Source organism: Populus alba, chromosome 18, assembly GCF_005239225.2.
Source record: "Populus alba chromosome 18, ASM523922v2, whole genome shotgun sequence".
Taxonomy (NCBI): domain Eukaryota; kingdom Viridiplantae; phylum Streptophyta; class Magnoliopsida; order Malpighiales; family Salicaceae; genus Populus; species Populus alba.
Window position 1 is genome coordinate 1536903 of NC_133301.1, and position 140995 is coordinate 1677897.

General features: G+C 31.3%; 14 protein-coding genes across 14 annotated transcripts; 6 read left to right on the top strand and 8 right to left on the bottom strand.

Annotated features, from left to right (window-relative positions):
• The first annotated feature begins 9376 nt into the window (after positions 1–9376).
• On the top strand, positions 9377–15430 carry LOC118051130 (phototropic-responsive NPH3 family protein NPY1). The gene is made up of 4 exons (XM_035061683.2): positions 9377–10549; positions 12197–12266; positions 13011–14177; positions 14634–15430. Exons 1-4 carry the CDS (start codon positions 10488–10490, stop codon positions 15171–15173), a joined length of 1839 nt encoding a protein of 612 aa, XP_034917574.1. The 5' UTR covers positions 9377–10487; the 3' UTR covers positions 15174–15430.
• Positions 15431–16431: 1001 nt separating this feature from the next.
• LOC118051129 (uncharacterized) lies at positions 16432–19670 on the top strand. Its single transcript, XM_035061682.2, has 7 exons — positions 16432–16743; positions 16864–17068; positions 17291–17492; positions 17651–17844; positions 18247–18400; positions 18516–18680; positions 18921–19670. The coding sequence occupies exons 1-7, from the start codon at positions 16575–16577 to the stop codon at positions 19380–19382; spliced, it is 1551 nt and encodes a 516-aa protein (XP_034917573.1). The 5' UTR covers positions 16432–16574; the 3' UTR covers positions 19383–19670.
• A 646-nt stretch (positions 19671–20316) lies between these two features.
• LOC118051128 (small ribosomal subunit protein mS47) lies at positions 20317–25625 on the top strand. The gene is made up of 14 exons (XM_035061681.2): positions 20317–20588; positions 21725–21805; positions 21906–21974; positions 22135–22198; positions 22991–23070; positions 23301–23384; positions 23566–23650; positions 23793–23878; positions 23978–24099; positions 24520–24580; positions 24655–24753; positions 24832–24933; positions 25060–25101; positions 25185–25625. Exons 1-14 carry the CDS (start codon positions 20469–20471, stop codon positions 25302–25304), a joined length of 1215 nt encoding a protein of 404 aa, XP_034917572.1. The 5' UTR covers positions 20317–20468; the 3' UTR covers positions 25305–25625.
• Positions 25626–28501: 2876 nt separating this feature from the next.
• On the top strand, positions 28502–30176 carry LOC118051127 (ribosomal RNA small subunit methyltransferase, mitochondrial). Its single transcript, XM_035061679.2, has 2 exons — positions 28502–29040; positions 29367–30176. Exons 1-2 carry the CDS (start codon positions 28639–28641, stop codon positions 30123–30125), a joined length of 1161 nt encoding a protein of 386 aa, XP_034917570.1. The 5' UTR covers positions 28502–28638; the 3' UTR covers positions 30126–30176.
• Positions 30177–30312: 136 nt separating this feature from the next.
• On the bottom strand, positions 30313–33636 carry LOC118051126 (probable WRKY transcription factor 32). Its single transcript, XM_035061678.2, has 5 exons — positions 32821–33636; positions 31615–32282; positions 31424–31525; positions 31180–31338; positions 30313–30967 (listed from the first exon to the last, which is right to left on the bottom strand). The coding sequence occupies exons 1-5, from the start codon at positions 32935–32937 to the stop codon at positions 30616–30618; spliced, it is 1398 nt and encodes a 465-aa protein (XP_034917569.1). The 5' UTR covers positions 32938–33636; the 3' UTR covers positions 30313–30615.
• Positions 33637–33778: 142 nt separating this feature from the next.
• LOC118051125 (DNA-directed RNA polymerases IV and V subunit 2) lies at positions 33779–41941 on the bottom strand. The gene is made up of 8 exons (XM_035061677.2): positions 41621–41941; positions 40351–40827; positions 39442–39654; positions 38083–38966; positions 37013–37304; positions 35401–36351; positions 34738–35009; positions 33779–34451 (listed from the first exon to the last, which is right to left on the bottom strand). Exons 2-8 carry the CDS (start codon positions 40813–40815, stop codon positions 33950–33952), a joined length of 3579 nt encoding a protein of 1192 aa, XP_034917568.1. The 5' UTR covers positions 40816–40827; positions 41621–41941; the 3' UTR covers positions 33779–33949.
• Positions 41942–46340: 4399 nt separating this feature from the next.
• Positions 46341–49467, bottom strand: LOC118051123 (chorismate mutase 2). The gene is made up of 6 exons (XM_035061676.2): positions 49278–49467; positions 48712–48943; positions 47859–47945; positions 47612–47755; positions 47389–47481; positions 46341–46828 (listed from the first exon to the last, which is right to left on the bottom strand). Exons 2-6 carry the CDS (start codon positions 48922–48924, stop codon positions 46598–46600), a joined length of 768 nt encoding a protein of 255 aa, XP_034917567.1. The 5' UTR covers positions 48925–48943; positions 49278–49467; the 3' UTR covers positions 46341–46597.
• Positions 49468–51947: 2480 nt separating this feature from the next.
• Positions 51948–54374, bottom strand: LOC118051122 (protein POLAR LOCALIZATION DURING ASYMMETRIC DIVISION AND REDISTRIBUTION). The gene is made up of 3 exons (XM_035061675.2): positions 53749–54374; positions 52960–53411; positions 51948–52577 (listed from the first exon to the last, which is right to left on the bottom strand). The coding sequence occupies exons 1-3, from the start codon at positions 54146–54148 to the stop codon at positions 52245–52247; spliced, it is 1185 nt and encodes a 394-aa protein (XP_034917566.1). The 5' UTR covers positions 54149–54374; the 3' UTR covers positions 51948–52244.
• Positions 54375–61131: 6757 nt separating this feature from the next.
• Positions 61132–72528, top strand: LOC118051121 (formin-like protein 18). Its single transcript, XM_035061674.2, is given in 18 exon segments — positions 61132–61774; positions 62400–63100; positions 63472–63693; positions 63767–65617; positions 65620–65876; positions 65975–66104; positions 66731–66802; positions 67290–67388; positions 67575–67616; positions 67944–68024; positions 68475–68525; positions 68621–68702; positions 69479–69573; positions 70633–70704; positions 70804–70920; positions 71112–71180; positions 71291–71357; positions 71680–72528. Coding segments are annotated over 18 exon segments (4269 nt in total). The 5' UTR covers positions 61132–61701; the 3' UTR covers positions 71868–72528.
• Positions 72529–74482: 1954 nt separating this feature from the next.
• Positions 74483–76042, bottom strand: LOC118051120 (probable WRKY transcription factor 40). Its single transcript, XM_035061673.2, has 4 exons — positions 75842–76042; positions 75344–75613; positions 75109–75225; positions 74483–74929 (listed from the first exon to the last, which is right to left on the bottom strand). Exons 1-4 carry the CDS (start codon positions 75869–75871, stop codon positions 74528–74530), a joined length of 819 nt encoding a protein of 272 aa, XP_034917564.1. The 5' UTR covers positions 75872–76042; the 3' UTR covers positions 74483–74527.
• Positions 76043–86000: 9958 nt separating this feature from the next.
• On the top strand, positions 86001–88260 carry LOC118051291 (uncharacterized). The gene is made up of 4 exons (XM_035061918.1): positions 86001–87507; positions 87648–87905; positions 87997–88103; positions 88189–88260. The coding sequence occupies exons 1-4, from the start codon at positions 86001–86003 to the stop codon at positions 88258–88260; spliced, it is 1944 nt and encodes a 647-aa protein (XP_034917809.1).
• A 3565-nt stretch (positions 88261–91825) lies between these two features.
• On the bottom strand, positions 91826–93613 carry LOC118051119 (probable WRKY transcription factor 40). The gene is made up of 5 exons (XM_035061672.2): positions 93364–93613; positions 93132–93194; positions 92691–93029; positions 92448–92564; positions 91826–92318 (listed from the first exon to the last, which is right to left on the bottom strand). Exons 1-5 carry the CDS (start codon positions 93442–93444, stop codon positions 91977–91979), a joined length of 942 nt encoding a protein of 313 aa, XP_034917563.1. The 5' UTR covers positions 93445–93613; the 3' UTR covers positions 91826–91976.
• A 31357-nt stretch (positions 93614–124970) lies between these two features.
• On the bottom strand, positions 124971–126830 carry LOC118051118 (CBL-interacting serine/threonine-protein kinase 5). Its single transcript, XM_035061671.2, has one exon. It carries the CDS (start codon positions 126480–126482, stop codon positions 125127–125129), a length of 1356 nt encoding a protein of 451 aa, XP_034917562.1. The 5' UTR covers positions 126483–126830; the 3' UTR covers positions 124971–125126.
• A 6574-nt stretch (positions 126831–133404) lies between these two features.
• LOC118051117 (putative receptor-like protein kinase At3g47110) lies at positions 133405–136991 on the bottom strand. The gene is made up of 2 exons (XM_035061670.2): positions 134185–136991; positions 133405–133986 (listed from the first exon to the last, which is right to left on the bottom strand). The coding sequence occupies exons 1-2, from the start codon at positions 136925–136927 to the stop codon at positions 133589–133591; spliced, it is 3141 nt and encodes a 1046-aa protein (XP_034917561.1). The 5' UTR covers positions 136928–136991; the 3' UTR covers positions 133405–133588.
• Positions 136992–140995: the final 4004 nt, after the last annotated feature.

Consider the following 140995-nt stretch of genomic DNA (forward strand, 5'->3'; position numbering starts at 1 on the left):
ATGTGTATCAAGGAAAGGAGAAGAGGGGGGACAGACAAGACTCGAGGACACGAAAGTCTTGACCTTGCCGAGACGGGAGTTCTCCATTAGAATTCTTGATTTATTCCAAGGTAAACAGGTGTGGGTGGCACTGTATCAGCCTAGAGGGAGGAGAGGGGGGCAAGGATTGACTAAGGAGAGTGAATCGTACAATCATGTCGAGCTTTAAGAGCATAAAACCTGGAGAGAATCTACAAGTCATGACCCTCGGAGAAAAGCCATCGCTCGAGATGTGAAGTTATTCGAATAGCATGGAGGGAGGTTGGGCATAAAGGGAGCCGCATGGTCCCCCACTTCGCCCTTTTTGCCAAGGTGAAGCCCGTCCACACCATGGCCATTATCGCTCGGGGTCCTCCATCATTCCCATCATCATTTATTTTATGATGGTTTATGCCCACGCCTCAAATAATTCCTTCCTTGGAGTCACACATGGGGATCATTTAGCCTCGGACTTGCTTTTTGTCATGGAATATAGAGTTACCCTTCCAAGATATGGTTGTTGGAAGCTGTCCACAGCTAGCTAATTCACTCATTTAATCAAGTTAATCAACCGAGGGAAAAAAAAAACAAAAAAAAAGAAAACAGAGAGAGAGAGAGAGAGAGAGATTGAAGCATGATTGTCGATAGTCTACACAGTGTGATTTCTCGATTTGATCTCGAAGTTTAAATAATATCTTGATTGATTAATTAATAGCCTTTTATGGTCCTCGAGATATTGATCTATAGAGATTTAATTGTATTGTAATAACTTTGCTAAAATATCATGAAATCATATAAACCATTCGAGAAAACAAAACTTGAAGATATTATAGAAATCTCATTTTGTATCTAAATCTTTTTTTAAAATACTTTTTTTTTTTTGTTAAAATGACTGTCTTAAAATAGCAAGGATCTTTTGAATAAATAAATTACTAAATTTATGTGTGTGTTTGAAAAAGCGACAAGTAGTACATTAACCATCAAAATGGTGGCGAGTTCAAGTATTATAGCATGTTATAATTTATCTCAAACATTAAGAAATAAAATTTCATCTCATAAAAATATATGAATATCTATTTCTTTTTTTTTTTTTCAAAATTTCTAAAATATTTTAAAATATTCTATAGAAGATGACTGTATAATCTGTTATCGAGCTTTTGGTCATGTTTTTAATTTTTTTTTAAAAATAACATAATAAATTAAAAATATCCATGAATATAATACGCTAAAAATCATTAATTATCAAAAGAATCATTTCAACCCAATAGCTTAAGTTGTTAGGTGAGACTCTATTATATGATTTATATTATTATATTTACAATCAAGTAAAAGTTTTTTGACTTGAAACTTGAACACCTACATTACATTGTATGCTTAATTTTTTTTATCAAATAAATAAGAACAGTAAGATTCAAACTCATGACCGCTTGGTCATCAAGATTTTAATACCATGTTAAATAATCAATTCAACTCAATAGCTTAAATTATTAGGTGAGATTTCAAAATATAATTTAAATTATTAAATTGGATTAAGACATAATTTATAGTAAAAAGATCTACTTGTTTTTTTGGATGGAAAAAGCATGTTTTTCAACTCAAAAACACAGGAACAGTAGAGGCCGTTTGGGATTGAGGTGTGAGAAAAAATTCAAACTTTTTTTTTTTTTTTTTTGCTAACCATGGATTCGACCCTCTTCAGATCAAGAAGGGGGGGAAAGGGTAAAAATCCCAAGTTTTGACATGGAAATAAACGAGCAACAACCACCATTGTAGAAGACGTCCTCCTCCTAAAACCTGCATCTGTGTCCCTGTCTCTGGGCTGGGGACTACTAGGCTGCTAGCTGATGCAGAAATAGTAAATGTGATGATGAACGTAACTATCATTTAGAAAGGGAAACTTGTGGAGTAAAGGAAATGAAACAGAGGTCCTCGCCTGAAGCTCTTTCCTCCTCGCAATATTAATATTTATACTTTGGTAAAAGGTACAGAGGGTTGTTGAATCGCACAATTATGAGGCAGCTGTAAAGGATTAGGACCTCCTCGGTGGTGGTCTGAAAGGGCCATTGGTCCAAATTTACTATTCAAGCAATTAATTCTAGAGGCCTGGATATAGTTTTATTCAACTCAAAAGGGTCCCCTGCTGTTCTTACTCCTTGCCCCTCACATGTATCTTGGGACCAATTGAGGCTACATCAACTCAATTTCAATTGTCAAACCAATAATAGATAAATCTAGATTTGTCTGTCGGCAAGTTGACTTTAAAAATTCTCGATTTGAACCCTAATTTTAAACAAAATATGAATTAAAGTGAAAAAAATATTAATCTAATTAAATTTGATTGATTTGAATTGGATTTTTATTGGGTTGATTGGCTCAAACTAAAAAAAATCCACTTCTAATATAACCAAATCAATACTAAGAAAAAATTTAAAAAAAAAAATTGAATCAATATTGTTTTATTAAAAAAATAATTAACAAGAAATCTGGATATTTTGATATTTTAACAAAATATCACTCCAAAAAATTGAATCAACTTGTTTTATCAAGTTGGATCCGCGAAACTGTGTTCGAGATTAAGTTTCGTTCCATAAAACCAGCTCTGATACCATGTGGAAAATAATTAAGATCAAACACAAAAAGAAAGTTAAAATTCTGAATAATATGTATATTATAAGTTCATAGGCTTAACCTAAATATATATATATATATATATATATATATATATATGTTATACTAAAAATACTATTCTACCCTTAATAAATAAGACTAAATAAATATTATTTAACAGTATCTTGGGACCAAGTGAGGCTACATCAACCCAATTTCACTTGTAAAATCAATAATAGATAAGTCTAGATTTGTCTGTCGGCGAGTTGACTTGAAAAATTCTCAATTTAAACTCTAAATTTAGACAAGTTATAGATTGAAACAAAAAAAATATTAATCCAACTAAATTTGATTGATCTAGATTGGATTTTTATTGGGTTGATTGGCTCGGACAAATCCACTTCTAATATAACCAGATCTTGAAAATAAAACTGAATCAACACTGTTTTATTAAAAAATAATGAACAAGAAATATGGATATTCTTGGGAAGTGGATATTCTTGATTTGGTTGTGGTCCTCAGCTTGGCTCAGGAGAGTAGTACAGGAAATCTGCCTAAGGATACCCACTAGGAAAACCATCACACATAATATGACACAACGCACACACAAGATGCTAAAGAAATCCAGCAGGGGATGTGTAGGGATATGCGAACCCTAGGGGAAAAAGATGTAAAGATCAGAGAGCATGTTGCATGAGCATGGCAACCTTGCAGCATGCAAATAAAAAAGAAGATAAAGCTGACAAAGGAGAGGACATTTCTTCACCCAAAAGAACTGAAGAGGAGAGAAGGAAATCGACACCTTGCAGTTCCATACTTGTTTCAGAAAAAGCAAAGTTGATTATGCTTATAGAGATGTTAACTTTGGTTATTTGTAAATTTTACTCTTTTTTTATTTTTTTTATGTTTGTTTTTGGTTGAAAAAACATTTAAAAAAAATTTAAATTTTTTTTTATTTTTTATTTACTTTAAATTAATATTTTTTTAGTATTTTCTAATTATTTTGATGCGCTTATATAAAAAATAATTTAAAAAAATAAATTATTTTGATATATTTTTAAATAAAAAAACACTTTAAAAAACGACCAATCATACTCTCAAATTATTTTTACTATTAAGACGAGCATGTATTACATACACAAAAATAGTCGTGTATGTACTATATGGACAACTATTTTATGGCTCATGTAATACATACACAACGAAGCACATGATTTCAAATTTTATATATCTTTTTATTTTTCTTCTCTTTCCTCCACTCTTACACGTGAGCATTGGTTAAAAAAAAAAAAAAAACCTCAAATCAAACATGAAGAAATAAGGTCTCATTCTCAATTTCAAAAAGGAATTAGAAAAAAAATAATCAACTGGTTCTAGTGTTTTGGATCCTTTGACAATATTCATGATTAATATTTTTCATCTAAATTTCTTAGAATGGGTTGTGTTTTATTGTATGAAGATGTGTGATGAAATTAAGGATTGGGCCAAAGGATTGAGACAAGAGATGTTAACTTTGGTTACTTGTATATTTAGCTTTTTTTTTATTTTTTTCATGTTTATTTTTTTTTACGTTTTTAAAAAAAATTAAATTTTTTTATTTTTTTCTTTACTTTAAATTAATATTTTTTATTTACTTTAAATTAATATTTTTTATTATTTTCATATTATTTTGATACGCTGATATCAAAAATGATTTTTAAAAAATAAAAAGGTATTATTTTGATACATTTTCAAATAAAAAAACACTTTAAAAAGTAATCATAATCACACTCCCAAACAATTTATATATACGCAATCTATTAAGATGAGCATGTATTATATGCACAAAACTAGTCGTGTATATATTACATGCACAACTATTTTATGGTACATTTAATACATACACAACCATCCACATGATTTTAAATTTCATAAATCTTTTTATTTATCTTCTATTGTACATGTAATACATACACGACCACTCACATGATTTTAAATTTTATAAATTTTTTTTTTTCTCCTTCCTCCTTCGCTCTTACACGTGAGCATTGGTTAAATATATTTTTTTATAAAAAAAAAAACACCTCAAATCAAACCTGAAGAAATAAGATCTAATTCTCAATTTCAAAAAGGAATTAGAAAAGAATTAATCAATTGGTTCTGTTGCTTTGGATCCTTTGACAATGTTCATGATCAATATTTTCCATCTAAATTTCTTAGAATGGGTTGTGTTTTATTGTATGAAGATGTGTGGTGAAATTAAGAATTGGGCCAAAGGATTGAGACAAGGTTGAGGTTTTTTTTTTTAATTTTTACGATCATCATGTAATTAATTGAAGTATCATTTTGAAAGATTTGAACAAGAATGATTGTTTGTAGATAAAATAATACTAAATTCATTGCCCCACCTTGGCATCCCATCTTCTTTCTAATTATGCTAGGAAATTATTGAAGCATTCCAAACCAAACGAGTCATCATGCTTTAGATCTCCCTCTTCCAATTAGCTGCAATTTGCATATCATCATGGAACTTGAAAAGAAAAATCTCCCTCATCGATTTGATTTGGAAAACACATGATTCAAGACATAACCCTCATCAAGTTTTAACCCGTGATCCACCTAACCAGCGACTCGGATCCTCCTCCGATAACTCCTCGGATCGGGTTTTGGTTTTTTTCTTCTAAATTCCTTGAATCTTAGTTAATGTGGAAGGCTAGTGATGGCTTAACAAGGTTGTAGGCTGCCTGATCTTGTCTTTTGATTTGCAACTTAAATAAATAAATAAAAAAAATGAGAATTAATGGTTAGAGCCGTTTTCCCTTGTTTCACACGGCTGGTTTTACCTGCTTAAAAATCAGATTTGAAGGGCAATCAATTTGGTAGGGAACTAATCCTTATCAAGCACACCATCATCTCTTTTTCACTGGTCTTCTTCCTTGACCCTCCTGCCCATGTTCTTAGAAATGGCCTTGAAGTAACCAAGATGACCTACGCAAGACCACCCACCGGCCATTATTTATTTTGGGGCTAAAAAAATGCTTATTTTCTAACTCCATAAATGAGATCATAAAAGCCTTTTCGCTTGATGTTTTAGTTGGAATTCGCGTAACTTGTTCGCTTTCTTAATGAGAAAAGTCGATAAAATGAAACAAAAAAAAAATGTCAACTAAAACACTTTACAATTTGAAGTTGTAATTTAGAAATAAAAATCAAGGGATTATGAATTCAAAACAATAGAATTAGTACTTCATGGAGGCTTAGATTGTGTTTGATTATTATTTAGAATTGAGTCTGTTTGGAAGTGTGGTTGTAGTTGTTTTTTATGTTGAAATATATCAAAATAATATTTTTATTTAAAAATAATTATTTTTGAAATTAACACATTCAAAACAATCCAATATATATATAAAAAAATTAATTTTTTTAAAAAACATAGTTCCAACAACATTTTCATACACTCTCTTACTACTTTATAAATGCTCAATTTAGATTAAGATTGATTACTGTTTCAAAGCAAAATAAAAACAATAACAATAAGGATAAAGAGAATATATCTTTTTTATTTTTATTGTAAGAATATGTACATGTCTCTCGACCAAACACGTATCTATTTTTTCCGTCCCGGGACGGTAACAAAACGCAACCTGAGCATCATGCAACGAGGAAGGAGAGCCAAACGTTGCCGCCATAGAGGGTGGAAACATGTGAGAAGGTTGGATCATGAATGCTTCAAGAGAAAACAAATTAATAGGGCACAAAGGTTGGAGCTACAGTTCCATGGCGGAATTGGGAGGCAAGATTTCTGGACAGCAAGAGAAGGGAACAAAAATAGTGGGCCAAATGGGATTGGACCATTTTTTTGTTTTTGCCGGTCCAAGCAGTAAAATTCCCCCATGTTAAAAGAAAGTCAAAAGACAAAAAGCTAGGTGACAGAGAGGAAAACAACAAAAGGGTACAGAATGAGAATTTAAAGAATCAACAAGGGTGAAATTGGAAATGAAAAGGTGGCGTGCTTTAACGGCATAAAAAGCTTTCCCTTAAAAAGGTCACATCCCTCTCAGCGATCCACCTGTCTCTCACAGCCCCACACTCCCGTACACATCATCGTAATAAAGTATCTAAAAAATATATAATTTTTTTTACAATTAAATCCTCTATAACCGGTCATTAAGTTTACAATTAACATGGTAATTTTATAATTTAGAGCTTGATTTTGATTTTTTTTTTAATTTAAATTAATTTTTATATTAGTCCAGTCAACGTCTAAATAATATAATTGGTTGGTCAAAAATTTAATTATCCAATTAAATCTGTTTAAACCTGATTAAGTTAAAAAAAAAAATTCTAGATTTTCAAATGTAAAAGATATAATATTTTCATATATTTATGAACATGTTGCAAATTATGTTTCTAAAAAAATTAATTATTTTTTATATTTTAAATTGTTTTGATGTGTTGATCTTCAAAAATAATTTTTTTAAAAAATAAAAAAATATCATTTTAATATTTAAAATATAAAAAATATTTTAAAAAAAATTATAACCACACTTTCAAATTGGTATTATTATCCTGGATAAAGTATTGCTGCCCAAACACTTTATTTATTTATTATGCGCTGGACAGTTCTTTTCCAAACCACAATGAAAGCCAAACCCACAGAGTATGGTTTGTTGTTCTACGGATTTAAATGTGCATGGTATTTTTTAAAATTTTTATTTATTTATTTATAACATTAATATATTAATATTATTAAAAAATTAATTTAATATTTTTTATCCCAAGTACACTTTTAAAATATACAAAAACTCAAGCAGAATTGGAATACAAAACACTCTCTAAATCATAGCACCTCTCATGGTCTAGAAATTTTGATTTTGATAGTTCTCTAACCCTAGCATAATAAGCTAACTCTAATTAATTGAATAAATAAACTTATTTTTTATGGCACAAAAAATCATTCGAGAATTCCTTTTCAACATAAAATAAAAACAATAGTAACAGTACAATTATATGGAATTTAAAGTTTAGGCTCAGTGACTGTTTGGAGATGTAATTCTACAAGTATTTTTTTAAAAAATAATTTTTTATATATTTTGATGCGCTGATCTCAAAAAAAAAAATATTATTTTAATATATTTTAGTATGAAAAATATTTTAAAAAACAATCATAACTACACTCTCAAACAAACTCACGTGGATAACAAATTCAACACTATTATTTAGGAGGTGTTTGTTTCATGAAAAATAATTTCCTGGAAACTACTTTCCAAACTTTCTCGTGTGTGTTTGTCATTAGAAAAGTTGGTCAACGGAAAAACACTTTTCAGTCTAAGAAAATTTATCTTGGTTTCTAGGAAAGTGTTTTCTATTTATTTTAGGCGGAAAACACTTTCTGGAAGTTATGAAAAATTTAAAAATGTCATGTTATTTATTTTTATTTGGTCCTCAAACTTTTGATTGATATATATATTTTGTTTTGATTTTTTTTTTCAATTTCATCCATTTGAATTTAATTTTTATATTAATTTTAGTCCTCATTTTTATAATTATTATTTGCTTTTCCTCTTATTATTTTTAATTGAAAATTTTTATCTATCAAATTTGGTCCTCATTCTTTTAATTGTTACTTATTTTATTTGAAATAATTTATGAAATGGTAATTATTATTATTTTAATTTCTACATCTTTCAATTTTTTTATTTGTTAGATTTGATCTCTATTATTTTGATTATTATTTTTTTTATTTGAGATAATTTATGAAATTATATATTTTTTTTCAATTTCATTTTCATTCAACCTTTTAATTTGCAAGATTTGTTCCTTATTATTTTAATAAAATTAAAAAAAAAAACATTAATAAGTTATTTTCCAGCTCGTTTTCAATAACATAACAAAATATTAGAAAAATGTTTTTAAATTTATTTTTCATTATACTACCAAACATCGAAAAATAATTAATTTTCATGGAATTAATTTTTTTTTTAAAAAAATTATTTCTAGCAAACAAACGGGGCTTTTTCATATGATTTATTTCAAACGAGAGATCGTTTAGTTTGTAGTTTTATTTTTTTTTATATTATAATTATTATTTTTTAAAGAAATTGCATATTTACATTTGGTTATCTCTATATGTGATCGCAACTAAAATTTTACTTTTTACACACATAGGATAATTTTGAATAATTTAGACTGAGATGAATAAATTAACTGATTTATCTAAAACTTCATAAAAATCAGCCCAAAGTGAACTAAGTTGAATAATTTTTATAATTTTGGTTATTTTTTGATCTTGCTTGGCGCAAACTAGCTTGAGAATGAATTTTCGAGTTAATGTTTGTTTTTATGATTCGAATATATTTTTATAAAAAAATATTTTTTTTTTTTTAAATTAAAATTTTAAATATTTTTAATGTTTTGATATAAAAAATAAATTTTAAAAAATAAAAAATATATATTTTAATATATTTTTTTAAAAATATATTTTTTTATCACAATAACAAATATGTTTTTAATATTTATTTTTACTTTATAATTTTTTTAAAATGTTTTTCAACTTGTTTTTATCATAAAAAATATAAAATTAATATTTTTTATATTTTTGAATAATTTTGATATATTAATATAAAAAAATATAAAAAGATATAATTTTAATATATTTTTAATTAAAAATATTTTAAAAAACATAATACAACGCATTAAAAAAATCCACACCACACAAAGTTACAATAACTATTTTTATTTGTTAAGATTTTAAAAGAAGCAAAATCCAGGTAGAGAAAAAGAAAGCAGTACAAAACCAATACTATAATAATAGCACCCTCTCCCTCTCTCTCTCAAGTCTCAACACGAGAAGAGAAGAGAAGAGGATGAGACAATTACGTCAGATAACCTGAACCAAGATTGATTACACTCCATTACAGTGATAAACAAAGCAATAAAATATAATATACTGCTTCCCATACGAAGAAAGAGATAAATAGGATGGTGTCCTTGAGATTTGCGTCCACAGAGCGAGAAGAAGATCTTTGAACCAGATCAGAGAGATAGAGAGAGAGAGAGAGAGAGGTGTGTGTGTCTGTGTGTTGTGTGTTGTGTGATGCGGTGTGATTTAAAGCAAAGGCGGCGAAGAATTTATTGATCTTGATCTTGATATGGTACAAAAGCTAGCAAGCAAGCAAGCAATACTCTCTCTTTTTCTTTCTCTCTCTACAACTCTACTCTGAACCCTCTTTGTTTATATTTTTTTCCTTGCTAATCCCATAGCCAAAGAAGCTTTTTATCTCTCTTTCTGACGCCATATTTCTTTAAAAAAAAAATCATTTCTCTCTCTCTGAGCCCCAAGTTCTGGTTTTTCTTGTTTATTAATCATTATTTTCCTCTAATTTTCCAAGCCCACAATTTATTTTAATTTGTTTTGTTGTTTTTGTAACAACCCCACATCGTTTGTTTGGTTTCTTGCTGTGAGAGAGTAACCAAAATGTTAGTACTAGTAGTAGTATGACTGAAGGGTTATTAGAAATCAATGGGACAGCTCGAATTTCGAGGTGTTGTCTGGTTCTTAAAGGCAGAGGTTGTCTGTCTCAATCCAATGTATATTATGGTCTGGTCTGCTGGTAGAGTGTTTTAGGAGAGAGAAAGAGAGAGAGAGAATTCAGTCATTCATTCCTTTAAGAACCCGCCATTTCTGGTTTTAGGTATAAGAGATTGCTTGTTTGTTTATTGTCTCTGTTCTGTTCCTCTCTGGTTTTTGGTTTTGGTGATTCACAGAAAGTGAAAAAGTCCCAAACTTTGTCATCCTTGAAGGGAGGGAAGGGATAAAGATAAAGGCTTGTTGAGTTCTTGAGTGAAGATTTTTCTTTTCGAAAGGTAATTTGGGGTTAAGAATGAAGTTTATGAAGTTGGGGTCCAAGCCTGATGCATTTCAAGCTGATGGCAAATCTGTCAGGTACGAGGGTTTCATTTATGTTCTTCTCTGTTATTCAAGCTCAAGTCAAGCTTTCTCTCCCTCCCTCCCTCCCTCCCTCTCTCTCTTATTTTTTCCCTCTTGTTCTGTTTTTGTTTTCCTTCATTTTGTGCTATTTTTGGAAGACACTTTCTTTCTTTCTTTTGTTTTTGTTTTTATTTTTGGCAAATTTAGTTCTAAGGAATTGGTTTTGCTGTGTTTTTTGTTAGAAATTTTGTGTACCTTCTTGCACTGCATTCGAGACTCGCATTTGGAAATTTTAACTAAAAAACACTGCTGATTGTGCTGTTAAACATACTTGTTAAGCACACTGTCATGCGAGTAGATTTTGGTAGTTTTTTTTAGGGTTTTGATTAAGTTTTGATGTTACTAGAATGAATCAAGAAAATTACTGTTTTTTCTTCCCTTTTTTTTTTGCTTGATGTGGAGTTGGTTTTCAGTTCTCCTACTTGTTTTAACTTTATTCTTTATTTTACTTATTATTTGTTGCTTGTGTTGTTGTTATCATTGCTATTACTGGTACTACTAGTCGAGGGGCAGAGAAAAAAGGGAAGGAGAGGTATTCGAGGGGGTGGTCCTGAAATTGAACTGGCTCTTTTGTGATGAATTGGTGGTCCAAATGTAGTAATGTCATGCAGTGTTTGCAAGAACTTTAATCATCGCAGATGAGCAATTTCATCCTCTAAACAATGCCATAGCATTTGTCCTGAACCTACCATAGTATCATTTACATTTTATATCTTGAAAACAAATCTAGAGTAGGGACCATATACGTATTTTTCAGGCCAGGCTGATCTAGTTCCGCAGGAATTATGTTTCTTTACTTTCTATCTCATTTTACTCAAAGAGTAATGAAAAAAAAAAAGACCGATAATTTTGGACATTTGTGTTAATCAACTGGCATCATCACCATGGGCAGTATTTCTCTTGCTGCATAATAAGATATGAGCCAAGCTGTTTGTTTCCTGTAATATAATGAAAGCATAAGAGCACTACTCTAGGGGAGTATCATGTGGGTATTTTTAGCCTTAAGTGTGAGGGATCCCATGGTTGCAGTTTTGAGGGGTAAGAGGACAAGATTGCATGTGAAATTAAGAAAATCCATGTAACTGGGAATGGGATCTGAATTTTGGTTTGTCTTATACAGAAACCTGTAATTCTCTTTCTGGATGATTTGCAGCAATGTCACTGAAACAGATGTAGTTAGTTATCTGGGGACTGATCTTCTTCTCCATATTATTTTCATTTGCAGACCAAAGATCCTTTAAACCAAGCATAACCATCAATTGTTTTTATGTATAATGTATGCAGAAGTTTGCCTTTAAATTTATCAATTCCTTGCAGCAGTTGGGATTAGTTATCTCATTATTTATGATAACGTTGTGGTTTCTTTAAGGCTGTGAGGCATCACAAATTCCGGGATAATGAGCAAATTTGCCACATCCTTGTTTGCATGAACAGTGAAAATGCTCATTGTACTTTTAATTCTTTATGGTTTATACCATCTTATTATTTGCCCCCTGTACATGCGGTATTGTACTCCTCCTAAGTGCATTTATTGCTTGCCCTTCACATTTACTGCATCGAGTTGTCTGTTGGGTGCTTAGCATGTTAGTTGTACTTATGCAGGTATGTGGCATCCGAACTGGTAACAGATGTCACCATAAATGTTGGAGAAGTTAAGTTTAATCTCCACAAGGTATGGTCTCATCTTTTGTCTTTGCTTATTTGCAAGTTATTCTGAATCTAGTCAGTCATGGTGCTCTACTCTATTAACACCTACCCATGAACATTTTCAAATCTATAGAGATCTAGAGAATAATAACCGGTATATTGGTTCTCTTTGAGGAACATCAAGTTATCACTTTATTACTAGAATTGGAATATTGTATAACCATTAAATCTCAATAATATACAAATTTAAGTTTGTAAGTAATTGCAGGACTAGAAACATGTTCAAGCATTTTTTTTTCTTGTTTCTTTTACTTTCTTTTGTTGGCAATTGTATGATGGCTTGTGAGTTGGTGATAAATTAGTTTCCAGTAAAAGCATTTTGTCCATTGAATTGGAAAGGAAATAAAAGGTAAAACCATGTCATGTTTTCGAGTAAGGGTGGTCAGAATGTTGTTTCTCAGATGATGTCTATTTCTAATGTAGCTTATTTTTTAACTACACTCGCTAGTGGTCTCACCATGTACTGTTGATGCTAGAATTAGTAAAAGCTTGATTATGCTTTCCCTATATTATCTTCTTATACCAAGTCCTAATTGCTTGAGAGTTTAAATTTTATCATATGCAAAATTAAAGGACTTCCTCCACTGCCTTACATAAAAGTGTTCACTACTTGGTCAGAAAAGAGCCCTTTCATAGCTTGAGTTACTGCTCCTTTTATTTTTGCTATTGTTTCTATAATTCACAATGAGTTGCTTTTATGAACTTGCAGTTCCCTCTCTTGTCAAAGAGCAATCGCTTGCAAAAGCTTGTGTCAAAAGCTGGTGAGAACTCTGATGAAATTGATATGGTAGATTTTCCTGGTGGGTCAAAGGCTTTTGAAATTTGTGCCAAATTCTGCTATGGAATGATAGTTACTCTCAACGCTTACAATGTTGTTGCTGCTCGTTGTGCGGCTGAGTACCTTGAGATGACTGAGGACATTGATCGAGGGAACCTTATTTTTAAAATTGAGGTATTTCTGAACTCCAGTATCTTTCGTAGCTGGAAGGATTCCATTATTGTTCTTCAGACCACCAAATCTCTTCTGCCGTGGTCTGAAGATCTGAAGATTGTGGGCAGGTGCATAGATTCCATTGCATCTAAAACCTCTGTGGACCCTGCAAGCATTACTTGGTCCTACACATATAACCGTAAGTTGTCAGTGCCCGATAAAATAGTCGAGGAAGGGATAAATTTCAGAGAGAAAATTGAATCTGTTCCTAAGGATTGGTGGGTTGAAGATATCTGTGAACTGGATATCGATCTCTACAAGAGAGTCATGATCACTGTGAAATCAAAGGGAAGAATGGATGGTAAAGTGATTGGGGAGGCACTGAAAACTTATGCGGTCAGATGGCTGCCAGATTCATTTGATGACTCAGTATCTGATGCTCGTACTTGGAGGTACAAATATCTGGTAGAAACACTCATTTGTTTGTTGCCTCCAGACAAGGGTGTGGGTTGTTCGTGTAGTTTCTTGCTGAAATTGTTGAAATTTGCCATTCTGGTTGGAGTCAATGACTCACCCAGGGAAGATTTGGTGAAGAGAATCAGTTTGAAGTTGCATGAGGCTTCTGTTAAGGATCTACTGGTTCCTGCACGGCCTCCTCAAAACACATTATATGACGTGGAATTGATTCAGTGCATTGTTAATCGTTATTTGATGCATGAAAAGTATAATCAGGATGAGAAGAACGAGGCAAATGGTGACTTTATTTTAGGGCATGAACATGTAACCCTGATGAACCTTGGTAAATTGATTGATGGATATCTAGCTGAAATTGCACACGACCCAAATCTCACCATCGCCAGCTTCATTGACTTGTCACGGTCAATTCCTGATTCGGCAAGACCAATTCAAGATGGGCTGTACAAAGCCATTGACATCTACCTGAAGGTAGTATTTTGTGCTTTGAGTAATTTCATTTATGGTCTTATTTAATCTTTCAGTTTTATAGTTTCAGCACCTATAGGGTTTCTGTATGTATGCACTATTAAAACAATATACTGTCTACCATATCACCACCTTTCGGATGCTGGACTTCTCACATCAAGCTGCCTTAGAATGAAGATGCTACAATTTTTTTTTTTTTAAGCAGGATGGTCAACTGAAATGTGTTGTGCCTGGGGATTTGTGATTTGTATAGAAAATGTTTTAAACTGCTTTGTTTATGGTGAAGAACTTGACTGTATTTTTTTTTTTATGGGTTGAGGGTGGTGGTTATGGGTTTCAGAAAATTGTGTATGGTTACCAACATGAGGATTCTGTGTTACCAACTTTTCTTTCATAAGCTCTTCCTTGTGAATGGAACGCTTTTCTGGTATGATTCACTAAAGGCTATTTTGAATTCAGGAACATCTCAGTTTGACAAAGGCCGAAAAAAAGAAGATATGCGGGCAAATGGATGTCAAGAAACTGACAATGGAGGCATCAATGCATGCTGCACAGAATGAGCGGCTCCCTCTCCGTGTTGTTGTCCAAGTTCTCTTTTTTGAGCAAGTCAGAGCAGCTTCTGGTGTTCAAGCTCTCAATAACAATGCCCGCGATACTTCAAATTCCACAACAAACACAGATGAAGAGTGGGAGAAGACAGCAGCCAACGATAACAAATCCCTCAAGAAACAAATGAGTAGAATGAAGATAAAAGACGAAGACTTCCGGAAAAATGGAAAACTGCTGAAGAAAAACAGTAAGAGCACCAAAAGTGGTGTGCAGCTGCTGCCATCTCGATCAAGGAGGATCTTTGATAGATTGTGGGTTGTTGGTAGAGGGCATGTTGAGAACAGAAGCTCGGAGACTTCTGGGAGTTCGCAGAGCCCAACTTCAGTGGCACCTGGTGACACAAAGTCCTTTGGTTCTTCTTCAAGACAAAGGAGACACTCCATCTCTTAGAGAGAGTGAATTCGAGCTTCATCAGAACATAGCATGGGAAGAAGGTTGTTGAGAACTGTTCAAGTGTAAAAAGTGGTAGGTTTTGATTCTAGCAGGTGATGGAGGCTTACTCTTTTATCTTTATCTAGTAGATGAGATGGAGGTGTAATCAGTTTTTTGAGTGGCTTTTAATTTCTAACATCTTTTGATGGGTTCAAAATGTAATATTATCTGTCTATGTATGAAGTTCACTTAGATTATTCATGAAAAGTTGTGCAGCCAACCTGTTAATTTTTTCTATCATATCATTAAAATAATATCTTTATTATATTATTAAATAAAAAATAATTAAAAAAATATAATTATTATGAATTGAGTTTTATAATTTATATATGGAATTATCATTGATGTAGAGTTGATACCTTTTTTAGCCTTTGTTTTTTTATTATATTATTAAATAAAAATTAATTTTATAAAAAAATTATAATTATTAAAAATTAAGTTTTATAATTTGGTTTTGATTTATTTTTTAAGGAGTTATCATGGTCTTAAATAAATATTCTGGTATTGAGTTGGTGTTTAATTTTATAAACGTTTATTTTTTATCATATAATTAAATAAAAATATATATTTTTTAAAAAATAAAGTTATTAAATTCAATAGAGTTTATAATATAGATTACAAGTTTATCAGGTTAATTTAGATTTACCTGAGTTAATATAATATATTGTTATTTTAATATTTTTTTAAGAAAAGATGTCAATCTTAAAAAATAAAAAATATTTTAATATTTTTTAAAGTAAAATTATATTTTTATTAGTTATTTAATATTTTTTTATATAATTCATCAAGTCAATAAAATTATATTAAAATGATGAAATAAATAAAGAATATAATATGTTTAAGAAGTTTTAAGTTTGATCTCATGAATTAAATTTAATAATATTATTATTTTAATATTATTTTATATATAAATCTTTATTTTTGTACCTGCTATAACTTATAACTTACATGGGGAATTATATACAATTACTATAAATAATAACCACAAATTTGTGTAAACTCAAACTTTTTATTTTTGTTAGCACAGTTTAACTATATTTAAAAAAATAATTTTTTTTAAAATTGAAATAATTTTTTTGAATTTTTAGATAATTTTTTATATACTAAAATAACAAATAAATCTAAAAAAAAAACCATTAAGAACAACCTTAAAACACTTTCAATCAGTCAAATAATGCACTGGATCTAAACAAGATTCCATTGCATGTTCCTATCCTGGATTGAGATGAACCCAAAAGTCAAGCGCTTTGACGTTCCGCATCTAGCAATGACCAATAGCTTCCATTTATTGTAGTTATCACAGAAAGCACTGACCTTTACACAAAAACACACAGTAACCACAATCTTGAACAAAAAAACATGAAACATCCACTTTCAGACATCATCATTTCACTTTCTCTCTGTCTCTTGTTATTATTAGCCAATCTTACTCTAACAGAATCATCACCCCAATGCAAAGCATGGCTAGTCCAATCAATCCCTACAGACATGCCACACCTCTCTCCTGTCCCTGGTGTTCTCACCACTGGTAAAACTTTGCTGGGTTTTTCTCTTTTTGCTATTCAACTATCTCTATCAAAATAAAGTTTAGATTTGGCAACCTATTATGTTTTTTAGTGTTTGATATGATTGTATTGTTTTCTTACAGGGGATGTGTTGCTTTGGTTGGCCAAGAATTCTACTAAGAGTTTGAATGTTATAGCTCAATACTGGCAGTTAGTGGCAAGTCCTGCTGATCCTCGTTCAGGGGATTATGGTTACTCTAAAGAGGAGATGAAGAGATTTGGTGTTGATCAAGGTTCTGCTGTTTACAACGCCATAGAGGATGCTGCCCTTAGAAATGTTAGTATCAGGTGTGTTTTTTCATGTTCTAGTGTTCCTCTGTGCTTTATTTGTGATTTGCATTTGGTTTGCATCTGGGTTTGGCCTAATTTAGTTTCTGCGTAATGGGTGTTGATATGCATCTCAAATTCACAAAAAAGATTTGCTTCTCTTGAATTAGAGGAATTCTTCTTGCATTTTGTAATTGTAATTTGAACTGTGTTTGTTCTGTTGTGAAATTGAATGTCTTTTAGGCTGTTACAACACTCAGGTGTTTATCCTGACTTTACCAAAGAACCAACTGACCTTGCTTCAGGAAGGCCAAATGTGAAGAGTGTGACTTTGTTACTGAGTAAATGGTGGGGGTCAGGCATAATTCATACCAAAGTTTGGATATCGGATCGAAAAGATGTGTATATTGGATCCGCAAATAATGATTGGAAATCTCTCACTCAGGTACTTTGAATGGTCGTCTAGTCTGTTGCTTGGTTAATTTCCTTGAACTGCAGAATCCATAACCTTAGGGTTTTGTTTGCTCTTCTAGTTGTCTCAGCATGTTGTTGGTTTCGGTTGAATCTTGCGGTGGATGTTTCATGATTTTGGTATTGTTTCAGGTTAAGGAGGTTGGAATTTATCTAGTTGATTGTCCAAAAATAGCAAAAAGTGTTGAAACCTACTTTGGAAACCTATGGAAACTTGCTTCTCTTAATTCATCAGCTTACACCAGAACTGTATCTGATCAACAGTGGCAAGTTAATAGAACGGTTCCATGCTGGTCACATTTCATTGATTCTAAAGAAAGATGCAGGTGTGTTGGAGGATTTTCCATTAACCTAATTAAGTTATTTGTTTCTTGGAATCAATTTCTTTTGGTCAGATGATTTGGAAAATCATCTGTAATGTTTCGAGAAATTATATGAAGAGATCACAAAGTGCATCCCGTGATACCAGGCCTCTTGATCGAGGCTGAGTCATCCAGCACATATGCTGCAGAGATAGTAGATTTGCTTCATTTTCTGTTGATTAGCAATTGTGTGATAATGCATGGACTGCATCTGTATTATGGTTGGCACAGGAAGCATAACTATCTGCTTGACAGTTTTCAAGAACTCATTTGTCAACTTCCTTTGGTCGTTCTTTTCATGGTTTACTGTCTTGTTAGTTGGAAATCTACGATTAACCCGAACTGAAGATGACGTTTCTGTCACAGATCACCTCTTCCTCGTTCCATGAAGGCTCCCCATGCTACAGGCTATCCAACATTATCAGACCCATATATGTTCCATATTCCAATAGAAACTCCCGGGCACAGTTATTCAAATTTGTTGCCTCAACCAAGCTATTTATCCTTTGCTCCTCCTGAGGTAATTGAGCAATTTTTGGTTACTTCATGCATGTAGCATCTGATATGCATCCATATATTCTAACGTGATTTGTTCTTTATGCTTTGCCCATTTTGATACTATATTCGGCTAGCAGCTCTCATTTGGCAGGTTCCAGGCTGATGAACAGGCATGGGTTGATACAATTAAATCTGTTGGAACTGGATCCACGGTTAGGATAAACACTATGGACTGGCTTGGCCAATCCCAATATGTGAAGCCAACAGTTTATTGGTCATCCCTTTCCTCTGTAATATCTGAGGTATCCATGTCTTCATACCATTAAGTTTCTGCATTCGTAAGATCACTACACTTCTTAAAAACAAGATGTGTAGCATTTCAGAACATGTTTTTCTACTAAACTCATAGAGTTTCTTACTTTATTGATGTGCATGCCTCACTGCATTTTTTTTTTTGGTGTGTGCATATGTATCTGCATTTACCAAGAATATTCTAAGTTCTGAAAGATTTTTGTATTTCAATGGCTTTGTTGAATTGATAGGTTGTCTTCTCCAAGCACGCAACAGTGAAGTTACTGGTAGCATTCTGGGCTCATTTTATCGACAACACCGATCAGTATCTGAAGTCTCTTCTCTACTCTAATGTCCTCTGCTCTTCCTCCAAGTATAACAACTGTTCTGGTAAAGTTGAGATCAAGTACTATTTAGTTCCAGGTTATAACCTGACAGGACCTGCAATTAGCAATGGGACTAGCACAGGAAACATTTATCCAGGCTTTACGCGGGTTAATCATGGAAAATACGCAGTTAGTGATACACGAGCCCACATTGGCACGAGCAATCTTATATGGGATTATTTTTACACAACAGCTGGTGTCAGTTTCGGGACATACAACCCTGCCATTGTTTCACAGCTTCAGGCAATCTTTGATGCTGACTGGAACTCACCATATGCTATTCCAGTAGGAGAGCTGGATGAAGCTCATCGTTCTTATTCGAGCTGAGTACTTTCTCTTGAAGAAGCACTTGACTTTGTCGAAGCAAGTTCTAAGCTAATGATAGCAATGGATTCAAGGAAGTAAATGCGTACAAAGGCGACGATGAGATTCCGGATTTGCTTTTGATTGGTCACATGCAAGTTCTTATACACTTTGTAATCTTTGAACAAAATAAAGATGAACTCATGTTCAGCTTTAGACTGAACCTTACAAAGAGATTTTTGTTACATTTCGTATGCTGTCAACACTCACCAATCATTTGACCATAATACATGAATTTGTTCTTAATCACAAGGACTGAGAGAAAGTTAAGGCAGTGTAGTGATGACAATGACATTGGTTGTAATTTGATGCAACTTTTTGATAATTTATTTTGTGTAATTTGAATTATTCGTTAAATCTAACATTAGTATTTGTTAAGTTTCACCAACCACTATTAAGACATAAATTTTACATAACCAGCAAGCATTCCTTTTTTTTTTTTTTTTTTTTTTTATCATTAAGTCATTTTTTAACACTTGTAAAACTTCACCTTAATACTTAATCTTTAATTTTTAACCCTAAATCTAATAGCATTAAACCTGATTTAGGATGGTTTCAAGAAGAAAAATAAGGAGTTGACCTATATAATCTGTTCAATTCGATTAAAACTCAAATTGATTTTTTTCCAAGATTTTACTTTAAAAAATTAAAACATTGATTTGCCTTTGTCAACCCGGTTAATCGATAACACGGACCTTGAGTCAAATTATGAGCTGGGCTGTGTATCATTAGTTCATTACTATGGTTAAAACTGGTTCAACTATAGTTAGAGGCTTAGAGCTAAAAAATGAAAAATAATCATTCTTTGAGGACTTTGTTCGGACATCAATAAAACTTTCAAAACCCAAATTGAAACCCTTAACAAGGTGATGCAGCCCATTCATTTTAGCCCATTAACGTAAAACCCCACACCCTCTAGGGAACTCCCTTGCTTCTCCTGCGAGAGCTAAACGCACTGAACAGCGAACTAAAACCAAGGGTGGCCTCCATTGATAGAGAAGCGAACCCAAGATACATTACCAACACTTGCACAAGCAAATAGAGCTAGAGATGATGCAGAGATTCAAGGGATTGATAAAGTTAAAGCAAGCTAGAAATGGGCTTCTTTCTTATCAGAGAAACTTCTCTGCTTTACCTTACGATGCTCAATATGATGATCCTCAAGACCAGGTCAGTCTGTCAGTCTCTTTGTATATGTTTTTGTTCTGAAAATCTTGCACCCAATTGAAAGTTTAAGTCTTTTAGCTTAACGTTTTGGTCTGTGTACGTTTTGTGTGTATGGCATTTGGTTTTCTACTGAGAATTGGTTCATTTATGAAGAGAAGACTCTCAAGAATGGGGCTTTTTTTTCTAAAGTTTTTTGTATCCAGTTGAAAGATTGAGGCTTTTAAGTAGAAAGTTTGTCTTCTAAGTTCGAGCTTCAATACTTGATCTTTGTGTATGTTGTGCGCGCACGCCAATTGGTTTTGTGTTGAGAATTTGTTCGTTTATTAAGAGCAAATTAAGAAGAATGGAGCTTTTTGTTTATTCGTTAAAAAATACTCGCACGCAATTGAGAGTCTATTTATCATTTTCGGTCTTTCTGTTTTTTCTTTCATCTTCGGGTGCAGGCTTTCTTGTCCTCCTTTATTCTAGATAGGAGTGCCCACGAATTGGCTTCGAGTCTTTCTGTTAATTTAATGCCGGAATTCCTCTCACTTCCCAAATGAAACAGAACCAAAGTCAAGACAATTTAGCAGGATAATGGGGGAACCCTATGATAGAATCTTCTAGGTGTCTGCCTTCTGTCAGAGGAGATCTTTGGAGTTTCCCTGAAAATAATCAGCTCTGGTGGTTCTTGCTTGAGCCAGCGGAGATGACACCAAAAGTGAAGTAGCTTTTGGGCTTTCTTCTGTCTCAGACCCACAAAATGACCTGTGCTGTGTCAGCACAAGCATACGGAGGGTTTCCCTTTGTTGGAGTCTTTACCTTTCGCACCCAATTGAGAGCCTGGGTCTTTTTAGTGCAAGGTTTTGATCTTTTTTGCTCAATAATTTGTTCTTTGTGTATGTTCAGTGTTTATGAAATTTGGTTTTGTTTTGAGAAATGGTTTATTTATGTGAAGAAGACTCATGAGAATGGAGCTTTTGTTTAGCTGTTTAGAAATGCTTGTGCCCAGTTGGAAGTTTTTTTTTTTTTTTTTTAATTTGTTTTTTGTGTGTGTTGAGTGCGCTCACCATTTGGTTTAGTTTTGAGAAATGTTTTATATGTGAATAATTTTTTTTTTTTAAAAAGAGCTTTTTGTTTTTTTGGGTGGTAAATTTCAGGTTTTGGTTGAAGGAAGAGCGAAATCAAGAGCAGCCATTCTTAATAGACCAGCTTCTCGCAATGCTCTCACAATTCCAATGGTTTGCTCTTGTTTTCTTCGTTTGTTCTGCTTGCTCGTTAGCGTTCTATAGTAGCTATGTGGAAAATTTGAAAATGAGTTGAAGGTCTTTTGCTTGGTAGGTGGCTCGGTTGAAGAGACTGTATGAATCATGGGAAGAAAACCATGATATTGGATTTGTCTTGATGAAGGTATAGAGCTTTGACTTTACTTAAGAACATATCCTATAAACATGTTTTCCAAATGTTTTTACTTTGTTGTAGGAGATGTTTTTGAAAATTTGACACTATTTTTTCTGCTCCAATTTGGTCATGCTTAGTGTTTAACCTGCTTTCTTCATATCTTATGAAGGGTAGCGGCAAGGCTTTCTGTTCCGGTTCAGATGTCATTTCCCTTTGTGAGTTGTTAAATGAAGGTGGGTTTCATGCTTTTGCACATGTGCACACCCACACACATGCACATATGTACAGTTAGTGTGTCCGTGTGTCTATCTCACGAGTTCTTGAGCCACAAGGCTATGTCCATGGAATTTTGAATGAGCCACATTCCATCATATACATTAGGGATCCTTTCTCGATGTTATAGTTAAGAGAGATTGTTCAAACTTCAAAGGCCAAAATAAATCTGTCTTCTGGTACCTGACTACAGTACACTGATCAAATGTGTTTGCACTGCACAAAATTCTGCAGAGGTAGAATGGTTGGTGGTTTTAGAACTGATTGATATGACGGGGCCCTGATTTTGGACATAACTGTTTTACTCCATCTGTTTCATTCTTTTGATCACCTGGCAATAATTACTGACTCATAACCTTTTATAACATTTCATTTCTCTCCTTGTTCAACTTTGATACTGTTATGTCCAAAATCTGTCTTCTGGTACCTGACTACAGTACACTGATCAAATGTGTTTGCACTGCATAAAATTCTGCAGAGGTAGAATGGTTGGTGGTTTTAGAACTGATTGATATGATGGGGCCCTGATTTTGGACATAACTGTTTTACTCCATCTGTTTCATTCTTTTGATCACCTGGCAATAATTACTGACTCATAACCTTTTATAACATTTCATTTCTCTCCTTGTTCAACTTTGATACTGTTAGGGTTGCTTCTTATTCAGATGCAGCCTTTGCTTCACATTTACAAATAGTCATGATACTGACATTGTTGCTGATACACTTCCGAACTGCATTTTGATCATGTACAGGAAAGATGGAAGAATGCAAAACATATTTCCAGACATTGTATAAGTTTGTCTACCTACAAGCAACATATTTGAAGCCAAATGTGAGAATACAACCTCTTAGAAAATCTCTATGTAGAGCTCAATCAGTTTTGAGCTAAGTAATGGTATCTGGGTACTCTAATATCTTGCTATGTTTCTGCTGCTAAAGTTTATGGATGAAATCTTGTTATCATGTAATAAGAGTACAATTTTTTTCATAGAACGACATTTGTGGGTAGCTTTAAACTGGTCATCATTTAATTTACTTTCCTATTGTTATACATTCTTTCAGGTGGCCATCTTGGATGGTTTCACCATGGGATCTGGGGCTGGAATTGCAGTGCCAGGAATGTTTCGTGTGGCAACTAATAAAACTGTAAGTGACTAGTGCTACAGACTAACATCTGAATGAAACATTATTAATTTTCTTGAACTTGAGTCAGACAACTTTGAAATTGTGCGTTCCCTTGTATCATATCAATGTAGGTGCCATGGTTTTTATGTTGCATAAAACACATTCAGGTGAAGTGCTTCTTAACTATTCTTATGGTATGCAGGTTTTTGCTCATCCAGAGGCTCAAATAGGTTTCCATCCTGATGCAGGGGCCTCCTTTTATCTTTCTCGCCTACCTGGTTACTTAGGTAACACCAGACTATCTCTGCTTTTGAATATGCATTATTTATCATATGTTCTGTTCGATATCATACTTTTATTTTCTTGTGAACCAGAATTTTTTCCCTTTGTTTTGGGCACAATGTTGGTATTCAGTATTCTTTGTTTCAGGGGAATACTTGGCTCTAACGGGAGACAAGCTTAATGGTGTAGAAATGATTGCTTGTGGCCTTGCTTCTCACTATGCATTACATGAGGTCTGTATTCACTGCAATCTACTACTTGATTCCTTCTTTTTTACTCTTTGTCTGCATCCGTAAATGTTGTGTAGCCTATAATAACATCTTCCTTGACAGAGACTTGATTTGATTGAAGAACGTCTCGGTAAACTGATCACAGATGAGGCTACTGTCATAGAGACTTCTCTTGCACAATATGGTGACCTTGTCTATCCAGATAAGACAAGCGTCCTTTACAAGTAATGTCTCCTTATGCATTTTCTTACCTTTTTACTTTGTATCCTGTTGTGTTGATTTAGTTCCTCCACAATTGCAATATTAGTTCGTATAGTATTGATCATTAAATGCATTACAGTTGAAAACTCTTGCAAGTTGCAATATCTATCTATCTGGGGGAAAAATCATTAATTTGACAGTGATGACATATAAGCATTCTTACAAGACATCATAACTGAGCCACTGAGATTGGGCCAGTGGTAAGGGGGTTGGGTGGTTTCTTAGGTGGTTCTAGGTTTTGTTTCTTGTAGCATTCATAAACAAAAGAAAAAAGAAAAAAAGAAAAAGAAAAGGCATCATAACTTTATACATGAAATGGAACATGTAACCTGTATGTCCAACTTACTTTATTTCCCCATTTCCATCCTTTGTTGTTGTTTCAGGATCGAGACAATTGATAAATGTTTCAGCCATGATACAGTTGAGGAAATTGTTGATGCACTGGTAAGCTTCATTTTCTATGCAATGCCCTTTGTGCTGCAGTCGTGTGTCTGACATTTGAACCTTTATTTTCTCAGGAAAATGAGGCAGCCAACTCTTATAATGAGTGGTGTAAAAATGCCATCAGCAAAATAAAAGAAGCCTCACCACTGAGCTTAAAAGTTACATTGCATTCGGTAGGTTAATGATGCTTCACAACTATGGTGGTGTCTATTGTAATTCATAGGGTTGACTTCAGTTTCTTTGGCATTTAGATACGAGAAGGTAGATTTCAATCTCTCGATCAGTGTCTTGCTCGTGAATATCGAATGTCACTCGCTGGAATGTCCAAACGAGTGTCTAATGATTTCTGTGAGGTAACTTCTTCTTCTCTCCCGCTCTCTTTTAATTTTCGCTTTCCTCTTTGCATATTTGTTTTACATGCTGCAAAACATTTTGAAGATCCAATCTATTGTAACTGGTTGAATTCTGCTTTTTCATAGGGTGTTCGTGCTCGGCTAGTAGACAAGGATTTTGCTCCAAAGGTACTGAATCCACTTATCATCTTACTTTCTCATATGATTGTTCTTACTCCAATTAGTAAACTGTTTCCCATCTGAAAATGCAGTGGGACCCTCCAAGTTTAGAAGAAGTAAGCAAAGACATGGTGGATGGCTATTTCTCCCCTCTTGGGGAGCTCGAACCAGAGTTGGAGCTGCCAACAGCATTGCGAGAACCTTACATCTGAGTGATAAACCCATACAAGCTTCAAGAGGAATTTCGGATGCAGGATGCAAGTGGCCAGGATCGTTTACAAGCAGTAATGGATGAGGGTCCTTGAAGACACAGGTGATCCCAGGATCGTATTGTAGCTTTGTATTACTTGCTGGCTCCATTGTTGCAGGATGAATGGAAACTTGGCCCTTTTAATGTTTTCCTTGGAATAGGTTATCATATTATTTGTTATACAAGCTATGCCAACAGTTTCATGGCCACTATTTCAAGGCCTTTTTTTTCTCTGTTAACTCATAAGATTTTGCAGAGACGATAGAACTTTTGTTTCCTTTCACCTGTTCCATGGATCATATGATTCAACAAGAAAAAGTCCAGTCCATGATTTCATGATCATATATAGATTACAAATCTATGGTTCATATCATTAGGCAGACGCTTCTACCTTAGCATCACAAAATAAAACGACTAATCATTCAACACCTCACTAGGACAAAAAACTCGCGAGGCAAAACGACCAGTCATTTGAGCTGTGATTATTAAAACTGCCTTGCCACGAGGCTGGGGTCAGTCATCAGTGGAGGTTGTTTCAAGGATTGTTTTTTAAATTTTTTTTAAGCAATATTTTTTTAATTTAATTTATTTAAATTTTATCTATAATGACATTATTTCATTTAAAAAACCGAAGTTTTAGAATTGACAAGGATTGATCTTAGCAAGAGATGATTTTTTTTTTTTTTAATGAAGTCTAATAAGACATTATTCTTGTATGGATAAACTCATGTCCATACATTTATGGTTTAAAACTAGATTGGAGTTTCATGTTATGCTGCGGGTAAATGTTTTTTTTTTCTAAGATAAAAACAGGATACTAAGGTGATACTTGTTAATAAAGTAAAATAAAATTAAGAGTTGACTCATTAATTCAATTGAATTTAATAAACTCGACTAAGTTAATAATATGAATAAAAAAAAAATACAATGATAGTAAATAAACTAGAAAAAAAATTGACAGTGAAAAAAAGGTAAAAAAATCTACGCACGCTTAATATGTAGATCGATTGTGAAGTTGTGATAACCTCATAAAAAACAAATTGAATAAAACCATGAAGCTCAATTATCAAACAATCTAACATTGAAAGGTAAAATTAAAAAAAAAATTATTAAAAAAAAAATCCGAGTCAAACAAAGTTAACCTACTAACCTAGCAATCATGGGATAATCCTATAGAAAGGAAAGCATAAAACCAATTGTCAATCAATCAAATATTAAATAATAAAATTAAAATAACAAATCATTTTTTTCTTTCCAGAAAGCAAATGGTGAAGGATCTTATCTAACAATAAACCAAAAAAGGGATCTCAATTTCAATAAATGAGGAACACAATAATCCCATAGAAAAAAAGGGATCAAATTTCAATTTCTAGCAAATAAGATATTGTATGAAAAAATTAAAGAAAAAAAATATAATCCAAAAAAGGTTGAAGAAATCCACTCCAATCCCTCCCGAGTCAACATGCAAAAACTGCAACCTAGTTTTGAGACCGGGGTAATCCTATTGAAAATAAATTGAATAAAATCATGAAACTTAATTATCAAATAACTCAATATTAAAGGGTAAGATAATCTGAATTATTTTTAAAATGAATGGAAAATTCAATAGAAAGCAAATAAAGAAAAAACAAAGCTCAATTTCCAATTAAATAAATCTTGAAGGATAATACTAAAAAACATGAGTTTAAAAAAATAATCAAGCAAACCTGGGTTAATCTTTTAAACTCGCAATCAGTGAAATTTTAGACATCGGCTCATTCAAGAAACTCAATTCCTAATCAATTTAATATTGAAAGATAAAACTGAAAAAAAATATCAATTTTAAAAAAATTATTAAAGTAAAAAATAACAATGAAAATAATGATGATCAAATTTAATAGGAAGAAAAACTAAAGGAGGGTGAAATCCTAAAAAAAACCTATCTTAAAAATTATCTCAAATAAAACAAATAGCAATCTAAAGAAAAATGACTAAATATAATATATGAAGAAAATTAAAGAATGATGAAAAAAAAAAAAATTAAAAAATATTTAATATAAAACAAATATTAATAAAAAAAAAATATAATATATATATATATATATATATAAACAAATTGAATGACTACTTTGAAATTTTAGAGAGTTAGAATCTAGGAGAATAGAGAAAATAAGATAAAAAAAGAAATGGCCATCAATGTTAAACCAAAAATTCGTTGACTACATGTGCTACTCATGAACAGAGGAGTCATTGAGATAATTTGAACGTCGCCTTGAAAGCTAATATTTGGCTGTCAGGAGATGCAAGACATATCGCCCGAAGAGCACAACCATTACCAATGTGTCAACTACTTTTTTTTAATAATATAAAAAAGTCTAAATGAACTTGATTATAACCCAAAAAAAAAGTTAATAAATATGAAAACACCTTGGATGCAAGTTAAAAAAATTAATTTTAAAAGTTATTTAGTCATTTCACTATAATTAAAATATTAAAAAGACAAAATAGCCCCTTAACCCAAGTTTAATGGTTTTTTTGTTTGCTTATAAGGATAATTAGCCAGCACTAAAAAAATATAACAAGATCAATTTAATAATAACCAATTGATCATGTAAAGGAAATTGTATTACCCCTCATAATAAGTCAGTTGATTTTGTCCAAAAAAAAAATTATTATTATTGTATTGTTCTAATATATGATACAATGTGTTTAGAGCCACAATAATTTACTTATCCTTTTTAATTTTAAAAAAATTATAATATTACCACTAATAATTAATTATTAAATAATTTATTTTTGAATTTGTTTTTTGAGTTTCTTCTAATAAGATGTTATAAAAAATATATGGAGTTTGAGAGGAAATGAAATAAGAAAAAGATGAGGAAAAATAAAATTATAAGAAATTATTTATATATATATATATATATATATATTTAGTTATTTAGTAGCAAGCATAAAAAAATTGAAAAGGATTAATTACTCGATCTAACCTTAATACTTTTTCAATTTTTTTTATCTCTATTTAAAACAATTTTGTATTTGAATATACATTACATTTTTAATATATCTTTATAGCAAGATTTTTAAGCTAGCTTATCATAATTAATCATTTGCATATAAGAAATATATAATTTGAAAACTTTTTTTTCAAAACTAAAAGTATAATATTAGAAAATTATAGGGGCAGGAGTATAATATAGTTCAACCCTTCCTGTCTCGTTGAAGCAAAAAACAGTTTCAGCCTTGCGGGAGACCTGCCATGGCGCATTAGAGCCTGCAAATGATACCAGAAAGGAAAAACCCTTTTGATTTTCTTCATGAATACTCAGTTGAAGAAGAGAAATCTAATCCAATTCTACCTTATCCAATCCATTCTCAGACAAAACTCTCTCCGACAACTTCGTACCAAGCCAACCCATCATCACAATGACAAATACAGAACTAGAAGCACAGAAGAAGACAACCAACAAGACGACTTATTCTTGTACAAAAGCAAAGGCCAGCACTTGCTCACTAACCAGAGGATTCTAGACTCTATTGTTAGAAAATCTTCAGTAAACCCTACCGACACTGTCCTCGAAATTGGACCAGGAACTGGAAACCTCACTCTTAAGCTTCTTGATGTTGCTTCGAAGGTTGTTGCTGTTGAAATTGATAAAAGGATGGTTGAGGTTCTTAATAAACGTGTGAAGGACCATGGATTCGAAGATAAACTGAGTGTGAGTTTGGTTTGTATGCAAGTGTTTGATAAAATACCTGAAAGAAGTTGTTTTGTGAGGACTAAAGTTTTATGTTTTTGGAAATGGGTTTATCGGTTTCCTTTGTTATTGATTTATTATGCTTTTACAGTGAGAACGATTTTATCTTTATTGAGAAAGGCGTGATGGGTTTCTTTTTAGTATTAATTTATTGTGCACTTACAGTGATTGAAATGTAGTCTTTTGGAGAGTGGACTGGTGGGTTTCTTCTGTTATTAACTTATGTCGTTGTTTTGGAAATGGTTAAAGTTTAACCTTTTGGGGAATGGCTTAATGGGGTTTTGCAGGTTATTCGAGAGGATGCATTGAAGGCTGAGTTTCCCAAATTTGATCTTGTTGTGGCCAACATTCCTTATGGGATATCTTCGCCTCTCGTGGTTAAATTGGTGTATGGGGCGAATCCATTTCGAAGTGCCACACTTCTTCTTCAGAAAGAATTTGCACGGCGGTTGTTGGCAAAGCCTGGAGATTCTGAGTTTAATAGATTGGCTGTGAATGTGAAGTTGGTAGCAGATGTGGAGTTTGTGATGGATGTAAGCAAGAGGGATTTTTTCCCCGTTCCAAAAGTTGATTCTTCTGTGGTTATCATTCGGCCAAAAGATCATATTCCTGATGTGAATCTTGATGAATGGCGGGCATTCACGAAAAATTGTTTTGGGAAGAAGAATAAGACTTTGGGGGCAACATTTAAGCAGAAGAAGAAGGTGATAGAACTATTCAGATTATCGAAAATGACGAGCTCTAATGGAGAAGAAATTAACAGGAACCAGTATGTTTGTGCGGATGATGATGGGGACAATGAGGAGGAGAGTGATGGAGAAGAGTGCCATTCATCTTCTTGCGCAGATAGAGAGTTGCTTTTGTTCAAGGAGAAGATCATTGAGGTTCTAAAAGCTGGTAGTTTTGAAGATAAGAGACCTTCAAAGCTGTGTAACGAGGAGTTACTGTGCTTACTTTCCATGCTCAATCAATCTGGAATATACTTTCATGAGCAAACAAAGCCAAGGAATGTAGATAATGTAGCATTTGCTGCTGCTTACAGTTGATGATAATACCTTCTTATTACTGTCCTGCTCTTCTCGATGCTTGTTTTTAAACCACTCTTGTTAAGTTCTACTTTCTGCTTTTCCTTTTGTTGAAAAGAAATCAGACTTGTATTGTCCCTCTGCTAAGAGGGTTGATTTGGGTCAACCAGTTACGCCAGCTTAATAATGACTATACTATTGCCAATTCATGAAACCTGTATGGTGGTTTCAGATTGTGACACTAATAAAGCTGAAGAACCCGGCGTATGACCTTTTCAATTCCCATGATTCAGACATGATCTCTCCAAGATGAATGGAATTTACTGATTTACAATCCCATCATGGGATATCGAACTAAACAACAATCAAGTGCGTTCAGGATTCAAAAAAGATGAGAGAATAGAACTTCTGAAATTTCATTGAAACTCGAAATGAGAAAGTTCATATAATTTCCATGAAAAACAACCTGATAATTCTATAATTTGCATCAACTGCTACAAAATTTTGTTCCTCAGCGAGGCTTGAGATCAATTCCAATGCTAAGAAGGGTTTGAGCTGATTCTAATGCCTGCTCACCTCCAAGCTTCGAGATCTTCTCACCCATCATATCTACTTCACCGTCTACTGAGCACCTGCTCGAGGGCATTCGACTAGATAAGCTTCTGTTTTTCTTGCAGCGGGCATCATCTGTGGAAGCAGCTGGGGAAATAAGACGACTTTCTGAACATTGTCTTTTCTTAGGTGCTGGCATATCATGGTCATGTTTCCCTTCGTATGTTACTGTGGTGGATGTGGCATCATCTGTGGCCCTCTCAACATGCTTATGAGCAGGGCATGCTGAAGATGAGCATCTGTAATAGCTCCTAACATTTCACCAAGGGATTGATAAGATTAAAAGTACCGAAGATAAGAGATCCACATAAAAGTAATTTGAGAAAATCTTGATTGGGCAAACTTAGATTGGCTGGGAAAAGTTTTCTCAGTGCCATGCATGTGGAGATTGGAAAAAGAAATGACAACACACGAAGTCCTATGCTATTTATGCCTACATAAGCAAAAGGAGTGCAAATTCTACCTTACTAATGAATTCCCCTTCAACATTTTCTGACCATACTTGCGCCATCGATAGCCATCATTTGAGCTTCCGTCATCAGAAACAGTGTGTATAATGATTTCAGGCTCCTTCATAGTTTTCCAGACAGGAACTGAACATGGTGCACTTCTTTCTTTAATCCTGCTTGTTGACCAATTGAATTGAATTAGAAAACTCAAAACTAAAATCTAAGGTTCAAGAGAACCAAATTCCGCAAAGGACATGCCTTATTTTCAGTCGTGGTTCAGCACCATGTTTCTCCTGAACCTGAGTACTAGCAATCCCACAGGAGCCATTTTGTTGGGGTCCCACTGCACTTGAACCAGAGCTGTAAAATGGTATTCATGATGAAAGCGACAATATTAGCAAAATAAAACATCTGTCATTTTAAACTATCATGTTACTCAAATAACTTGCCATCGTTTTGACTCTGTCTCATCATCACTTTTCTCTTTAATCCTAGCTCCAGCATTTCCATTTGAAATGCTTGAACTCTGTTGTTCTGATTCAGGCACATTGAGAGATGAATGTCTGCCATCAGCTGAACAGACAGAAATATCTAACCCTACTAACTTCTGAACCGAAGGATCTACAACTTGACTGCCTATGGTATGCTTAGCAGATGATACAACCCTGATGCGTTTCTCTTGAGGAGGATCATGATGGTGGTCACCTATATAAACAACATCAACGACACGACCAGATCGATCACAATGTTGAACCTTCTTCTTAGCATGGCAACTAGAATAGACACATCTATAGTAGCTTCTCAAATTTTTAGAACCCTTCACCAGCTTCCGGCCATACTTCCTCCAGTTATAGCCATCAGCAGGGGGTGATTCCACAACGTGTGGATGTCTGGTCTCACAGTCAGAATTTTTCTGGTTTATTACTAGCCCAAGTGCACGCATTGACATTGGCTTTTGTGGTACAGATGCTGAATATGGGACAGATATTACAGCTGGTGTAAGTGACAATACTTCACTAGAAGTATTTGCACATTCAGCTTGATGTTCTAACTGTACCCGGTCTGCTTCAGGTTTTGTCCCCGCACAAGCATCCTGTTGGAACATCTCATTTCCCCCCTGCAAATCAATTATTCTTATATAATTGACTATATAAACATTAAAAAGAAAACAAAACTCACATCAAGCTTTTTGCGATTTGGGCAAGCAACACATTTAAATTTTTCTCTCATGGATTCTCTATAGTCTATATTAATACTAATTATCAATGATCATTATAAAGGTGTTATCAACAAACCAACACAATCATTCCAAAATATACAAAACTAAACATAAAGCCTCATCATTTGTCCGCACTTCAAACCAGCCCCCTTCTTATTAATCAATGTTTCCCAGCAAACTCAACCAATTTCGTACATAAAAATGAAAAAAAAAATAAACCCAACACAGAAAACAACCCAGTATACCAGCTTTTAAAGAGAAAAACAAATTCTTGATTAGAAACTACACAAGAATTTCAATCATTATAAACAAAAACAAAAGAAGAAACCCCACAACACAAATAACAAACAACAGCCAGATGAGTTCATCTATACACATAGAAGTTGATAAAACACATTAAGTGTATGAAAAGAGTATAAAGACAAGGTAGAAGAACCTGAAATCCAACTGGTGAATTGGAAATAACTTTTTTGAGTGACTGGGAAAAAGAAGAGCAATCACAGTTAAAGCCAATATTAGAATCTTCTTTAGGATCTTTGTTCTGTTCTTGCATGGTTCTTTGATGTAGTGGTTTATATTAAAATGTGAGTGTTCGAAAGAAACATAACAAAAATGAAAGACAGGAGAGTTTTGTCTGTCTAAAACGGGGGTCTAGGATTTGGTTATACAGGTGGTGGGGGAACATCTGTGCTTTTTGTTTCCTTTTTGACTCCTGTTGACCTGACCAGGCGGTTTTGTATTTGACTTCCACTTTAGGGTTTTGACCATGACTTTGCTAGATAGCTCTATTTGTTTATTATTCATTCATTCTTCCAAGTTGTAATTTTGAATTCTTTTTCACTTGTTTCTTAAAATAATACCACAGGACAGGGAAGGTTTTGCCTTGGTGGACTAACCTGAGTCATCTATCCATATGATTTCTGCGATGATGAATGGCCAACAGCGATAACATGTTCAAATCCTACAAACTCGTTAGGATCAAACCACGACATAATTTTTCGTTTGATAATGATTTGGATGACCATCCTAGTTGATAGGTTTTGTCGTACAACCACACTGGTTCAAATCCCACCAACTCATTGCAGTCTTGCTATAAGATGAAAATTTCTTAAGATTTTTTCTTCTGGACTTTAGGTAATATGGCTTTATTCGAATTGAAAACTCAAAACAGCACATGTTGAGGTCAAGAGCATTTATGAAACTTTCACAGATGCATGAGAACGATGACGGTTCGGCTAAAGAGTAATAGGTTTCAAGATTTGCAGGCTATACCATTCATGATTCAAAATATAGAACCCGAGTTTACGCTCCTAGTCCATCATCATTTCATGGTTAGAGACTAAATGATAAATGGTCCCAGATAGGGGAAAACATTGTAACTTGCAATCACTAGATAAAGGAACCTGGCTTACTACTTGTATATGAACTGATCAAACCATACCATCCATGTAGTACTTGACCATACCATACACAGATTCAGGGAACATAGCTTTGAAAAACATATCCTGCATGTTCGAAACTTCCATAAACATGAAGGCGACCGGAAGAAACACCAAAATAAGAGCTCAAGAAACCCTGGTATCAAATTTCAAACTTATGCCCATGCTGAAAAGCTCCTGGCACAACAACTTCGCCCCATAAGGTACACTAACCTTAATAAGGTCATCAACAGACTCACAAACCCGGCAATAGGGACCCCTAATCTTGCGGCCACCAGGCACAGCCCGTTGGATCACATTGGCCACATTTTTGCATTTCTGGCAGATATGCATTTCAGAGGAGTCACTGAGAGTAAAAAGGCGTTCATGCAGGTTTGCAGATGCACCATGAGCTATGAGGCAGTCACGCTCCATCTCACCGAACTTGATGCCACCAAAACGCTTGCGGTCTGCAACTGGCTGTCTTGTAAGTGGGTGTACTGGTCCAGTGTTGCGAAATTTTACTTTGTCTTCAGCCATGTGGACCAGCCGCTGATAGAATGTTGGACCCATAAATATGAGAGAACGGACCATTTCACCAGTTCGACCATTGTAGACTCTTTCATTTCCCCATCTTGAAAAATTAGCCCTGTTGTACATATTCAACAGATTGTCGCTCTCAGAATAACTTGAAAACAAAAACGAGATCATGAACAAAAGGAGAGGACAGGAACTTGAAACAGACAACAGCATGAAATTTAACAATGACATATGCCTGGAAATTGTAGTCTGCTACAAAATGAGACAGCATTGACTTTTATTTTTTAATTCTAAAGCATTCTCGGATAAAATGGAAGTTGAAAGAAATTATGCATCAACATTTACAAATGGCTCAATTACAGAGCATAGAGTGGTGTCTGTGAACGCAACATCACCTGTGAAGCTGGTCTATGATGTCATCAACCGAGAGAGTGGAGAAAGGGGTAGCGTATCTCTTTGAGCCACCACAGGCAATTCCCTTTCCTAAAGCAGCCTCTAATAGTTGACCAGGAGTTTGTCGTGACGGAAACGCATGTGGGTTTATTACAATATCAGGAACAACTCCTTGAATTGTGAAAGGGAAGTTCTCCTGAGACTCCAAGAAGCCCAGAACACCCTTTTGCCCATGCATGCTTGAGAACTTGTCTCCAAGACAAGGAGATCGAACCTGCAACAGCAATTCGAGAACATCACCAATGACAGGAAATGCAATTTAAGAACTTAATACAACCAAGCAAAAGAACATCAATAATATGCAAAACACACCCACTCACACACATGTACATTTGGTTCAAAAGGACAATGGGTTTACACCCAAGGAAAACCAACCCCAGAAGCATCCGCTAACTATAAATTCCATAAAATAGGTCTAGAGGAAGGCAAATTCAAACACCATTGGGAGCTCTTCGCATGCTACATTTGTTTCACATCACCAGACCTTACATTTTCTACCAGTGGGACATGCATGTGTGAGCATATAGGTAGCCATGCAGAAACTGCACTTGCATGCAGACACAAACAGAACTGTCTTTGTGTTACTAAAACTTTTTTTTATGTACCTGTCTCAAAGACACCACAGCAAAATTCTTTCCCTCATCATTAGATGACAATACCACTTTCTGAACCATGCCCCTTTCCGTGTGCTTCAGTTTTACACTATGATCTGCCCCAGATTCTGCACACTTCCCTATCACAATATCACCACTTTGCATATTAGCACCAATAAAAGGAAATCCATCATCGTCAAGGCTGTCAACCCGTCCAATTTTACTTTGTATTTTCCCAAAAGTAATAGAATCCTCAGACTTCCGCCTCTTGTCAGTTAGCTCCTTGTTGTCCACCTCTGCCTTGTAGCTTCTAATGTGCTCAGAGCGAAACATACCACGCTCTAAAGAAGCACGATTCATTACCAACGAATCCTCTTGGTTGTAACCCAGATGAACATTAACTGCCACTATAGCATTCTGACCATTAAACAACTCTGGCTTTGGCAGTACTGCATTATGACCGAGTGGGTATCCTGGTTTACCGAGACAATCAGAAATCATTGTCCGAAATAGAGGCCTTTGGGGGTAATGCAATTGGTGAGACAAGGTGTCAACTCTGATGTTGGGATTTGTTGTGGAAAATCCAATAGCCTGTTGAGAATGTTTTTGAGCTTGGTACAGGACCCTTCGTGCATGGTCATGATTGGCAAAGGGAATAATTCCACAACTCAAACCTAATAGAAAGGACATGTCAAGTTCACAGTGTGTATACTTCATAGGTTGCTTCCCCTCAATATCTGCTAAAAGAAATTTAATGCCCCATGCAGTACAACAGTCCTCTTCCTCTTCTGTTCCAATAAACTCAATAATCCCCTTGTCCAGAAGAGAAGTGAAGATGTAATTTCCCCCTTTAAATGCTTTTATTTTATCCAAATTCTCAACAACTAAAAGAGGGCGTAAGATCCTTCCAGCATCAGAAAATATGCGTACTTCTCTCTGTTGTTCATCCCTTTTGATTTCCACCTACATCAGAAAACCATTACTGAAGATGTTAGGATGGCAACAAAAACAAATCAGATCAAGGAAATCCCCACAACCATCCATTTAAAGGATAAAGGAGAGTAAAATCTACAAATGCTGAATACTTTAAAATCATAAAAAGGAAAAGTATGAAAGGGACAAAACACGAGATAAGGTGACAACAATTCAGACACGCATCCAAGCAATTTCTAGAAGCGAACCGATTCCTTAAGAGGTAAAAATAATGAAGAAATCATGTGTTGACTACCTAACATCAACATTTTCTAACACTTGGTCTGGATGAGGCCTGCATGATCACTCTTCTGATGGTTCATAATTTGGACAATTGTAACAAATTGTTCATTTTAAAGGTTTTCAATAAAATCATCAACTTCTTTTTACAAGCTTCCCTCTAGTATATAATAAAACATGGGGACATTGCAAGGTCAAACATGAATATCACAAATAGCATGTATAAACAAGTTAGTTACTGCAACTTCTCAAGCCAGTCGTTATAAAGAAACAAACTATCAGTCATCACATATTTCATTTTTGACACCTTTGATCAAATTTTTGGTCTCAACAGTAGCAGCAAATTGATGATATGCATAAACTTCATTTGCTATAAATTTGGAAATAAATCATAAATTATAAATGAGACAACCTGATAGGGCAATTCTCTCCTGCGTCTCATGCTTCTTAGCTCACCAACAACCAAACAAGAATCTTCGCAGACTCCAACCCATTCGCCATTTAGAAACACCTTATGCTTCCCATCCAGTTTAGTGTAAGTATCATCAACCAGTTCCTCCATCCCACTATCAAACAATTTATCAACTAGAGATTCTGATATATTGGTACTGACAACTCCAGTGACAGCCAAGTTTTTTACAAGGCCACAGTTTTCACCATCTGGAGTAGAGAGAAAGCAAACTCTACCCCAATGAGAAGGGTGGCTGCGACCAAAAAATTATGTTACAAAAACATAGCAACCACTAACATTGGATCATCCAACAAGCACAAAGGATAAAATTTCTTGAATGATCAAATATGCATGTATTAGAGCACATGTAATCGTATAAATCAATCCTAGGAAGGAAACAGTTTATAATCATTAATATTCTTAGAAAAAGCAGATAGACATTTTAAACCAAAAATGAGAAATTTCAACTTGTTAACAAACACAGCATCAGTTTTTGAGATCACACACTCATCTACAAACAAAATGCTTATGCTCTCACTTGCAGCTAAAATATAACCCTGCATTTTGGATTTCAATCAGTCCGCCATTTCAAATTTAGAAAGCGACAAAATGAATTAAGAAAATCCATGCTGTTTGATGTCAGATTCTGCAAGAACTCAAACTCATTCCATCATAATAGCTCATAAAAACTTCCACTAATAAAAATGAATAGATTAAGCAACAAGTGAACTGATTGCTTACTGGTCAGTTTCCTCCCTAAAATCAAGGATTTCAAGATTTCCTACAGGTTATATGTTGCTAAGAACAAAAAAGAAAAACAACCAGGATACTTTCAGTTTTAGATCAGGACATATCAACATAACACAAGCTGCTATAGCAACCAGGTGTGGTCAAGACAGTTTAGCACAATAATCCATGAGCACATCTTAACCGATCAAGGAGCGGAACCTAGTTCCAGTTGTAAAGTTGATGCACCTGAATGGCAAGATGCACAGAAACAAGAACCAGTTCATAAAATATGAATAACTTACGGGTATCTGGCATCTCCAACCTTTCCTGTGTACAGAACTTGCTGCCTTGTTTTCCGCAGATCTATCATCGTTTGCAATGGATTTGCACGCCCAAGATTTCCCACAACTCCGGAAACCCTTTCCATCCACTTGAAAGGATGACACCATGCCCCAGTTGAGAATGCTCTCGTCAAACCATTGGTCACTATTGAAGCATCCAAATAGTGTTCTATTGGGTGCACATCACGGTCTCCATATAGGTCTCTCTGCAAAGCCTTAGTCATGCGCCTGAGTGCATGTGAAACATGCACTTTTAGCTCTCGTTCAAGCAACTCGCTAGCCAACTCAAACCTCTTGTTTCTAAAACTATCCCTGTTGTCACATTTCCTGTGGCCGGTATAGGCCTCCAAAAGACACTTCACCATGTATCCAAGAAAACGAGCCTTGTGCCAGCGGCTATTAAGCCTGGGAAACAGATATGCACTAATGGCATCTTCAATAGATTCTTTTGGTGGGAATCTGGTCTTTTTTAAGAGTTTATCCACATAATCAAGTGCTCTGTCCTCCCTACGAAAATGCTCACATTTCTCATCTGAATCATGAATTGAGGCAAAGAATATATTCACAATGCTGGCATCATTGCTGTCATAATCAATCAAATCTATCACTTCTTTGTCAGACCTTACACCAAGGGCAAAAAACAATATCCATAAAGGGATCTCTGTCGACAAGAAGTATACACAGAGGCCTTTCTTTTCTCCTTTAATGTATTCTAATTTAGAGAGCTCCACTAGTCTAACAATCAACCTGTTCCTCTTAACTTCAGATTTGTATGAAACGGTCCAGCCCTGATTATTTGAAATCCAAAGTCTCTTCATACAAATTTGCTCTTGTGCAATGAACACCTGCAGTAAATTGAAACAATAGGATAAATATTTTGGTAGAATTAACTTATACAATCAACAAAAGCACATTCAATAAATGTTAACTAGAGAGAGAGAGAGAGAGAGCACGTGCAAATGAAGAAAAAAAAAACAGAAAACCAATAGAATGATATAGTACGTCCTGGTGCCAGGGCTTGCTCCCCAACCTCAGAGAGAAAAAGAATAACATTAAAACGGCAAACACGTGACAAGGTCTCTCAGTCCAAATCACTGATAAACTTATATATCACTTTTCTCTTAAAGTTCTGCTGTTTTGCATTACAAGCTGCACAACTGAAGAGAAGGGAATAAATTGGTTCTGGTTGCAGTTGTTAATCAAACCATACAAACGATCAATAACAAGCATATGTTCAATTACAGCAAATACAAGCTTAGACATGATTAGGAGCTGAAAGCACAGAGGAAAAGAAAAGTAAACAGAAAACTTCAAACACACCTTCTCTGCACCTTTGATCAAAAAATAGCCTCCATGATCAAAATCGCAATCCCCCTTTTCAACTGTTGTCAGCCAGCAAAGGTCAGACTTCACCATAACAGGGATCCTTCCAATAATGATTTCCCTGTTTTCAGTATGAACAACATTCTTTTGAACAACTTTGTCTATCCCTGTCTTGAACTTGTCACTTCTACCAACAGTTTGTGTGAATACCTGACATAATTGCAAAAAAAATATAGGAGATTAAAAAACTTATAAAGGCAGAGAAAGTATACAACAATTTATGGCATCTTCATAGTTTTAGCTGAAACAATCTTGCCTAAAAGAATTGCGATGGAATGAAAACGTTATGATTGCAAAAATTGGTGCATATGCATAGATGACAGTGCAGTTCGTTTTTCTTCTCAAGTTAATAAGAGTCCACATATTTAACAGTCAATTGGTGTATCTGCAAACAAACAAACAAAAAATGATTACAAAAAAAGGAATTAATTAAAAGCAGAAAACACTTGAAAATTGAGTCTTCAAGCCATTGGTGCCTATGTGTTAAAAATGGACTACCATCACTGCCTAAGAGAAATTCTGATCATCAGCATCATTGGAAAGTTCAAGTCAACTATAGAGTTATTAGAACTAAATCAAGCTCAAAACAGTCCTGGGAACATACATCAAGGCACTTGCCCAACAGCATAAATTTTTGAAACGTGATTACGAATTCTAAGAGTCATGAAATTATCAATATGACATAGTAATATAGCAATTAAGATATATCATGAAAGAAACAGAGATCAACTCTACAGAGTTTGACATTAAAGTATCAAGAATTACCCTATCAAACACAATACAGATGGTATAACGTCAAACTGCTATCACCAATAAAAAACAGAACTGTTAGATAGAATTATGTACCTGAACATCGACATGAATTTTCATTCTCGCTGAATATGTCATATTCTGAAGTCTGGCATGTCTGGGAAACATATTATGCTCAGCATCACTTGAAGTACCACCCCAAAAACTTGGTCGATCAAGGGTGACCTTTCCAAACCTAACTGATGCACGTTTCCATTCACCATCCTTCTGCTTAGATGAGTCATATCCAGGCTCAACAGCAACCTCACCAAATGAATCAAAGACCCTCTGGAGTCCACTGTTGATGAAAGCATTATATGAGTTGATTTGGTGACTGATGAGACCATACTCATCAAAAAACAAAGATGCTGCCTTCTTACAGAAACTTTGCAAAGTTTCTTTCCCCAGTTCATTTAAGTTAGTTGTGTCCATCAAATCCTCATCCATATCCATATCCATATCATCAACCTCACCCTTACTACTCGGACCCACATCCTCCATGTAATCTGATGATGCACCCATCTAATTCAGAATCTGAGAATAAACAAATGACAGGACATCAGTGCCAAAGGTGTGATCACAACTGTGATGATTTAACCCAAATGGAAGTGGAAGCAGCATGGAACATATCAGTGAAAACAACTTAAGTTTTCAAGGCTCATTAAACAACAGATATGAGAACCATTTCCTGCTTTTATTAAGAATGTCCTCAGAACATCACTAGTACTAAAACCCAACAAGCCATTATGCCCAAGAGCCCGAGCAGCATCAACATTTCCTCCACAAATACATTTCTTCCTCTACAACAAATGCTAAGCATTTGGGGTTCACTCCGGATTCCAAACGATAAACTATTCGATCATCTAGACTTCCTTCAAAACACCTTAACACATATCGTTCATTAGAACTGTAATCAACGACCAAAAAAAAATGTGAAAAAAAAAGCGCGTACTTTTATTACATTAAAAAAAAAACAGAACTTTTAACAAAAACCCAAAAAAATATCAACAATATAACCATGTCATGCAAGAAAAGGCCCCCGTTTTTTCTCTCTAACAGTAATTTTTTCCCTTCCAACAACAGCAGAAACACAAAAACTACTACAAAACAATCTCAACCATCTGGGTTTTTCCCTAACACAACGGGACTATCATAAAAAACACTATATTTCCACTAAAATGTGTAAAAAAGAAAGAAGTAAACACCTTCACTGATCAGAGACACGACAAAGCCCCAAGAAGCTACAAGCTTTAACCAGTTTTAACAAAACAAACCCAAAATAGGAAACAGAAGGCATTAAAAATAGAGAGAGAGGAAAAAAACTTACATTAAACCCTAAAAACCCTCTTTTCTTGATCAAAGTTTGAACCTTATGGCCTTAAAATGAGTAAAAATCTCTCCTTTACACATTGCCAGTGTTGAAATTTTTAAGGGTTTTGAGTTTTGATCAAACAAAGCTCCCAGTGAGCGAGTTCACAGAGAAAAATGATTCCTTTTAGAAATTGTGGGGGTGCCCTGTCAGGTGCGCATGATTGTTTTTGGGCGTGGTCATAAAGTTTTTTTTAAAAAATGTATTAAAATAATTTATTTGTTTTTAATATATATTATATCAAAATGATTTAAAAATCCTAAAACTGGTTATAGCGTTGTGTCTAATGTTGTTCTTGGTTTGAAAAGGGGCAATATTATCATTTAGAATGCGAGTACTGATCCGGGAGGATGAGTCAAACTTAGTAAAAGACGCATGTACCCATATTATGATGAGAGTATTTGCTTGGTAATGCCGCATTTGGTGTGTGGAATAAGAGTGGAAGCATAGGGGTAGAAATGTGAAAATAAGTTTTGATTTTTTAGGATTTTTTTCTTATTTTCGACTTTGTATGATAACTTTCGATCCAGTTAAGTTTTTATTAAAAAATTAATTAAATTAAATTTTTTTAAAAAAAATTAAAATCAGTTCAAATCGATCAATTTTGATTCGGTTTTATTTATTTTTTTAAAATAAAAACCGATTCAAATCAGTTTGCTCAATTTTTTCAGTTTGACTCAGCTTTTTCTTGGTTTGACTTGGTTTTTTTCGATTTCAAACTTATAAATCGAAACCAAACAGAATTCGGTTGATTTTTTTAAAATTTTAATTGGTTTAATTAGTTTTTTTTATGGTTTAATATTTTTTAGTTATTTATTTTTAAATTTTCTTAATTTAATTAATTTTTTATTTTTTTACTCACCTTTATTTTAAACTGGATCATAAAAAAATAAAAAAGGTTCTATAGCCTTGGAGTTAAAAATTGTTTTAATTTAATTTCAAAACTTTGTTCGGTATATTTTTATCTTAAAAAATATTAAATTAATACATTTTTATTTTTTTAAAACTTTGATATACTTATATTAAAAATAAAAAATCTAAAAAATATATATTTTAATATATATTTAAAAAGCATTTTATATTATAATACCAAATATATTTACTCTAATGCAATATCAGTACCGACTTATTACCTGCAACTGTATTTCGACTTTTTTGTCTAATAGCACGGTTGATCATAGTTGTACAACTAGTATTGTTATTTTAATGTATTTTTAAGTAAAAAAATATTTTAAATTATAATTATTATCATATTTTTAAATATTTTAAACAAATAAATCAAATTGTGGTAAATATATTTTAATGTATTTTTACTCTATGCATTTGAATAATTTGAATAAAAAAATTGTTCATCTAAAAAAAATTGAATTACCAAAAAAAATCTTCATACTATATTTGCAAATAATAATTTTTTAATTATATATCAAGAAATTCGGGTTTCGAAATAATTTAATTTTGTTTTACTTAATTGCAAAATAAGCTTTAACATATATTTATAAATAAATAAAAATGTGGCAATTCAGGAATTCTTGAATTCCAAGTTATCATATTTTGATTATTTCTACTGTGATTTTTATAAAAGAAAAAAAAAGTAATTAAACTAGTTTTTTTAAAAAAAAAAAAAAATTAAAACCGGTTCAAATTAACTAATTTCGGTTTGATTTGGTTATTTTAGAACAAAAACTTATTCAAACCGACTAATTCTAGTTCAGTTCGGTTATTTTGTATTAAAAATCAAAAAATATATTGTTTTTAAGGTTATTTTGGTAATTTTTAATGGGTTTGATTTGGGTTTGACTCGGTTTTTTCTGGTTTGGTTCAGTTTTTTTTTGTTTTTTCTGTTTGGTTTGGTTTTTTTTATTTTAGACTTGTAAAAACCGAACCAGTCGGTTTTTAAAAAATTCTAATCAGTTTTTTTTTTATGATTTGATTTTTTTTATTATTTTTTTTTAGTTTTTTTCAGCTTAATCAGTTTTTTCAATTTTTTTTATTGCTATAGTCACATTTTCTGTGATCTGCAAAAGATACATCACCATGTATCCAAGAAAACGAGGCTTGTGCCTGCGGCTATTAAGGCCAGGAAACAGACATGTAAAGATGCAGTCTTGAACAGATTCTTTTGGTGGGAATCTGGTCTTTTCTTACAGTTTATCCACATATGAAAGTGCTTCATCCTTCTTCAGAAAATGCTCACATTTCTCATCAGCATCACGAATATAGTCATAATGCTAGCATCCCTGCTGTCTGACCTCACACCTAGGGCAAGAAGCAATGTATAAACAGGGATCTCTGTCGATAAGAAGTAGACACAGAGGCCTTTCTTTTCTCCTTTAATGCTTGCTAATTTAGGGAGCTCCACTAGTCTAACACTCGACCTCTTCCTCTTAACTTCAGATTTGTATGAAGGGGTCCTACAGCACTGAGTATTTGATATCCCAAGTCTCTTCAGACAAATTTGCTCTCGCGCAATGAAAACCTGCCATGAACTTGAAAGAAATATGATAAATGTTTGGCAGAAATTGTTGGGAAATCTGATCGGTGATGTACTGATAGTTGCTCATTAAAGGCTAAGTACACTGACACAATATTTAATGTGGTTTGACAAACCGTCTGCATTCATAGAAAAAAAGCCAATATTATTAAAGATAGAAAAATAATACAAAACAAATACATGGAGAAAGAGAATTACTTCACTTTTACTCAGTTCTCAGCTCTCATTGCTATACTTGCAGCTGCTACAATGACAGCAAGCCATTGCAGCCCTTTTCTCTTCTTCTCTCTTTCATTTTGCTCTCAAATAATACCTCTATTTATAAATATCAATGGTAAGGCAAGAGGTCATTAATTATGGCATAAATGGTGGCAACACAAGGATTGCACTATTTTTGTCAATTGTTAGTACAACTTTTATTGTAGCCTTTTGATAATAACATCCCTATTTCTTAAGGTAGGTGCACATGTTTTGCCCATTAAAAGCAATATCTCAACAGAAATAAATTATATGATGAACAAAAAGAGCACATTCAAGACATTTTCAACCTGAAAAGAAAATGAAAAAAACTGTAAACCAATAGAATAATATAGCAAGTCTTAGCACCAAGACTTGCTTTCCAACCTCACTTCTGACAACCCTTCAGTATACCTGACATGTTTGCAGAAAGATACATCACAGTGTATAGCCTTTAAATGAGAAAATATTCATAGATCCTTGATAGTTCTAGCTAAAATGTTTTTCCCTACAAGGGTTCCCTGTCCACATATATAACAAAGCTTGAATCCTGGCTTAGTCGTTTAGAAACATGAACTTGGTGAAGTGGGAATATAGTTTGTTTACCTGAAAAGTGACGTGGATTTCATCCCTGATGAACAAGCCATGTTTTGAAGCCTGGCATGCCTTGGGATCTTGGTATATTCATCAGCTGTTGAACCAGGCCAAAAGCTTGGTGGATCAAGGGTAACCTTTCCAAACCTAGCTGAAGCTCATCTCCATTCACCATCACCATTCTCTTCACGCTCAACAATAATCTCACTAAATTAATCAAATCCCTTTTGGAGTCCATTCTTGATGAAGTCATTATATGAGTTGATCTGGTGACTAATGAGACTATACTCATTAAGAAAAGAAGTTGCTGCCTTCTTGCAGAAACTTTCCAAAGTTTCTTTCCCTGAGCCTTGTAAGTTAGTTGCATTCATCAACTTTTCGTTTATATCCATATCTTCCATACCAAGTTATCGCTTCACCATAGAATTTTCAAGGTCTAGAGCATTTATAGCACTTCTAGGTGACACAAATTAGAAAACCATTCCCATCCACTACTTTCTGATATCCATTCTCTCCAATCTGCCTTCTCCTCTGACCCTATGTACTTCTATCAAACACTATGATGTCAACACTGCAAGGATCTCTTTCCTCCACCATAGATTTTAATATATCTATCCTTACCGCGAATTTTAATTAATCTATCTTTCCAGAAGCCATAAATTGAACAGCACAATTGTCGCTGCAAGTGCTTAGATTCTTACAGACGTGCACAGAAAACTTGACCGTGTGAACCAGATTGAATATAGAGGTAAATCATCTCCTCAAGAGATCAATGGAAGACAATAGTCTTCAGCATGCTAATAGGCTTGGCCAAAAAGAAAAAATGTAAAAAAAAAAAGTTTATGGTCTCGAATACTTAAAGTGGCCGGGGAAAAGTTGCCCTCTTCGAGGATTTCTCATTCAGATCACGATACATGGGATGGATAAACCATGGACCATGATGGATTGATACATTTGTGTTAAATGCCATTATACATATTGGCAAATTTGGGATGCTACATTCATCTCCATGTCCAGATGATTTTATTTTATTTTTTGCATCTAGAGGGATCAGGGATGTATAGTTCTTATGTTAGGGTGAATGAAAAGTTACATATAGTGAATAAAGAGGTGTGTTCTTCCAAAACATAATAGCATTAATTTAACCATATATTTGTAAATAGATGTCCATGTATTTTAAATAAATTAAAATTAGTTTAAAAGACAATTCTGACATGATTTGCATGAAAACCTCTAGTCTTTCCACACAAAACACTCTTTCCTTTTACATTTCTCTTGTCAAAATCCCTCAGCTCCTTTTTGACAGAGAATTGAGCTAGTCTAAGAAACAATATTACAATCACACTACACTACTAATACCAGAAAGCAGACAATAAATTATTTTAAAACCAAATGATTGATCCAGCCTTAATCTACATCACCAAATCTATATTTTGTCAACAAGTATTGTATGTTTCTACCAAGTCATCTTAAATTAAGAGGAACAACAGTTTTAAAATAATTTAAAGTGTCTCAACATCTTATTCATCATGAATTATTATGAATGCCCTCCATTTTCGGAATCCAGCATCTTGAATTTGACTGTCACTTTAATAGAGATGCAAGGAAAGGTTTCAATTCAATCGGCGGATGAGATACTCAACTTCAACCCGCTTGGTGAGAGGGATTACCCATTCGTCATAGAGGCGAGCTACTACAGAAGGATCAACCTTGTAATGTTTATTGTCAGTATTGTTGCTACCGCTCACGTCTTGTCCAAAAACAATCGCCTTTTTCTCAACCCTCTTCTTAACCATCTTCTCTACTCTCTCATCCGTCAACAACTTCATCAGCTCATCTGCGTCCTGAGATAACCAAGACACTAGCCTGTTAGTAGGTGAGTCTGGGGTTGGTCATGAAAATTTCATATTTAGTTGTATTAGAATTAAAAAATATAAACCAGTGAAAATCAGGCTCCAGCATTCACAATTGGATGGAATTCCCACGGGTTCTCACCATGTAATGGTTTCAAAGCTTGCAGATTTTTTCTACTATAAAAAATTTTCCACTGTTTTGGAATTGCAGTCTAAATTTGAAATTTACATGCCTAGTGAAGAAGCTGCATACAACTTGGCCTTCAAAGCAACAATTCCAACAGTGTCAGTACGTAAAGAATGTGGAAATAACCTTTGAGCATAGATGCTTTTTTCTAAAACAACCATCTCTCTTTCATATATCTAATGGATTCTCAGTACATCACACTTTCATTCTTCAGCCCCAAATAATCAAGAGATACAAAATGGCAACTTATTACCACTAATGAATTGGATCACCATGTTCCTAAACCACATTTGCATGAGACCATGATTATGAAACACCAACTAATCTAGCCAACCTTACATTAAGTGGTGCTTAGCAACCATACCTTGGCACGAATTGGAGGTTCATAGTCGTGTGGAGCATCCCTGAATTTAATCTCAGCCACAAACTTCCCGTAATGGATTCTTCTAGAGAGGGCCTGGAGCAAGTGGTTATAGTTTTCATAGTCAATACAAGCAATGGTCTAGCTGAAGGACCATCTGAATCTCAAATAGCTAAACATAGTTCGCTATATGGGCCATGGCATCCCAATTTACAAGCACCTTTACCTGTAAGCAGCTAAGATCACTGGCAGCAGTTGACGCATAGTCACCATCATCACCCGCAACAACAAACAAAGGAAGTAGTTGGTTTAGATACATATCCCATATAGCCTTGTTTATGTTAATAGAAGCACCTCCAGGATGCAAAACCTATAAAAGAAGCACCTTCAGGATTAGATAACCATATATAAAGTTGTTTTTAACTCCATGATTCACATTAAGACACTTAGCAAAGTTCAACTCAAGCAATTACCTGAGAATAGTTGTAGTTTGGAACCAATGAAGGTGGTAAATTATCTGGGAAGAAGGGATTTTCTTCTGGATTCACATACCTCCCAGCCTGTGACATAACCAGAACCAAACCATTCTGAAGTAATCTATTGGCACAGTTTTATTAAGTGCACTCAATTGCCACGGTTCTATATAAGTGCATCATTTGGGATGAATAATTTCAAGATTTTAGAGTTGGTGCATCTCAAACACAAACTGACACAGACAGCAAGGCTAAAACAAACTGAAATATGCACATGAACCCAATATTTCATTGCCATGGTTTTGATTCCCTCTAATCCTTGCATCTTCAGCAGGTGTCCATTACCCAACCCGAGCTAAGGAAACATTATCTCATATATCTTGGCCTTGACATTGTCAACCATGACTTTAATTACATGCTCAATAATCAGTCAGCCACCATCTATTTTTCCCGTTGTCAGGACCTAACATTTTGCAGTCTCATCTTAGGACAACTTCAAGGCACCGAGAAACTGTATTGACCCTAATGAAGCATCATCTCATGTATCTTGGCCTTGACATTGTCAGCCATAATTTATATTATATGCTCAACTATCAGTCAACCACAGTATAGTTGTTCTATTATCAGAATCTAAAATGTTGTAATCTATGACCAGTTGCTAACAGAAACAAATTCAATGTATTCCTCAATTAGAACTTCAAGGCACCAAACACTGACCTTGACAACAAAGAAACTAAATTTACTCTCTTTTTTTAATACAAGAAACTGAAATAAATAAATAAGGAAAACATCACACAACAAAACAAACATTCTAAGAAAACAAGAACCAAAATTAAACATACACCACACCCACCTTAGCTTGAACTGCCTCTGTCTCCTGAACAATGAAATCCACCAAAGGACCGGAAAACCCAGGAACCAAATCCAAACTCTGATTATACAAAGCAGAATTCATAGGAAACCTTGCTCTCTCCATCAAACAAAAAACAATAGTATCCTCTTGTCTTATCAAAGACTTTCTTATTGAATCAAGGGTAAACTCAGACCCAGAACCTCCTTCTGCCATTGCCTTGTTATTTTTATATCTATTCAAAGACAAGATAACAAGAATCAGCACATGAAGAAAAGCCATTTCTTCCGAAATAACAAAAGTGAAAGGTCCACTCTTTAAAAGTTTTGAATTGGGGTCTAAAAATAAACATTGGAAACAATAGATGTGTGATCACAACCACAAAAAAAAGAAAAAAAAAAAAAAGAACCCTTCAGTCAAGATCAGACAAAAAAAGAAAGAAATCAATTCATTTATAGGATAACCAAGTCAGCGCTTTTTAGTGGACAAAGGCCTTTTTTTTTAATAATTCAAGAAAGTAAACTGTAATGTGAAAGTCAGCTGCTAAGTATGACAATTGGGTAACTTACCTCTGGTGCGTTTTGTCTCTGTAAATTTTCTCGGCAACCAAACAGAAAGTAAACAGTACCCTCTGGCTACTTTTAATGGCAACGATGTTAGGCTGCTCTGGAGGATTGGATTGTTGGAAATCTTCGTATTAGAGGACGATATTTGGTGGATTTCAATTGGTTTAGTGACGTTTTTGCAATTTCTTAAGTCTAAAGTACCGTTTGAAAACGCGGGATAAACGCGTTTCTAAAATGGTTAATTTTTTTTATTAAAAATTTAATTTTTTTAAAAATGTTCCGCGCTCCCAAATAAATATAAAGGTTATGAAACTGAGCCAGACTTGACTCGCGGGTATCCAGGACCTAGACAACTTGAACTCTTGATCAAGTTTTAATTCACAAGAACCTTGTTAAATTTAGAAGTGATCTAATTTTTTTATATTATTTTAAAAAATTTAAAAAATATAAAATTAATTTATAAATATTTAACCTTACATATTTTTTTTAATATATATTTATATAAAATATTTCTTAAATAATTGTTTGTTTTTACATTTCAAAAGCGCTTTTGAAAAAAAATTAATTTTTTTTTTATTTTTTTATTAACTTCAAATTATTATGTTTTTAGTATTTTTAAATCATTTTAATGTTATGATATTAAAAATAATTTTTAAAAAATAAAAAAAATATCATTGATATGTATTTTGACACGAAATATTATTTGAAAAAATAATCACAACTACACTGCCAAACAAGTCAGTCTACATCCACATTAATTGTTTATTAATCTTTTATATAAAATAACTATATCATGTTTTTTATAATCTCTATTTACATATGTTATTTCAAAAAATATTCATATTAAATATTAATATTTTAAATATTATTTTTTATTTTTTTATGATGACCAAGTCAACCATCATCACCTATCTATAGCAACAAGATGGATTGAGGAGCTAGGAAATTTTATGGTCAATTGGACCTAGGGCTTGGCAAAAATAGTTACTTTCCTCCTAAAATGCCCAATTTGTGAATGTTTTGATGGATGGAGGAGAGAAACTATAGAGAAAATGTATTGATGAAGCTTGTTTTTACTATTTTTAAAGTTAGATGAATTAACAACTATAGTTATAGCTGTTATAATCGGTCTAATCTAAGAATTCAAAGATTGATACATAATTTGAATTGAATTTGTAATTAAATTGCTTGAGAAGCATCTGCCTAAATAAATAATAATATTTTTATTCCGATTAGATGAATTAACAACTATAGTTATAGTTGTTATAATCGGTCTAATTTAAGAATTCAAAGATTGAGACATAATTTGAATTGAATTTGTAATTAAATTGCTTGAGAAGCTTCTACCTAAATAAATAATAATATTTTTGTTCCGTTGTGACTTGGGACAAATATTGTAAATTAATAATTTTTTAAATTTATATAATAATATTTTTTGAAAAAGGCACAGGTCCTACTTGATAATAAAATAATAATATCCTTAAACATTAAAATTATTAAAATTAAAACATCTTTGTAAAATATGATTATTATTATTCATTTTTTTATTATTATTTTCCACGATGTTCTCAACACTTAAATATATTAATTAAGTATACATAGAATTGAATTTTAGTTTGTTGCAAAAATGAATAGATCATAACTTCTATTTAATAAGATTAATTTGATTAATAAACTTGTACAGGTGAAACAAATACATACAATAATGTCAATTTGTAATTTAATAATCAGATAATATTCATACAATTATAGTATACATGCATTACCTTCACACTGATATGTAAAAAATACCTTGATAAATTATTTTTTTTTCATGAATCAATGTATAAATTAATAGATTATAATAATATCCTGATTAATTAATAAATTTTAATGGTTCAAAGATATTAATTTTAACTGTATTTTATATCATATCAAGCATGAACAAAGACATTTAAATTTAATATCTTTATGTATAACCAGGGGTGAGCAAAAAAAATCAGAAAACCAATAAAATCGAGAAAATAAAAAAAAATAACAAAAAAAATAGAACCATGAAAAAAAATTGATGAGAATTTTTAAAAAACCGACCAGTTCGGATCTGGTTTTATAAGCTTGAAAATGAAAAAAACCGAACCGAACCGAAAAAACCCGAGCCAAACCGGATAAAATCGAGTCAAACTGAAAAATCAAGTCTAACCGGTTTGAACTAGTTTTTATTCTAAAATAATCAAACCAAACCAAAACAGTCGGTTTGAACTAATTCTAGTTCAATTTTTTAAAAAAATTGATTCGATTATTTTTTTTATAACAACCGAATAAAAAATAATCACCTCTATACATAATATATATCTAATAAAATCTTCTCTCTTATAAAAAATATTTCTTTCCATAAATAATTTTTGTGCAAGACATTTCCATAAATCATTGGAGTTTCTTTATTTCCAACATTTCTCTCATTACTTCGTTCATTTTATTCTTGTTTTAAATTTTCTATATTTGGATTTTCTTTAACATTTGTTTTCTTTAAAAAACAAATTAAACTTAAATGTTTGGTGGAGTGGGTTACTAAGACTTTTTATTTATTTTATTTTTTTCTGGTTTCCTTTTTCTTCCTTTGTCATCGGAGGTATTATTATCTAATATCAACAAGATTTTGACTTTTATATATATAATTACAAGGGAGTTGTCCTATACAAAAAGCAAATAACACAAGAATACTAATTTTTTTTTTTTTAATTTACTGGGAATCGAAATTCACCTAAAGCTATTCAAATTGCTCAGCAATCAGCATAACAAAAAGCAAAATAGAAATTTGCAGTTTCAATCGCTGCCCATCTTTCCTTTTTATGCATCGCCCACTGTGCATTACATGGACACTGTGGAGTCCCAAGGCAAAACAGTCTTGTCGTCAAACACCAATTACAACAACAGGCTTGGGGGCACATAAACATTCCAATAGCAAAAGCTGTTATAAATTCGATGCTCATGTTAAGGACTAAGAAGTTTTGCAAGATGATGTGAACTGAATTTTGAAGACCCTGGAAGGTGGCGAGAAATAAGACGTGCAGTGTCTTTCCACCAAGAAACCTCCATTTCTTTCTCCCGGAGCTTGTGCTCAAGACATTCTAGTTTAGCTTCTAACTCTCTTATATGTTCTTGCTGTCTTGATTCGAGTAATTCGTGCAACCTTTGCTCCAATTCACGAGGAGGAACACCGCGATGCTCTTCCGAGCCTGCTGCTTGGTCTTCAAATACAAAAGCAACTACTTCTCCAGAACTTCCAGTCTGGCTTTTTGACGTAGCAATGTCCTCATTTGTGACCTGCCGTTTCAAACTTCCAAAACTCAGTAGATATAACTATGAACACATAATATTGTGGCAGGAAAATGAACAGAAAACAATCTTGCAAAGGTTAAAAGTCCTAGTTGGCTATAGAACTTCCATGAATCTTTATGGGAAGAGAATCCAAAAGAACTGGACGAGTTATGAATACAAATTCCAGTGTGCAGATTGGTTACAAAATCACGCTTCATATTTTATGAAAGACTTCTATAGTTAACATAAACATGTAGGCAATGAAATGGAAACCATTGGCTGTGAGTCCATCAAAAGTTCAGAGCTCTTTTCTCCTTTCAAAAACAGATATGCCGTGATTCCAAACGAACAACAAACCACAGAAACAAAAACATAATATTCAGCTTACCCATCTCCCTTTCTTCTGTGGACATTTCACCGAATTATCTACTGTATCTAAGTGAAGTTGCAATCTCTCTAGCTCAACTTCAAGTTCTGCCTCAAGTTTATCCATTCCTTCTGAACACTCTTCTTGCATAGGCGTCTCCCATCTCAAAGAATGATCACAAACGGTAATTGCTGACGACCCTGGCAAAACGTATGACGATGTAAATATTTGCGGAGAGAGCTGGGTCTCAAAATCCGGACCATCTACAATGTGCGTGGTTGAATAAGCACACACGTTAGATGGCTTAGAGAGACCATCTTTCTTTCGCAATTCCTCTCTCACATTTTCAAGAAGCTTCTCCATTTGCATTCGCATTTCCAACATCTTATCAAGTTCATTTTTACTCGCTGCAATTAAATGTAATAGACAACATCCAACTCCAAGGTTGACAGTAGCCTCCCTGTTACACTGTTCTGCAAATATTTTGAAGACAACAACATTAACCATGAAAAAAAACCTTTCTTGTATACATCAAGAAACAAAATACATCCGATCACAAGATGTACGGAATTATAACAAAAGGAAAAAAAAAACATGTACCTCTGCTCAAAATTTTAACTGGGCATCTCATAATTTTCCTTAGGGTCAAATTAACAGCTATTTTTACTGGATTTCTCATACATTATTTTCTGGGCTTTTCATTACCTCAATATAACAGGAAAAAAAATCCTGAAAACACCAAAAAGATATAGTTTTTTACTCCTTTTCCGCTCCAATTAGTAAAAATTTTATACTAATTTTTTTTTTTACCTGAAACAGTTATCTCGGAAGCCGAATTCCGCGAATCCTGCTCGTTGAGCCCTTTCATCGAACGCCTAACCTGCACAATCCCATCACCACCCAATTCATCCTTATTACTCTCTTTCACTTTGCTCCGCCTCAAACCAGAGATCCATCGAGCAGCAATCCGGTGAGGAGGGTAACAGCTTGAACTCCTCTGCCACCCTCTACATCTCCCCTCTCCTCCCATCATCAACAACTCATCCAAGACGTCGTCGTCTTTATCGTCGAATAATAAGATATCTGCCACGCGAAGAGGCAGAGGAAGAGGAGAATCGTCGTGGGTTTTTTGAGATTGGAAAAGGGGAGAAGGGGAGGAAGAAGAAGTGATTGGGGGTTTAAAAATAGAGCCTTGATGATGAATTTTCATGGAGATTAGGGATTTGAGATTTTTGGGAAAGGAATTAAATTTGAGGGACTGAGTGGAGGTGTGTTTGGACGGTGAGAAAAATTGGAGGGAAAGTTTTAAATGTTTTTGTGTTTATGATGGACTATGTTTACGAGTGCCAATCAATCCCTACACCTGGTTTAAAAGAAATTAATTAATTAATACTATTTTAGGATAATAATAAATTAATATTCTCAAAAAACAAAAATGAAATCAATGCAAATACAGCTAAGGGATAGCTGCAAGTCAATAATAGCTACGAATTTTACGACGACAATGAGTACTCACAGTTGAGTTTTATTGTATTTACATTCTATTTATTATTTAATGTGTAAAAATTTTAAATATTTATATTATATTCATAGGTTTTTGAATATTTACATAGATATTTATTAATTTAATATTAAATAACAAAATTATAAATACTATATTAACATTGAGATATGCTTATGTTATATTATGGACTTATTTGTGAATCATTGTATGGGTTGGGGACTGACTTGTAGTTCCTTCAAAACCAATAATTAATGCTTTTCTAGAGATTTATTTATCATGGAGCGTCCGGTGACATCAATGCGTAAAATTTGAATTTCAATTTAAATTTTTTTTAAAACTAATATTTTTTTTGTTTTAAAATTATTTTGATACACTAATTTTAAAAATAATTTTTTTAAAATAAAAAAATATATTATTTTGATATATTTTCAAATAAAAAACACTTGAAAAGTAACAGCAACCACACTATCAAATAAACCATAAATATAGTGATTGTTTTTTTAATATATTTTTATTTAAAAATATATTAAAATATTTTTTATTTTTTAAAATTTTATTTTTAATATTAAGATGTTAAAATAATCTAAATTTTAAATTTTAAATTTATTTAAAAAAATCAATATTTTCCAAAACATTCTTAAACGCAAAGGGAATTGGGCTATTTGAAAGCAACCATAATAATTAAATATTGTGTTTTGAAATTATTATTAAAAAAAAATAAAAATGGAGCAATTGTAGGAAGATAGTGACACGCCAACAACAACAACAGAAATTAAAAAAAAAAAAAATCAATTCAAACGAGATTAGGCTGACTTATCGTGCTTAAATTAGGAATGATATCGTATATCTCAAGCACCTAAATTCAGGGAAAGAAGTGATGGATTTATTTCTTTATTTATAAAGTTTTAAATGGTGATTAAGCTGTTCATGTTACTCTTAAAACAAATCCATTGTTTTTTCAGAAAAAAAAAAAAAACAATAGTGAGTCGAAATCGATTAGGCTTGGAGCCTTGTGTTGAATATAAGAGATTACGGGTGTCTGGAAGTGTTATACGGTTATTTTTTAAAAGATTATTATTTTGTTTAAAAATATTTTAAAATAATATTTTTTATTTTTTTTAATATCAAAATAATCTAAAATTAAAAAAATATTAATTTAAATTAAAAAACAATTTCTTATTAAATACCAATTGTTTTCACCAACAAAACCATCAGCGAAGTAAATGTTATTTCTTAAAGTGTTTATTTTTTATTTTAGTATATTAAAACAATAAAAAATAATATTTTTAAATAAGAATAAATTTTTTAAAAAAAATACAGTTAGAAAACAATATCATACCTACCACTACTACAAATCGATCATCAATTAATCCAAAATAATGAATGAACTGAACTTTCGATGCCAAATGTGCATCCATGGCATGATGTTTCAGATTTGCGTATTTATTATGGCCTAGGTCTCCAGTCATGGGCACATTCATCTGTGTTTTGATATATTTTAAGAGTATATTTAATATTAAAAAAAATTAAATTGATATTTTTTATTGTTTTTTTATAATTCTGTTATGCTAATATTAAAAATAAAACAATAAAAAAATTTTATTATATTTTTAAACAAAAAAATATTTTTAAAAATACTTTCAACCACAATTCTAAATAGAGGTAAGCAAAACAACTGAAAAATCGAGAAGATTGAAAAAAAATAACTGAAAAAAACCGAATCGTGCAAAAATAATAATTAAACTATTTAAAATTTTAAAAAAACTAACTGGTTTGATTTTATAAATTTGAAATCAAAAAATTAAACTGAAAAAATCGAGCAAAACCAAAAGAATCAGTTTTTTTAATAAAAAACCTGAATCGAAACCGATTGATTTAAACCAATTTTAGTTATTTTTTTAAAAAAATTAGTTTTATTATTTTTTTTAATAAAAATCAAATCAAATTGAAATAATAATAGCTAATTCCAAACATGTATCCGTAATTGCAGCACTTGTATTTTCAAGGAGTCACGAGGGGGGTGGGCCTCTAGAGCTTTATGGGCATCTGGGATTTTTAGCTTAGAAGCATATCATCCAATTTCCCAGTTATCAAACCACTCATGATTGGATGGGTTATGGGTCTTCCCAGCTACCCTTTTTTAAATAATAATAATAATAATAATAATAAAAGAATGAAATAACCACTTAGAAATCCAGAACAACATCCTTGTTCTTGGCATCGTCATGTAATTAATGGAAGATGAAGAGCTTGCTAAGTTCTTGATGTCACGTTGAAGAAATATTGTTACTTGTTCTTCGAGTCGAACTTTCCTACTTAGAGAATCAATGATCGTTTTCAATATTAGCCACTTTATTATAATTTCATCATCAAGATTTTTAATAATAACACAACAGTTAATCGATGTAAATTATTATGATATGATATTAATTGATGCGGCTATAAGTGAATGATAATAATGTTTATTATAAATCAAAATCCTTAAAAATCAAGAACACAATAATTATGAGAAGGTATTCAATTTTTATTTATTAAAATCTCACTTTTCAAAAGGTTACTACAACCATTTATATAGAAAAAAAAAAAAACTTTATTAATACTGAATTAAAAGGTAAAAATAGGAAAAATATTCCCTTCAAATAGAAAACTAGAAAAGTCTAATAACAATAAATCATAAAATAAAAATAAAAATAAAATTTATAATCTAGAAAACAAAATACATATAATTAAGAAAAAATATTTATTTCCTTAAAAAAAAACTCATGCATCATGTACTTTGGATCCTTTTTGTAAATAATTTTAGTTTAATGAATACATGTCCTTGTAACTCTTTTTAATAAAGTAAAGTTCGAATGCTCTCGACTATGGTTTTTTTTATAAAAAAAAAAACAAATCGCATCAAGGTTTGTTGTATATATTTATTGTACTATGGATTGAAATGATGTAAAATCATTTGAATGTTTATTCAGAGCAATATTATCTCTTCACAAGATTCATTAGTTATTATCAGATTGATCGGGCACAACTAGATTTTTTTATATTTTTAAAGTAAGTAAGATGACTAAATTGTCCTCAAAAACAAGAATTCTTTAGTTGGTATCTAGAGGCTTTTTAGAGTTTTTTACCTTTTAAAAGCAAAGTAAAATGACGAACCTACTCTTATGAGCAAAATTCTATAGCTTAGATATAAGGGCTTCTTCATATTATCAACATGAACTTTTTTTTTAGTTATAATCAAGTTGATTAAGGGATAATTTAATAATTTAATAAATATAAAATATAATTTTAAAAATAAAAATGATCGGTGCATACAAAGCACATGCTAATAGGTGAAAAGACATTCCATGTTTTTTAGGTGGCGTGTGCGACGTCTAAATGCCACCTTCCATAATAATGTTGAAATTATTTTGGCAGCCCCTTCATTCATAGTGGTGTGCGTGGCATACTGACCTTCAGTGTGACACCAACAACCTTATTTTCATTCTTTTCCTCTTACTTTCTTGATTTTTGTGCATGGCCCTCTAAATTTTTAAAGCATTATTTTAATTTGTTTTTTTTAAAAAAAATTTGATTCATATTTTTTGATTACTAATTTTTTTTTCAATTTCATCCTTCAACATTATATTGATTGAGATTCGAGTTTAGAATTTCATGGGTTGCGAGTTTGGAAGATTAACTTAGGTTTAAGAGATTTCAAATTTGCTTTTTTTTTTCTTCTTTTTTTAAGCTCATATTCTTCCAAATTCATCATTTATTTAACTAGATATTGAGCTCCATTATTTTATTTATTTGCTTTATATAGTATCTTTCACTGATTTTGAAAATAACTTAGGTTATCTTGAATCTTTTTATTTATTGTTCTTCATTAGATTTAGGTTTTAAAAAAGAAATTTTGTGTTTGAACTAATTAATTAAATATAAACGTGAGATGTCCACCTTATAATATTTTATTTGATTTGCTTTTCAAGTCATTGTTCTGATAGCACATATGGTCTTTTTTGGTGTCGTTGTGCAACCTTTCACAGTGATATTAAAACTGTCTCGGTAAGCTCTTTCTTTTACGAGAGTCAATGTCCATTATAAATTAACGGTGAGTCTCCAACGAGTTTTTCTATCTTCTTATTTTGAATATGATATTGATAGCTATTTTTTATGGTTAATTATTGCTAATTTTTTTTGTTCATTTTATTTACTGTTAATTTTTTTTAATTATACTATTAAATTAATTGGGTGTATTGAACCCAGTCAAGTTAATGAACCCGATCTTAGATTTTTCTTGCTTTTTAAAAAATGCTATCGTCACCCTCACATCTTTATATATATATTAGGAAAAATTTAACCTCAATGGAGCACACACCACCTATAAACCTAGGTAAATTGGATGTAATTCTATCTACATGCATTGTGTAAATTTCATACCAAAGTTCATGATGTAAGAGATTTTTTTTTAATACATAGTTTTACATTATTGAACATGTCTTGATCCAACCATTAAATTGGAAAGAAGTTTTTGCTATGAAATTTTAAAGATCTTATTTTTTACAGGATTATAATTTTATAGTAATTGGGGATAAAAAAAGCCGTTCGATAATTTCCATAAGTTATTATTTGAGATTTGTTATATTTTTTTAGCTGGTTTAGGATTTTGTTTTCTATTTGGTTTTAATTTTTTTTCAGCTTTGTTAAAAAATTATATATTTTTTGCTTTATCTTTAGGTTTCTTGTTTTAATCATGTTAGTTTTTAGGTTTATTTCAAGATTTATAAACCTTTTAAAGAAAGTAAACTATTTAAATATAAAATATTTAATAATAAATTTTTTTTATCCCTTTTCAACAAAACTATATGTTTTTTATGTTTATTATTTTTCTTGCAATACTTCGGTCTATGTCGGTTCATAAGCATTATTCAACACATGAAATTATTAGGACTCATAATAGTGAAAGACTGAAACCTAATATAAAATGCTTGCCTAACTATTAAATAACCACCTCTTTGATACTGGAGTGACAATTTCATCAAGCCATCCCTTTATTTTTTTATATCTAGATAATTTATTTGAACATTGTTCTCTAAATTGTGAAAAAAAACTAAAAAAACTTAGTTTTTCATTGTACATTCAAACATGAATATCGTGGACCGGAACAATATAATGATCATTTTGGTATTCTTAACAAAAATCATTATTCTAATTATTTGGGGTAATATAATCTTTTTACAAGATTTATTGGTTAATTTTTAAAGCAAGATTTGTTTATTTGGCGTTCAAAGATGTTTTTGTATTTTTAATTACTCGTTTCAAAAAATAGTAAAATAACTAAATTACTTTTAAATTAAGATTTCTTTAACTAATGCTCTAATGTTTTTTTTTTTTTTCCAGTCTAGTTTTGGTTACCATAAAATTAACCTAAAGGTAATTAAATATTTTAATAAATATAAAATATATTTTTTAAAAGGGCTAACACGTGCCGTTCAAGCTTTGCATGTGTGATTTCCCTGTAATTTAAGAGGCACGTGCGGGGTTGTGCAACGGATAAACAATGGCTTTCAAAATAGCATTCAAATCTTCCTAGCGGTCTTTTCTTTTTAAGATGACGCGTGACATTTTTAATTTGACATTAATAATTTATTATATTTTTAATTAAAAAACACTATATATTACATTACTAGACATACAATAGTGGAACCATAAGTGATTTCTCTATTTTTTTTTGTCTTTCTCCTGTATTATAAGCATCCAGTAATTATACTTTAAGTATAATAATGTTTTTCATTTAATACTATTACAAAAAACTCATTTTAAACATGGATTTTAGGGGTGAAAAAAAAAAAAAAAAACTGATTAAATCAAGAAAACTATAAAATAAAATAAAATATTTTTGTATTTTCTTTTTTTTTTGGGGTCTTTCTCCTGTATTATAAGTATCCAATAATTATAGTTTAAGTATAATAAATTTTTTCATTTAATACTATTACAAAAACTCATTTTAAAGATGGATTTTATGGGTGAACAAAAAAACCAAAAAACTGATTAAATCGAGAAACCGGAAAAAAAAAATAACGAAAAAAAACCAAACCATAAAAAAAAACTGATTAAATTTTTTAAAAACCAATCGATTCGGTTTTGTAAGTATGAAATCAAAAAAACCGAATCGAACTCAAACCGAAAAAATAAAAAACCAAGCCAAACAAGAAAAAAACCGAGCCAAACAAAAAAAAACCGAGCTAAACCAGTTTGAACTGATTTTTGTCCTAAAAAACCGAATCAAAATGAAAGCGATCGGTTTAAAATGGTTTTGTTTTGTTTTTTTTTTTTTTTTAAATTTCAGTTTAATTACTTTTTTAATAAAAACTGAATCAAATAAAAAATAATCACCTTTAATGGATTTCATAATAAAAAAAGATATTGATCATTATGTAACTATGATCCAATCAAATCTACACCCAATTTAACCTAGTCTAAAAAACATTAATTGGACTTAGTTGATCTCACTAAAATCAAACTGTTTCCTAATTATAAATGCTAAGCAAACCCCCATTAAATTATTCAAAACTTAATTACTTTACTTTAAATTAATCAGAATTTCCTTGGCATGTCTTTGCACTCATGGCAAAACACGTGCTCTCAAGGAATTTCAGTACAAAAATCTAACGTCTAATCTTTTTCTTTTTGGACACATGCAAGCCTGAGAAAGAAGAGAGAAGAAGCAAAAGCATTACATGGACACACACATCATTATCAACAACAAACATCATGCAATAACACAAACAGCATACAGACGGTAAACAAAACCTAGAAGGCAAACACACTCACACAGAAACAAGCTTCAGATCCTAGGATCCTCAGCTTTGTTCCTTAACAACATCATTGTCAACATCAACCGCCTCCACCAATGCTAAATCTCTGTCTCTGTCTTTCTCTTATTTTTTTATTTGGAAAAAGAGAGAGAATACTCTCTCTAACTATCAAAGTCTGTTGATTGAAAGCAAAGTTTCATTCTTTCTCAGACACGAAGGCAGTGAGAGACAAAGTGTGAATAGGAAGACAAAAATAACAGTTACCCACAAAAGGGGTTTCTTAAAATCCCAGCAAAACTCATGCTTTCTCTGGTTCCTCAACAGACACTACTCTGTGTTGTGCAATCATTTATTGGGGTTTCTTGAGCTTATTTGAGGAATGTTTTGTTCTTGGTGCAATGTGGGTTCAATTTTGTAGGTAATTGATTCTGTTGGAACTTCAGAGGGAAAAGAATAAAAGAAATGGCTTTGTTTAGAAAGTTCTTCTATAGAAAACCACCTGATGGACTGTTGGAGATCTCTGAAAGGGTTTACGGTATGCTTTAAGTTTGAATTAATTTGCAAACTTTATGGTTAAAGACTGATGGGTTTTGGTTCTTTTGTGTTTTGAATTTCTTGCATTGACGTTGGTAGGTAATTGGTCCTGAAAGTCTCTTTCTTTTGTGATGTTATTTCTGGCAATGTAAATGCTTTGTTTGTACTGATTGTTAGTTTTTTGAATTACCTGCACTGGGATTGTGGATAATTGGTTTCCCTGTCTCTATCTTTAACTTGAGGTTTAAAGAAGATTCATTTTTTTTTTCGATTTTGTTGTATTTGTCATTTGATTTTCAACTCTTTGAAACTAATTGTATTGATGCTGATAGGTAACTGGTTTTAAAGTTTATATCTTTTAAAATACTATTCTGGATTATGCAGATATCATGTTATGTAAATAGAAACAGTTTGCTCACTTTAGAGTTCAAGATTGTTGGTTTTCTTTTGTTTTGAATCTCATCTATTTATCATTGATGTCTGAGGTGTTTTTCCATCGCTTGCATGGATGTTGATGGGTATTTGGTTTTACAGTCTCTTATCTTTGGAAATAGTACCGTGGATAATGGTGCGTGGAGTTTTTATGTTTGTAAATATTAATAATGGTTCGTGTTCTTTGGTTTCAGTCTTTGATTGCTGCTATAGTATGGATACTTTTGAAGAGGAAGAATATAAAGTGTACATACGAGGCATAGTGGGTAAGCTTTGTAACCATTTGCCTGATGCTTCATTTATGGTGTTTAATTTCCAAGAAGGTGAAAATCAAAGTCAGATTGGTAGCGTATTGTCTGAATTTGACATGACTGTGATGGACTATCCTCGGCACTATGAAAGTTTCCCCTTGCTCTCAATGGAGATGATTCATCATTCCTTGCGGTCTAGCGAAAGCTGGCTGTCACTTGGGCAACAAAATGTGGTCTTGATGCATTGCGAACGAGGGGGGTGGCCAGTTCTGGCTTTCATGCTAGCTGCATTATTGCTATACGGGAAGCAGTTCACTGGTGAGCAGAGAACCTTAGACATGATTTACAAGCAAGGGCCTCGAGAGCTTTTACAACTGATGTCCCCTATTAATCCACTACCTTCGCAATTGAGGTACTTACAGTATGTATCAAGGAGGAACATAGGAACACAATGGCCTCCACTGGATAGAGCACTTACATTGGATTGCATTATTCTTAGAGTCATTCCCTGTATGGATACAGAGGGGGGTTGCCGGCCAATATTTAGGATATATGGACAAGACCCTTATATGGTTGTTGATAGGACTCCTAAAGTTCTGTTCTCAACACCAAAAAGGAGCAGATTTGTCCAGCATTACAAGCAGGTAGCTCAAGTTTCTTCAATTTGGACACCTTCTTATAAATTTTGATTTGAAAAGTTATTTTGTATTTTTTTCCAGATCAGAGAGCAATCTTCTTATCATTGTTTATGCTGTTCTACATTACTTAAATTAGATGCTTTTCCAGGATCCGCCTTACTTTTAGAAGCAGTAATGATACAGCTGAATTTCTTTGTAAAAGTGGGGTCTGTATATTCCACCCCCACCTGACTGACCTTTTCTGTTGGCAATGCTATTCCGTGTTTTTCTAATTATGATGGTTTTTAGCAAAGAGTTGTTACCATTAACACCCGTGTTATATTTGTTGATGTAAAGTTTGCTGTGCATGCTTTCAACTTCTTCTTTTATTTTGGCAGGCAGATTGTGAACTGGTTAAAATCGACATTAATTGTCATATCCAAGGTGATGTTGTCATGGAGTGTATTAACTTGGACAGTGATCATGAGAGGGAACAGATGATGTTTCGGGTCATGTTTAATACTTCCTTTATAAGTTCAAATATCTTGATGCTTAATCGTGATGAAATTGACACCTTATGGGATGCAAAGGATCAATTTTCCAAGGACTTCAGAGTAGAGGTATTGAGTTATCTTTCGTTTCTAGAAATTTACTATGTCTAGTGGTGATTAATTGTTCTGGGTTTGGATGCAGGTTCTTTTCTCAGAGATGGATTCTAGTACTCCTATTGGTGCAATTGATTTGCCTGGTTTAGAAGAGAAAGATGGCATAACTGTGGAAGTGCTTCCCAGAGTTCACGAGATTTTCAGCAATATGGACTGGTCAGATACAAAAACTGATGTAGCACAAAATATGCACCATCATATCATAGAACCCCAAGAAAATTTGGACAGCTCTCCCCAGAGGGCAGAAGGAGGAAGTGTATTGATGGAATCAAGCTTTGTCAGAGTTCAAGAGAAACCGAAACTAAATGAATCAGAAAACAAGACTCCAAGTCCCACTTCCATTACCCTGGTGAAACAATCTACTCGCTCTTTCAAACCATTTTCAGATACAAATTCAGTAAGAGAGGAGGCTGAACCCCAAGAACTAAAGGTTGCCCTCCAATCTTTTCCCTCTATTAAATTATCTCCTGATGCAAATTCAGCTAGGGAGAAGGTAGAACCCCAAGAACTGAAGGTTGCTTGCCAATCTACCCCCTCTATTAAGCCATCTTCAGATGCAATTTCAACTCAAAAGAAGGTTGAGCCACAAGAGCTCCAGGTTGCTCTCCAATGGCCAGCTCAATCTAAGATCATATCACAGCGAGTACCCCAGAGATCACTCTGTTCTCCAGTTTCCTATGGCAATAACTTACAGGGCTTACCTGTGTCGATGTCAAGATACCACAGTGCACCCTCTGCCCTTGGAATTACAGCTTTGTTGCATGATCATGCTGTATCTAAAGGCGAAGAAGTCGTGCGTCCAGTGACATTATCTCTGCCTTCCTCAGCTATATCATCTCCAGTCACAGGTGTGCTTAAACCTCCACCACTCAATAATGTGCCTGCTCCAAGGACACCACCACTTCCTACACCATTGCAATCTTCATTTGAAGCTCCTAAAACAACAGAAAAGCCTTCTCCAACATGTCATATTCCTCCAGCTATTCCTCAACCTATTTCAATTTCTTCTTCCGTCACAGATCCACCCAAACCTGCACAACTCAACCATGTGGCTGCTCCGGGGACACCACCATGCCCTCTTAACCCATTGCAATCATCAATTGAAGCTCCCAAAACTACAATTTTTTTTTCCGGTGATTGTCATATTCCTCTTCAATCCAGAGGAACAGATTCTCTACTTAATCAACATCCTCAACCAACATCAGGCAGTATCCACTCACCATTGTTTCCTTCTCTTCTCTCTTCTTTTTCTGCTTCTTCTTCTCCTGTTATCAAGAGTTCATCTTCAGCTCCCCCAGCTCCTCCTCCACCCCCTTCTTTTTCAAAGGCATCCCCATCTCCTTCCACCAAGAAATCATTCCCAACTCCCCCTCCCCCTCCCCCTCATCTGCCTCCTTTTACAGCAGCACCTCCATCTTCCACTAACAGGAACTCGTATTCAGCTCCCCCTCCTCTACCTTCTGGAATGGCTTCAAAGGTTGCCAGCTCAGTTACTGCAGAGTCTGGGAAGAACTTGGCTGTTGTGCCTGGACCACCACCACCACCGCCACCTCCTCGTCCTCCTCTACATCCTGGATCTGCCCTGGGCCCTACAAATGCTCCTTCAGTGCCACCACCACCACCACCCCGTCCTAGTTCTGTTGCAAAAGCTTCTTCATTTAATAATGCCGCACATATTCCTCCTGTGCCACCTCCTGATCCTCTGACTAAAGGGTTGTCAAGAACTAGCAGTGTCTCCTCACCTCCTCTACATTCTGGATCTGCCCCGGGCCCTGCTAATGCTCCTTCAGTGCCGCCACCCCCCCTCCTACTAGTTCTGTTGCTAAAACTTCTTCATTTAATAATGCTGCACATATTCCTCCTGTGCCACCTCCTCCTGCCCCTTTGAATAAAGGATTGTCAAGAACTAGCAGTGTGTCCTCACCATCTCATGCTGGAGTTAGTAATGGAAATGTGCCTTCAGTTCCTAGACCACCCTCTGGTGCTCCATTTAGTGCAAAGGGGCAAGGCATGTTACGTATAAATGCAAAAAATCAACCCAGAAAAGCCAACCTGAAGCCTTATCATTGGTTAAAATTAACTAGGGCCATGTCAGGAAGTTTGTGGGCTGAGGCACAAAAAGCTGATGAAGCTTCCAAGTATGCATCCTTTTGTTTTATTGCCGTCTCTTAATTTTTTTTCCACTAGTATCTCTATGTTGCCACTTATTAAACCTTATCCAATTTGTCTGTACTAGGGCTCCTGAGTTTGACATGTCAGAACTTGAGACTCTTTTCTCAGCAGCTGCTCCAAATTATGATTGTGGGAGCACAGCAGGGAAATCAAATCGACGCACCTTGGGACATAAATCTGATAAAATCCAGCTGGTAATCATTGTGCTATCATGGAGTGGGGCCTATGATTAATTCTATTGATTGCATAACTTACATTTATTAATGCCATGTTTTAAATTCACTACACAGGGCAAGATATGTCCCAACCAGCTACCCATCTTAGCTTTGCTTATTTTTGACTAACAAGCATCCACAGCGCCATTGTGTTTAGTTTCGCTAATACTTGTATATAATTATAGATTCCTTATAAAGGAAGTCAGCTCTAAGTGGGTTGCGATTCTAGTGCAGCCATGTAGGATTAGGATTGGGTTTCTCCAGTTGATTGATTTTGATCATCTTCAGAGTAGGTTAGGATAATCGGTTTTCCAAAACTTTATCAAATGCTCAATTGGTGTTAATAGTCCACAGTTATCTGTTTAATAGTGTTTTAAAGAAAGAGATTAATACAAAACTTTTCACCAGAACAATTCATTTGGTTGCAAAAACACTCTTCTTTGGTTTGTTTTGCAATTACTGGAACTGTTTTTATTGCAAACTCACACATTCAGTGCTTGATCATGCATTTTTGCTGTGTATACTTTATTCTGGATAGCAGTGAATAAATAGCAAGCCATCTCATTTAAATTCGTTTCTTCATGAGGTATTTACTGGTTCTGCAGATTGAACTTAGACGGGCATATAATTGTGAGATCATGCTTTCAAAGGTTAAAATTCCTCTGCCAGACCTGATGGTAAGCTGAACCTTTTTGTGGTTGTTTGAGCTAAATTTTTCTTAAAACAATACCGTATTTAGACTATCGGCTGCAATTTCAAAGCTGAGAAGATTTTTATAATTATTTTGTGTTCAAAGCTTCTGTAGCTATCCAGGAACACATGAATGTTTGTCATAGTGCTTTCATTATGGTGATTGATAACTTAGGTTTTCTTGTTATTCGATCTACCTAGCATTCCTATGTGATTCCTTAGGAAGTTCCACATATACCAGCCTTCATGCTGTTGTAATTAGTTCACCTGGAATCTACTAAATGATGATGTGTAATTGGTTTTGAATTTGAGAAAACATGTTAACCCTGATAACCAGTCCTTTTAATGTAAATGAACGAAGACAACTTTTTCTGCTGAAGTTTGCTATGCGTGCTGCATTCATTTCAGAGTTTTAACTGCTTAAATGATTTTGGTCGGTTCTCTTATGTCCTTGCTTCTCTAACTGTCTTACAGAGTTCAGTTCTTGCTTTGGATGATACAGCATTGGATATTGATCAGGTTGATAGCCTTATTAAGTTTTGTCCAACAAAAGAGGAGATGGAATTACTCAAGGTATTAAAAATACATGTGCTGCTTATTTAGTTTTTTATGCCCATAAATCCTTCACTACTTCACACAAGAGCTTTAAACTGTCACCACTAATTAATTATTTTTCTATTTGTTCATAATTTAAAACATTGATTAGCAAAAGCAATCCCCATGTTCATTGAGTTAATAATCAGAATTTCTCACATTCAGGGTTATAATGGAGATAAAGAGAAATTGGGAAAATGTGAACAGGTGAGTGAAGTATTGATTTTTCACATTAACTTTCTCGTTCACATTATTGTATTTCTAGCTTTTTATACTTCATGCCCTTGTTACAAATGAAATGCAAAAAAGTTGGCTTATATGCTACTCCCCTTGCTCTTTACTCCTTTCAATCCATTAATCAACCAGCTGGCACTGGATAATACTTTTTGACATTCATGAACTTTTGGCTTCCTATTTTTGTTGCATATCCTTGGAAACAAATCATGAAATGTTCTGCAATGTGGTTTGAGAATATCCACTCCAGACATATATTGGTCTTGTATTCTAATTTAACTCCTGCATTTTTCACAATAGTTTTTCTTGGAAATGATGAAAGTGCCACGTGCAGAGTCAAAGCTAAGAGTTTTTTCATTTAAGATACAATTCCAATCCCAGGTTAGAGGGCAACCTCTTTCGTTGTTATTTGTAGTTTTTTTTGGCAATAGAGGTCCCTGTGGTTCAATGATTCAGTCGTACTGGACCCTGTGGTTTTGAAAGGGCAATTGGATCATTGAAATTTTGGACCCGGGTCAAAGTCCCTCCCTCCAATTTTTTTCGGAAATTTCTGTTAATATTTATTTGCTTAAGGGCACATGACATCCACTGATTGCTGGAGATTTTGGTCATCGTTGACCAAATTTGACTGCTGATTATTAACTTCAATGGAATTTGGTAACGGAATTGGAAGGAGGGATAATCTATGTCCAAAAAATCAAATCTTATGACCCAATTTTCCTTTTCTGAACCATAGGGTTCAATGTGACTGGAGCATAGAAGCATAGGGATCAGTGCTACAGAAAAACCATTGTTTGCAAATATTCAGCTCTTGTCTTGGACCTATTTCAGGTTTCTGATCTCAGAGGCAATTTGAATGTTATAAATTCAGCTTCTGAAGAGGCAAGTCAGATCTTTGTACTTCATTTTTTTCCAGCAGTGCTAGTTCTCTGAAGATTTTCATCTCTTAGAGCATTTCCAATCATGTATTTTATCAGATCAGGAGCTCAGCAAAGTTGAAAAGGATCATGCAGACTATTCTTTCCCTTGGTAATGCTCTCAACCATGGTACTGCAAGGGGTAAGTTAATGAGTTGCAATTTCATCGGTTAGTATCCTGTGGTAACAACCACCCTAGAGAATATGAATCAGACATATCAGTATTGCACATTAGTTTGTGCCCATAGTAGAAAAGTCTAACAAATAGCTTGTTAGAGACAGCCACTACTCTAATCTAGAGGATTTGTTTTTGCTAAACCATAACTACTGATGACTCTCTTTATGTCTGGTTTTTATGTTTTTTACTTATTAGAAACCTAATATTTTGTTTTAAATAAGATGCCGAATAACCTCCTCCTGTATAATCTCAAGTCTTTTAGATCCTAACATGTACTGTAGGATACTGTAACTTTTTCATTGCAAAATGCCAAGCTTTTACTATAAATCCCTTTTATGCTCTAGCGTGTTCATACTTAATAAGCTAGTTGATCCAGGACACTATCATCCAGAAAGTGATTAGAGCTAAAGAAATACCAAGATAGATAACTATACCTTACACCCTGAAGAATGTGATTTTGTAATTACATTGAGATTGAAATGTTATACTTGAAATTGGACTTGCAAGATCATATGGTTGGCCATGCACTGTACAAGTATCGTCAATCAAACAAGTAGCCCTTGTTAATATGCAGAAGGTTTTAATCTGACATTGAAGATCTTATTTGATGAGATTAATTTCAGGATTTTGGGAGCTAATCCCTATGCCTGTCATATTCTTGTGTTTCTCTCATATCCTCTCGATGTGCTTGCATTATCTGGATTTGTTCTTTCAGAAAATTTATAATTTCATTGCACTAGGTTCTGCTGTTGGATTTCGATTGGATAGTCTCCTCAAACTCACTGATACACGAGCCCGAAACAGCAAGATGACTCTCATGCATTATCTTTGTAAGGTACAATATTTCCTTCTAAATTGAATTGCAGTTTAAAACATGAAGACACTAAAATACTAAAATTAAACCCCATATTTTTCCTAAGCAACATAAAAAATATATTGTGGGCCCACATCATACTCCTAAAGCTGAATTAAGTCAAGTCACTCGGACAAAACAGATCAGAAAAGCTTCTGTATTTAGGATGGTTAATAAATGAAAAGTTTGTCTTGCTGTATCTTTGGATTTACATTTTAAGTGGCAGCAAGGTTCTAATGACTGAAAGACTGAATACTCTGAAATATAATTGAATAATTTTTTCTTCTAAATTGATAAGATGACAATTGATGCTTATACCCAGAGGGCATTTGTATAGCGTAAAATATTTTTCAAGAAAATGTTTTTCTGATTTTTCTGCGTTTGTTTTTTGTAAAATATTTAATAGGAAAATCAATCAACTTACAATATTTTATAGTCAATCTTTAAACTTAGTTTATTTATTGAAAATTATTTTCAACGCATGAATTTCTATAAAATATTTTACAAACAATCACAATATATCCAATAATTTCAACCACCATTACCTCGACCATCATCTCACCACCACCACCACCTTCATTGTTGCCCCCACCACCCCACCACCACTACCATCACTTCATTATCAAAACACATCAACATAATTCTACCACTACCATACTTTTCACATCATTACTTACCAAACATCATAAAATATTTTTCTTATAAAATGTTTTACGCAAAGCATTTTACATGTAAAATATTTTCCATCCATAAAATATTTTATGCAAAACAAATGCTCCTAGAAACCTGTATTGTTGAGCTAGCTTAAATGCATATAGTGATGCTGAATCTTGAAATCTAATCCTCAGAGAGTGTGAATCTGTTTTTCCTTTCCTCTTCTTTTTGGTTGAGAAATATATTTGCAATTGTTAACATTTTTGCAGAACTTTCCTATATTTTGTGCTCATTAAACATTAGAGGATACCAAATAAATGGAAAATAAAACTCCGGACAAAAATATTTATTTGGGTTTGGTGTTGAATCTTTTTATATGAATTTTAGGTACTGGCTGAAAAGCTTCCAGAACTGCTAGATTTTTCGAAGGATCTTGTGAATTTGGAGGCTGCAACAAAAGTAATCCTCCTCCTCCTTTTTGTGTATGTGTTTTTTGTTGGCAATTTCAGTTTCCATTACATTGTTTGCTTGCTAAGCTATATGTTGTATTTTGTGCAGATACAATTGAAATATTTGGCAGAGGAAATGCAAGCTGTTAGTAAAGGGCTTGAAAAAGTTATGCAGGAATTGACTGCTTCAGAGAATGATGGTTTGGTCTCAGAAAGTTTTTGCAAGGCAAGTCCTTTTCAGCTACTCTCTTCACTGTGGATAAAGGTTTCTTAGGATTTGTTGCTGGAATTGCCTGCAGTAAATGGAATTACTCACCATTGGCATGCATGCAGGCACACATGCACACTGAATATCCTTTACCTTGGCACATTGTACTCATTAATATCTTTTTTTTCTTGTCCCTTGGAAATGTTCAGAATCTCAAGGTTTTTCTGGCCTTTGCTGAAAGTGAAGTGAGGTCTTTGGCTTCCCTTTATTCCTCCGTGGTATGTACATGAACTTTTGTTTTGACCAGCTGACTTTGAACAAAAATGCTGTGCTTCAACTTGAACACTCACTGCCAGTGATTTTTGTTTTCCGAATTTGAATGTTTTAGGGTAGAAATGCAGATGCACTGGCTTTTTATTTTGGGGAAGATCCGGCACGTTGCCCATTTGAGCAAGGTATTTTCCAGTATATTTTGTTAAAATGGATATACCACATAGATTCCAATTTCTGCAGCTCGCTCTTATTCTAGGAATCTGAATGGTGTCAGTTAGGCTGCAATATTTTAATTTTCAGCCCATCATTAGTAATGCTGTATTCAATAATTACTAAATTAACACACACTCTTCACTATACAGTTTTTGCATATGTATACATGTGCATATCCATGTTTTCTGTGTGTATGGTTATGATATTTACACGATGCTTAAATATTATCATTGGCTCTTGAATGTCATTTGTATACTTGGGGACCTCTCACTTTCTATCTTTGTTCTATAGTTGTGTCCACTCTGCTCAATTTTGTGAGGATGTTCATCCGAGCACATGATGAAAACAAAAAACAACTTGAATTGGAAAAGAAAAAAGCAGAAAAGGATGCTCAAAATGAGAAGTCCATGATGGCTTCTCCGAGAAAGCTGTCTGAAAACTTGGTACAGACACCTATCAAAAGTGGGATCTTCAAATGATCAAGTGCCGTGTACACCATATTCTGCCAGTCCAATCAGGACCTGTTCTCTTGCAGACAACACCATTGCCCACCGTGGTTGAAGGCCCGTTACAAGCAAGCTGAGGCACTCACTAAAAGGGCAAAACTAGAATTCAAATCCAGAGAAGTGTTATACATTGCAGCAAGAATTAAGCACTTAAATGCAGGTGTACATGGCAGGGACGGATACTCAGTTTTTTGTGGCAACCCTTTCTTACATGCTTGTGTGTTTCAGGGTTCTTCACTTCCGTTGCTGTTTCAGTGTTATCCTTATACTTCATCTGCACCATTGTTTACAAAGTTGCTTTGCTTTTGGAGCACAGATGTTGGCAATCTTTGAAGACAAAGTGCAAGACACTAGAATCTTGTTGTCAAGATCGGTTATAGTTCGGTTTTCCATAATTCATATCGGTAGCTAGATGGTAGGAGTGTTGTTTGTCATGTACATTTTGATGTATAGTGATGTAAATGTCTATATGTAGTCATTGTTGAATACCACGATTCATCAAGAGCCTCATTTCTCAAAGAAATGAAGAAGACAATGTAGTTTCCAATTGGATGGGATAGTTGTCTGAAGCCATTGTCAACAACCAGGCATAGAGTTACTAATAGCAAAATAAATAAATAAATAAATTTCTAAAGACACAAATGTATAAAGACAGGATCAAATATTGGTGTGTCATCTTTGTTGCCTTGAGAAAATCCCCAAGAACAGAGCCATGGCCATGTCTTTACAAGAACTGGGCAGCAGGCTACCAGCAGTACCTGGATAAAAATATCCCATGAAGCTCCTTTGAGTTGTCTCTGAGATATAAGAGCTAGAAATATTCTTGTTTTGCTTGATGTTTTATGTATTTTTTTAATACATTGTCACTTGATCTCCTATACTAAAAAAACATTTGAATGATCATGTATGTAGAGAGAGTCGAGCCCCTGACTCAAGAACACTCATGTATCTTTGAAAAAAAAACCCCTAATACACTATAAAATAAAGAATCTCCTACTGCAAAATATTCGTCGGGAAAACATGATCATGAGAGCGTCGCGGTCTGCAGATTTGGACTGAAAGCTGAAGACTTTTTGCTGACGAAATTTGCTAGACTATGAAGATTTATATTGAAGTTGAAACCATTACAAGTTTTAAAGAATTTTTAAGCTTAAATCCTAAATCTTCATAAATTTCTATTGTTAGTTATTTCTTAGCACAAGAGCGCATGCAGGATCATCTTTTTTTTTAAAAAAAAAAAATAATAATAATAATCTAAGCACATATTTATAGAGAATATATTTTAATCCATAAAATGTTTTTATTATTTAACATAAAGTCTTTATATAACAAGGATTTAAGTTTAGAGTTATGTGGATTATATAATATCTTAGGCCTGTTTATTTTTGTTTTTAAAAGTCTTTTTTAAAAAAAATTATTTTTTTTAATTTTAAATTAATATTTTTTGATATTTTTATATTATTTTGATGAGTTGATGTTAAAAATAATTTTTAAAAAATAAAAAAATTATTATTTAAATATATTTTTAAATAAAAAATACTTTAAAAATTAGCCATAATTATACTTTTTAAAGATGTTTAATATGTAGAATAGGGTTTGATATCATATGAATATAAAACTATAGCAATATTTATTATAGCTGAATGGGAAAAAGAATCCAGCCACAAATTCTCATTTAAATAATTGAATATGATGGTGAAATTTCTCAGATGATTTAAATTAATTTTTTATACGAGGCTGTCAAATTTTTATGGGGATTAGATTTTGACTCTGATGTTATGTCAGAATTTTTGTGGCCTTTGATAGTGGAGTTTCACCGATGACGACTTGATTGATTGCGTATTTGTTGTTGTTATCAAAATATATTTTATTAAAAAATATATTTTTTATTTTTTTAAAGTTTATTTTTAACATCAATAAATAAAAACTATATCAAAACATAAAAAATAAAATTTTTTAAAAATTTAAAAATTTTAAAAAATTATGACTAACCACATTCCTAAACATTCATATAAACATCCAAGCAAGGTTTTTTTTTTTTTTTTTTTTTTATAATAATCATCATTGTTATTTTTAGAAAAATTAAGTAGTTTAATGAAATAATTTTTATATAGTTTCATTTTAAATATTTATTAGGTAAATGGTTGATTAAAAAATTTACTTCTTATGCTAATTTCATTATTTCCGATCAATTCCATCTTTAAAATTTTTTTTTTAGTCAACTCGATTGCACTTGAACCGGTCAAGTTATATGAATTATGCTTTTATTTTAATTTTAAACCTGAGTTACATAAGAGAGTCGAGCATGATTTTTGCAAATCAATTTTATTATTTTTCTTATCAATTTTTTTTATATATTTTTTTTAATACTCAAGCTGTCTTTTTATTAATCAAATTAACTAGTTCACTTCATGGCCAAATTCTCTCAAGCAGTAAATAAAAACATTTTTAAAATTCATCTACTCAATTAAATTTAATAACAATACTAAATAATTTTTTATAATTTTTTGAATTTTTTTGTTATATTCATTTTTTTATATATATATATATCGGGAGCGTAAGAACACAAGCAAATACAAACGTAGCCAAGAGAGAAAGATCATAAACTTTTCATAAATAAGACAATAATTATTTCACAGCATTCTTGACGCAGACAGGTCACTCATTGAACTTGCAACAGCCGCAGCTAAAGCTACAGAGAAGTTAGGATCTTTAGTTAAAGATGCCACATATTCTTCAATGTAGTTCTTGCTGTGGTTATTATTAATCTTGTCGCAGTCTTCCATGGATCTTTTAGAAGGTTTTTCCTTCTGTTGATTAATACTGGGACTTGAAAGAGTAAGATCAAGAGCTATAGATGGTTGAAGAGGAGGAATTTCGATTGGACACTTGAGGACATGATTAGTTATGGAATTTTTTGATGATGAGCTATTTGGAGAACATAAATATTGTCCATGTGAGCCATTGGGTTCGTGGTTGTGTTCTCCATCGTAAGTTGCAACAAGAACTGAATCATCGTCTACACATCTCTGGACCTGAAAACCAAGCATAAATCAAAGAAGACAGGTGTTATCACATGCTCAGTACTGTTTTTGATTGCACACATGAACCTTGAAGTTGCCCTTTGAAAGCTCTCTCTCGAGATAAACCTCAGGATACTATTTACAGATGTTTTTTTTGACTGGTTTTCAGAAGAAAACTCGAGCAGACGTACCTTCTTCTTGACGGGGCAATTAGGAGCCATGGAACACCTGAAGTAAGCTCGAGGTGATGGGTTGTCCTTAGTAACCTTCTGGCCATACTTTCTCCATTGATATCCATCTTTCACAATCTAAATTCACATTTGTGAAAGAGCTTTTTATTATCATATGTAAGATCTTGGAATCTTCAACTCAAAAACTTCATGTACAAATCATGTATATATCAAACTGATGACTAGAGGAACTTACCAGGCTCTTGTCATTGGAGTGACTTCTCACCAAGATTCTCGATGCCTTGGTTATGGGAACTTCAAATCTTGCTCTCTTGTTCGAGTCAAGGATTTCATGACAAGCTTGATCTCCCTCCGTTAAGTTGCTTGCTGCCTTTTGCTGATGTTCTTCAGTTTCTTGAATCTCTGCTTGAAGAATGCTGAATCTTCTGGTCATAACTTCAAGCATAAATCTAAGTTTTTCATTCTCTTTCTGCCTGTGTTCCAACTCGAATTGAAGAGCTTCCACCTGAGTAAGATAACATCTACTGCTTGAGAAACATCAACTTCATTTTTCAGCAAGAACCCTAAATCAATATGTACGAACTTTTATCTATTTCCTGCTCCTTATTTCATTATATGCTAACGTTTTTCTTTGCCCCCCTCCCCCCCCCTCTATACTCTTCTCCAAGAAGTAGTAGTAGTATTCACACACACACACACACACACACACACACACAACTAGAAGAAAACATACCTTTTCTTTGCAAGAGGGAAAGACATCCATGGTTTGTGAGCTTAAGAATATCAAGATAGCTTCAATACTATACAGTATGGATGAAAAATGTTGCCAGGAGTGTTATTAGAAAAAGCAAATAGGAGACGTGTAAGCCCTTATTTATAAGTGAATGTTGACCTCTCGTGCATAGAGGTTAGAATTTTTTGTTTGGACGACGTTTCGTTCACACAGCCTGCAAGGATGACCATAAGTAGGTGGCTGCTCTGTCTTAAGAAATTAAATTATAGAAAAAGATTGATAATTTGGTCTTAAATTGTGCTGACTAGCGAAGGGCGAATTTGTTGAAATCAATCCACGTGTTGGAAAAAAATAGCTAGCTAGATACATGAGCTTGTATTTATCAAATGAATCCTTGGACTAGAGTGAGAAAATCAAACGTAAGATCTATGACATAAGCTTGTTTAGGTAAGTCTAGACTATGGTTACTTTACTTTGGTTCTCCTATTTTCTTTTTTCCTTGGGTCCAATAACGTGTAAGAGGTCACTACCAAGTGCCAAAGACTCGAGTCTCCTTCCCTGTTTTCGAAGGACTGTGGTTCTCTATTTTTTTTTTTTTTTTTTTTATTTTAATCATTTGTTTTCCTTTCCTTTCTAATCTACATGGTGAGGAAATTTGTGCCTAGAAGCATTACCGGTCTGTATGGTAATTAAAAAATATATAAAAATACGAAAGAATAAAAGAGAAATTAAACGGAGAGAAATAAGGGATTTTTCTCTCTTTTTTTTTTGGTTTAAGAGAAAAGAAAAGAATTTTTAGAGGATACAATGAGAAGAATTATGTTAATTTTTTCAATTCCTTCTCTTTCATTCCAATTTAAAAGAAAAAAAAATATGGGTGTAGAAAATAAAATTCAAAAGATTTATTTTCCCTCTTTTCCCTTTTTTTAGTATTCAAACAAAGGAAAACGGCTTGATCCCCTTCACATTAACTTAATTTTCCATTTATCTTTCTCAAAAACACACTATACAAATAACGACAGAATTAGGAATTTAAATATGAGGATATTGATATAAAATACACTAAAATACATTTGAAATTAAGATGAAAGTAAAAAAGTATGATTATAGAATAATAAACAACTTTTTTCTTTCCGGAGGGGAAAATGCATCTTTTATATGAAATAATACTTAAACTCAGGGGTATATTTATTAAAAAATAATTGAATTAATATATATATATTATATATATGAGGATATTGTTAGTAAAGTTTTTTATAAAACAATTCCGATGAAAGGTGGTAGCGTTTGATTACTATTTTAGGATAGAAGGACATAAACAATGAAAACAGAATCATGAAGAGTAGGATTCATGTTTGACTGAAGAGACAAAAACATAAAAATAAATATGTTTTTGGGATAATTTTAAAGTGAATTTCTATACTTCTAAAACAAGAGATATAAAAGGTGATATGTTTTTAGAAACAATATTTATTATTTTATTATTTTGAAATATCCTTGTAAAAAAACTCTAAATTTCAAAATTATCTAACTAAGACATGAAATGATAAAAATAATAATTATTATAGTTTTAAAACTCAACTCAAAGGTCGATTTTGGGAAAAACCCAGGTCACTTGTTGAGGCCCAAGTCACAGGTAAGATTGACTCGAGTAAGCTTAAGAATAAAAATAATTAATATCATAGTTTTAAAATCTAATTTTATGGTCGACTTAGGGCAAGCACTACTAGAAAATTAATAAATACAAACGAAAATACCGAGGGAATTACCGTGGGGAAAAAAAATTAAAACAAAGCAAAAAAAAATGACGACGTGTCATTTTTTACCAACGGAATTACCGACGGAATTAATCCTTCGGTAATTACGTCGGTAAATCCGTTGGTAAACTGTGAACACTGTTCATCATGTCAATTACAAATGGAATTACTGACGGAATTTTCCGTCGGTATTTTCCAGAGAGCTCCAGAACTGTTCATCTTCCAATTGCACTGTTAATTGTTTTACTTTACGGACAAAATCATCGACGGATTGAAAATTCATCAGTGTGTTTTGGCGGTTTTCTAAAAAAATTCAATTGATTTAAAATTTTCATTTAAATATTACAGATGGAATCACCGACGGATTGAAAAATCATCGATAATTTTTGGCGGTTTCTGAAAACTTTTTACAAAATTGAAAATTTAAATTAAATATTACCGACGGAATAATTAAAAAATATTAATATTCAATTATCCGTCGGTAAATCCGTCGGTAACGCGCCCCAATAAAAAACCTGAATCCGCTTATTTCACAAGAGACAGACTCATTATTTCTTTTTTTTCTTCTACTGCTTCTACTTCTTCTTCTTCTTCTTCTTCTTCTTCTTCTTCTTCTTCACTATATGTAAAAAACATCAATATCTATTTCTTTCTCTTCTTTTCTCTCCTCATCTCCTTCTCTTTTCCTCCATGCTCGGGTATGTCTTCTTCTTCTTTCTTCTTTTATCCTCTTAGTTTTTTTTAATTAATATGCTTCACGAATTTTTTTTTCCTTAGCTTCACTTGCAAGTATATTAAGGTAAGATTTTTCTTTTTTTTTATTTTTTCATGATTTTTTTCACTATATTTGTTTTTTATTTAATTTTAATTGATTTTGTTTATAATATTATTACCGACGGATTTACCGACGGAAATTCTCCGTCGGTGATGTCGTCAGTAAATTAATTACCGATGGAATATGTGTCTTACGCCGACGGAAAAATTCCGTCGGTAAAACTGTTAAATCTTGTAGTGAAGATCCAGGTTACGAGTAGAGTTGATCGTTGAGCCGGGTCAACATAAAAATAAAAATAATTATTATCATAATTTTAAAACTTGACTTGGTGCAAGGTCCCGGTCAAATGTAAAGAAGGTCAACATAAAATAAAAGTAGTTATTATCATAGTTTTAAAACTTGATTCAAATTTTCCTTTTCCTTTTCAAATGGGATCATGAATTTAGGAGAATGCAAACAATTTTCTATTCATACCTTTGTTCTTTAGTCAATTAGAAAATCAACGAAAATTTGGGCTTCATATGATGTGGTTACCCTCTTAATTTGTCTAATTTAAGCATTGATTTTTTTTCAATGTTCAATCTCCATTATTTAAATGTGAATATTCTGATTCCATGTCATTGTTTCAATAAAAAAATTGAACTTGAAATCCTTTAGAAAGATGAGATATAAAAGCAAATTAAACTCGATGCTATGCCAGTTCTTAATTAATAGCAAATGTAATCATAGTCTAAGCCAACAAAGGACTAATCAATTGACTATGGAGTGACCTAGATAAGATTTTCCACCAAAAAGGCTTGAAGTAACTAAAAGTTAGTACTGGTTTCCCTTCGAATCAACAAAACAAACTGAAATAGAAAAATGTGAACACATAAAATTGAGTAAAGTTGAAGGTTAAGACATGCAAACTTTACAAGTCGGTAGTGTTTGATTTTTATTTCGTAATAAAATAGACGAAGATAGAGTGTAAATGTTTTTTTTTTAATGTTTTCCCGAGTATAAATTTTTTTTTTTAAAAAATTATTTTATATTTTTGTGTTGAATTTTTCAATTAAAAATGTTTAGTATCTATGTTTTGAAACATCAATGATCAAGCATAATCTAAAAAACATACGGTCCAAGTTAAAATAGAATTAAATTGATTTTTCCACATGGTAGGCGCATTTGAGAGAGAATATTCTAACAAATGTGGTTCATTTTCAAAACCAGGAAACTCAAGATCTCTAAACCAACAAATCTTTGATTAATTTCTTTACATGACGGCTAAGACAGCCTGTTTCAATGATGTCTGAATAATTCTGCTAATGCAAACAGAATCTTTGGACAAACGAGACTGCTTGATAATAATCTGGTCCAACGAGGAATATAATTTTCATTAGACTATTCCATCAAATTCGACTGAGGAAACCACACGTGAGGGGGAGGAAGAAATTTTGCTAAAAAACAATATATTTTCAACAAGACAAATAGTGATGAGCAAATGAAAGTAAGGTAGCAATTGAAATCACCGCCACTAAACCTAGATTGGCTCGGTGATTGACTCAGGAAATAATTAATCAAACTTTTAATCTAGATCAAGTGTTAAAAAACATTAACTTAAAATTGATTTAGTTTAGCCCGGTGAATTAATTTGCGACTCAATTAATTTGGTTAAAACTTACTTTGCAAACTACATTGTTTCAATTTTTTTTTTAATTTTTATTGATTAATATGATAATAAAAATAAATACTTGTAAATATTGAATACTGATTAATTAATATTGAAATGTTTGTTTCAAATTGAAATAAATTTATAAAAAACAAACTAAAATAAATTATGATAAATAATTAAAAATCAATAAAGTGTCGAATAATATGTATAGTTGAAAAGGAAAGTAAAAGAGAGAAAAGTTCGAAAAAAATAAAATTGTGAACAGTAAAGCAGCATTAATTTTTCCAATGTTTTAATAGAGTATAACTTGTATGTGAACACGTTTTCGATTTTCCAAGAGGAAAAGCTTTTTCCACATTCACAAACTGAACATATTTTATGCATTTTATATATACAATAAAAGCTGGAAAATGAAGTTGTTGTCGACAGTGCTCTTCTCTTTCATGAGTCACACAAGAATATTTGCGTGAATTTGGACACGACAACTACTAGAAAAGGGACCAGCCAAGGCGGGCTGGAAGGTGTGAAAAAGAAATTCGAATGTAGAATTTAGAAAGGAAAAAGAGAAAACGAGAAAAAAATAAAACATTTCATCTATGTTCCAAATTCTAAGATATATAATTAAAATATTATTTAGTGTTTGGGATAGTACTATGCTAGAGAGCCGCAAACACTTTTGTTTTTAGAAAATTTATGATTTGAATCATAGACTAGACCATGTCAAATAAATTAGTTTTATTTTAATTAGATGAGAAAAAAATTGGGCAATGATAATAAATGAAACTAAACTTAAAAAAATATGATCTAGATAATTTGATTTTGTTTTCAAAAGAAGAAAAACAATACAATATGAATTTCAGCTAATTAAATATGGAATAGGGAAGCTACGTAAAAGAGGGACAAAAAAACATCAATTTTGATTTTTTACGCGAAACAAAAAATTGAATTACATTGAACAAAATTGATTTTTGAGAACTACATTGAAAAAAATTACCATAAATTTGGATTAAAGGATAAAATAGAAAACAAATAAAAATTATACAAAAGTTTTTTTAAAAAATCATAAATAAAAAGAACAAGACCAAACTGGAGAAAAACAATACACCACAAATTTAAATTGAAGAAAAAAAAAATGAAAATAAACAAAACTTTTACAAAATGGTTAAGAGCGAAAATTAAAAATCAAAATAATAAAAATCCAAGTTAAAATATCAATAACTAAAAGGACAATTCTAAAATATTAAATGGGCAGCATGTTTTTCAAAGGAGGAAGAGAAAAAAAAAAAAACCTCATTATTGCCTCGCTTCACCCTACCATTGTTGCAACGCTTCACCCACTAGAAAGAAGATGTCATGGCAAATCCATTTATACAACATGGAGGATTTTTTAAGCATTGGGGGGGGGGGGCGCTGCATTCATTGCTACAAGGCTGTAAATACCTTCCACATGTTGGCACGTGTGATGAACACCCCAGCCTCTTTTTAAGTTTTAATAATATTTTATATTTATTAAATAACTAAATTACCCTTGACCAACTTGAAAATAGCGGAAAAACTATAATGAAAAGATAAAAAAAACCTTTAAATGCAAGCATTAAAATTTTTAATATAAAGAATGCATAATTCATTTTATTGTATGTAAATAAGTGAAAAGACTAAAGAGCCCCTAAATAACATAAGTAAATTGTTTTCTTTTTAAGAGTAAATTAATAATTTTACTGTATATTTAAAAATAAAAAAAAGATAATTCTAATCTCTATTAATATAATAATGACTAATTGACATATAAAAGATATATATATATATATAAAACCTTTACACCAAGGCCATTGGATTTTCGTAAGAAAGGCAAAACAATATTATATACTATAGAAGTGAATAGTAAACCGAGTCTATAATAAATTTGCCTTACCCTTTATTTATCTTTTAATATTTTGAGAAGGGAAAAACAATATTTACACTGTAGCAATGAATAGTAAATTGAACCAACTTTTTTTTTTTTTTTTTTTTTTTAAATATTTTGGAGGAGGACAAAATGATATTTATATTACAGCAATAAATAATAAACTGAGTCTATATACACAATTAATTGACCTTCCCCTTTAAATTCTTTTTATACATGTTCAAACTCTTCATAATATATATTTTTGCTAAATATTATTATTTGGATTGGTCCTCTTATTATTAATATTATTACTTTTTGTTTTCCCATAAAATGTTCACCAAATTTGAATATATATCTGTAGTCAAAATATGGTGGGCCTAACTGGCAAGGATAAGACAAGAACCTTGAAATATAATAAAAATCAAAATTAAAAAAGAAAAGGCCTATTCAAGGTACATGTAAAAGTCTTCCTTTTATACTTTTCGAGTCAATGCTAATTTGAAGTCAAGCACTTATTAATTAGAAGCCCAATCCATGCACGAAACCATCCCCTACCTACACCACAATCTTGACCATTGTTTCAGTCTTTTATTTTTATCATTACCTGCCCACCAAAATGGTGCACCTACTTTGTTCACAAACCTGGCTCACGGTCCGATTCAATGAACCAAGGTTGCGGTAATGAGTCAATTCACGAGTCAATAAGTTGACCCGATTCAACTATTTTTGTTTTTTAATTCTTATTTATAACAATATCGTTTTGACCAAGTTGCTTGGATCAAGAATTGACCCACTAATTTATTTGTAAAAAAAATCGATTTTGTTTAATCTCTATTATGAATAAGATTTCAAAATATGTGTACAATCAAGCAGTATTATCTTTTTATTTTTTGTTCTTGAGTTTTATAGCCTGCTACAAGTCATGTATTAAATTGATGTTTTTATTTTTTGGTCATTTTTTTTCTCCCCCAAGAGGAGGCAATGTCATAGGGCTTAAATTGTTTTATAGTTACTAAGAATATTGAATTGGATCCAGCTCTTAAGCTAAGGTCCAACCAGGCCGTACACCCATGGTCCAAATTAATCATGCAAGAAGAGCTGATGGAGTCTTGTTACTTCAAAATTAATCTTAAATTAACCCATGGTCCAATTGTATGAGCCTATATATATATATATATATAGACTATAGAGGTTATGAATAAAAATCTTGTATGATTTAGAAATAATTTAAACTTAACTCTAAGAAAAAAAATCTATTGTTCTATTTTTTTTTTTTAACTTTTTGAAAGAATTTATCTTATAAATCCACTACATTAATCATAAAACATGCTAAAAAATGTATCATTTATACACAAACGGATTCCAAAATTCCTCTTACCCTCCAAACCCTCAAATAAAAAAGAAAATTAATCATAAAAGTTGTGTCTTGAAAGACTTGGTTCAATGGTCAAGGAATATTATTTATCCAAGCAATTATTTGAGAGTATGGAGATGATATCTTTCGTTGTCCACACATTTCAATCCCTTCATCCTCATCTTACCTAGATGATGATAATTATTAATTATTCCTTCTTATCATCTAGGAAAAAATAAATATATCATTATCATCCCAAGTATAATTGCGAGACTTTATTGTACAAGAATGATAGAAATTAAGAGGATGTTTGATAATGTGATAGCGTTTATTTTTCAAATTTATTTTTGACATTGGTATATTAAAATGATTTTAAAATACTAAAAATAATTAATTTGAAGTAAAGAAAAAAAATTAAAAAAATTTATTTTTTTAAAAAAATACTTTTAAAACACAAAAATAAACCGTTGGTTGGGTCCATTTTTTTTGGAGTGGGTTGCGATTGTTTTTTAAAGTGCTTTTCATTCGAAATTATATCAAAATAATATATATATATATATATATATATATATTTTAAAAATTATTTTTGATATTAATATATTAAAATAATATAAAAACACTTCAAAAATATTAATTAATTTTTTTTAAAATATAAAAACAAACAAAAAAACAATTATATTCCAACATATTGACAAACATAATATAGGGAACATGGAAGCCCTATTGGCAAAGTATTTGCGTGGTCATTGAATCTCATAACCTCTCTCCAAGAAATTACATGTTTAAATATATTTTTAATTAAAAATATTTTAAAATAATATATATATATATATTTTTAATTTTTAATATTAATGTGTCAAAAACATAAAACATATTTTTTAAAAATATTAATCTTAAAATAAAAAATTATTGAAGAAACCAGTACGGTAACGAAAGGAAACGTGCGAGAAGGGGCATGAAGTAGACAGGAGCCTAGAAGACTGGGTAAACTGGAACGGTCATGGGTGCCCACGCTTTTTACGCGTAGTGTCGTGATGGCCACAATAGACACCACGTCACCACCACCTGTCACTGTCTGCTTATTGTACTACTAACCTCTCTTCGTACTATCATAAGACCACTTTTAATTTGTTTGTTACTTTGCTTCTTTTTATGCCGTGGCAAGGGGTGCATTCAGTAGTGTTACTCAATTCCACGTCACCTAGGGAGTTGAATCAACTTCCAACCTAGGTTGAATTTTAAACTAAGTTAGGTGGGATGTGACTCGGGGTTATTGATATTATCGAAATTGGACTTTATTTTTTTTAAAAAAATAATAATATTAGTTTTTTTTTTTTAAAAAAAAAATTCTTGAAATAATATTATTTTAAATTGATTCAACTTGACCTTGATTAACTAATCTAACTTGAATTTTGAACCAGGTTATAAGTTAGGTCGAGTTTTGACAAATTTGATAATAAACAAACAAGTTGTCACTTAAATATATGTTTTTTATTGTGATGTGTAGTGCTTTTTAATTAAGAATATATTAAAATAATATAATAGCATCATATTAAAACCATTAAAAAATACATAAAAACTTCAATTTAGAGTATGTTTGTATCGCGTAAAATATTTTAATTAGCTTAATTTTTAAAATTCAATCTAAAAATTAGAAAATAAAAAAAATTATAAGAAATATGTTAAATCTTAACTACAAATGATTAAGAGGTAGGGATTGAATGATAACAAAAAAATATGTATATATGATCAGTGGCGGAGCCACAGTGGGTCAAAAGGGGGCAATTGCCCCTTAGCCTTAGTTTTTTTTTTTTTTTTCTTTTTAATGAATTATTGCTACAGCTACGGAAAGTAAGGAAAGTTACAGTTACGGGGGCTAATGTGATTGTTACAGTTACGGAAAGTGTGTGTATATATATATATATATATATATAATTACAGCTCCCCAATATTTTTTTTTATATATATAATTATAATTTACAGCTCACTAATTTTCCCTCTTTCACTTTTGTTTATTTATCTTCTCCTTCTCCAGTAGGGTTTTTTTTTTCAGCCGCCGTTCCTACCTCTCCTAGTCTCCTGTATACAAATTTATCATCAATTAAGCTGTTTGACCTTTTGCTTTATACTTTAGGTAAATTTTCTTCATCTTTTCTATTTATTTTATTGTCTAATTTTAGTTTTATTCTTTTATAATTAGTTATTAAAAATATTAGGGTTTATGATAATTTATGGGTTTTGTTATGAATATGTTCTCTATAAATATTTAAATCTGGTAATTTAATCAATTAAGTGTTTCTTTTCTTATTATAAAAAAATAAATTAATATTCATGCAAAACCACTATTCTTGACATCTCTTACATTGATAGAGTAGTTTATTGAAATTTAATATTTTCACATGATTTATTTGTAAGTAAAATATCAAGACAGAAAACATGTTTTTCAAGTATTGTTCCTCTTACACATACACTAAGCATTGTTCCTTAATTAAATGTTTAGAAATAATTAAGTATAATTTAATCAACATACTTATTATATGCATTTATATACGAATTGAAATAGGTTTTGATTTTGATAAATTGACATGTATTTTGTTATTAATTTCATATGAAAGATTTAGAATTATTGTGTAATTCAATTGACTTTTGTTTAATAGTGAATTATTGTGTACTTGTGTTAATTATTATGTAGACACTAATGATGATAAAAAATCCAGCAGGTTCATATTAAATTAACATGTCATTGGACAAGTATTTCAAGCGTAAATCCCTTGAGGATGAGGAGTCAATCAAAGCTTCAAGTCATGTAACTCAATCAAGTTCAAAGAAAAGTCATATTGAAATCAACCCCGACACTCTTCTTGCTGACCCTGGCTTAAGAAGACCAATTTATGAGTACCATATAAATGATAGGGATGCAATCCGAAGAGCTTATCTACAAAAAGGTCCTTGTCAACCTTCACACTATGATTTTCCTCAAAAACAATTTGGGAATATATCAACACTACGACGCTTTAATCCGGCTTGGTTTGGTGCATACCCAACATGGTTAGAGTACAGTATAGCCAAAGATGCTGCTTTTTGCTTGTATTGTTACCTCTTCAAGTTAAAAGGGGGTGTTGATTCGTTTGTGGGTGATGGGTTTTCAAATTGGAAAAAAAGGGAAAGATTTGATCTTCATATTGGAAAGTCTAATAGTAGTCACAATGCAGCTCGGATAAAATGTGAGAATTTGATGAATGAAAAACAAAGTATCATGTCTTTGTTGTCTGAGCAGACAGTAAAGAGTCAAAGTGATTATCGAACTCGATCAAATGCTTCAATAGAGTGTGCTCGTTTTTTGTTGCACCAAGGACTTCCATTTCGTGGCCATGATGAATGTGAATGTTCAAGCAACCAAGGAAATTATCTAGAGCTCTTGCATTTCCTTTCCAGAAACAATGAAGCTATTAAAAGAGTTACTTTCAGTGAAGCTCCTAAACATAACAAATTGACTTCTCCAGATATTCAAAAAGACATTACTCAAGCTACTGCAGAGGAGATTACAAATGTGATTATCAAAGATCTAGGTGAGTCATTATTTTCAATTTTAATTGATGAGTCACGTGACATATCAATCAAGGAACAAATGACAGTTGTTATACGATATGTAGACAACAATGGACATATAATTGAACGTTTTCTTGGCATTCAACATGTGTCAGATACAACTGCTAGTTCACTTAAGGCAGCTATTGAAGCTTTGTTTTCTAAGCATGGGTTAAGTATATCAAGATTGCGTGGTCAAGGATATGATGGAGCTAGTAACATGCGAGGTGAATTCAATGGCTTGAAAGCACTTATTCTAAATAGCAATCCAAGTGCATATTATGTACATTGTTTTGCTCATAGACTTCAATTGACTCTTGTGGCTGTTACGAAGAAGCATAATGAAGTTGGAGATGTCTTCAATTTTATTTCTAGCATTATAAACATAGTTGGAGCATCATGTAAAAGGATGGAGGTGGTTAGAGAAAAACAATATGCTAGAATTATTGAAGGACTTGAAAATGGGGAAATTTCTAGTGGACGAGGCTTGAATCAAGAAACTTCTCTTAGAAGGTATGGTGATACTCGTTGGGGCTCCCACTATATTACAATTATTCGTTTACTTGCAATGTTTTCATCAGTTCTTGATGTGCTTGAGATTATAAGGGAGGATGGGATGAACTCAGAACAGAGAACGGAAGCGATTGTTTTAACAGGTATTATGGAATCATTTAATTTTGTGTTCATGCTTCATTGTTTGAGAAGGATACTAGCAGTTACTAATGAGTTATCACAAGCATTACAAAGAAAAGATCAAGACATAGAAAATGCTATGAGTTTATTGAAAACATCAAAGAACGATTCAAATTGATGAGAGAGAATGATTGGGAATCTTTACTGGAAGAAGTGTCATCTTTTTGCATCAAACATGATATTGATATTCTAAACATGGATGATGAGTACAAGCTTCGTGGGCGTTCAAGGCGAAAATCTCAAGGGATTACAAACTTACACCATTTTCGTTATGAATTGTTTAACAATATCATTGACATACAACTTACTGAATTGGATGATCGTTTTTACCGAGACGAGTATGGAGTTACTTCTTTGTGTGGCATGTTTAAGCCCAAATGACTCTTTCTCTACTTTCAACAAAGAAAAGCTTATTCGTCTTGCTCTTTTTTATCCTAGTGAATTCTCTATAGTGGACCTTATGGTACTTGGTGACCAACTTGATACGTATATTATTGATCTACGTGGTGATGATGAGTTCTCTGGTATTGAAGGTATTGCTAGTCTTGCAGAGAAAATGGTAAAAACAAAAAAGAATTTGATATTTCCATTGGTATATATGCTTATCAAATTGTCATTACTTCTACCAGTTCCAACTGCTACAGTGGAGAGAGTTTTTTCTGCTATGCATATTGTCAAGAGTAGATTGCGGAACAAGATGGGAGATAAGTGGATGAATGATAGTTTGGTTGTATACATTGAGAAAGATATCTTCAATAAGATTGATAATGAAGCTATTATGAAGCGGTTTCAAAATATGAAAACTCGAAGAGAACAATTATAATTTAAGTTTTTTCATTTTAAAAGTATTTTTGTATTAATTTTACTTGATATGAATTAATATATATGTTTTGAATTGATTTTTAATACATGTCTATATAATATAGTATTTGTTAATAATTTGCCCCCTCAATTAAAAATCTCTGGCTCCGCCACTGTATATGATAAAATCATTATCTTGCATTTTCAACTATGTTAGTTTTTTTTACTTTGTACTAGTGCAAATATTTTATTTTATACATGATTGATTTAATTATTTATGTTATTATTAAATATATTTGAAGAAATGATTTAATGACTGATTAAATCATAATTTAATTATATTATATTTTTATCAATAAATTATAATTTTTATGTTGAATAAAATTTATTTCTAACATGATTTTGATGAATGAAGAATTTGCCGTTTTAGTTAATTAAAGAAATATTAATGCTTATTATAAACTAAAGTAAAAATAATAATCTCTATTTATTATTTTAAATATTGCAAGTTTGGTGATAACATATATTAAGGATAAAATATATTTTTTATATTTTGTTCCTTCATCAACCAAAATATAATATAGAAAAATTTATTTTGTCTTGTATACTATTATTAAATACAGCTACATTTCTATTTCTACTGTGCCATTTATTTTCGCTATCTCTATTTGTTTCTTTAAATAATAACCAAACACTATTTTTATAATTAGTTATTATACATAAAACTAATTCTACTTCGCTCTTTAAAAACCAAATGATTGAACTCAGGGGGTAAAATAGTATTTCCACATTTTATTACATAATGTAATTACACCAATACCCTCAAAAAAAAAACACAACTAATGTCTAAGGGGTATTTTTGGATTTTTATATTTTTTATACAGTGTAATTACTAAATAGCTCTTGAAGTCAACTTTGTTTTGCCTAAGGTCAAGGGGTATTTTTGAATTTTTTGACCTTATTTTTTTTTTTTTGCAATTATTGTGTGGGAATAAGGGTGTTTTGGTCTTTTGATAAATAAAAAAAAATCATTAGCGTGTGTAGAGCATGGGCCAATAAATAGGAGGCGTTCACACCTTTCTAGAGATGTGTTCGATGCCTTTTGTTGGTTGATCGTTGGTCACTACCTTTTAAGGTGGTGTCCAAAGCCTCGCGTGCCCCTTTATACAGTGGCCAGTAGCGTGTCATCTTACGGGTCACAATGAAGCTTCGACTATAATTTTTCTCTTCTCTCTTTCTCTCTCCTCCATTTTAAAAGGTGTACTAGCCTTGAAATATTGCAAAGTGGTCCTCAGTCTCTACAGCGTAGCGTGAACAAAAAAATCTAGTATATTCTATTCATTGTTACATCTTGAAATCACTTAAATAGATGTTAGTTGGTTGAAATTCTATTTTTAATGACTCTCTAACTTATCTCCTTTGTTTTGTGACCTTTGAATTATTTCAATGGATTATCTCATAGTTTCCAAAACTCTAAACAATCTTTCTGTAATATATTTTTTAAACATACATTCATTTATTTAATAACATCATTAATAACTTAAAATAAATGGTATATCCCTTGAAATCAAATCACACATAGATTGAAGATAAAACAAACAAGCTATTTTTGCCTTTAATTTTCATCATATAAGAAGATTATATTAGTTGTCACTACTAGAAAATTGAAAAATATAAATGAAAACAATTATGTCGGTAAGTTGCAATGACTTTACTGACACTATTCCATTATTATGTCCCTCAGTGTCTCAGTATATACTAATGAAAATTGTCTATTGGTGTATACCGAAGGAATTATAGTGAGAAAAGAATAATAAAAAAAAATGACGTGTCATTTTATAGATGATATTATTGACGAGATAAAGTCGTTGCTAATATCCGTCCCTAAATCCATAGATAAGATTTAAGTTATGACATGACAAGCAAACCCCTCTTCAATTTCCTCCTCCTCTTCTCTGAAAATAACAACAAACTTTCATATTTTATCACAAATCACACTCACATCACCACACATCCAGCCACCCAAACACTTAATGTATCAACATCTTTGTTTTGATTCAATTTTTTAGGATTTCTCACATCAATTAATCAAAACTATCCATTTTTTATTCTAACTTATTTTTAAAATATTATTTTTTATGGTATTTTAATGTAGTATATGTAGTTTATTTGTGTGTTTACTTGTTTTATAACTTTATTTCTTTAGAAATTTGTTGTATAAATATATGATTTGTACATGTTAGAGTTGGTATGAGATTTAAAAAAAAATTATATTTTTTGTAATTTGATTTTGATTTCATGACTTGGGTGTTTTGTAATGAACTAAATAATAACTTTTTTTAATAGGTACGTTTCATCTTTTTTCAATTTTATTGTTAAATTGATAATTTCAATAAATGTGGAGAAATTTGATTTTTTGTAGAAAATTAATAATGATTTAAGGGTACTATTAAAATAGATTGAATAAGTTTGAGTTAAACCAATGTTAGCTAATTTATTTAGTTCACATAATTAATGAATACATGTTGTCATCAATATTCTATATAAGTTTGATATAGATAATGTGGATGATTATTTTTGGATGTATAGAGTTTTCAGCCGAAGGGTGTACATGATGGATTATTGTAATGGGATTAAGGGTTTTATTAATTACACACTATCTAATCAAAGAAATATTAGTGAAGGTGGTATTGGATATCCATGTAAGGGTATATATATATATATGCATCTTTTATAAAAATGATTAATGGAAAAATACTTGTATTGATTTGTACATAGAGAACTATATGTTCCTTACGAGATCATGATAGAAAGGATAATTGAGTCAACATCTAATTTTATCAATGTGCATAAAGTTATAGATGATAATAGTAATCCTTATAAGTATAGTTATGAATGTATAGTTATGAATGTATAGTTATGAATGTGATGAGAATAAATCAAGGTTATAGAAATGAATGTTCAATCGTAGGTGAAGAATCAAATGTAGACGCAACTAGGTTTTTTTTTTTCTTCTTATATATCTTTTGAAAGACTGCAACAAACCATTATAGGATGAGTGTACAAATCATAGTAAATTATTGATCGTTGCATATGTGTTAACTATCAAATTAGATCACAGGTTGAGTGAGGTCGGTTACGACAAAATCATTTAATGAGCGAGGAGCACTTTATTTAAAAGAAATAGGCTGAAAAAGAACTTCTATACTATTAAATCTATGATAAAATTCCTTAACCTACGATACTATAAAATTAACATTTATCTAAACTTTTACATGCTATCCTACCTTGAAAATGAATATTTTACTGAGTGCATATCATTTGACCGAGCTTTTACCCTTTAGAAAATAAATAATCCACGAAGACTGCCTGTACTAACTTTCTTTTTCTGTTATATATGATATAAGTGATTATTCCTGTTTCAAAGTAATAGAGAAGAAGTAAATATAGAAATTAGTCATTTTGCAAACTAAAGAAGAATTAAATAAAATCTTATGATTTATTTATTTTTTTCATATTAATTATAAGTTTCAAACTCATATGATATATGTACGTACATCGATCGATGATCACTCACATATATATAAAATTTCAAAGTAATATATAAAATCCTAATTTTTTTGAAGTAATTTCACCATTTCTCAATCCGAGTCTGGTTGTATCTCCCAGAGATAGCAGCTGCTAGTGCAGCTGTAAAATTTGGATCTCTTGTCAAAGAAGACGCCATTTGTTGGACCAAAATTTGTTGAAGTGCAGGCACTTCCATTTCTTGAACAGGCTTTGTTCCAACTTGGATCAAATCAAGGGTCACATTAGGGGCTGGACTTCTGATCAGTGATTGTGTGGGAATTGGACCAAAATTAGAACCGTGGCTCGAGCCTAGTGATGGTTCATGTTGAGAGTGGCTAGCGTGGTTGTGCTCTCCTTCATAAGTTGCTACCAAAACAGAAGGGTCTTCAGCACTTCTTTGGACCTGAAAAAACCAGGTAAAATCTCTCGTAAGAAATCTCAAATATCCCTCTAATTATGAGCAATAATCATAATAGAAAGAAAATTGAAGAGGAGGTGAAAGCACTGTACTGTGTTAATTATATATAATTACCTTCTTCTTGACGGGGCAACTTGGGGCAAATGAGCACTTGAAGTAAGCCCTAGGGGAAGGATTGTCTCTGGTCACCTTTTGGCCATATTTTCTCCATTGATATCCATCCTTCACAACCTAAACATAAACCAAGTTTATTCATATTAGAAGGAAAGCTAATTAAAGCCCTAATAGACATCTTGATTTTTACACAAAATTAACCACATCATTAGCAACAAGATGTTGATTGATCAAGGAACTTACCAAGCTTGAATCGGATTCACTAGTCCTAAAATAAGTCCTTGAAATCTTTGATTTCAGACTCTCCTTTGGCCTTTTACTTGACTCTTCATCAATAGAACTGCTCTCTGCATTTCCCCCACTTATTCCATTAATCACCATGCTATAATCTTCACTCTCAGCCTTTCTCTTCCGTGATGATACTGGTGTACCGAGTTCTTTTACAGAATTCTTGCTCACCAAATCAGCTAGATGTTTTTGCAAACCCATATAGTTATCGCATACAACACCAAGCATCTCTGTCAACTTCTTGTTCTCACTACTTATCCGAGTCAACTCTTCAACAAGAACACCAACACCATCCTGAGAATGATAAAAAAAAAGTTTCTGATTAAGTATACTTGCTAGGAGGATGGAAGATCAGAAGACAGGAATCCAGAAGCAAAAGTGATAGAAACTACTGACCTCATTTTTAACTTGTAATTTCTGTTCAACCCTAGGAGAATATCCCTCGAATTTTTTGATTTTCTGATTCAAAACAGAGTGATAAATCCTTTTAGCGCATATATACACATGACAATTATATATCAAGACCAAGAAAAACAGGGAAAGATCGAAGAACTGAGAGCTGAATATCCAATATGGATATCCTTTAAATATATATACTGTATTTAAAAGAAGAAGAAGAACAACTCACCTGAACTGGAGTGCTTTCATTGACATGCTTGAAGGGATTGATGTTGAGATCAAGAGAAGTGTTCACCCATGATGAGTCCATTGATGAATTAGTAATGAATCTCTCTCTTGAAGAAGCTAGCTCTAAGTATATCTATACAAAACTTAGTGCAGGAGAAATTAGAATTCGACACAAGATAACTAGCTAGCTAGCAAGCTAGCTGGCAAGCGAGTGTGGTGTGAATTTGGTCAAGTGAATGAGAGAAACACGCAAGAATGATCAAATATTTATAGAAAAAGTTGGCTTGTCAATCGATGGCTTGGATTGTAAAGAAAGTTCCAGGAAGAAGCAGGTGATAAACAAGGAGACAAAAAAGTGGGAAAGTCATGGTTTTCGTCCTCACAAGTTGAATATATTTTTGAATTCTTTTGTGGCATGTCGACGTCAAGGACTGTGGCCCAGGTAATGAATTGAAGAAGCCAATTCAACTTCGAATTTTTCTGAAATTCTCTTTTGAAAGTGTTTTTTAAAATATTTTTTATTTAAAAAATTATATTAATAATATTTTTTTATTTTTTAAAAATTATTTTTGAGATCATCATATCAAAATGATTTGAAAACATCAAAAATATATTAATTTAAAATACCACCCATTAATTTAAAACACCCAAAAAAAAAAAAAAAAACTTTATTTCCATGTTCTTTCATTTTCTTATTAATAAGTTTTATGACAATACTTGTAAGAATTAATGGCTCTCGCTCTGCTGTGATTACATTGAAAATGGCCTTGTATCGATCCTGAGTTCACTCAATAATACAAGAACTAGATGATGATGATGATGATGAATTTTGGCATTTGTTTGATGGGAAAATCGAGGGTTGAATGCTAAATTCCTACTCTGATAAATATATAGGTAATTAGAAGGTTATTTGTAATTATAAATATAAAAAAACGTTCAGACATGTATTACAATATTTTTTTTGTATCAGTATGTTAAAATAATTAAAAAATATTAAAAAAATATTAATTTAAAACAAATATATTTTTAAAAGGCACCCCTTACGTAATTGAAGACGCAATATAAAAAAAAGTAGTTAGAAACAACTCAATTTCAATGTGTGAAATTAAAACAGATCCGAAAATATTTTGTATTTAATTCGTCACCAATGAAATGAAAAGGAAAAAGAGAGAGAGAGGCGCAAAATTATTTTCATATTATCTTTTTGGGTCTTGCTTCTATTTGACTCCAAAAAGTAGAAGGGAAGCAGACGCGGATTTGAAATGATTGGATGCCGGTTTTCAATTTATGTTTTACGACTTTTTGCTTGAATTTCATTGGGCTAGATTCCCAGTCCGACACTCGTTTGTTTGTTTTGTTTTTTTTTTTTTTTATTATCATATAAAGATCTTCACATCAATGTATGTATATTTTAATTAATCCTTATAAATATTAAATTTAATAATTAGATAAATCTCTAGTGACTATTAATATTAATAATTATAAGACTTGAATTTAAAATTATAGACGAAACAACTCTTTTAATCTTAAACTCTTATTATCGACAAACTACTAAATGATTTTTATTTTTATCTTTTTGACACTCCTAAAAGCTACTATTTTCATTGCCAGTGACAGATTTTGATAACTAAATTATTGAGATTAAAAATAATTTTTAAAAATAAAAAAAATATAATTTTAATATATTTTTTAAATAAAAAATCATTCTTATTACAACTTCATATTCGACCTTTATCTTCCAGAGACGATAAGCATGGACTGCGAGGATAAAACCATGAGGTAGCTAAACTAATCAGTAGGTTTTTGGCTTTTGGCAGCTTGTACTAGTTGTGTACTTTAGCTAGCAAATATCATGGGTGTCTTCAAGATTTTTATAATGATAATATTAAAGTATTTTTTTTTATTTAAAAGTATATTAAAGTTATATATATATATTTATATTTTAAAAATTAATTTTTATATTAGCATATTAAAATAATCTAAAAACATAAAAAATATTAATTTAAAAATAAAAAATAAATAAAATTAATTTTTTAAGTCATTTTTAAAATATAAAAATAAAATATTTTCTTACCATGAATATGGTTGGAGAAATAGAACAGGACTTTGAATGATTTTATTTCTTTGTTTTTATATTTTAAAAGTATTTTTTTAAAAAAATATTTTATTTTTTATTTTTTATTTTAGATTAATATATTTTTTAGTGTTTTTAAATTATTTTGATGCACTAATATTAAAAATAATTTTTTAAAAAATAAAAAATTTATTTTGATATATTTATGAATGAAAAATATTTTAAAAAATAACTGCAATTACACTACTAAACTGACATGATTCATCCATTGCAATTAAGACGAATTTCTTATAGTGTGCCACCAAATCATAAATATTCATTGAAGATTATAAATAATATTAGGTTATTTCATCTTATATATTTTCACATTATTGTAGTCCTTTGATTGCTATTGGAAAGACTTTTTTCTTTTTTTTAGAATTTCAACAGTGACATCATTTCTAATTTGACATGTTGTTTTTTTTTTTTCATAGCTACTCTGTGCTTTTGTTTTATACTGTTGACTCAACAAGGTTTTTCTCATTATTAATATAAGGTATTTACACATTTTTATGTTTATGATTTTTTTTTCCATGGCTACATTGTGCTTGTGTTTTATACTGCTAACTTATTCTATGTATACTCAACAAGGTTTTTCTCATTATTAATATAAGGTATTCTATGTATAATCAACAAGGTTTTTCTCATTATTAATATAACGTCCCTAAAAAAAAAAACTTTTATAATAAAAAAGGTATAACCATATAGCTAAAACAGCTTGTATAAGAGCCAAATAAAACAATACAAAGAAGATTAGCTCAGCTGTGCGCAGGGATGTTGATATGTTTAAGGAAGATATGTGAAGGTTGGATGAATATAAAATCGATCGGGGCAAAGTAATAACAATTAATTAATACAAAGAAGGGTGTCATTCAACATGAACAAAAAGGCGCAGGAAGCAAATTCTAATTAATTGTTGATGGTGGACTTTATATATCACCGTTTGGGAACGGCATTTCATAAAAATATAATATTTTTTTTGTTAAAATTTAATTTAATTTTATATATTTTGTATCATTTTAATGCGCTGATAGTAAAAATATTTTTTAAAAAATAAAAAAATTATTTTGATGCATTTTAGCACAAAAAATACTTTTAAAAAAACCCGCAATCACACTTCCAAACAGGCATAAAAAATATATAAATAAAAGTCCTATCTTATTTAATCCAAATATTCTAAAGGGGTTAATTTGTTGAATACAATGAATATCTAAGAGTTGAATTTTTATTTATTTATATAATATTTATCACTTAATTATAAATTAAAAAAAATAAATATTCATATCTTATTTATCAAGCTTTGAATATATATATATATATATATATAATATATATATATATATATATCTTATTTATTAAATTTTAAGTATTTATATATATGGATATTCTTCATTTGACTACTATTTATCTTTTAATAAAACCTAAAATAGCAATATTTATATTTGAAATATTATACATATCTTGCGTGTGTTATAATTAATTAATTATTTATTTCAAAGGAGGGTGTCATTCAACATGTACAAAAAGGCAGTAAGCAAATTTTATTTAGTTGTTGATGGTGTACTATATATAAATTTAAATAACAAATTAAATCTCATGTGTTATTTAATATATATCCAAGTATTCTAATTAAAGGGGTCTCTTCTTGACTCCTTAATCCCTATTAAATATCATGAAAAATTAACAAATATCATAAATACGTGGAAGAATATTATGTCTTGCATCCTGTTCACCACAAGAGCTTAAACTACACATGAATTTATAAATATAAATATGTTTAAAAAATATTATATCTTTGCATCTTCGTTTTAACGTACAGATAGACTCATATCTTAGTTATGAGAGGACAAGAATGATACCGTTTGAAGTTATGATTACGAGTAAGAAGGATATGATTTAAATTCATGATATTCCACCAAAATTTAATTTTTTCTTTCCATATAAAAAAATAAATAATAATAGCAAGAAGACTAGCAATTTAGCAAAAGCAAGCTGACAAGGATTTCAAATCAAATGTATAGAAAAATTAAGCTGTAATTTTAAATGGAATTAGAAGCATAATCATACCTTATTGTATCCAAGATTGAAGAGACAATGTGAATTCAGTGTCAAATTAAATGATTACTGGACGAATCTACATAAAAATCAAGTCCAATGATATGATTAGATTTTTATAATGCTAATTTGATTTAATCAAGGGCCAAATTAAAAGTATAATTATGTCTACGAATTAATTTGGGTCAAATTAAAGAATTTAATTAAGTGAAAAGGACTTAATTATACTTTAAAATAAGTCAAGCTGTAGACTTACATTGTAAGATACAGATTTGGTATTAAAAATACTTTAAATGATTTTGTATTTATATTTAATAATATGAATATTATATTTTGCCGTCTCTATTTTTAATTCAGATATATTTTACACCCTTTATACATCAACCAAGGTTTTTTTTTTCTTTGTAACCCATTTTTGGATTATTCGCTCAAAATTAATTTTTTTTCTTTTCGTATAAAAAAATAAAAAAATAAAAAATAAATAATAATAGTAAGAAGACTAGTAATTTGGCAAAAACAAGCTGAGGAGGATTTCAAATATATAAGAGAATCAAGCTGTAATTTTGAATGAAATTAGGAGAATAATCATACCCTATTGTATCCAAGATTGAAGAGACAATGCAAAGTTAATGTCAAAAATAAATGATTACTAAAAGAATCTATATAAAAATTAAGCACAATGATATAATTAGATTTTTAATATGTCAATTTGATTTGATTAAGGGCCAAATTAAAAAAATTGATTATATTTAAAAATTAATTTGGATCAAATTAAAGAATTTAATTAAGTGAAAATGACTTAATTATACTTTAAATAAGTCAAGTTGTAGACTTACATTATAAGGTATAGACTTAGTATTAAAAATACTTGGTTTTCTTTTGATTTTTTTTTAAATTATAAAAAAATATTAATTTTCTCTTTCCAAAAACACAAAAAATATGTTTTGTCTTTATGCATACGCTAAATTCTAAAAGTTTTTCATGCATATTTTCTAAAGAAATATAAAATCATTTTTATCATGTTAAAAAAAATATATTGTAACCGGTTTGTGATTATCCATTAGGGTTTAGCCAAAATACAAAAAATACCATTATAATTAATTTGTCATTCAGAATGCTAGGACTTAACTATATCCATGAAATAAATAAGTTTGGTCCCTTGAATGGTTAAGATTTAATACAACAAGATAAAGACTTCCTCACAAAAGGAGACATATCTTGAACTTTTGATAAGGCCAACGAACAAAAACAAGACTTAGAATAACAATCAAATAACAATGCAACTTATCTTAGATAAGATGTATTGGGGTGATATAATTTCTTTTTGCACAACCAGTTTTTTATTTAAATTCTTGTAAACTAATAAGTTTTCCAATAACCATAGATGACAACTCTTAAACCTTATCATTATAATCTTATAATTAAATTCAAAACATCTTTTCAATATACTCAGGAGCGAGATTCGTCAACCGACATGGTGTGTGTCGCAAGACTAATGGTTAATTAATTAGTAGAAAAATGAAAATAATGCCTCTCTATTTAAACGAATAATAAACTTGAACCATATGGAGACAAACTCCTTTTTTAGTGAAAAAGAAAAGAAAAGAAAAGGAGAAACTCGTATTTGCTAAACAGTTGACAGAATTCGTAATGGATTGAATTTTGAGGCAGTGAAGTGCATTTTCAAACCAAAATGATAAGAAAAAGAAGAAGCAACCAAGAAGAAAATAGATGATGGGTTAATCTCAAGAACCTAGTATTATTTATTAAATATAATATTGTAAAGGAAACTAATACCATCTTTTTCTTCAAAGAAGTCTTGAGTTTTGAATTTCCTTTCTAACTAAAAATAAATTAATATAATATCAACGTTTTTATATAAATAAATGCTTAGGGTAATTGAAATGTTCAACTTATCTTCAAATTTTGGTATAGCCGGCCGGTTCCTAACACAAGAAAATCCATATTCATGAATAAAATAAAAAGTATGATCCTTATGATATGTGAGTGGTTCTTCTTCTCCTTTTATTTTTTTATTTTTTGTTTTTTTTAACCCTCCACATTTTTTATGTATGTATGTATGTATAGCCTCTAAGCTTGCTAGAAGTCCTGTTTTTTTCATTGCCGACTTCAAAATATCGCCATGTCTTCTCTAAAACCCCATATTTAAGGATAGAAAGCATATTCAATGTTCACATTGCATTCCTCTCTCAATGTTTTCTGGGTCAAACATTTAAGGACGTTTTAATTTCCTTCCAATTGTTTTCACGACCTTTTCTCTCAATGTTCATATTCAATGTTCATATATTCTTGAAATCTTCCATGAAAACACGCAAGTCTAGCTAGAAAATTAATCTAATTGCCATGGTAAAGTGTGTGGCAAAATTAGAGTTAATTAATTTGACTTTTCTTTGGTACCCCGGCCCATATTTCTTGGAGAAATCTTGTCTGGATGGGAATCGCAATTTCTATAAAATTACATGTTTTTTTAGTTTGATTTATTGCAAAATAAATATCTTACCATTAGTTTACCACAAATACAAAAATAGATTATCAGTATAAATTATGGTTTTGACTTTTTTTTATGAAAAACGACTATAATCTTCAAGTATTTTTTATTTTTAAATTTGTTTTTCATTTTTAACAAATGAACTTATTGAAAAGAAAAAGAAAAACTAAATATAAAAAAAATACTCCTATTTCATGTTACTGAACAGTACTGTCAAGTTTCTCCTGTCCTCTACTTCTAAAAATATTACCCATACTAACCATTTAGTAGGTAGTTCAGTGACAAAACTTATAAGTTTATTTTTTTCTATAATTTCAAGTTTTGAGTTCTATGATTGCTAATATGATAGTCACTGAAGATTTATATGGTCATTTAATTTAAAACTTGTAAAATTAATAGAGGTATGCACAAAATTGATCCAGATATATATATATATATATATATATATATATATATATATATATATTATATATATATAAAAAGGCCATTAAACCTTTTTTAGGGGAGAATTGAGGGTAGTTGTAGTCGAAAATTGACATTACACGCATCTACGATGTCCTCTCTCTATATTTTTTTTTTCTTGTAACCTTTAGTTATCTTTTTGGCTCCCCAGATTTTGTTTCCACTTGTCAATCACTCATTGGCTATAGTTTACATACAGATAAGGTCATTTGGTCAAGGTCATGGGATTAGGACTCAAGAATATATATATATATGTTGATGGCGGACTATATATAAAGATATATAACACATTTGACTTTTTGTTATATATCTTTATGTATAGTCCATCAACAATTAATTAATATTTGCTTCCTGCCTTTTTGTTCATTTTGAATGAAACCCTCCTTTGTGTTAATTAATTAATTGTTATTTGTCCCGATCGATTTTATATTCAATCAACTACTTCCTTAGACATATCAAAATCTCAATAATGAACCCTTTCTTGGACCATTTCCCGTTTAGATCATGTCATCCTTGCGCAATGCTATGCTAATCTTCTCTATCATTTTATTTGGCTAAATAAAAACCTTTTAGAGAAGCTATTTTAATTGTATAGCTATAACTTTTTTATTATATATAATTTTTAATATTTGATTTTGTTTGAGGAACGGTGTTTACATAAGTGATGAGATTTCAAAAAATCAAGTAATTTAGAAATAAGGTTTATATCCTAAATAATTAAAGTTAATTATTTAATTCTAGTGATTCAATTCACTCTCTATTGCCAAGTTGACTGGTAGCTAATTTTTGGTAAGCTAACATGACTGGGTACCTAGAAAAAACCTTATTTAGTAGATTTGAGGACTTTTTAATACTTAACTAAGTATTTTTTTTCATATAAAAAAGATAAAAATATTTTAAAGAGATATGCTATTAAAATATATATGTTAAGAATATTGAGAATAACGAGATTTTAAACCTTGTTTTTGAAGGATTCATAGTATTTTTAAAGTTCATGAGTTTTATCTTTTTATAGAGAGAAAAAAGATAAAGTGTTATCTTACCTTAATAGAATTAATGAGGGAAAATACTTCTAACATATGTATTAATAAGGGACAAATATCTTTTACATATTATTAATGAGGGACGAGTTATAAATCATTTTGAAAACTTTTATATACCTAGAAAGTGTATAGAGATAGGTATCATTGACCTTAAAATTTTATGTTAAGGTTCATGAGAAAAAAACAAGTAGAGTCTTGTGGACCAATAAGATGAATAGAAAGATTACCAGTTCTGTATTCATTTGGGCTTGGTGAGATGCTTAGCCTTAAAATGTTAGGTCTGGCAACTTAAGCTTAGTTATGCAGAAATTTGAACCAAGACAAGGCTAATATTGTATTGTGCTTTCTTTTATGTCCAGATAATTTGAACCAAGACAACACCAATTGTATCTCTCTTTTATCCTTTTTTGCAATTAAAATTACATAGTTCTTAATTTTTTTTTTCTGTATCTATATTTCTTCACTAGAAAATAGCAAAACACCAATATAATATTTTGTCTCAGTGTAGAGCCTGATTCTATCGGATGTACAATTACATACATAATCACATACAAAGAAATATCATCGGAAAACATATCATCGATGATTTTTATTTTATTGAGTAATATAATCATCGATGAATTTATAGAGGCAAAAAAAATTTGCTAGCAATAATTATATTGGTAAATCCTTTGGTGATTATGGCAAATCACAAATTAAATTAATCCGCCAAAGAATTATAATTATATGCATTTTACCGACGAAACTAATCCATTGAAGAATTACATCTAACAATGGCAAGTGTTGTAATTTTTTCAACTATCTAGAACTCTCTGAAGGACTTAATCCGCTAGTAATTACGATGGTATTTCACATTCCATCAGTATTATATGTAACAATTTTTTTTTAAATAAAATAAATAATAAAATTAAAAAATCAAAATTTTATTATTAACTTAAAAAATATTATTAAATATAATTTATTTATCTAGTGGATAAAAGTTAAAGGAGAAGGCAGAGGCAGATCTTTAACAAAACTAGGACGGTGACAAGATGGAGTACATGTACTAGTGAAGCTGCCAACAAATGCTTAAAGACATTCATTTTATCCCTCAATTCGGTTGTCTTAGCCTTAAGTTAGGTCATCTCAGCTTGAATTTGTTCTCGTATGATCACATGAATGACTAGTGATTGATGGGTCGATTTGGATTGCATGGTCTGAATGATTAAGACACTATATCCCGCTCGTATATCCTTGAATATTGTGTTAAAGATATCGTAAACCCAATTTCTATCGAGTTTAGCATTAGATCCAACCTCCAACCATAAATCCAGATCGAGTTTTAGATAGATTGAAAGATCATCCATGTATCTCTCAAATAATCAGATGTTATATGTTTCTTGAAAAAAAAAAAACAATACTTTTAAAAATTTCAAATCTAACTTACAATGAACTTTTAGGCTTCATTATTGACCAGTTACTATACCCGTTTTTGTATGTCCTCCTTCTACATGTGGGTCTTGACAAAAAATTAAAGCTATTATTAGTTAAATATTTTTTATTTAATATAATAGTTTTTAAAAAAATATATATATATATATCATATAAAACAAATTATTGCCATATGCTTTGCATGTAAAATGAACAGAATAGATCTACTACTGTGCATGGTCATGGAACAATCAATCTTCTTAGTTTGGTTATTTGAATTGGATTGTGATCACTTTAAAAAACATGTCTAGAAAAAACTTAATTCAACATAGAAAATGTGGTGATGAATTGATGTTTAATGTTATTGGGGATGACTAGAAATTGCTGGAACAAGTACCTCAAAACAGTGTCGGCGCGTGTTAATCACGAGCTGCTATGGGTACTTCAAAACTTCAACTCATCAAAGAAATTGTTGCAAAAATATTAATTAAAAAAAATAAACATAGATCTATCAATAAAAAAAAAATGAAAGAGTAGGATGATGAAAAAGGGAAGACTCATTTGAGAGTAGAGGTAGAGAAGAGAAAAGTTAAAGATGCAAGGGAGAGAGGAGGATGGAAGGAGAAGGAGAGAGAAGGGGGTTTTTTTCCTCCAAGAATTAAGAATTTTGGTATTTTATTTTTGAGGATTTTTCATCGATGAAATTATCGATGAATAATTAAATATTAAATATTTTCTTACAGTTTGTTGGTAATTCTGTCAGTAATTTATATTGAAATTTCTTGAGAACCCTCCAAAGTTTTGCAAGTCCCCCTAAACAAATTTTCAGATGACATTTCATTTTGTTAGTAATTCCTTTAATGACTCTAAGTTTTGGTGGCAAAGTCATGTAATTTTTTTCAACTCTCTGGAACTCTCTAATGAATTTAGTTCATTGGTAATTCTATCAGTATATAACAGTCCATCGATATTTCTATCGGTATAAAAGAATTTTTTTTCCTTTGTGTTTTTATATTCCTTATCTATCCAACATATTAATATAGTAAAATCACAATATAATAACACCGATTATGTTTAATAACATAACAATAAAATTTGTCAATGACTGATTGGAAAGTATAACCTTTGTAGCTAATAAGTGATAGAAAAGTATCTCAATTTTCTATGTGTGAAAAAAGTCATTCCTCTATTAGTTCTGGGTTTATACCTAGCATGACTAAAAGCTCTGCATTTGGTAAAATCTGCATTTTCACTATAGTAAAACATGTAAAATTTTGAACACTTGTCAATTTTATGGTATCCTAGACCAAATGTTTTTATCATGAATTTAGTAGTATAGACACTACAAGATTTAATAATTTTACCGACGGAATTTTTCTGTTGGCATAAGACACATATTCCATCGGTAATTAATTTATTGACGAAATCACTGACATAAATTCTCTGTCGTGAATCTTTCATCGGTAATTTTTTATTCGTTGGCAAATTCGTTGGTAATAAAAAAAAATATTATTACGAACGGATTTACTGACGGAATAGACGTGTCGGTAATAATTTTTTTATTACTATCAGATTTATCGACAGAAATAATTCTTCGGTAATTTTTTTAAAAATTCATTTTATAAAATTATAAAATAATTAAATTAACATAAATCAAAACTATATAATATATACTCAAAATGCTTAGAAAAAAGAAAAAGAAAAAGAAAATCAACTCAAACAAATTTAAATGAAAAAAATGAAGTTGCAATTGCTAAAAATTTAAAAATCCTATAAATAAATCAACTAAAAATTGATCTCATATGAAAAAAAAAAATCTCACAACAACATTTATACAATTATTAAATCATGAAAAAAGAAGGAAAAAGAAAAATCTTACCTTAATGTACTTGCAAGTGAAGCTAAGGAGATAAATTTTTTTTCGTAAAGCATATTAATTAAAAAAAAAACTAAGAGGATAAAAGAAGAAAGAAGAAGAAGACATACCCGAGCATACATTATATTTCTTTCAAGCAAAATATTTTTTACTTATTCGAATATTCTATCATAACTAATCTCACTCAGATTATAATCTAACTCAATGGTGAATATTTGTTTAATAATTAATAATTTATTATGATTTATATTCTCATCTTATAATGATTAGTAGGAATTGTACTAACTTAGTTTTACTCTATTTTCAACGTTTTTTTGTAAATTAAAATATAAAAAAAACACCATAATTCAAATACATTATATATATATATATATGTTTTGATGTGATTTGTCTTTTTTTTGGTCAATTCATAATCTTTAAGCCAATTCACTTATAGCTTTGGCATTAATAATTTTTTTAAAAAAACCCAAATACAAAACAAAATAAGAAAAAAAGAAAGAAAGAAGAAGGCAAAATTAATCAAATAATTTTTTAATGATTAAAATGAAATTAAAAAAAAATAAAGAACTGACCTAGTTAAAAAATATATACCATCAAAAACTACAAAAAAGAAAAGAAATAAAAATAAAATTGACGTAAGTAAAAAGACTCTTTAAATTTTTTTTGAAAGATAGGGAAATACTCTAGAAAATTCTAGAAGAAAGGAGAACATCCTTGAGTAGTCTAGAAAGCTGGAGAAATTTCCAGACTAGTCCAGAAAATATAGAAAGAATGAGGGTGGTATAAATAGATAAGCCACAGTCCACACTACACTAAAAAACGAAACTCTCTCAAAACCAAAAACAACACCCCTGGATCTTGATCTCCAGCAAAAAAAAGCATGGCCCCTCATCATCTCTCTTTCTACTTCAAAGCAAGAAAACTTCTTGGCTGGTTGTGTAGAGAATCAGCAACTCCTCAGCCATGGCAGCCACCGTTCCAACAGTAACAACAGCATTCAGTGTCCTATCTTCGACCGAGAGCAGCATTGAAGGATTTTCCAACAGCAGCTGTTAACCGTCACCATATTCCAGCAGCGCCATCTTTAACTGAGAGTAGCAGTGGAAGTGACCAGCTTCACCAGCAGCTCTCTCCTCAGCTGTGCAACAGAAGCAAGAGTTTCTCTCACCAGTCTTCCTCTGCACCCTGAGTAGTAGCAGAAGACTCCATTGTGAGTAGCAAAAGCTCCAAGACCAGTTACCTCTCATCCTTCTCCTCTGCACCGAGACCAGCAGTAGGAGATCTGTTGCATCAGCCACGTCATTTCTCAGCAGCAGTTGATAGAGCACCAGAAGCCTTTCTTTCTTCTCTTGGCAGCAGGAGTAGAGCTCTTTCTTCTCATAGCAGCAGCACCTGGATCCTGTTCTTCCATCACAGCAGCAGCAAAGCTTCAAGAATTCCACCGTGACGCCGGTTTCTCTTGCCTCAGCCGTGCAGCAGCAGCAGCACGTGAACAGTAGCAACATTTTTTTCTTACAACAGCCTAGCTTCCCTTCAATCTCCAATTAAAGGTCCTATTCTAGCACACTAAAATGATCTCTTTTTGTTGAACAAAGCATGGTATGATATTATGATGATTTAGGATTAATTGAGTGAATGAAGATATGTTTGTGTTGATAGTCATACCCATGCTAATGTGGTTTGTGATTAGGAGAACATTGTTGTGAATTTTGATTGATGATTGATTGATATTAGGTTAAAATCATAGCCTTTGTTTTGATTATAATTGAATCTTTAGTTTGATTTAGCATGATTTGATTATTTTTTTTTTTATAATTTGTTTTTATTGAGAAACAATATTAGGAAAATTATGTGAAAAAAGTTTAATTGAATATGTTCTTAGAGTAATGGACACGTTAGGTGTTTTTGTTAAAAAAATTTATAAAATAATAAATGACATAAAAGACATACAAATAAAAATAAATAATCCATAAAATAAAAATTGCTGATTTTAGATAAGCCTTTAGTCATAAGAGCATGATTTACGAAAATAATATAGTAAATAAAAATTTGAAGTGTTGTCAATAAAATTAGAAAATCATTAATGTTGTAGGATGGCATTTTATTTGTTGATATATATATATATATATATATATATATATATCATCTTGAGATGATTAATAAATTATTATTTTTATTAAGTTTTTTTTATTTTTTTATGAAAAAATCAATTTCCTAGTTTAGGCCTACTAGCAAGTTTTTTCGTTATTTAATTCCATTCAATTAAACTCAATGTTCATATATATATATATCAACAATATATATATATATATGAACATTGAGTTTAATTGAATGGAATTAAATAACGAAAAACTTGCTAGTAGGCCTAAACTAGGAAATTGATTTTTTCATAAAAAAATAAAAAAAACTTAATAAAAATAATAATTTATTAATCATCTCAAGATGATATGATATAGTGTAACCTTAAACCCATAATCTGAAAGTTGATTAAAAGATTAATTACAAAAAACAAATAAAAAATTAATAATAACAACAATAACAACAACAAAAACTGTAATAAAGTTGTCCTTTGAATTTCTTGATCGTAGAATTAATTGTTTCTATTAATTATCAATTAACCTAGGATGGTATGATCTAATATTGGATATGATCCTTGGATGTCCATAAGTTAATAATAGTATCAATTAACATATAATTTGTAGAATATTAATCAATTAAATTTTTGGTTTTCCTAGCTATAACCATTTTGATTTTTACAAATAAAACTCAATATCCTTATCATTTATTAAGTAGTCTAGGATGGTTTGGTCCAATAGCGGATCTTGTTTTATGGATGCTATTTAATAAATAATATGTTTTTTTCAACCTATAACAAGTCATATAAAAATAATATATGCCCATCGTTACCAAAATAACTCACGACGGTAAGGTTTGATATCAAACCCTGTACTATGGACTTTGTTTTGTGAACAAAGATAATAACTTGGATAATATACATATGAATTTAGATAAACAATAATAAAAATACATTCATCATTGAAAACAAACAATAAGGCAACTTATTTTAGAAAAGATATATAAGGTGATGCTTATCTAACTTGTTACATAATTTACCCTTTATCTAAAATCTTTCTAGATCCGTTAGAGCTTCTAGTTATCATAAAACTAAGTACTGATTTATTTTTCATGTATTATCTTTTTTACATGTTAGCACGCCTCTATATTCACATGTAATTTAGTTCTTTATCTATATTTGAGCATTTACATGGAGAACCATAATTAATTCTTATTGTTTTCATCATCATATTTTTAAGAATTACTATTATCATTTACAACTTTATGCATGATACTAGAATTAGAAATTGAGTCAACCACACTTTTGGTTTTGTATAGAAAATAGGGTTCTTCGTGTGCGAATCAACATAAATAGTTCTTTATAAATTTATTTTTTGTAGATGATGTATTGTAACATTTGGATCAAAGAATTTTTTATATTTATATTTTTTATATGGACATCTAATACCATATTCACTAATATTTTTAAGGGTAAATAGTGTATAATTAATAAAATCTTTAATCTTATTATAATAATCCATCATGTATAATTTTTTTTGGGTGAAACTCGATCCATCTAAAAATAATATTAATGATAACATGTATTAAATAAATTATCAATACCCAATTGATTAGCTATCATTGGATCAATTTAAATTTATTCACTTTATTTTAATAGTATTATGTAATTATTATCAATTTTGTCCCAAAAAATATATATATATTTTTTTATCAAATTTAATGAAATTTTCAATTTAACAATAAAATATAAAATGCACTCATTAAATAACCTATTATTTCTTTTATTATAATAAATCTAAATTACAAAATTAAATTTAATTTCATCAGATAATAAATAAATATAATTTTTTTTGAATCTCAAAGAAAGTACAAATTTTACATTTATATAACAAATTTATGTAAAAAAAACTATAAAATAAGTAAACAATATAAACAAACTATATATTACATAAAATGCTAAAATTTTAATATAAAAAAGGTTATAAAAAAAAATTAAGTATATTTATCTATTTGATGCGGTGAATCTTTAAAAGATTAAGAAATTGAATTAGATTTGGTGTGGCTATGATGAAAGCTAAATTTATATATATAAAAAAAAAATTAAAGGGCAGATGTTTTCTTTTGCTAAAAAGAACGGAGAGAGAGTCGTGTTGTCGGATATATATATATATATACACACATACATACTTTCAATATATATATTACTATTTTATTTTTTACTAAATAATAAATAATAATAAAATAATGAATATCCAAACCTAAATTGAATATAAATATTTAAAATTTATATACAATAAATAATAAATAAAATATAAATATAAAAACATTTCGATTCATGAATATTCATCTTAATATTTATGTTGAGCAAAAACTGGTAATCTAATTCAAATGAATTGGAAATGAAAGCGTGTCATACATTAATCGATAATTGGGTTTTACTAATTAAAAACAGATAGAAATAACTACGGCAAATTAAGATCAAGTCTCTAGAGGATTAGAATTCAAAGGAGTTAAAATAAGCAAAGAACTTTATCATTACTCTCTCATGATCAAAGCTTGCTCGTTCCGTCTAGAAACTTTGAAAAAAATAAAAAACTTTTTGTACGTTTTGTCTACCATTAATGTGTAACACGTTACATACGTTTACATATAAGATGGATCAAGCAAAGTTCGCAAAGAAGTTTGAATGCATTAACTGTGCAGCTTGACAAATAAAGATTCATATATCTTTTTGATTCACCTTCAAATTTTATTGTATAGTTTTATATATAAAAAAATTAATTGGTTGTAACCAACTGTTTTAAGTATTTTACAAGTTAATTTTTATATTTTAATTATATTATCTATTTAGCTTCAGATTTTTTTGGTTGAATTAATTATCATAATCGACAAAGTCATGATTCCAACGTTATTTCTGCGAAGTTGGATATTATCAAACTTGACTTGCATCTAGAAGGGGAGGAAATCTGAAGAGGAACTGTATATTTATCAACCTATCTCTCTTGTGGCTAGCTCGGCTACAAATATTGTATATATGCATATATGTTTATTAATTAGTTTTGATTGATCTTGCTCAAGCATATATACCCAGTTTGTGTTTCTTTTATTACAGATCCGAGATATTATTTAAGTTGATGCACTCATGAATGTTCTGTCGAACTGGTTGTAACGTAATCAGAAAGGATCTCATCTCTGTTCTATTGCAAAAGCCTACTATATGGATTTCCGATGAGTTAAAGAAGAAGTCCATGCATTAAATATTAGGTTGGGTTTTTTTTTCAGCTTTAAAAATTGTTAAGATGTTAGGAAGTTATTAATTTAATGCATACCGGCTAAATTATCTTTAAAATAGTGATATTTTGGCTAATGCATTTTTAAAAAATATATATATTAAGACAAACTGGATTCATAATGATAAATAATGGTTACCTTGAAAAGTCTGTTATTTGGAGTATGAGATCATAATAAAATTATGAAACTAATTATAACAAAATCATAATAAAACTATAAAACTAATTATAATAAATTAAATATTGAAGATTAAAAGAAAAAAAAATGGAATGAAAAAACTCAAGTAAATCTATATTGGTGGCTGTAATGACGTGGCAAAGCCAACTTTTTTAAAAATGTAAGAAGAAAAAAATTCAATGGATGTTAGGATTTCAAAATAAATCTAAAAAATGCAAGAATTGGATCATTGATTTGATTGCATTTAATAAATTTAGTTAGTTTAATAATATAAAATAGATAATTTTATTTTAATATCTTTTAAACTTAGTTTAATTTTTTTAAATTTTAATATGTGAAATTTCATACTCGGGTTTAAAAAAGAATTCTATTTAAAAAAAAAATAACAACAAAAGAAATGATGATAAAACTTTATAAAAGAAGAAAAAAAAAAACACTATCCCAAGTTAAGTGATATTAACTTAGATTTATGAACTAAAGTTGGTGTCCTATGATTAATACTTCATCTTGTTCTTTAAGCCTCCTAATCATAAGTGTTTCTATATAAATTACCTTAAGAAAAAATCGTTTTCAAGCATTCCAAAGTTAACATCAATAAACTTATTATTCATTTTGTATGTGTGTGTTTTCAAAATAAAAATAAAAAATCATTTTTTTCAATGTATTGTGAATATCAAAGAATTATTTTAATAAAAAAATTTAAATTGTTAGATCAATATTAACTCTTTTACACATCATCTTGAAAATAAGTAATTTAACTAGAAAATTTGTTGCATTTACTATTATATTGTTTTGAACTTTTAATTTAATTAAAAAAAAATAAGAGTGGTAGAATTAAAATGTCAAACGCCTGAACGATGAGGTTTTAATGTAAGTTAAAAAATCATTTTAATCTAAAAATATAATTTACCACGTGAGACACTTGTAATAGTGTTTTTATATTAACTCTTTACAATGGAAGATCTCTATATATAGTACGGTACAGTACGCCTTGCAAGAAACACAAAGGACAGTGATCACACTATATTGATATCTTTTTGTATACAAATTATTAGGGCAAAGATTTGTGCCGTAGAAAAAATGCAAACCTTGGCAGACAGAATATCTTGATAAAATATTGTACAGAAAAGAGAAAAGTAAAAGATTTAGATTCTTTTTTGTATTTAGAACTAGGAGTTGAAATTGACTGAAAGTTCATGGGTGACCACACTAAATGCGTTGTTGGGCTATACACATGAAACACAAAAAGAGAATTTGTCATTTTTTTCGTTAAATAACTTCGAAAAAGCCATGATGGATATTCTGGATTTAAACATAAATTATGATTATAAAGTTTTGTAATTGTTATTTGGTATTATAATTACTAGAAAATCTAATGATTCGTGAGAGTCTAAATAAGAATATTAGTTATATAAAAAAAAGATGCATTACCCCTAATGTATCCTATTTCTGCATTGTTTATCAATTGTTTTTTTAGGTTATGTTTCTATGTGTTAGTTTTATCTAAGGTTCAATACATATCTTTTTTTGTGAGGAAATTTATACTTTATTGAGTTAAATTCTAATAGTTATAAGTCCTAGATTTATCATCGCATTTATTTCCTATTCCTAATATTATTGGTAACAAACTAGTTATTATGAGATTTTTGGTATTTTCGTCATATCCTAATACAAATTTATACCTTAGCAATTAGCAGCTTGGATCAACAAGGAAATTAATTTTTTGGCGATGATGTCTAACTATAATTACTCCCTAAATATTTTTCCTGCCCGTGGAATTCTAACTCAACTTTTCAATCAAAGAGCAGTATGTGTATCTAACCATTACGCCCTGTAAATTTCTCCTGATTGTGGAATTCTAACTCAACTTTTCAATTGAAGAGTGTGTTTGGCAGTGTAGTAACGGTTGTTTTTCAAATAAATTCTCATACCGAAATGCATGTTAATAATGTTTTTTTATTTTTTAAAAATTATTTTTGACATCAATACATCAAAACGATCCATACCATATAAATCATATTAAATTTTAGCAAAAGAAAATATTAAATTTTATGAGAATATGGTTTTAACCGCGTTTCCAAACAGTTTTGAAGAGTACGGGTTTTCTTCCACATATCATACATTAATCACACCTTGTTGCTTAGAATTTGCAGGTCAAGTTCTCTTCAATGGCGTCTAATCATGGGTCCTCTGCATTATTTTCCTGATGATGTCTGCATATTGCATCACTCACTTCTCCTCACCCCATCGTCATGCATGGGAGCAATGATCTAGACCTCTCAACTTTTCCTGGAATGTGGAATGCTCCATGTTTACTTTTCGAATATGATATCTGCTCGTTTTTCCTCCACTAAGAACTGGGTTTTTTTTCAGCTTTAAAAATTGTTAAGATGTTAGGAAGTCAATAATTTAATGCATACCGGCTAAATAATCTTTAAAATAGAGATATTTTGGCTAACTTGTAAAGGTTATGAAATCATAATAAAACTATGAAACTAATTATAACAAAATCAAAATATTGAAGATTGAAAAAGAAAAAAAAATTAAATTTAAAAATGAAACAAAAAAAATTACTCAAGTAAATCTATATTGGTGGCCAGTGTAATGATATGGCAAAGCCAAATTTTTTTTCTTCTTAGTGGATGTTAGATGTTAGGATTTTTAAATAAATTTAAAAAATTTAAAAATTAAATTATTGATTTGATTGAGTTTAATAACTTCAGTTAATTTAATAATATAAAAATAAAAAATTTTATTTTAATATCTTCTAAACTTGATTCAATCTTTTAAAATCTTAACATGTGAAATCTATTTCACATACTCGGGTTCAACCAAGAATTCTAGTTTAAAAAAAATAATAACAACAAAAGAAACTAGTTTAAAAAAATAATAACAACAAAAGAAACGATGATAAAAGAAGAAGAAGAAAAGAATGAAAAAAAAAAAAAAACTACCCCAAGTTAAGTGATATTAAATTAGATTTATTAATTAAAGTTGGTGTTCTATGATTAATGTCATAACTCATTTTTTGAACAAATAATAAAAATTAAATATAGTTGACAATGGGGTTAAAACAACAAAATTTAAAGTTTGGGGATGTAATTATAAAATTCGAGAGTTAATTGATCAATTTTGAAAGAATTAAAAGTTAAAGATTTAATTAAGGGGCTAAATTGAACAATCCAGAAATTAAGGATTGTTTTGTAAACAATGTTATAATTTAGGGATTTAATTGAAATTAATCCAAAAGGGAAAAATTAAAAGAATTAATTAAGGATCAAATTGAACAATCCAGGAATTAAGGATTGTTTTGTAAACAATGTACCAATTTAGGGATTTAATTGAAATTAATCCAAAAAGGGAAAAATTAAAAGAAATTTTTAATTGCTTAGGGGTTCAATTGCCAGATTTCTAAAGTTTAAGGGTAAAAAAAAAAATGTTCATTGCTGCTGAAATGCTGTTGTTGCTGGTAAAATTCATTGCTGCCAAAACGCTGCCGTTACATGTGGAACAACCGTGTTCGTCTTCTCCATCTAGATTTAATAGACTGAAAATTTGCAATGGGTTCGATCCAATTGTGGACCATGTCTCTCACCCATAATCTCGTTCGTGGAAGATAACAGTCCTGCAAAGGCAGGATTGGTTAGAAGCAATCCATTGGGTCTCTATAAAAGGGAGCAGAAAACCTAGAACAGGGGACGGAAAAATTAACCAAAAACAGAGAAAAGACAAAGTAAAAAAACCAGAGAAAAACAAAGCACAAATTGAAAAAAAAAACATATACAGAGAAGGAGAGAATAATAGAGTAACAGATACAGAAATGAGAGATCCCTGCAATTGTCTGTGTTTCATTTCAAGAAACAGACATACCAACTCAGCTTCTTCATCTCAAGAACAAGGAAATCAAAAAAAGAAAAAGAAAAAGGAACACATTAAGCATAACGGGGAGAGAGAGGACAGCAATCAAGCGAGAATAACAGCCACCGGCGTTGCAACCTTCTTTGTCATCTCGAGAAACGGGTGCACCAATTTCCATTTATTTTGCTTTTCGGTGTTCAAACAACATTTGAATAGTGCGAAGGTAATTTAATTACCTTCGCACTATTGATGCATGCATGCATCTGTTTCTTTTACACTCGGGTCACTGGCTTGGGCCAGTGACCTGGGCTAAGTTGGCTGGGTCCAACCCAGGCCATATGGGCTGAGTTGGGCCCAACCCAAAAATGTAAATAATATATATATATATATATATATATAATAAAAATTTTGCATGTAAAAAAATATATAAATATGAATTTTTTTTTTTCATTGACGCCAGAGTCAGGATAAAAATACCGATTCAAATTTATTTCATTGTATTTTATTTAGTTATATAAAAATAAAAAATATGCGTGCAAAAAAAAATAACATAAGATAAAATAAAATAAATTTATTGGTTTATTCACTAACGCTAGAGTCAGGAATAAAAATATTAATATAAATTTATTTTATTTTATTGTATTTTGTTTTTGTTTAGCTACATAAAAAATAAAAAATAATGCGTATGCATAAAAAATAAATTGATTTTTTTTGTTTATTCACTGACGCCAGAGTCAGGAATAAAAAAAAAATGATGATTTAAATTTATTTATTTTGATACCTACATAATATTTACCAACGCTAGAGTTGGAAATATCCGTAGTTGAATATTCACTAGTGTCAGATCAGGAATATTACACGCAAACAATCATAGTATAAACCAAAAAAAAATGTTAGCAATCAATGACAAAGATCAGCAATGCAGCCTGTCTTAGACATGACGTTTAAGGGATGATAATATCTTTTCTTTTACGTAACTAGTCTCGTATTATAGAATCTCTATTGACCAGTTAGGGTTTCTAGTGACTATAATACTAGGTGGTAACTCCTTAAACAAGATCATTCCCCATTGAAAAACAAGATGTTAAAAATCCGTTCTTTCCAAAGATTTAATAATTTTTAAGACCGTCTCGATGTCAGGTGCGACAATTAATACTTCATCTTCTTCTTTAAGCCTCCTAATTATAAGTGTTTTTATATAAATTACCTTAAGAAAAAATCGTTTTCAAGCATTCCAAAGTTAACATCAATTAACTTATTATTCATTTTGTATGTGTGTTTTCAAAATAAAAATAAAAAATCATCTTTTCCAATGTATTGTCAATATCAAAAATCATTTTAATAAAAAAAATTAAACCGTTTGATCAATATTAACTCTTTTACACATCATCTTGAAAGAAAGTAATTTAACTAGTAAATTTGTTGCATTTACTATTATATTGTTTTGAACTTTTAATTTAATTAAAAAAAATAAGAGTGGTAGAATTAAATTGTCAAACGATGAGGTTTTAATTTTAATGTAAGTTAAAAAAGTCATTTTAATCTAAAAATATAATTTACCACGTGAGACACTTGTAATAATGTTTTTATATTAACTCTTTAGAATGGAAGATCTCTATATATAGTACAGTACAGTATAGTACGCCTTGCAAGAAACATGCACAAAGGACAGTGATCACACTATATTGATATCTTTTTGTATACAAATTATTAGGGCAAAGATTTGTGCCGTAGAAAAAATGCAAACCTTGGCAGACAGAATATCTTGACCTAATCTTTATCCACACTATGTAAACTTATTAATAAAATATTGTACAGAAAAGAGAAAAGTAAAAGATTTAGATTCCTTTTTGTATTTAGAACCAGGAGTTGAAATTGACTGAAAGTTCATGGGTGACCACACTAAATGCGTTGTTGGGCTATACACATGAAACACAAAAGGAGAATTTGTCATGTTTTTTGTTAAATAACTTCGAAAAAGCCATGATGGATTTAAATGAAAAAGTTGTTTTTTAAGAATATTAAAAGAGATTCTAAATTTAATCATAAAATTATAATTATAAAATTTAAAACTTGTTATTTAATATTATAATAACTAGAAAATTTAATAATTTATAAGAGTCCTAGTGCACCTTATTTCTACATTGTTTATCAATTGTTTTTTTTTTTTCTAGTTTATGTTTTTATTCGTTAGTTTTATGTAAGGTTCAATACAAATTTTCTTTCATGAGAAAATTTATATCTTATTGAGTTAAATTCTAATCGTTATAAGTCTCATATTTATCATTACATTTATTTTCTATTCCTAATATCTCTGGTAACAAACTAGTTATTATGAGATTTTTGGTATTTTTGAGTCAAATTCTAATACAAATTTATACCATAATTTTCTGGCGATGATATCTAACTATAAGTACTCCTTAAATATTTTTCCTGCCTGTGGAATTCTAACTCAATTTCTCAACCAAAGAGCAATACATATATCTAATCATTACACCTTGTAAATTTCTTCTGCTTGTGGAATTCCAACTCAATATATTTATCATTATATTTATTTCCTATTCCTAATATTGTTGGTAACTAGTTATTATGAGATTTTTGGTATTTTTGGGTTAAATCCTAATACAAATTTATACTATAAGTTTTTGGTTATGATATCTAACTATAATTACTTCTTAAATATTTTTTCTGCGTGTATAATTCTAACTCAACTTCTCAATCAAAAAGTAATAAATCAAAAAGTAATATGTGTGTCTAACCATCACACCCTGTAAATTTCTGCAGCATGTGGAATTCCAACTCAACTTTTCAATCAAAGAGTACGTGTTTTCTTCCACAAATCATACATTAATCACACCTTGTTGCTTAGAATTTGCAGGTCAAGTTCTCTTCAATGGCGTCTAATCACAAGTCCTCTGCATTATTTTCCTGATGATGTCTGCATATTGCATCACTCACTTCTCCTCACCCCATCGTCATGCATGGGAGCAATGATCTAGACCTCTCAACTTTTCCTGGAATGTGAAATGCTCCATGTTTACTTTTCGAATATGACATCTGCTCATTTTTCCTCCACTGAAGAACTGGGTGCTCGTGTTTCGAAACGTTTTTTAGCCAGCAAACGAATGGCTAGAACATGCGAGGACAATGGAAAAGGTTTTCCACAATGTTGTTGTGAAAAGAATCAGCACATACGTTTACGTGGAAGACTTGGCTTTATGTTTTTAAGTCAACAACGGCAAGAGCTAGAAGCCATGTCGTCCCTACCACTTGCTTGCAAATTACAGGTTGTTTTCATGATGTTGAAATCCATTACATCAGCACGCATACGTCATGATTTGTCTCTTTTGTGACGTGTGTTCGTTTGGTTTCGTATTGAATGATTATTGTCTTCTTCATGTCATTGGTGTTTAATTTGTTTTTATCTACAAAAAAAAAAAAATATATGTTTTTGTTTCTTGAAGTTCTTATTAAATTATTTATTTTCAAGGCAAATCATAATTTTTAGTTTGATTTAGAATTGAACCAGTGTTTTCAAATGAATCTGATTGATTTTATTTAAAGTCAAGTACTGAGTTTTTGTGTCAAATTATATATACATACATATAACAATTGCTCTTGAAATAAACTTGAATTTTTGTAATTATTCTAAGAATAAAAAAAAAATTTCTCTCTTAACCTATTGCAAGATGAGTTACATTAAGTTGGGTTTAAAAGTTGAAGCCGGATAAAAGTTTATCAAATTAAACTCAATTGATCAGGATGATCAACTTATGACTTAGACATAACTCATGTGAGATTTTTAAAAAAAATCAAAATAACTTTGTTTTAATATTTGTTTTAAAAAACAAATTAAAATAATATTGTTTTGGATTGAATTATCCAACCTGTAACACAGCTAAACTTTATAACTATAATCTTACCTACTAAAACCCCGCATCAGCCTTAATAATAAAAGAAAACAACAATAATAATAATTTTCAACAGTTCTAAACATCAACTTATTCTTAATTTTTTTTTTTTTTTTTTATCGGAATAGAGGGCATGAGTACAAATTCTGATGTTGTCCATGTCTTTGTTTTTAAGGGGTAAAGAATAAAAGAATTCAATATATTTGGACTTGGACTTCCATTTTGGGCTCCATTAATTGTTTCTCATACTTAATATATTTGGCAATACAACGCACAGTTATCTTGCACAAATGTTTTCAATAGTGTATTATAAATATTTTTTTCTCAGGTTATTTTTTATTTCTAACCTGAATATATTAAAAATATCAGAAAACACATAAAAATAAATCAAATTATTATTTTTTTAGATGAAAAATACTTTAAAAATCTAGTAAAAAAATGCAACCTTATAGCTTTCTATGTTCTGCTCAGCCACCTATAATCTTGAATTATGATCCAAATTTTTTCTTGCAATTCAAGAACCTTGGCTTGGGCTGGTGAGAGCTAAAAAATTGAAGCAATAGAACTGACTTGATGCATACCCATAGGCTTTCTTCTAAAGTTATCCAGGCCCATTATGTCTTTTTTGCATTTTTTGCAGTAGGCCTACTCTGTCTCTTCTTGAGAAATTGGGCCTGTTTCATCTTAGTGGTACGCCCAAATTCAAGTGGGCAAATCTTGCACAATTTGATTTTGTTTTATTTCTAGACATAGATGGTAATTCATGACCATTATTTTTTTCTTTTCTTTTCTTTTCTTTCCATTATGAATGTGTGTAAGTTTATTAGAGGTTTTTTTTTTTGAAAATATATTAAAATAATTTTAAAAAAAAATATGTTATTTTTTGACGGTAGCATATCAAAAAAATAAAAATAATTTTAAAAAAACTATTTAAAGCTTTTTCAAAAACTAAAGATCAATACTATTATATATATATATATATATATATATATATATATATTATCCTTTATTAACTCTCACCAAATAATTATAAATACAAATAGGATTGTTAATCCATCAAATACTATCGAGTTCCTAGATAGTGTTTAATTATTGTTCTGAGGTAAAAGATATGGGCAATAGAGACAAAAATAATAAGTTTTCATGTACTTTATGTTTTAAAAATATATAAATTTACTTTAAAATTATTTTATAAACATATTTATTTTAATTTTTTGTCTTTATCTCTTCAAATAAGTATGTTGGTTTTTTTTTTTATCAGACAATAACCAATTTCTATTTTATGAATCTTGCTTTTGAAAGAAAAACTGTTATATACAAATTGCATTTCAACAATCGATATAAAGAAAGATTTTATCCTGATATATAAATCATGTTTAGTGCATCCATGCATTTAAAATATTACACATACATTACAATATCGATTACAATAATGTGTTTATTTATATAAATAAAAGTTGGATTCATTACAAACTAATTTAAATTAATTTTAAATTAAAAATATTTTTTATCATCGTACGGTTATTATTACTTAATACAACACAACTTAAAAATATAGCTTTCTTTTAACCAGGTGGTCAGTGATAAGAACTTAAAACTAAAATGTTTATTCTTTTTATGGTCTCAAGTTCTAGTCCTAAGTTTGTTAATATTAATATCTACTGAAGTTTTATCTGATTATTAATTTTTAGGATCCATGAGGATTAGTAGAGATGCATACAAGCTAATCTAGACACTCCACATGAATAAAAAAAATATATAGTTTTTTATTCCATGAGTCAATGTTTTCTTTTCGTAATCTCTAAAAAGCACATATACCGAACGACACATCTAGTTAAATAAAAAATGTCATTTTCCACTTTTAGCTAACGGAGTTTACTTGAAAAGTTAAAAAGTATCTTTAATGAAAGGAAAAGAGATTTATCACTCATTAATCGCAAGATCTATAGCAGTATTGAGGGTGCTTGATGCTTTGTTACCCGACATGCGATGACAAGGATTTTATTAAAAAAACATATATAAATTCAGAAGGTTGTAAATTAATTATATATAATTTGTGTCTTATCAACATGATTTTATTTATTTGGGATGCATAGATCATAATCTACGTATCATTTTCACCATGAGATCTAGGGCTCGATTCTTCTCCCTGATATTTACACTATCTTTAGTCTTGATGTCGACGCATCCTTCCAAATCTTCAAATAAAGTATATATTCGAAATAATATATGTGAAAAAACTTATAAAATTCCCAAATATATATGTTCAGCATCATGCATGATCTTATCCATGCATAAAAAGTTTCCATACTTAACTAATCAATCTACAATGGCATATCACGTAATTTTATCTCTAAAATAACCCATCCAATAAAAAAAAAATATGGGTAGTCTGTTTTTTATTAAATCATATAAAAAAAAATTGTTAGCATGGAAAGTTGAAAAAATCCTAACCCTAAAAATCAAGAAAAAGAAGTTCATGGTTAGACTATAGTTTTTCAAGAATCAATACTTCTAATTTTAAGCAAAGAAGAAGCCATGAACAACTTAGTTAGCTAGAACAAAAGGTAGATGAGAGTGGTACCGAATGTTTAATAGGACTTCCATTCCCATTGTCGCGGGGTGCCGCGACGTCGTCTGGCGACGGCGGAGGCTCCATGTCGTGCCTCCTGTTGTGAGGTGTGTTGTATAAAATTATGATTAAGGTTTAGGAGTCGCCACCTAGTATTATGGTCACTAGGAACCTATGGTCTGCGAGAATCTGAGTAAGGGACTGGTTATGCAAGGGGAAGACGCCTCACCCCCAGTGCACCCTACCTAATGTAAGTTGCATTGTTGTTTAATTGTTTTTTCTAAGGTTCAAGGCAGATCTCTTTTCATGAGAGAGTCTCTACCTTATCGGGTTAAATCCTAACCGTTCTAAAGATTGAATTTTTTTTAGCATCATATTTATTTACATCTTGTATCTTTAATATTTGAGGGTGTACTTTATCATGTAATTTTACACCCCACAAATATTAAAGTCTACATCTAGACCCTTAAAAATATTGGAAAAGGTTTTTGACATTTTGGCCAAATCCTAATGGATAATCATAAACTGGTTACGATATCCATTTTTTTTAAAAAAAAAAGATGAAATTTTTGTTTTTTTTGTTTTTACGAAAAATACGCTTGAAAAATTTTAGGATTTGGCCGTATGCAACAAAATATATTTTTTTTTCGAAAATGTTTTTGCCTTTTTTTTTTTTTAAAATATTTTGAAGAAAACCGGGTATTTTAATACCGGATTTGTATTTTACAATGTAAATATACAATCCGATATTGTGCAAAATTGGTAGAAAAATATTTGAGAAAAATCACAAATTTTTTTAAATGATTTTTGAAATTTTTTGGAATTTTTTTTTATTTAAAATAATATAATAATATAATTTAATAATATATAATATTAAATGTGGGCTGGGCCGAGCTCAGCCCTGGAAAGGTGGGCCAACATCGGCCCAGAACATTTTTTCCTTTTTGGCCAGCCCAGCCCCGCATGGTTGCTGGTCCAACCCAACAACCATGCTAATTATTCATGCTGCATGCAGAAATGAATTCTGCATGCAACAGTCATGGCGAGGAAGGAGACGCAAAGCTGGGAGGAGGAGGTTGCCTGGCGTTGGTCTCGGTCGTGATGAGGTGGTTCGGCCGGTGGCTCAGTGGGCGTCGGCTGAGGTGATGGTGGCCGGAGTCGGCTGTGGGGGGAAGACGAAGACGTTGCAGATGAGAGAGAAACGCTGGAAGGAGAAGAGAGAGAGAGAGTTGCGGTGGCTGCTTGGTGGCTGGTTGGCTTCCTATGGTGGAGCTGGTGTTCATGGTGGTGTATAGGCTGGGTTTGTTGATATTCTCGCTAGAGAAGGCAGCTGTGGCAGAGGTGGAAAGAGCTGCAGAGGGCTGACGGGGAAATAAGAAAAATGGAAACAGGGGGAGGCTGGTTTTTTGTGATATTTGGACCCGAATTTCTCCTCCCTCAAGCCATCAAATCCGCCACTATTTATAGGCGGTGGAAGAGGGTAATCTCGTCTTCACCGGGGTAAAATTTTAGCCCTTGATTACCTTGTGAAGGATCCCAACCGTTGGTTCAAAGTAGCCTCCCTGAGTTGTCAAATCTGCAGGTAAAGGTTGCCTGAGTTGACCTCTTCACGCCGTCGTCGGCGTCTTCGTACTGTCAATCATCCTGACCTGTTCACATGGTGTTGTAGAGGAACTACAGGGGATTCGTTTCGTGCAAGTTTGGTTAAATTCGGTGGACGTTTGGGGCATTAAATGCACCTCAAAAGTAGGCGGCTGAGCAGTTTCTTTCGAGTAAAAGAAGCAGACAATGAACAGTAACAAAACGACGCGTCGTCTGGTCCTCTCTCTCTTTTTTTTTTTACGTAAAACGGCGTTGTTTCGGTCTTGAACTGAATTTCAATTTAGCCCTTTATCTTTCAATTGATTTCAATTAAACTCCTAATTGACCCTAAACTGTTGATTTAATGCAATTAAGCCCCTGATGAACTTCAATTGGAACCCCGAAGTTACGCGCCTTTTACAATATGGTCCTTAGTCTTGGAATTTGTCAATTTAACCCCTAATTGACCATTAAACTTTCAATTTCTTCAATTTAGCCCCCGGTTTTTGTCAATTAAGCCTCTGAAGTGTGGCGCCCCTTGCAATATGGTCCTTGGTCTCGGATTTTGTCAATTTAACCCCTAATTGACCCCAAAACTTCAATTTTCTTGCAATTTAGCCCTTAATTTCAATCAATTAACTTGGTAAAAATTAAATTTTGGTCTCTTAAAATTCCAATCTTCTCAATTAAGCCCAAATTAAGCTCCCAAACTTAATTTTTCACCAATTAAGCCCCAAATAAAATTAATTTGACCCATTTAAAGTATAATTAAGTCCTTGCACTTAATTAAATTCTTCAATTAGAGCCAAATTAATTCTTAAACATAATTAAAATTTAATTTGGCCCATGATTAAATCAAATTGGCCTATTAAAAATTTAATTATGTCCTTGGACTTAACTTTTCACTAATTAAGCCCCAAATAAAATTAATTTGACCCATTTAAAGTATAATTAAGTCCTTGCACTTTATTAAATCTTTTAATTGAACCAAAATTAATTCTCAAACATAATTAAAATTCAATTTGGCCCATGATTAAATCAAATTGGCCTATTAAAATTTAATTATGTCATTGGACTTAATTTTTATGCAAATTCTTCCAATAATCATTTAATTTGACCTTGAATTTGCGTTGTTTTCTCATTTTTTAGGCATAATGGGGTACAATTAGACCTTGAATTTCCTCCAAAAATTGCAGCTTGATTCCCCGGCCTACTTTCTCCGTATTTCCAGCCTTTATTTTATTTTTTGATTTTTATTTTGAAAAAAAGTTATTTTTAGGGAATAACCCAGAATTGGGTTATGACACCCATGAATGATCCAAACTTGTTTTTCTCTCCTATTTATGAGTTCATATTTTTATATTTCAAAACAATCCAATCCAAACTTATATATAAGATATTAGCCCAATCAAACATGGATATAGTAGGATGTTAGATCCAATATATTTGGGTTCAGCTATAAACTAAGCCTAAGTTACAATGAATCTAGTGAGATATCAAATCTAATATATTTAGGTACAATCATGAGTTAAGTTCACGTTACTATAAGTTTGATAAGATGCTAGATTCAATATATTTAGATTTATCTATAAGTTGTTCAAATCACCATAAATCTGGTAAGATGCCAAACCCAGTTAAACTTAGAAATTCATGTTAAGACCATATAGTTTTATCTATATGAACTGTTCATGTAAGAGGTAATCATATCTCTACATGTATAAAAGGTTTCTCAATGAACCTACTATATTTTTCTCTGGTAAAAAATATTTATTCTTCATTAATGTCATCACAAGCTAAGGACTTCCTAGTCTTTTTTTTTCTAAAAACGTCAAGGTTTAGAGGTAAATACCCTTTGAACTATCCAAGTAAAAAGTTCATAACTTTTCTCACTTTAAAAAGCTTGTGTATTTAAAGCATTAATCACATCTAAAAACAAGAACAAAAATTCTTATTCTTGAAATTTAAAGCTTTACCTTTTGTTTATTGTCTTTTTTATTTAAAATTATTGATTTTATTATCGAAAAATCTTTAAATCTCACTGATAAAATTGCTTTTGTAAATACTAAAATTGTACAATTAATTTGGTACTCCTTGAACTAAAAAAAAATTAATAATATAAATATTTGATTAACCTAAATTCAAATATCCTATTACTACTTGAATATACTGATTTTAGTACGTCATCACCATTCATATATTACATCGAGCAAAATCCAAAACTTCTCTTATAGTTTCTAGTTTTGTCTCTCCTACTAGAGAAATGATAGTTAAACCCATGATGGTTGAACGCGTGTCTCAAATAAAGAACATTAACATAAATAGTTGGGAGGGAAACCAACACGACAATGAAAGCATAACCACTTTCATTTCCTCCTACCATTTGTACAACTACCGGCCAGTGGATATGTTTTCTAAACTAATTTAATATTTTATTTGTTTTTATATTTTTAAAAAAATTAATTTTTTTAGTATTTTAAAATTATTTTAATGTGTTAATGTTAAAAATAAAAAAATATTATTTTAATATATTTACAAGTAAAAAAATATTTTAAAAAACAACTGTAACTACACTCTCTGAATTTTTTTAACAAACAATCAAATTATATTGGTGGCATCCAAAATTCTTTTCCTCCATCAAGCATACAAGTTTCACTGATATTGAGATGATCCAATATTGAAACTAAATAAGATGATCATAAGAGAGTGTAAAACTTTCTGGTTATTTTGTGCTCAACAAAGACACCCATCCTCTGCATTAATTTACTTCCCAAAAACTTATTTACAGAGGACAGAAAATCGTAAAACTTCCCCAGTTAAGATCACAGCCTTCCTACAACACTTGAATATCACAATCTTCTACTTGACTATTGTTGTTATCATTAGTACAAACATTGTCTCCTTGCCATGTCCAAACAATGTCTTTTAGTGCAGGCCTAGCATCTTCCTTGCAGAACTTGGCGTACTCCAAGGTATCTCCCGAAGACTTGGAGAGCTCCACCACAGCAACCTCCGGTGCCACCTCGAACACCTCTGCTGTCACTGCCAGCTTCCCCTTTCTTCCCTCACATGGACTTCGTAACCTCACCTTGAAATCTTTAACTCTTGCTACCTTAAAATTCAGCCCTTTTGCAACCCCTTCAATCTTTTCCATGATAGCACTTGCTGACACTTTTGAAGTGAACATCGACCCTGGTTTCTTCTTGGTCTCAAAAAGACTGGACAGATCAAACCCAGATGACATTGAAGAGATGAACTCGAATGCATTGAAGAATCTTGGTGATGATACTTTAGGCTTGACAGCAGAACAAGAATCAAGATCTTGATCCTGTTCTGTTTTATCCATGATTGATTCTTGAATTGAAAAGGCCGTCGGTCTTAAAAACCCTTTCAGAAACCAGTGATTTCTCATTAAGGCAGGAATTGTGATTCTCCTTTCAGGATCAGCAACAAGAAGTCTTGAAATCAACCTCTTAGCATCTGTTGAAAACCATGGCTGGAACTCATATTCAGCCTTGAAGATCTTCCTGTACATCTTCATAACATTTTCTTCTTGAAATGGCAAGAATCCTGCAAGAAGCACGTAGAGAATCACCCCACACGACCATGTATCTGCTTTTGATCCATCATAGCCTTTCTTTCTCAAAACTTCTGGGGCAACATAAGCAGGAGTCCCACACATAGTATGCAAAAGTCCATCTTGCAGCAATTGTTCAGGTAAGGCTGACAAGCCAAAATCAGAGATTTTCAAGTTTTCGTCTTCGTCAAGCAACATGTTCTCCGGCTTCAAGTCCCGATGATAAACACCTCTGCTGTGACAATAATCAATGGCGCTGATTAGTTGCTGGAAATATTTTCGAGCAACTTCTTCTTTGAGCCTTCCTTTGGCCACTTTGGCAAACAACTCTCCACCTCGAACATACTCCATGATGAAGAAGATCTTAGTCTTTGTAGCCATGACTTCCTTGAGCTCAACAATGTTGGGATGACGAACAAGATGCATCACTGAGATCTCTGTCTGGATCTGTTCCATCATGCCTTCTTTCTTGACTTGATCTGTGTTTATAACTTTGATAGCCACACTGTCTCCGGTTACCAGGTGTTTCCCGTAGTAAACTTTAGCAAAAGTCCCCTTCCCCAGTAGCCTCCCCATCTCATACTTCCCAAAAAGAACATGCCTCTCCTCCATGGCTGAATAAAGCTTAACAACTTGTCATCGAGATTTTCTTTCTTGGTTCAATTTGAGACTTTGGTGATCTGGCTATACAACATGATGTAAGGGAATCCAAGAAAGGATGGAAGAGATGCTAATTTTGATGGATCCCATTAAAAGGGTTGTCAAAAGAAGGAGATGGTCGTATAAAATCGAGAAGAAGGAGGGAAATTTGTTTGATTGTTTTGAGGCCAACAGAGGAGCACCGAGGATTTTTTTTTTTTTTTCCTCGGGGGCTGCAAGAATTGAAATATAAACAAGTTTTTTATTTTTACTTATAGGAGAAGACACGTTTACTGGGTTCTATGCTTCACAATTGAATATTGGAGTCTTTGATTAGTGATTTATGGTTACTTAGAGATATTCTTTTAACAATGTTCAACTCTTGTCGGCATGTATTTTTAGACGTTGAGTGTCTATTTCTGTGCTATTACATGTTTTTTTTTTAATATTTTTATAAATATTTAATTTTTATGGGGAAACATCTAAAATATTAAATTTTTATTTATTTAAGTCTACTTGCCAAAAAACTATTAAAACATTTTATATAGAAAAACCTTTAATAATATCATTAGAAAAATAGAAATAGAAATAGAAATCTTTTTTTTAAATAGAAAAACATAATAGTACTAAGTAGAAAAAAAAAATTCATAAATTGAATAAAAAGAAAAAAATTACTAATAAATATATTTTTTTTTCTTACAAAAAAAAACTCTTGGGCATAACCTCATTAGTACTCTTTTGACATCTTAATAGTTTTTGTTTTTCAAATTAATTTTTTAATATAATTTTTATGTATTAATATCAAAAATAAAAAAAATATTATATTAATATATTTTCAATTAAAAAACACTTAAAAGGTATGAATTACTGTATTATCAACACATATATAAAACCATCTTTCACCACGAACATGTCTATCACAATATTCTTATGACATCCAAGAATAGTAAGGTTTATTATAAAAAAAAAATATTTGTATTCATTCAAGTTTACTTGTAAAAAGATTATTATTATTTTTTATATAAAAATTAAAAAAATCTTATTAATATTGAATAAAAAATCCTTTTACATAGAAAAAATCAATAATAAGGAATAATGAAAACAAAAAAAAAAGTTTCCTTTAAATAAAGAAAATTAGAAAAACATAACAATACTACAAGGGAAAAAATTAAATTTTCAAATTAAATAAATAAAAAAAAGAAATATCCAAAAAAAATATTTGTTTTCTCAAAACCTCTAATATTAAATTTCATCTTAAAAACTTTATTAGTTAAATCCGTAAACTTCATCAATCAATGATAAAGAAATTTCCTTTGACATGATCAATAACATTATTGTCTAGTATTTAATCATGAGTGCAAAGGAGATAAGGAATTTTGAAAGGAAAGATAAGATTCAAGTTTGAATTATTTTTTTTATTAGAGAGATAATGAAAGGGACAAAGTCTTACGCTCCTTGATATGATTAAATAATAATACGTACTTTAATTGTAATTAAAGAGAGGATTAAGATCTTTTTTCTATCCGTTTCATAATATGATTTCAGCTAAATTATTTGTTGATCAATGACCGGCGCCTCAAGATATTTCATGGATACAATTATTTAAAATTATTAAACTCTAATTAATTAAAATATTAAAATAAATTTTGACAGGATTTCAAGTTAATTCGTTGAATCTACCAATCAAATCGAGTAAACTTTGAGTTGAATTTTTAAAAAAATCATGTTGACTTACCAGAACAGACGGAATTTAACAGTTGTGATTCCATAACATGATTTCAGCTAATTTATTTGTCAATTACCGACCGGCTCCTGAAGATATTTTCAAGCTGCTTGAATATATATATATATATATATATATATATATATATATATATATATATTCCAGGGTTACAAGTATTCAAATCAGATGCCGACATAGAACAAAATTCATGAAAAATTTTGAGGACTTGAAGACAAAAGTTGATGGTTAATTTAAAAATACAGGGATTTGTTTTGAGAAGAAAGATATTTCTTTTCTCTCTTTCTTACTGTTTCTTTTTTTTTTTTCTTTTCTTTCCATATTATTCTATTGTGAACTGTTTAAAATTGTGGTAACAATAGCACGGTTCAAAATACTTTATACCTAGAAATGTATCAAAATAATATATTTTTTTATTTTAAAAAAATTATTTTATATATAAAAAAAATTAAAAAAAAATATAATTTGCACTGCATTCCTAAACATGCTCAATAATGAAAACACATCGGCAAAATCTGAAGAACTTAAGCTATTTTTCTTTACCAATATGGTAGTTTCAAATTGATTTTTTAACATTATTTTTTTTCACAATTGTTTCTCAATTAAATTACTATTTTTACTATTAATTTTTTCTTACAACCTTCTTATTATTTAAATCCTAAAATATTATTGTGGAAAAAAACGTTAAAATAAAAAACTAGAGATTTTAGAATGAAAATAAATTGAAGGCCTACCAATCGATTTTATTTTAATAACTAAAAATGCAAGATAAATGCATAATTTGCTCTTTTTTTAATTAATTTATGATAAAAATAATATTTAAAATAAACTCCAATCTTAATAATACTTGTTTGTCTCATGTTTATAAGATATCACATGTAGTTTTTTCCATAAAAGAAATTAACTAAAATTATGATACGTAATTTAAATTAACTAGATTTTTTCAAGTGAATTACTTTCTCAAGACTTCTAAATAATTTGGGAGAGTGGTTGTAGTTGTTTTTTAAGTGTTTTAGGTGTCAAAATGTATTAAAATGATATTTTTTATATTTTAAAAAATTATTTTTGAGATCAGTATATCAAAACAATCCAAAACATAAAAATAAATTAATGTTTAACAAAAAAAAAAGTACTACATTCCCAAAGGCAAGCTAATTTTAGTTTTTATATCAACCACCATCCCTAGAATAACTTGAATAAAATCTAAGGACATGAGTGATACAATAATATATAAAGATTTATTGGACACAACCTTTAAAATACAAGACACCCTATTCAAAGTAAAGCGTATTTTTTACATTAAAAATATCATCTGTAAATCATGTGATTTTTCTATTAGTTTGGATGAAAAATACAGACAAAAGGATATATATATTGAAGAAAAATAATTTATTTAGGGACTAAGATAAATTGAAAACTCCTTCCATTATGTAAAATCAGATTCGGCCATTTTCTTCTTGTTTTTGTATAATTTCTTATGATCCCATTCATGAAGGGGCAGGTGGCCTATGTCTTGCTAACCATCAACTTTTTCTCCCACTACAGCGATTTGGGGGGGGGGGGGGGTCCTAATACCAAGAGAAATGAGCAATATCTTCGATATTCATATATAAAAGCATACCCTTTTAAATTTTAATTATGTATGTATTTTAGTTAAAAATATATATTTATTTTGCTTGATTTGTCTACATCTTCTTGCACTAATCTTCCCCACTAGTGAAATAATTGAGTTTTTGGATCCCATAAATAGGGTGGTGGCAAGGGGTCCTAATACCAAGAGAAATGAGCAATATCTTCGATGTTCATATATGAAAGCATACCCTTTTAAATTTTAATTATGTATGTATTTTAGTTAAAAATATATATTTATTTTGCTTGATTTGTCTACATCTTCTTGCACTAATCTTCCCCACTAGTGAAATAATTGAGTTTTTGGATCCCATAAATAGGGTGGTGGCAGGCATAATTGCATGTATTCGTACAAAATACAAAACCAAAACACTTCTTTTTTCAATAATTAAACTTTAAGGGCTTGCATTAGCAAAGATATATGCAGAAGAGGTCCCATGTGTACTGCTTGCTTTCGCAAGAAAGCCAGGCATCGCAGCACCAACCACTATTTTCTATTATTTGAGATTTATTATGGAATATGGTTACCTAGTTAATTAATATACCTGCTGGTCTTATGATAAAGAAATATATCTTGCCTAGATATCGTCGTGCACTATTTTGAAATACAATTACAATTAGGGTTTATTTATTAGAGAATAATATATATAAATCATATCTTAAGATATTATTTAATAACTTAAGCTACTAGGTTGAGATGATTTTTTGACATGATATCAAAATCTTGATAACTAAGCGGTCACGAGTTCAAATCTTATCATCTCTATTTATTTAATAAAACATTAAATACAAGATAATATAAGCTTGTGCAAGTTTCAAACTCAAAAGGTTTTTACTTGAGAGGATATGTTAAAGAATAATATAAAACATATCTTGAAATTTTATCTAATAATTTAAGTTATTGAATTGAAATTATTTTTTAACATGGAGATGAACTCTATCTACATCATTACTATAGCCTTATTGTGTTTGGACTCCAGTGACAGCTTAGATTCAGCATGGAATGTGGTTCAAAGAGTCTGCTTTCGTGAATGAGAGCAACACCACATTCCATGAGAGGTTGGGCCCTCCCTCTCCAGGCAAGCTTGTGCATGCCACCGAACCAGGTAGTGATTTCCTCTTGGGTGGTCTTGATGAACCCTAACTAAAGCAATTGGTTTATGATCAGCCACCAAATCTAGCCACAAACGGTTCTGCCTGGTGGTTCTTTGATTCAGACATTTAATCGGACCCCCATTGATGGGACTCGTGGTTCCTGATTGAGCTTGCTACGAGCGGTCACGAAAGCTTCCAACTTCCAAAATTTGCCAAAACGAGAAAGGACATTATTTTTCTTCAATCATTACGACAGATGTATCGTGTACTTTAGGGATAATCCTGGTTAAAAATATATAATAATTTTACCCGAAACAGATAGATATCTATTCTAATCAACCCTTAATAGTTAGGGGAATTTTGTAAAATTTGAAGATAAAAATTCAAGTTTTAGATTAGAAATTGTCCTATAAATAAATAAAAACTTAAAGTTTGAAAAAATTAGATGTATATTAAACTAAAATTATAGTACTCAAATTTCAGTTTAATGTTATGAGTAGCAGAAATTAATCAGATAAAATCTAGAATCAACAATTTATATTCAATGGGGTTTAGGTTAGGTTTGAATTATTAGGTTAGGTTTGGATTATTATTTTAAGTTTGAGTTCGGATGTACAAAACCTAATCCATAAATATTTACTGTTATCTTTAACGCTTTATATATCTCCTTAACTAGCAAAAAAAACCCTTACCTATTTGCTAATATTAATGATACTAAGAATTATTTAATCATTAATTTTATAGTTCATGTGGATTAGTTCAGGTACGTGTAAGATGGCCTAGACATCCCATATAAAAACAAAAAAAAACCTTACCCATAAAACCCACACATGTTATCATCCTTAAATATATATCATCAATGGCTAACTGTCCATATGCTCCATAAAATGTTTTATAAGATCTACCGGCTGGACAGCTAAATGTTACCATTGTGTTCATAACTGTTATATCAAATATTATTGTCATTACGTCCAGTGCTACTAGCAATTGGATGTGTTTTAGCTATTATTATTAAATACGATTTAGTTTAACAGCTCAATCCAAGACCTAGCATGGATTAAAAGAATTAATTTGGTATAATCTGGTAAAAAAATCATAAGTTCACTCATGATGTAGTTAATCCACATAAAATCTGGTTAAAATCTATTGCCTTTGATTAAATTTTTTAAAACAATTTTGTTTTTATTTTTTTAAAAAAAATTAATTAATATGTTTAATCAATATCCCAATCATTTCTGAGAGGTGAACCTCAAAGTAAGATTTAATAATTATGGTCTTAGCTAGCAAGCAAGACACATGAAGATATTTGGGAAATGCTTCTGCTGCAATTGTTGAGGGATATTTTTAATTTATCGGCTATCCTCTTGTACCAATAAAAATAATACTAATTCAGCATATCCTCGAATTTTCCAACAAAATCAATTTATAATATTTATTTATTTATTTTGCAATTCAATGCGTTTTTCTGCTCTTGCTTTAGACAATATTATTTGAAATAAAAAATAAAATAAAGTATGATTTTTCCCCTTATAATGTGCCTATGATTTTTATAAAATTAATAAATATATCAAAATCATATCTAAATATATCTAAATTCTCCAGAAAATAAATATTAATAATTACTCCAGAAATACTCTAAATTATCTCCCTTCTAATAGCATAATAAATGAAAAAAAGAAAATCCATGTTTAAAAAAGTAAGCAGTGTAGCCTCCCCCAAGCACCCCTTAGAAATTCTCTCCTCTAAAAAGCTAAAAAGTCGATTTTGTATACAGTAGAAAGGAATTTATCAAACTATAATAATGCAGATATAAATGGATTATTCGAAGAATTAAACGTGGTTTTAATTATACGAAAATTATTTAATTTTTTTTCCTTAAAAAAAGTCTCCCAGACAGCAAGAATATTGTGCTGCTCACAGAGGCACGTCAACCCCACAGACCCCCAATAACCTCAATGATTGAACAATCCATGGTGGCTATGTAACACCATGAAGCTTTCTCGTTCTACAAATGTGTAGTTTAATCTAAGAGATTATATGTAATTAATAAATTTAAAACTAGTTCATAATTTATTTTAAACATGTTAATACTCTGTATCAAATCATTTTTATTCAAAAATAATTTTCAATAAAATTTTAACATGAAAATTAAATGAATCTTATTAGCCTAAAAATGATGCTCTTAAAACAAATTATGTGGTAATTTTCATGATGGTTTGAAAATAATATCACAAGTGAGCATGTTTGACAGTGTAGTTGTGATTGTTTTTTAAATAATTTTTCGTGCTAAAATATATGCTAATGATTTTTTTTTATTTTTTAAAAATTATTTTTGATATCAGCACATTAAAATAATTAAAAAACACTAAAAACATATTAATTTAAATATATTAATATTTTTAAAATACAGAAACAAATAATAGGGTTTGACCCCATGAATAAGTGCTAATCACCGGGCTGGGCAAGATCCTCAACATACAAGCCCAGAAAATAAATTGAGGCAATCTTGTTGGGCTCAATCATTCACAATTCAAAGCCATAATCGCCATCCTAAGCAGCAAATCTGGATATATTCAGGCACTTTTGTTCGTTGTTTTCTCCAGAGAATCCTACCTTAGCTGTGAAAACCATGAGCACCTGGATAGTTGTTGTTTTTGGGCCTTCTTGCAGCTCCTTGAAAAGTATCCCTGGCCATGAGCAACTCGCGGACAACCCTGCTCATGTCCATTCGATCTCTAGGTGAATCCATGGAACATGCCACTCCAATTTTCACCAAAGAAGTCAGGCACTCCTCCATGCTTGCTGCATTTTCCGAGTGTCTCTCACTTAGAAGCACTGGGTCTGTAATCTCCATAACATGGTCGGGCAGGGCCATGTTGGCAAACTTGTGAAGATTAAGGCCTTTCTCAAATGTGTCATCGATAGGTCTCTTCCCTGTCATCATCTCCAACAATAGGATCCCATAACTGTAGACATCTCCATCTATTGACACCTCTCTTCCTTGGCCATACTCTGTCACTCGAGAAAGTTTAGATATATGTAAATATAGCTGAAGAAGATTTTGTTTTCCTTTTTACATGACAGATATACTAGGAGATGAAGTTATTACAGTACAATTTTATGATCAAACAAAGTATTTGGTGAACTATTCAATTAAGATGTTGGCTATGTTAAGGGGAATAATGGGCAAAGGAAATGAACAATTGTTACCTGGTGCAGCATATCCAGTAGTTCCCTTTATTCCAGCCGAGCTGCTTTCAAGACTTGGTTCTGAAAATTCTTGAAAAATTCTAGCTAGCCCAAAATCCCCAAGATGGCCAATCATGTCTTCATCAAGAAGAATATTACTTGGTTTTACATCACAATGAATGATTGGGCTGTGGCAATGGTGATGAAGATAGTCAAGTGCAGCAGCCACATCAATGGCAATGTTGATTCTCTCAAGAAGGTTTGGACGCTGAACTTGATTGATCCGCTGATCATCCTCTGTTTCTTGAGTAGGATGCAACCATTTCTCCAGACTCCCTCTAGGCATGTACTCATAAACTAGAGCTTTGAAATTATTACCTTGAAAATCAATGCTTGAGCAAGAAGTTATGATCTTCACCAGATTTCGATGGCGAATGTTTCTCAAGGCTTCACATTCATCTTTGAAACTCTTAGACGCTCCACGGCGTTGCAGGTTAAGAACTTTGATTGCAACCAGTGTTCCATCTTCATCAATCTTTCCTTTGTACACAGAGCTAAAACTACCAACTCCAATCAAGTTGGGTGTAGAAAATCCATCGGTTGCTTTAAAGAGCCTTTCGTAAGAGATTTGAGGAAATGACTCTTTCAATAAAGTATCAGAAGAGTGCTCCTTTCTTTTCTTTTTGAACCAACAAAACAAGAAAGACGACACAGTGATGGCTCCAGCAAGAGCACAAGGTATTGTGATTGCTAATAAATATTGCAGACGAGACATTTTTGTCTTCTTTGGCTCTTTGTCGGGACATTCAGGCAAATGCAATTCCAAAATTCCACCACAAAGTTTGTCATTTCCAACAACTGATACTGCACTCTCGTTTGTGAAAACTCCCTTCCTCGGAACCTCCCCCTCAAAATTGTTATAGGAAAGATTTAAACTTATGAAAGGGATTGTCACAAGAAAGTTTGGAAGTTGGCCTGACAGATTGTTACAAGAAAGGTCAAGAAATTGAATTCCCCTCAAAGAACTAAATGATGAAGGAATAGATCCTTGCAAGAAATTATCATCCATGTGCAGGACCTCGAGGCTGGTGCATCCTCCAAGGCTAGTTGGAATTTCACCAGACAGCATGTTCCAAGAGACATCCAGTTCACTCAGGCCTCTTAGACTACCAATGGTTGAAGGCAAGGAACCAGTAAATTGGTTATGAGATAGATTCAGTGAAAATAATACAGAGGAGGTACCGAAAAGTTGTTCTGGTATGCTGCCATTGAGGTTGTTCCTAGAAAGGCGCAGCGACACCAAGTTCTTACAACCTCCAAGACTAGCAGGGATGGTGTCTTGTAATTTGTTATCATCTAAATAAAGGACACTCAACATTGGCAGATTTCCTAAAGAAGATGGAATTTTTCCTGACAGTCTATTGGAAAAGAGTGAAAACTGCTCTAGCTTTCGTAGATTACCAAAAGAAGTTGGAATTTCACCAGTGAATTGATTTCGATCCATGTATAGGAAAGTTAAGTCAACTAAGTTCCCGATACCTGAAGGGATCCGTCCGACTATGTGATTTCCTGAGAGCCCGAAATAAGCCATATATGTTGAAAGATTTCCTACTGTAATCGGCAGCGATCCTTCTAATCTGTTGTTGTTGATGCTCACAACTTTCAACATGCTGCAGTTGGTCAGAGAAGCAAGAAACGCCATTTCATCATCTCCTCCGGTTCCCAGGTTATTACTTCCGAAATGCAGTCGAGATAGACGATGTAGTTTTCCAAAAATATCAGGTATTTTTCCTGTCAAACTGTTATATGTAAAAGAAATAACTTCAAGCTCAGAAGCATTGGATAACGACCCTGGAATCGGTCCGGAAAATTGGTTCTGCCATAATGCAAGCCATTGAAGATGGGGAAAGGATAGGCCTAAATTCGACGGAAGACTTCCGCGAAATCCATTGCCACCCAAATTGAAAGTAGTAATCAACGACAGATTATATAGAGATGGAGGGATGAGACCCGAAAGTTTATTTTCACCGAGCAGAAGACTAGTTAATCTCTTCAGTCGGCCTAAAGAATCGGGAATGTTTCCCTCCAAAACATTTCTTCTCAAAGACAAACTTTCAAGGGAGGTAAGATTACCGATGGAGTGCGGTATCCTTCCTTGGAGATTATTCTGACGAAAAGAGAGTATTGTGAGCTTTGACAAGAAACCAAGCTCCATAGGAATTTCACCTCCAAGCTTGTTATGATCAATATAGAGCTCTGCAAGGCTGGAGCAGCCTGACAAGTTGGCTGGAATTTTGCCTTCTATGGAATTATTGGTCAGCATCAGAACTCGTAATCTCAACAGGCGCCCAACTTCAGGTGGAATTTCACCATGAATTGTGTTGTTTGCGAGTCTTATTTCTCGAAGGAAGCTAATATTTCCCACGTAAGGAGACAAGGAGCCTGCCAATTTTTGGTCCACTAGATTGATAATTCTGACCCTTCCATGTCGACGGCCACATGTGATCCCTGGCCAGTTGCAGAAATCGAGAGAATCATTCCACGAGCTCAAGGTATTACTGTGCGGGTCTTGTATCTTTGCTTTGAAGGCTAGCAAGGCTTCATAATCCGTCTCGTTTCCACCAAAGCTACGAGGAGCAGTGATTGTTGAAGCTGCAGTGAGGAGGAAAGAGGAGGTTGAAGTCAGTGGCAGTGCTTTTCCTTGCATCAGTACAATGAGCACAGCAACAAGGTTCTGGACACAAAATGGAGACAATAGGTTCATCTTCGGAATTTAGAGGGATGACGACCCTCTAAATCTTCTCTTCTCCTCCTCTTACACTCTCTAACTCTCTGTCTTCTTGGCTCTCTTGGTGTATATTTACAGTCAAGAATGATTGACCAACTCCAGCTTATTTTCAACAATGATAGCTGCTAAACTTTGACATTAAGGATGGGTTGTTGCATTTGTCAATGGACAGTGCCGTCTATTAATGGTAATATTAGTCAATGGATAGTGTCATCCATTAATAGTTGCCGTCCATTAAGGTATTACTGTGGGTCTTGTATCTTTGCTTTGAAGGCTAGCAAGGCTTCATAATCCGTCTACGAGGAGCAGTGATTGTTGAATCTGCAGTGAGGAGGAAAGAGGAGGTTGAAATCAGTGGCAGTGTTTTTCCTTGCATCATTACAATGAGCACAGCAACAAGATTCTGGACACAAAATGGAGACAATTGGTTCATCTTTGGAGTTTAGAGGGATGACGATTGTACAGTGATTGACTGATAGTAAGCAGGTTGTAGACAACGTCTTTTTTCTTTACCACCATGAGACAACAAGACATACGAACGAAGATCTTTAGACAGGCTTCGGCGATTCTAAGGAACAAATTTAATTAATTGGCATATACCATCGAGCTTTGTTACAAATTAATCTACAAGTATATATTTTTAGCCATTTAATGTCCTTTTCTTCTCTTGTTTTTGACAAAATTATCAGGGGACACCATGTGCGAAATATTTTTAATCTTAATGTGTTTTGCCCATTATAACAAACAGGTAGGCTTGGTAGTTTAAATTATAAGTAAATCAGTTTTTACTCAGCATGATGTTTTTGTGGGTTTTTTTTTATTATTTTGGAGCACAGAGTTCTAAATTGGTAAAGAAATAATGGGTTCTTGAGTAAGTGAGTCGTCAAGGGTTTTAGCTAGCTGTGCACTGATTTTACAGTAGTAGAAGAAAGAAATGGCTTTAATAGGCAATGTGAAATGAACAATTTTTGTGATTAGAGTGTGTTAAGAATTTAAGTAAGCATAAAGAGTGAAGAATTTGTCTGCTCTTATGCTGTTTAATTTGGACATTTTTTGTTTAAAGATTTAAGGTTCTTAGAAATTTATTTAGGGTTTTAGATTAGGTGAGGGAAGTAAACAGTTTAACATTAGCGAAAAATTGGAGCTTTTGTACATTGAGAGTGGAAATTAGTCATGGAAGTAGTTTTTACGTTCAATTACTGGAATTTCAATGACACTGTAACAATCCTTTGAAAATAAAAAAAGAAGAAGAAATAAGAGGCACTTAAAACAAGAATGTGTGCGAGAAACCCGCAATAAGATTCTAAAATTGAGAGGATGGACTCTTGACTTTTTAGTTTGAATTAAGTTACGCAGGATGCTTTAATGGATGTTAATGTTTCATATTGAGACTTTAGTTATAGTAGTTTAATGCTTTATTTCAAGATAATTTTTTTAAAAAAAATTATCATGAGGTGATTAATAGCGTAGTTTAATATATTAATTATAATAATGGTATTGATAATGATAAGAATGTAGATGACAACAAACAATAATAATATTAAGAATGATAAATTGTTTTGAAATTATTATAGATTAGCATTGTGTACAACCAAAATTGTCTTCATATATATGATCTTAATTGTAAGCCTAGGCTCCGTTTGTTTGCTGAAAAGTAGTTTTCTTTTAGAAAATGAATTTCGAAAAAGTATTTTTCGATATTTGGTAGTGTAATGGCAAATGAGTTGGAAAACACTTTACAGTGTTTGGTTATGTCATGAAAAATGAGCTGGAAAATAACTTATTAATATTTTATTTTTCTCAAGTTTATTAAAATAATGAAAAACAAATCTTACAAATTAAAAAGTTGAATGAGAATAAAATTGAAAAAAAAAATATATAATTTCATAAATTATCTCAAATAAAATAAATAATAATCAAAATAATAGAGATCAAATCTAAAAAATTAAAAAAAAATGAAAGATGAAGAAATTAAAATAATAATAATCAACATTTCATAAATTATTTCAAATAAAATAAGTAACAATCAAAAGAATGAGAATCACATTTGATAGATAAAAAAATTTCAATAAAAAAATGATAAAGAAAAAGAAAATAACAATTATAAAAATAAGGACCAAAGTTAATATAAAAATAAAATTTTAAGAGATGAAATTGAAAAATAAATATTCAAAACAAAATATATATAGCAATCAAAAGTTTAATGATCAAATTTAATATAATCAGTAAATAATTACATTTCTAAATTTTTCACAACTTCCGAAAAGTGTTTCCCACCTAAATTTTTCAGGAAAACACTTTTCTAAAAACCAAGCTAAATTTTTCTTTTACTGGAAAGTGTTTTTTATTGACCAACTTTTCTACTGACAAACAAACACAAGAAAGTTTGGAAAGTGATTTCCCGGAAACCACTTTCCGGAAAACAAACACAACTAAAGGGAAAACACTTTCCTGAAAATCAAGTCAAATTTTTCTTTGACTGAAATTGACTGGAAAGTGTTTTCCGTTGACCAACTTTTCTAATGACAAACAAACACAGGAAAGTTTGGAAAATGATTTCCCGGAAACTACTTTCCGGGAAACAAACATGGCCTTAAAGAATCTTGTATTATTTCATACCATATGGATTTAAGACGGTAGAGTGTAATTTTAGAAAGATATTGGAAATAATGTGTCAACACGTTTTGAATGAATTCAATAATATTGCAAAGTTTATGAATTGACTTAGAATCAAAATATGAGTTAAAATCTTCAAGAAAATATGTCATGTTTCTTTATATATTAACACTAGGTGCTTCAAATAAAAAATTTCAAGAAAGATATAATTATTTATGTAAAACTATTAGTAAATATTTTAAGGAAGCGCTTGAAAGAATGTGCTTACTCTTTATGGATATTTTAAAACTAGAAAACTCCGGATTTAGAAATATTGCATGGGAAATTGAGATTAATCCAAGATACATGCCTCATTTCAAGGTAATACTAATATATTTTTGTATTAATGCTAAATATAAATTATTTGGATATTTTTATTCAATAACTTACAACATATGTTTTCTTGTATTAGATGTAAAATTGTGAAGAAGCAATTCATGGCACACATGTGTATGCCTATATATCTCTAAAAAATCAAATTTTATTTATCGTTAAAAAAAGTTTATTGACTCAAAACGTAATAATTGCATGTAGCTTTGACATACAATTCATTTGTGTTTGGATAGAATGAGAAGTTGGTGCACATTACACGTGTTTTTTTTTTTTTGTGGCAATTGACAACCCTTTAATATAATTTCCATAACCATTTGAAGAAAATTTTTGTAATAACTTGCAAATTCATTAATTATTCTCATAGTAAAATATTATTTGGTAGATGTCGAATATCTAAATAAATATGAATTTTTATGTTTATATAAAGGTGAAAAAAATCACTTACTAGATTTTTGAAATGGAGGACACCATGAAGTTAAGAAGAAGTATTTAATCATGCACACTCATCAATATGCGATGTGAATAAATGTGCTTTTAAAGTGTGGAGAGATAAATGGAAAAATTTGCAAAACACAAGTTTAAATTGTAGTGACATCAATAACACAACATAACTACTTTAGAAAAAAGTCTTAAGATGATCATGTATTTGTAGAATTTGATTGCCATTTAGATTTTATTCTTGATGAGATTTTAACTAATGTCATGCCAAGATCACCAAGTAATGTAAACCATAAACCATGTCGAATGGATAGTGTTCGTGATGAGATTACAACTAGTTTAATGATATAATAAAACTAGTTTATATTTCAAGACATGTATAAATAATAACAATGCTTATATTCTTACTTGGAATAACTTTGCAACTAATACATTTATTATTAGTAGTAATATATATTTTTTTTGTTAAACTAGGACTTCAATGGTGTTTTGTTATATTTATTATGTATTAATAATCACATACTTCTTGAATAATTTGAAGTTATGAAATTACTACATGTTTTTTATAGTCATTTCATTCTCAACAATACTTTTAATAGCAGTTTTAACTAAATGCCT

What these genes read in the sequence shown, in the direction of transcription:
- LOC118051128 (XM_035061681.2), top strand. Translation starts at nt 20,469, where the DNA reads ATGATGCAGAGATTCAAGGGATTGATAAAGTTAAAGCAAGCTAGAAAT. An exon ending in TCGCCTACCTGGTTACTTAG is followed by an intron (nt 23,651 to 23,792) that starts GTAACACCAGAC and finishes TCTTTGTTTCAG; the next exon opens with GGGAATACTTGGCTCTAACG. An exon ending in CTCACTATGCATTACATGAG is followed by an intron (nt 23,879 to 23,977) that starts GTCTGTATTCAC and finishes CTTCCTTGACAG; the next exon opens with AGACTTGATTTGATTGAAGA.
- LOC118051118 (XM_035061671.2), bottom strand. Translation starts at nt 126,482, where the DNA reads ATGGAGGAGAGGCATGTTCTTTTTGGGAAGTATGAGATGGGGAGGCTA.
- LOC118051126 (XM_035061678.2), bottom strand. Translation starts at nt 32,937, where the DNA reads ATGCAAGAACAGAACAAAGATCCTAAAGAAGATTCTAATATTGGCTTT. An exon ending in GAGACAGAGTCAAAACGATG is followed by an intron (nt 31,526 to 31,614) that starts GCAAGTTATTTG and finishes ACCATTTTACAG; the next exon opens with CTCTGGTTCAAGTGCAGTGG. An exon ending in GAACCACGACTGAAAATAAG is followed by an intron (nt 31,339 to 31,423) that starts GCATGTCCTTTG and finishes GTCAACAAGCAG; the next exon opens with GATTAAAGAAAGAAGTGCAC.
- LOC118051129 (XM_035061682.2), top strand. Translation starts at nt 16,575, where the DNA reads ATGAAACATCCACTTTCAGACATCATCATTTCACTTTCTCTCTGTCTC. An exon ending in CTTAGAAATGTTAGTATCAG is followed by an intron (nt 17,069 to 17,290) that starts GTGTGTTTTTTC and finishes AATGTCTTTTAG; the next exon opens with GCTGTTACAACACTCAGGTG. An exon ending in TTTCCTCTGTAATATCTGAG is followed by an intron (nt 18,681 to 18,920) that starts GTATCCATGTCT and finishes TTGAATTGATAG; the next exon opens with GTTGTCTTCTCCAAGCACGC.
- LOC118051117 (XM_035061670.2), bottom strand. Translation starts at nt 136,927, where the DNA reads ATGAACCTATTGTCTCCATTTTGTGTCCAGAACCTTGTTGCTGTGCTC. An exon ending in TACTGGATATGCTGCACCAG is followed by an intron (nt 133,987 to 134,184) that starts GTAACAATTGTT and finishes CTCGAGTGACAG; the next exon opens with AGTATGGCCAAGGAAGAGAG.
- LOC118051130 (XM_035061683.2), top strand. Translation starts at nt 10,488, where the DNA reads ATGAAGTTTATGAAGTTGGGGTCCAAGCCTGATGCATTTCAAGCTGAT. An exon ending in TTAAGTTTAATCTCCACAAG is followed by an intron (nt 12,267 to 13,010) that starts GTATGGTCTCAT and finishes ATGAACTTGCAG; the next exon opens with TTCCCTCTCTTGTCAAAGAG. An exon ending in CCATTGACATCTACCTGAAG is followed by an intron (nt 14,178 to 14,633) that starts GTAGTATTTTGT and finishes TTTTGAATTCAG; the next exon opens with GAACATCTCAGTTTGACAAA.
- LOC118051123 (XM_035061676.2), bottom strand. Translation starts at nt 48,924, where the DNA reads ATGGCAGAAGGAGGTTCTGGGTCTGAGTTTACCCTTGATTCAATAAGA. An exon ending in GTGATCTTAGCTGCTTACAG is followed by an intron (nt 47,482 to 47,611) that starts GTAAAGGTGCTT and finishes CACTTGCTCCAG; the next exon opens with GCCCTCTCTAGAAGAATCCA. An exon ending in AACCTCCAATTCGTGCCAAG is followed by an intron (nt 46,829 to 47,388) that starts GTATGGTTGCTA and finishes TGGTTATCTCAG; the next exon opens with GACGCAGATGAGCTGATGAA.
- LOC118051291 (XM_035061918.1), top strand. Translation starts at nt 86,001, where the DNA reads ATGTCATTGGACAAGTATTTCAAGCGTAAATCCCTTGAGGATGAGGAG. An exon ending in GGAAGCGATTGTTTTAACAG is followed by an intron (nt 87,508 to 87,647) that starts GTATTATGGAAT and finishes AAAACATCAAAG; the next exon opens with AACGATTCAAATTGATGAGA. An exon ending in TGGAGTTACTTCTTTGTGTG is followed by an intron (nt 87,906 to 87,996) that starts GCATGTTTAAGC and finishes AATTCTCTATAG; the next exon opens with TGGACCTTATGGTACTTGGT.
- LOC118051120 (XM_035061673.2), bottom strand. Translation starts at nt 75,871, where the DNA reads ATGGATGTCTTTCCCTCTTGCAAAGAAAAG. An exon ending in TTCCCTCTTGCAAAGAAAAG is followed by an intron (nt 75,614 to 75,841) that starts GTATGTTTTCTT and finishes TATCTTACTCAG; the next exon opens with GTGGAAGCTCTTCAATTCGA. An exon ending in ACTCCAATGACAAGAGCCTG is followed by an intron (nt 75,226 to 75,343) that starts GTAAGTTCCTCT and finishes ATGTGAATTTAG; the next exon opens with ATTGTGAAAGATGGATATCA.
- LOC118051125 (XM_035061677.2), bottom strand. Translation starts at nt 40,815, where the DNA reads ATGGGTGCATCATCAGATTACATGGAGGATGTGGGTCCGAGTAGTAAG. An exon ending in TGATCAAAGGTGCAGAGAAG is followed by an intron (nt 38,967 to 39,441) that starts GTGTGTTTGAAG and finishes AATTTACTGCAG; the next exon opens with GTGTTCATTGCACAAGAGCA. An exon ending in GTTGGAGATGCCAGATACCC is followed by an intron (nt 37,305 to 38,082) that starts GTAAGTTATTCA and finishes TTTTGGTCGCAG; the next exon opens with CCACCCTTCTCATTGGGGTA.
- LOC118051122 (XM_035061675.2), bottom strand. Translation starts at nt 54,148, where the DNA reads ATGAAAATTCATCATCAAGGCTCTATTTTTAAACCCCCAATCACTTCT. An exon ending in TTCCGAGATAACTGTTTCAG is followed by an intron (nt 53,412 to 53,748) that starts GTAAAAAAAAAA and finishes AAATATTTGCAG; the next exon opens with AACAGTGTAACAGGGAGGCT. An exon ending in CACAGAAGAAAGGGAGATGG is followed by an intron (nt 52,578 to 52,959) that starts GTAAGCTGAATA and finishes TTGAAACGGCAG; the next exon opens with GTCACAAATGAGGACATTGC.
- LOC118051119 (XM_035061672.2), bottom strand. Translation starts at nt 93,444, where the DNA reads ATGGACTCATCATGGGTGAACACTTCTCTTGATCTCAACATCAATCCC. An exon ending in ATGAAAGCACTCCAGTTCAG is followed by an intron (nt 93,195 to 93,363) that starts GTGAGTTGTTCT and finishes GTTTTGAATCAG; the next exon opens with AAAATCAAAAAATTCGAGGG. An exon ending in GTTGCCCCGTCAAGAAGAAG is followed by an intron (nt 92,319 to 92,447) that starts GTAATTATATAT and finishes TGGTTTTTTCAG; the next exon opens with GTCCAAAGAAGTGCTGAAGA.
- LOC118051127 (XM_035061679.2), top strand. Translation starts at nt 28,639, where the DNA reads ATGAATACTCAGTTGAAGAAGAGAAATCTAATCCAATTCTACCTTATC. An exon ending in GATTCGAAGATAAACTGAGT is followed by an intron (nt 29,041 to 29,366) that starts GTGAGTTTGGTT and finishes GGGGTTTTGCAG; the next exon opens with GTTATTCGAGAGGATGCATT.